The sequence below is a fragment of the Argiope bruennichi genome, chromosome X1 (genome assembly GCF_947563725.1).
Source record: "Argiope bruennichi chromosome X1, qqArgBrue1.1, whole genome shotgun sequence".
Classification (NCBI taxonomy): domain Eukaryota; kingdom Metazoa; phylum Arthropoda; class Arachnida; order Araneae; family Araneidae; genus Argiope; species Argiope bruennichi.
In genome coordinates this window covers 70,340,363-70,459,366 of record NC_079162.1, presented here as the reverse complement: position 1 = coordinate 70,459,366, position 119,004 = coordinate 70,340,363, and the positions used below count along the sequence as shown (strand labels likewise).

General features: G+C 30.1%; 3 protein-coding genes and 1 pseudogene across 3 annotated transcripts; 1 reads left to right on the top strand and 3 right to left on the bottom strand.

The window, feature by feature from the left end:
- Positions 1 to 14,709: 14,709 nt before the first annotated feature.
- Positions 14,710 to 17,130, bottom strand: LOC129959025 (uncharacterized). The gene is made up of 2 exons (XM_056071794.1): positions 16,445 to 17,130; positions 14,710 to 14,941 (listed from the first exon to the last, which is right to left on the bottom strand). Exons 1-2 carry the CDS (start codon positions 16,970 to 16,972, stop codon positions 14,867 to 14,869), a joined length of 603 nt encoding a protein of 200 aa, XP_055927769.1. The 5' UTR covers positions 16,973 to 17,130; the 3' UTR covers positions 14,710 to 14,866.
- A 7,977-nt stretch (positions 17,131 to 25,107) lies between these two features.
- LOC129959577 (U6 spliceosomal RNA) lies at positions 25,108 to 25,207 on the bottom strand (annotated as a pseudogene).
- Positions 25,208 to 56,565: 31,358 nt separating this feature from the next.
- On the bottom strand, positions 56,566 to 62,578 carry LOC129959112 (uncharacterized). The gene is made up of 2 exons (XM_056071927.1): positions 60,836 to 62,578; positions 56,566 to 59,208 (listed from the first exon to the last, which is right to left on the bottom strand). The coding sequence occupies exon 1, from the start codon at positions 62,410 to 62,412 to the stop codon at positions 61,453 to 61,455; it is 960 nt and encodes a 319-aa protein (XP_055927902.1). The 5' UTR covers positions 62,413 to 62,578; the 3' UTR covers positions 56,566 to 59,208; positions 60,836 to 61,452.
- A 267-nt stretch (positions 62,579 to 62,845) lies between these two features.
- LOC129959085 (uncharacterized) lies at positions 62,846 to 118,428 on the top strand. The gene is made up of 6 exons (XM_056071893.1): positions 62,846 to 63,051; positions 93,196 to 93,440; positions 97,779 to 97,987; positions 100,968 to 101,123; positions 112,694 to 113,014; positions 114,488 to 118,428. Exons 2-6 carry the CDS (start codon positions 93,221 to 93,223, stop codon positions 114,797 to 114,799), a joined length of 1,218 nt encoding a protein of 405 aa, XP_055927868.1. The 5' UTR covers positions 62,846 to 63,051; positions 93,196 to 93,220; the 3' UTR covers positions 114,800 to 118,428.
- Positions 118,429 to 119,004: the final 576 nt, after the last annotated feature.

The following is a 119,004-nucleotide window of genomic DNA, read 5'->3' as shown; positions in this document are numbered from 1 at the left end:
AAATAGAATGACAAAGTTTCCGAAAAGACTATGTTTGTTTCCTAGTTCATGACTCAATTTGTCTGTTTTGGTATTGTAGATGTATCAAAGTTAAGACATCTTTGATAAGATATTTCATTTGAAGGGATAGAAGTTTCACCAATGAGATTGACAAAAATCATAGTTATGTCGGCGAATTCTATTTCCCAAGGACAATGAAGAGCATTTCGACATTCGAATAAATTGAAAGAAATCACCAAACAAAAGTGATTTGGTTAATGTGCTGGGGGCTTGTTCCTCTTTCCTTCAGTTGGCATGCATACGTTAGAAAGATGTCGGGATTTCAACGAATTTTCGTGTAAAAGAATGCACGATAAAAATTGTCATGATGAATATTAATATATGACTGAATATTACATTTTGATAAAAAATAATCGATGACACACTGAAGTAAACAAGTAATCACCGGCAGGAGTTGTAACATACATTCCTTTTATATTTTCTATCATATTTAAAGCAAATTTTAAGCTGTCTAAGTCTTCATGGCTGAGGAGTTGTAATCGTGAGTTTCTAACATTCAGTGATGAGAGCTTTTAATGTTCGAAACCAAAAGATACAGATATTTTGAAAAAGTATGAATCGATATTGAAAAGTTCTTTGACTTATGAATATAAACTATAAATTCGTCAGTATATGAAAAGAATTAATATCCTCATTATATATAAAATATTCTTTTATGGCAGTCATGAATGAAAGTCGATTCCTAAATCTAATATATGCATATAAAATTAAAACTTGAGAATAGATAAGATTCAATTAATGCATTACATTTTTAAAATATCGTTAAAAGTTTCAATTTTAAAACGAAATTAAATAATTAAAGACTTAAAAATATCTCTAATTTTTGGGTTTTGTGGTTGTATTTAGGTGAATGATATGATTAATATTAGCGGAAATTAATGAAAAATTGTTCAAACGATTAAAAGTTGTAGAAGTGTATGGATGAGAATATATGGAGGCAAAGTTGTTGAATTTCGTTATACATCAAAACGATCGATTTTTTGGAAAAGAAGTAACCATTGAAAATTAACAACAAATTCTTTCTCACCCGATTTTTCTTTAAGCAGGAAAAATCTCTTTTCAGATTGATCTTACTTTTTTAGAACGAAATTTTACAGAAAAGGAAAACTAGGACATCACAGATTACTGGGAAAAACAGATTCCTGTTAAAAATAAGAAGAAAAAATCTCCGAGCAACAGGCTTTCATTTCTTGGATTAAATATCAAAAAAAAAAAAAAAAAAAAAATTAATGTTATAGAAAAAAAATATTCGGAAATAATCATTTTTTAATGCCGAAATAAATATCTAGAAACTAATAAAATTAAATGTGAAAACTGATAAACTAAAACTAAATGAAATTAAACGTAAAAGAAATTAAATTTCTAATTCGCTTATTTTGATATATTTCAGCACGAGTAATATTTTATAAATTATATTTTGCCAAGCTAATTCTAAGTTGTTATGATCTAATACTATGGACAACGAGTTCGTAATCGCCAAGACCAGTGTTTGATAAGACATTTTGGCTTCTTTGGCATAAAGATTAGCATTTTGAAGATAAATTAATCGGCGAAGAAGTACTCAAGTAAACGCGGACACGGATTAAAATACAATCCTTTTATTGTTAATTTTCCAAAAATTGTTAGTAATTTGCTTCAAGTGTAAGTGTATGTACAAAATATGCATTGAATATAAAATAAATGGTTTGATGGTTGCTATTACTGAAGGTAAATTTATATATCTGTAAGCGCAAAGGTCTATTTTAAGGAATTAAAACGTGAGGAGTAATGTATTTCACTTTTAACATTTGCCCTATTAATGTTTAAAATTTTTAAAGATTAAGATAATAACGCAATCTTGTAACGAAAGAATGAAGTCTATTTCTCTAAGTCGAAAGAATTTTTCATCAAAAGCCATGAACTTTAAAAATAGTGCACAGGTTTGTTATGCTTGAAATTAATAGAAGGATGAAATTCTTATTTGAATTTCAACAAATTTCATTATGCAAGAAAACACTTATTCATTCTCAAGAAGTTATAATATAATTGATTTTATATTTTATTGACGATATACGCTGGCATCATTTTTATTACTGAAAGATTATGTTACTACAATAGAGAGAATTTAAAACATGCAAGAAAAATTAGCCAAAGCTAACAAATTAGAAGAAGAATATGTCCTCATAAAATAATTCAATCTTGAAAAATCGCTAAAATGAAATCTATTTCTCTAACTAATTTTTTTTTTTTTTGACTTGCAGTGGTGAACAACGGTGAAAATTAATTTCGCATCTTTTTTCCTTAGCCGGCGTCCTTGCATAGGGGTAGCGCATCTTCCTCGTGATCTGGGAGTCCCGGGTTCGAATACCGGCTCGGGCGTGGTTGTTCTTCATCTGTGCTCTATCTGTGAGGTGTGTGAATGTACCACCCTGTAAAAAGGGGTCGTGCAAGCGAATGTGTGTGTTTCATCTTCATATGAGCTAGAAGTCAGACTTCTGCCCTCGGGTGCTCAGGGGTCTTTACCCGCAGAAGATACTGCACTCCCTTTCCGTGGTAACGCGGACACGACATCATCGTCATGATTTTTTCCATACCGAAATCAATAGAAAATTAAAAAATTCGAGCTTACTTTCTTATTCACATCTGAGATATTTTTTTTAAATGATCAGTCTTTTATTTTGTTAAAAGAATACTCTCTCAACGCCTTTTCATTTGAAAAACTATGCTCAATGCAAAGAGTAAATTTGAATCAAGTCAGAAAAATTATTCAAAGCTGATAAATTTAAAGAAAAATTCCTTATAACACTGATTTTAAATAAAAAATAGCTTTTATGAGAATTAATCAAGGTAAACTTTTCATTGAAGTTGAAAAGAATGAATTAAGTCATAAAATTAAAAAAAAAAAAAACATTAAAAATATTCACGCTTACAAAGGAAAAAAAAAGAAAAAGGAACTTAAATATATGAAACGTTAACTTTATTTCTAGAAGTTTTTTCATACTGCTAAAAGAATTTGAAGTCAGGAAAAAAAGATCATTATGAAATTGATTTCATACTAAACAACTGTTATAAAAACGTTCCTAAAAACACAACTTTTATGAGAATGAATCTAAGTAAGCATTTTTCAAAACGAATAAAATCTTAAACATATCCCTCAAAGGAAGATTAGAAATACTTTCAGCGACAAAATAATAATAATAATAAAAGAAATAAATTGAAAGAGTAGCTTGATTTCAAGTATTTTTTTCACAGTGTGTAAAATCACAATCAGTCGAAGCAGCAAGAAGCTTTCGACAAATTTTTAAGCTTCTGAAAGAAATAATTAGTCAAAGAAATAAAATAATTGTTAACTTCATTGCGAGAAATTTTATGCAGAAATAATTCTAAGTTCCAAAAACCAGAAAAACTCAAAAGAAAAAAAAAATATTAAAAGTCCGAAAAGAAAGATAAGCCTTATCAATTCTTTGTCTTCGAAGTGGTTGGGGAGGGAAGAGGTGAGTTGCAAGGAAGGGGTTTCACTATCAATCATTTCAGCCCGGGTCAACTCAGGTCATTCTGTCCCAGAACTTTCAATCTTACCCTAATCGTATTGCATAAACTATTGATATGTATTATCCTATAGTTTCTGTCTAAAAAATGTTTATGTATTCTTTTTATCTGACATGGATTAGCACAAGGTCATATAATAAACTAAAATAAATAATTCCTTTCTTAAAATAATTAATCCCCACTAAATTCTCAAGATCAATATAAATGTTAATCATTCATTTTTGTCTTCGAAGAAATGAAAGGAATTATAACTCAAAAAGAGTTCTATATTGAATTAATTAAAATTTTAGGAAATTTAGTTATAAATAATATTCCATAATTCACCAAAAACTTTTAATTAAAATCCATTTTTTTATAAAAAATAAAACTATTGGGTACTTAAAAAAAGCTCTTAAAATCATAATAAAATTAAATAGACTTTGCATTTTTTTGTGAACTTTCGTATCTTATGTTAAAGCAATTTGTAGACTTTTGCGAACAATTTCCCCATATAGTATTATATTAAGAGCATAAATTTCAAAACCTGAAAATATTTTCTTTTCTAATTTTAATGAAATTTTAACGTACGATATTCTACTTGTTGGTTTCTATAAAATTTCTACTATATGCTACTTTTTATTATAACGTTAATTATTTTATTCTGTTACATTCTTATTATCGACTCTTCCATACTAGTACAAAATATTGCGCGATATCTTCAAGATGTTTTCTGATATTCTGAATGTCGTTCGATATCGCAACATTATTGTCTGCTTTATCTAATATTTTATTTATTTATTAATTATTATTATTATTTTATTCTTGAGGCTTGCATTGCTACCGAGCTCTACCATGCAAGTTCGTAAATTTACTGCGGCAGTTAAAAATAAATTGTTCATGTTTATCAAAAACCTAGAAACTTTCAATGCCAACGATTTTCTAATGTTAGGCGCAACCTAGCCATATCTGTCTATTGCGCTAAAAACTCATATCTAATTTTCTGTTGCCCCAACAGCATCGCGACGTCAAACAGATATCATTTCTGGAAGACCTCATTTTGTTGCATGGTGAAAAGATAATTCTATCCGATTAGTTATCTATTTCTAGAGACAGACTTCTTTTAAAACGCAACTGATCCCTGTCTATAATCATTGTAATAAAGATATATAGCATTAACCATCGCAACCGACATTATTGAGGGTTAATAAAACACAATACAGAGAAGAATTATACATGGCCTACATTGCCTCTTTGCTAAATTCACCAATATGCAGTTTGCATTCGGTTTTGACATTGATTTCCTAGTGTCTTTTTCGTTCAATGAGGTTTTCCCTAAGGTTGTTGTAAGCTTAATTGAGATTTATAAGATAAAACTTCAACATTAATAAAAATATTGTAAACAATTTGTAAAAATTAAAAAAACATGCTTAAATAAATGCTTAAAACAATATATGCTTAATTGGAATAGGTCGAAATTACTAATTCTTATAATTAGATTTAAGCATCCACATCTCAGTAAAATAAGATGGCAGCATTTATTTGCCGAAAGGTCTTCGGAGCATTTATTTGATTCTTAGGATTCATCCAAATTAATGAGCTATAGTGCGTCTTTGAAAAAAAATATATTTACTAACCTGCGAGAAGAAGAAGTGTTTTTGGAAAATAATTGTTATAAGTTTGTATAAGAAATACAATTCAGTAAATGTAAGATGAGAGGATAGACGTAGAGAAGTGCAGATCTAGTCAACGTCCTGATTTGCTGCAATATCTTCATAGAAAGCTTGAAATAAGATTTCTCATAAAGTAAAAAGTAGTAAAGAAAGAAATGTCGAAAGTATTGTTTGAATTCTTTTATACTTGGCGTCTAGAAAATGTACATTTATGCTGGGAAAAGACTGACGAGTTTCTTAGAAGCCCTGCTTTTGAAGTTGAATGGCTGCAAAAATCTTCTGTTAGTCTTCGTTTATATCCAAAGGGTATGGCTGGCAAAGAAGATTACATTAGTTATTACGCCGCCATAGAAAATAAACAAACAGCGCCCAATAAAGGATTCAGAGCAAATTTATATCTCTTGGCGGCTGATGGATCAAAAATACAGGCCGAAATTCCCGAAGGTTTTTTGTCAATGAAAAAGAGTGGTTTGTACGGATACTCGCAATTTATCAGTTGGCAAACTTTATGGGATAAAGAATCTAACTATTTCCCAAACTCGACACTGACACTGTGTTGCAGAATTTGGAGTGAACGTGAAGCAGATGTGAAGGGGAAAAAGAAATCTACCGAGCGAAAAGCTTTTATTCGCACATGTATAAGAAAAGAAGTTATTTCTAAGCTAATGGTTATTGATAGTATCGCCCTAATTGGCGAAATAAGATCACTCACGCAAGACCATCCAATAGCAACTTTTTCAGCATCTTTTGATAAAAGTCATAAGAATCTTATCATTGATATTGATGCTAAACAGAATGATAAAATATTGATGTCTATGTTCAAACTTACTTTAATTGACGAGAAAAGAAAGAGAATCTTCTGGAAGAAGTATCTGTGGAACAATGCCTCTAATTTGGAAACCATCAAGTTATCTTCACATTTTTCTCAAAACACTGAACAATATGTACCACACGAAATGTTCGCCGAAAAGTTCCTGTTTCTCGATTGTCGATTTGATTTTACAACAGGATGTGTAATGCAAAAGCAAGAAAAAGATGATTATGGTTCTAATTTAAATCTTTGGCTGCCACAACCTTTTCCTTCTAGTGAGGAAACTAGTCAGTGCCCAAATATAGCGGATGCATTGTTGAATATGTACTTGGATGAAACGTCTCATGATATATGTATTGAAACAAGTACATCATCTATTACCGCTCATGAAATGGTGCTTTGTTCCAGATCGGAAAAATTTAAATCCTTAATGAAAATCAAAGATGTAAAAACTTCGCTTAAAACCGTCATTGTAGAAGAGGATATTGACACCATGAAAAGGCTGATTTATTTTCTTTACACAGACGTCATACAAGAAACAAATTGGAAAATTCTTATGAATCTGTACAACGCTGCTATGAAATACGAAATAGATCTACTAAAACACAAATGCCGTAATTTGATCAAAACTAAACTGGAAATATCTAATGTTGTTGAAATTTTAATTTTAGCCAAGAAATACAAAGATGTAGAGCTGAATGCTTTAGCAAGGAACTTTATTATGGAAAATGACGCTGCTGTCTTCAACACCACTGAATGGAAAAGTTTCATGAAATCTGACCCAAATTTTGCTGTACAAACAATGCTGTCCAAATATCATTTGAAATAAGTTTTCGAAGTTTTAACGTTTTCTCCCACTTTGGATGCTGCTTGTGCTTATATTAATTCTTTTGTATTTATAATGGAATAGGATCATACATGTCTTGTATATGTTTCATGCAAATGAAAAGTAATTTTCAATTAGTCTTAGTTTTATTAAGATAATTTGCAACTTTTGAATTCTTAAATTATCTATTTTGTGTTTATTTTTATCACGCCGTTTGTCACGCTTCGTTGTTTCAGAATATATTCCATTTCTTGAAATGTGAGAATTTAAAAAGTTGTCAAACGTAGAACTATAACTGTTTTGAAACAACTCAAATTTGTAACGAACTTTTTATGCGCATGTTTGTATATTTCATGTGAATAGAGTAATTATGGTGTTTCCTAGAAGGGTAATTATCTTTACAATGAAAAATGTTATGCGAGTATTGTTTACTCAGCCCAAATGTTTGTCTTTCAGCATTTAAATGGTTTGGATGTGGAAAAAGTTGAGCAATGTTTTCTTATCTTAATAATTATTGTTATTGAAGTTCGATTAAAAGTAAATGGTTTTAGTTCTTATAAATTAAAATTAAACAATTAAAAATTTAAGTTAAGTATAATAAATTATTTATGTTATTAGTCAGTTTGCTGCATTAAATTTTAGATGAAATAATTGATATTTGTAGTGATATTTATATTTTCACGCTTTGCTCAAAGGATGTTACCTCATTTTTCCAATTATATTTTATGATTTTATAATTCATAGCTGAAACTTATTTACACATGAATATTTTATAGATTGCTTAAATTTCATTTTGCTTTACACTTTTAAAATCGTTTAGCTATTGAATGCCAAGTTACTATGTAACAATTGTTTTTCAAATTAATATCTAATTTATAAGCTGTCACTAATATAGTCGACCAGACATAAATTCTTGTTTTGACAACTCTGACAGCAATTATATAATAGTAGGTAAAAGGCAATGCATGTAAAAATTATAAGGACCCTGCCAAGAAAAAGTGCGATTCATGATAAATTTAAAATTAGAAAATAGAAATTCTGTTTTAGTATAATACAACGTTAAGTTCAAACGTTATTAATAAAAGTGAACAAAATATATGAAATCCTTTAATTGTGAAAATAAATCCATTGAAAAAAAAACGGCTCTATTTTTGTCGCGTAAAACTTTTATCCCTACAAATCATAAGTTTGTATATTAATCCCTTAATAATAGTGCCTCTGTATCCTATGTACATCGAATTATCGCTTCTTTAATTTACAAGCTTAAGGCCCTGTCTTTTGTTGGTATAATCTAGGCGAAGTGTCTTCCCGCTGCTATGGTGCGGTAACTTGGAGCGTTAGATCAGGTATCGCCATCGTCATCTGCCCGTGGTTCAAAAGTTCGAGGTTATATAGTCCCAGTCAAATGTTTCAAACTTATAAGCTAAAATTGAATAATTATACGACTCTATAATCCTACTCAATAAGATGGCATGTTCTTGAAACAGAAGGTGCTATCTAATAAGATTGCAGACAAAACAAAACATTTAAAGGGTTAAAATTATCACTATTTAAATTCACTGAAATGCTTCAAAATTTTGATGTTTTCGATTGAATTTTACCTTTGTAATAATGCTAAAAGCAAATAAACCTAACTAAATTTGAAAGAGGATATACAGAGCTTTTCTCTTTACGAAAGAATGAGTAGTTGACTTAATGTTTGAAGAAATCTTATTGATGTTAAAAATGGGTATGGGAGGAAAAGCATTTGAGGCTGATCTTGGAAGACATAGGACGTTTTTTTACTCGATGAATGCAAGATCTTTAAATCCTCAAGTAAAGAAATAACATGGATGACCGGTTTAAAAATTTGCAGGAAATTGCACAATTTTATAACTCAATCTAGGAATTTCTAATACAAAGCAGAATTGTAACGACAGGGACTAGGGGGGTATGGATGATCCAGACGCAGTGACGTAACTAGAGTCGAAAGATAGGACAAGTGCCTTGGGCGCTAGCACCAGAGAGCGCAAAATTGTGGATAAATTCATCGAATTAGAGGTAAAAAGTGCTTTCATAGTTCCCATTTCTAAAAGCTAAAATAAAACATCTTTTAAAAAAAAGGGATTTCAAAAAATATTTTGATGTATTCAATTTTTCCGAAATTTTCCAAATTTCCACTTTTAAATTCTGTACACTAACTTCCTGTCCTACATTCACAGTCAAATCATGAACGTTTGAAAATATTTTTTTTATTAATTAGCCAAGGCAAATATATCACTATAATATAAACGAATCATAGAAGTATTATTTGATAAAACAAGATTAACGTTCTTTGTATTAATAAGCTCAGAAGGTCATATTTCTTATCCCCGAAAACTTCTGTCAATCAGCAAAATCGCGATTAGGTGTTTTGAAATAGCTAATAGGTTGTTTAGAATTGCTATTAAACTGAATACAGAAGAATGAAAATAAATTTCCTTAATAATAAAAGTGCCCAAGTATAGAAATTATATGCGATAAAAATTTTGCTATGATGAAAGATGTAAAAGGGATATATTTTGTTATAAATTCGTATAACCTAAGAGAGACGAAAGAAACCTTGACAATATGAGTCATAACATAGGTCTGCGCTTGAAAACGAATTATTTACTTAAATTAAAAGCTCTGTTTTACATACTGATATGGTTTGAGACGTTCATGCAACCAATAATCATTTAATTGCTACACAGTATTTGGCACTGAGTTTTTAATCAAACATCTCGACATAATGACGTATTTTAAAGCAAAATTATGCTTTAAAAAATACACGAAATGTTTTCATGAATAAATTTAGTACCGAGTTCTTAGTTTTATTTTCAAAAAATGCAGAATTTTAATATCATTATTGTTTTTATTTAATTTTAAAATAATATTCATGAATTAAAAAAAAATAATTTAAGCTCAGTTTTTGATTTCTTTTTTATCTGGCGTAAAAACAAACATATTAACCAGTATTCTGTTTCCCTTTTTTTATATTTTCAACTATAGTGGTATTAATTGCTGAGTTACTTTCTTAAATTTGCTTTGATAAAAATTTTTTCCCGAAGTATTTTTTGAAATATATTTTATTTAATAATAGCGTAATTAAAGTTTCCTGTGAAAGTTTGCTCAAGTTACATCTTCAAATCAATTTTAAAATAAAAAAGAATTCAAAATAATCAGTTTAAATTTTATATTACAATTGCTGACTCTAATTAGATCAAAGAAATTAACGTTTGTTATTTTTAAAAATATGCTTTTGAACTGGAATGTTTTTAAACATTGTACTATTTTCAGATTTACCTTTTGTATTTTAATAAAAAAGATTTTTTTAATTTTGCTTTACAGCAAATAGATCTTTATTTAAATTTAAATTTTTGATGTTAAACTGATGCATTTGTTTGTAAAACTCATTAAAAATGTATTATAATATTAATTTTTTAACATGAATTTAAAGAACTGAACATGAATTTCCATTGCTAAATCATTCATGAAATACAGTTTAGCAGTAATCACTTCAATTGTTTAATATTAGTCTTTAAAAAATACAGGCAAAACAAACACAGACAGTTGGCAAAACAAAACAGCATAATTTTTTTATTAGTCAAAATAAAATATCGATATTGTTAGCTAATATAAATTATAGTATTTGCATAAATATTTAAAATTCCGAATCGTATACATAAATTTAAAATCACAGTTCGCACATAAAGTTAATTGTATTAATTTCGTAATGAAACTGGTCAAATTTAAATTTCAAATGACTACCGTTGCAAATGACTACAGTTGCAAATAATATCAAAACAAAATCATAAAACTCATTTCACAACAAAATTGCGCAACTATTTATGACATTGAAAAGATGATTTTTTGAATTTTAAGATGGCGTAACAAGTATTTTTGTGCAATATATTCAGAATTTATCTTTAAGACAAGTTAAATTTCATTTAATTTTTTATTAAAGTTGCAAGTTTCCCTCATCTAAAACATATTTGAGTCAAATTTGGTAAAATTAAACCAAATAGTTTCGCCTGTAATACGCAACGGGCATACAGATCAGATTAATATAATCCTCCGCTTTTAGTATTAACCCTTGAAAGTAGTTCGATGGATATTTATTCACTTAAGACAAGGACTTGTTCATTGCTCTGAAACATAAACATACATATAATTGTTTTAATTTATATTTTCCCGAATTATTTTCCATGTCTTTTTACCATTTTGTAGGTATTTTTAGCAATTAAAATTAAAAAATAAACAAATAAAACGTCAAAATGATGCACCGCCTCAAATGGTGAGTGAGAGTCACCACCCGAGTGCAAAGAGTTAAAAGTAAATTGCATAATGTACATTACAAATGTATTTTTCATCTGAAAGGCATCGTAATTATATATCGTTAACATACATTCTAATCATATCGTAATGATTATCATTAAAATGCAACCCCCGGGGGGCACCTCGAAAAGAGGATGAGATACTTCTGATATGGTGGTTGGATTTCGCCACCCTGGAAGGTACACAAAAAGGTGGGGGATCTGGCTCCTCCCATCGATGACAGGACGTACTTCCTTCGGGAACGGCTGTACCGTGGCCGGTGATGACCCTTAGGACTCAACCCCAGTTCCCGCCAATGTTGCTGTTGCGGCGGTCCAATCATTCTGTTTTCTTTATCCGTGGGCCTTCGGGCGGGTCAGAGAGTCAGTGATATGACTTATCATTAAAATGCTTTTAGCTTTTTCTTAAATAGTTTCATTTTTTAATGAAATTTTGTGAAACATGTTGAGAAAATATTTGCTATATCTGTGCTTTAAACCACATAAAAAGGGCTTGAATGGAAATTCAAACAAATATTTCGCAGAAAATTTTGAATTATGCTGATGTTCTTAGAAGCCCCTTTGAAAAGCATTACATATAACGTGCATTTCGATTTATCAGTCACTATGTTTAAAAATATAATTTCAAATGCTCTTGCATATTTTAATTATATTTTTATTCACAAATGCTTTTATAATTTCTATATTAATTAATTCTTTAAAAAATTAATTAATCTGTTGAGTAATTTGGATGTATTGATCGGCTGCTAATCTGTATTATTCAGAAGATTTTTTATATATAATTATTTAGGTTTCATTTAAACTCCCCCCCCCCCCAAAATAACGCTTTTTGGGTAAGCAAGAGAGAAGAGAATATGAGGATTGGAGTTAAAATGGGAGAGAGGCACTGCTTTAATATTTGCCCTGGGCGCCATTTTTTGTAAGCCTCTGTCCAGGCACCAGTCTTGTGAGGTGCCATTGGGATAAAATATTAGTGCGTTTATATGATTTTTTGAAACTAAATATTTTGTAAGGTTAAAAAGTGATGCCATATTCCTGTGACCATGTACACTTACTAAATCACTGATAACGATTGGGAGACAAACAAATTATATTGTGCCCATGGCGTATGTTATTCTAACTTCGTCATTGCAGAATTGTATCACTAAAGGTGAGTTTACACTCAGCCAGTTATAAGATTTCAGTAAGTCAGAAGAAAGATTGCTCATGTACTGAAAGAGCAGACAATAGCAAGTTCAACAAGTTCTAGTCTCGACGGGACAAGTACTTGCAAACAAGTTTCTGCGCATGCGTGGTCTTACTGGATGGTTTGTAGCTCGCTGAATGTAAACTCTTCTTAACTAGATACATATTGCAACAATTAGAATTCACAAGACAACTGTTAGTTTGGATTTTAGGTTACTCCCTCTGCTGAAAAGAAATGGCATAGTTCCGAAGACTCTCTAAATCACTAATACAAGATGAGTAAGCGAAAAAGTCTCGAATCTCTTCAAATCAAATTTTGGGTTAAGAATATTTTTTCCCCCAAAATGTCAGATAGTAGATATGCTAAGATATAGGGCTACATTTAGTTTGGTGGCATGGAGTCTCTTAGTTTTGTTCATGGGAAAATGAATTCAGTGACACTGTTGCCGACCTGTTGGAACGTATTTTTGGAAAGATAAAGATGGATTTATAACTAAATAATGGATCTATTCACACAAAGAATAGTAAAATTGCTCTGGTTCCAAACTAATAATTTTGAAAAAATCCAAATATTATTAGAATTATAATATTGGATAATCTAGCACGACAAATTTTTCCCATTAGATTAACATGGTATCATCACTGGCAATTTTTTCCCAATATTTAATCTTAAAAAGTGTCATAAATTCACTTTATACACGAGTTTTTTTAAATGACATAAAAACTTATTTTTTCGTCTTTTCCTCATATTTTTCCTTAAAAAAAATGCATCAATACACTAATGATTTGCTTCAATGGTGCCTCCTAAGACTCCTGACCGGTATATCTATATGCTCTTTGTCTTTCCGTTTATTATGCTACTGAGAATTGAAAGTTGAATTTGCATATTTTGAAAAAGGGAGCATGATTGTGAAAAGAATTTCGGTTAAATGACCAACAATTAAATGAAATAGTCCTAATACTTTTAGGATTACGAGTGAGATTAAAGTTCATTAGAGCATTTGTTTAATGAGAATAAATTGTCACGTCATCTAGACAAACAATGAAGAATTTTCAATTGCATTCTTTTATACTATCTCCCATATAAGTGAAACTTACAAAAGTGAGGAGTTGACAATTTATCATACCCAGAAATTATAGATTTTTGAGGGGAGAAAAATCCAGAATTCGTGCTTATCCAAGGCAACTACCTCGGATTGTTTATTTTGACTAAAGGAGATATTTCCTCTAAAAGCAACGACTGAAAATTAGAATTTCAGTATTTTAAAGAATATCAAATTTTAACTCTCAATTGCTGACCTTTAGGAGAAACAGACTTTTTCCCGAAACATTTAGGATTTCTTTGGTTTTTGATTATTAAAAAGGCAAAAAATGAACATTTCTAGTTATATACCATCTTGCCCTAAAATAATAATATAAAAAGTGAATAAATTATGAAAAATGTACCGCATATTTTGCAGATACAACGATAATAATGACGTAAGTAATTCTAGAATATTAAGCAATTTTATTGATTTATATGCAGTGCTAAATTTAGGTGTGAAATACAACTAGCAAAGTGAAACCATCAAAGATGGATTTACTTTGAGTTTTCTTGACATAGAACCTAGGATCGCAGTGGCGTGGTGGGAGGGTCTCAGCCTCAGGAGCGGTAGGTTTCAGGTTCCAGACCCGATTCTACCGAAGAAACGTCGCGCAAGCGTTAAATCCATCAGGGCTAAACGTCCTCCCGGTGGTGTAGTGTGGAGGGGGGGGGGGGCAACTCAGGTGGTATCCTCGTCATCTGACCGCGGTTCAAAATTACAAGGTCCGTCTCTAAATAGCCCTACTGTTACTTTGAAAAAAACGGGACGTAAATATAACTAAACTAAACTTGACATAGCACCTCTGTTCCAATTCCTTTAAGCAAGTATACAATTGACCATAGAAAAGCATGAGGTCTAAGTATTTGTTTTGTACATTTGTTTGGCTTTATTGTTGCTGATAAAGTAACTCAAACTTCAAAGTACAAAATTCTATAATGCAAAAATATGTTAATTTTGACCTGAAAGATTTTAGTTTATTAAAAATATATCACATGACTTTCTCGAAAGAAATGAGAAATATTTTTTATAAATTTATTAAGGAAAGGACATTATTTCAAAGATTTTCATAAAGATAATGAAAAACAACGAAGACGTAATATGTCAATTTCAAAATTAACGATTAATTTCATTTTTAAATTTCATTTTATATGAATAATACGCCAACATTACATCTCTTGAGAATAACACTATATTCTAAAAATAACATATGAAATAATATGAACTTGAAACTTTATTAAAAAGTGACCCAAAACAATAATTGTGACAAAACAAATCTAACTTTACCTAAATGACTTAAAATCAAGATATATGAAAATAATATTTCAGACAAATGGCTCTGTACATCGATCCGTAAGTCAGCGATGCAGTCAACAGTAACGATTTTTAGATTATCGTTTATGCTTATGATTTTGTATCGATGATCCAGCTTTGCTCTCTCCTCTTCTCTCTTTGCCCTTTACCACCTATAATATTAAGAATACAAAGTTTATTTCATACGGATTACAAAACAGTCAAGATATTAAATTTTTTTTCAGTGAATAACTGGATGCTGAACAGATTGCAGAATAATCTCTTTAATACAAGGACCTCTGTCTAATTCTGGAAAAGATATTTTTCTGTTGTTTGTTTGTTTGTTTCTTATGGCACTTGCCACTGACAAGCCCGCTGTTACGAAGACAGCGATTTAAGCCTGAGGGGGACGTCTCTTATTTTTTATAGCAGCGCCAACTAGGGCCAAGAGTACGACTTTGCCACTCACACATCATTCATTCGTTTGCACAACCCCTTTTAACAGGAGGGCACATTCACACATCTCACAGATAGAACAACAGAAGAACAACCATGCCCAAACCGGGACTCGAACCCGGGACGCCCAGATCACGGGGAAGACGCGCTACCCCTATGCCAGGACGCCGGCAGAGATATTTTTCTAGGTAACCGAATACATACATATGTCTAGAATGATTTGTTTATATCGCTTGATGTTATCAGAAATTTCTCACGGGAAACCCGTTAGTCATGCTTTTCGATAAATCAGTAAGAAATAGATAATATAGAAAATCGTACATGTGATTTAAACATATAAAATTTTTTTTCAGGGAATCAAAATTAAACATTTTAAATTTACCCTATATATTTCCACATAAAAGTTAAACATTCTTAGTCAGAGGATATATAATTTTGAATATATGTCTGCTTATTATCTTGCAACAGCTATCCCGATCAACCAAAGTGTACGGAATACCTGAATGATCTTTACTGTCATAGAGCGGAGATAAGAACTAAATGGGGATCCTAATAGTCACCACTGGCCACGGTACAGCCCTTCCAGTAAGAGGCACGTGACGTCATGGAAGAGGTGGGTAGCTGGACTTCGTAACTTTAATGCATTCACCCGGGAAGTGAAAACCAACCAACATACCATAAGCTTCTAATTTCCATATTCGAGATATTCCCAAATGGGGTGTCTTTTTAAAAGATCGGTTGGTTGGTTTGTAATTTACTGACGTAAGAGCCGCTATATGACCATATTGCAGGAAAATTAGAAAAAAAAAATGGCCGTCTTTAAATGACACTTCAGAGCATTATATGCTGAAATAGATAAATATTGCCCGGTACAGAAATCTGCAATCTTTCCTCTTCTTCTTTCCAAGTAACTTTCTTCATCAGTTCATCTCATCTTCATACAGTTCCTTCTCATCATTGCCTTTCACGTTTACTAGTCCGTGTATGATTTTATTTTGTTATCATCAAGAGTAAATATGATGAGAAAAGAGTTGTCGCTTTCGTTCAAGCTTGAACCTCTTCATTAACATTTTACTTTTCTTTTATCTCATGGACTTAAATTTCGGATTTAAATTTATGATTTCAAAAGTGCCAATATTTTAATATAGTCTTTTACGAGAGATTTTACCAAATATGATTAATCTAAAGAATCACAATTTTCAGAAAAGTATCTCACTCACCTTATTTTTATTTTCGCCTGCTGGTTGTAGTTTGTTCTCAGCTAGGTTCCTATGAACTTTATGGTCATGGCGACATAAGACAATGAGCTTAACTCTAACGATCAACACATCGCCAGGAAATGTAAAGCCATCATTTTCACTTAAAAGAGACTTATAATGTTCATCTCTTATTTCAAAAACTTCACTCGCCATTTCTTGACCTTTTAAGTCACATGACAGAACATATTTAACTGAACTTTTTTTCTCTTCCATATTCTGAAATCTGATGATCAAGACTCCACTTAGACGATCTGCACCATCATCAGTTCTCCTCACTTTTGCAAATATTTTAAAATTGTGGAAAGGTACATTTTTTGTTAATATTAGAATAACTTCTGATGAATTAGGCACACTATCAGAACACTGAGATTGAGCCTCATATGTCATTCGCCATCTTTCTTTTGAATAAATTTCGGATATGAAAAAATTCCGCTTGTTTATGCGAAGAGAATGCATATGAGTTTCTTCGTATCCCATTATTAAATGCATTTTCCACTCCCGTGAAGTTCAATTATCCACAACACAACTGCAAAATTTCTATAAAAACGTTAATGTATGCCTGCAGTTTAAAAATAAATCGCAAAGAAAAATAATCTGTGCTTGCCAAATAACCGTAGATGCAAAACAATCTGAAAAAAAAAAGTCAGACTTGCTTTTTCTTCCATTCAGACGTTTTGAGTCAAGAAATTTATACTAAATCTCGCATAATTTTCGACTTGTAATTTTTCTCATCACTAAGTAGAAAAATACTGAATATAGTTAAAATTCAAGTCGAAAGGCAAGCATGTTTATTTAAAAAACTGAATTTAACTAAAAATTTAAAATGAATCCATCTGATTTTACAAAATATGCAGATTCTTGGTTTATAACTGGATGGAATCACAGTTCTTTCACTAACCATTGTACGCCTGGTTCAGTTATTTTTAGATTAATATTCCATTTCAAAACGATATGCGATAGTTAATCGAGGGACGTGCCACTAATTTTGATGATAAGGGAGATACCTGAATAAAGATTTCTCTTTCCAAACGTCTAAATCACATCAACATGATGACATTTCACTCTTGATGGCAGATCAAACTAGCTTCAAGAACACATAAAATTTGAACCTATGATTTTCTAATTTTGAAATCTAGCCTTACCACCAGAACAAAGTGATCCTTATTACTTGCTTGTTACTATATGTGACAATTAGGAATGATGACATGGGTAAAGACATCACAATTTTGAATTATATTTTGTTGATAAAGATGATGACTGAATAAACAACTAACCAGAAGATTTTCCAAATCACATCAACGCCAGAAGAAATATTTATGACTAGGTTTATCATGCAGTATTCCAGTAAAAAGAAAATGCTGGTTTTATAATCCAAATTACACTTTTACTGTTATTTCTCATATATGTGTGTGTGTGTAGACTAATAATCACTTTCATTGTGGTTACTCGACCCCCTCCCCTTCCTGCATCGAATTTCGAATGCTAAAATGAAGTAATTCGTTGACCTTATAATTCAATCAATCCAATAATAACGCCTAATAAATTAACATATCATGTGCTTTCTGTGTCTTCTGAGTTTAATTAATACATTCTGAGAGGTATTCATATATGAGAGGTAATCAAATTAGATAATGAGAAAAACAACACAGTTAAGTGGTTAAGTGGTCGAATTCTGCTTCGAAATTAAACGTCTATAATGTATCAAGGTATACTTGGAGATACATTGATTTAGTACTTTTGGTTAAGTTATTCTGCCATTAATTAAACTTTCAGGTATAATTTTTCAGACAATCTCAACACTTGCCGGGAAACAAAGAACCATTCTTCATGTAATAAGTGAACAATTGTTAGCATTGTTGAGATTCAGTTCAATTTTGAAGAAGATTCAGAACACAGAAGTAATCGAGAAGATTGTTTGGAGATGATCCCCGTAATTTTGAACTGTGGTTAGATGATAAATCCTCGATCATAATATAACATGAAGAAGTATCTATCGGTTCTCCTTTCATTATTCATAATCCTTTTTTAATAATATCATCGATTTTCAAAATTTTCCGAATTGGATCTGAATTTCATTAGATGGCTATTCTTCATTTTATGTGAAGCAAAAACTGCAAAAACTCATTACGCTAAACTTTTCATATTTTTAAAAATTTAGGCAATAGACATTTGGGATGAACTCGGAATTTGAATAGCACGAACTGAAGTTGTTTGGCATTTACTAATTGTGACCCTATTTGGTAACAGAGGATAGCAGAATTTTCTATTTATTCCTATACTTTGTTTTAAATTCTAATATGAAGCTAATAAATTTTGAATTCGATTCAGTCATCGATTCGAAACTTCTTTTTATTCATGCGGTATGATCGTTTTTAGAATGATATAACATGTATCCTCGATATATGGTTACCCTTTACTTGTGGTGCCCGAGTGTTGTTCGTGCAACGAATTATCATAATTTTAAATTTATATTCTAAAATTGGCATTCAAAGACATTATTACAATTCGAAATATATGTGATTTAAAGTCCTTGAAAATCTCAAAAGTTCTGTGGGCACTTAATTAAATCAATGCGACAACACATTTCCAGAACAGAATGTCTTATCTAATTAGACATTAGAGAAAATAATACAGATAAGACATTAAATATCAAATCAGCTTTCTTCCGTAAGAAAAAAAATCATACAAGAAGGATGAAATAATTTCTTAAGAAGCCATGAGATCTCAAATAGCCTTGGAGCTTATTGCAAGAAATAATAAACATGGTAAATAATTCGCGCAGAAAACTCATTATTTTGCATCTTTATTTCTATCTAAAAAATTGTATGTTTTAAATTTATTAATTTCTCTTGATTTGATTCCTTTCCTCTAATATGACGATATTTCATGTTATAATTGATTTGCTATCTAAATGCAGTTAAAATGTTATTTTAACTGAATGCAAAAAGTTTAATGAGGTAATTGAGCACTAGAAAAAAAACTGATTCACTGGACTAAATAAATTAATTTAAACATACTGGTTGAATAGAACATATTTGATTTAACACTGATATGATAGTTTTGATTTATTTAACAAAATTCGTATGAATTTTCAAAGATTTAGAAATATAATGTTCAATTTATAGTGAAAGGGGAAGCAGTATCTTAGCGAGGGTAAGTAGCGCCCTTCAGGGTCACAATATGATTTTTTTTCGTCACTAGTCATAATCAGTGACTTAACAAATGCAAATGGTAGCAGGGGCATGGTATTTTTTCTCCTTTTCTCATATTTTTCTTTAAAGAAATAGCAATAACACAGTAATGCTTTGTCTTCTTGATGCCTCTATAATTGGCGACAGGGATATCTATACCTTCCTTGCCCATCTCGGTCCTTATGCCGCTAAGTGGAAATATGGCACCTTTTGTTGATATGGGCGAGCCATAGCATCTGATATAGGTATCTGACTTAGCTCCACTATATACGGATGGTGATAATGTCTCGGTCTCGTTGTCGGAAGGTTTTAGGAGCTTGAAACTCAAATTTCATGAGCAATTGCAGCATAACCCGGGCCAGCGCATGCCCAAATCTGTTGGGACCAAACACTACCATCCATCAACCGCGGAAGCCTGGAATGACAGGCACCAGCCCAAGACCACTTTCGCCACTCGTCTCGATTCAAAATTACGAGGTCCCGCCCCAAACAGCCCTCATTTTGCTTCAAAACGGAATGTTAACATACTAAATTAAATTGGCTTCAGTATATGGAGGCAAAAGAACCTATAAGCAACTACTTGTCATTTGCGAGCCAAGAAAATCTCCTCCTCTAACTACAATGTATAATTATTATTGTTATTATTATTTTTGCTAAAAAAGTTAACAAGGACTTAATATGAACTTACGATATTCTTCCTTTGATTCATGCTGCTCTGTTATACCATATCTTTACCTATTAGACTACTTACGGACAAAGCATATATGCATGTACAATTTATATGCTTCCATATATATTATCCCTGTGATCAAAGTTTCTGCGTTAAAATCACCGTCGCTAGTTGCCTTGGTGTTATTTTAAAACAAATGTAAAGGTTTCATTGTTCTAGAATACTTATGTAAAGTCCATTAGCTTAAATCAGGTTAGGATCATTAAATAGAAATCAAACAGCAAAATTTTCCACCAAGCTTCAAAAGATTAATTCATTTAAAAAGATAATGCAATAATGTACATATTAATACTTTATAGATTAATGCAAAAGATGAATGCGTATGTAATACTAATAAAGTTGTTCGTCATGTTTTTCGCCGATAAATACACTTGACCACATGTGAATTTTCTTTATTTTGTAGCTAATTTTGCAATCAAAGATATCGCATACTTTTAGTTGAACAATAATTTGAATAACACAAATAAATGTTATACTTCAAAATAATTATAGAGAATTAGAAATTTTGTTACATCAAATGGAAATTCTATTACATTTTTAATTTGCTTGTAAACTGGCATCGGCAAATGTTTTGGAAATGAGATGATTGTGAAAATATAAATTCCTTTAAAGAACCTTTACTCGTTACTGAAATAGAAAACAAGAAGCATCTTAAAACTGATAGTCCTTGTTACTTAATGTTCATACTTTTTAACGCTTTTTTTTTTATCCTTATGAAATAGAATAGACTATTTTCTAAGTTTCATTTTACGACACAAGTTTTTCAAATATGGCCACAAATGAGGAAGTACAAAGACTCGTTATTGATGAAAAAGTAACCCTTAATGGGCATGAAGTTATTTACTCATTTGCTGTGCATAGAGTACCCTCTGAAGAAGATTGGCAATTTACAGTGGACTATAACCCCGAGTGTACTGCCCCGACTTCATGGAGTGTTAAGATATTTTATAAAAAAGTGCCAGAGACAAGTCAGCTTTCCTGTTGTGTAACTTTAAGCCGAAAGGACGACAGAGAAAACAGCGTAGTAGTATTTGTTTTGGTGTCTTTTATGGATTTCAATGGTCGAGTTGCACGTCATACAGAAGCAGTTTGTAGCGGTACAATGTTTGCTGGTGATGAAAAACAAGGATGTATAGATAATGGAGATAATATCGAATTAATTAATCAAGAATTAATTGTTCGAATAGCTCTAAATATTCAGGACTGTCATGTAATAAAAGAATAACAATTCTGTGAAAAAATTTCATTTTAATTTTCAAGAAGTTTTTATTATATATTTAGTTTCGAATAGCAAATTTATTTCATAAATGGAAATTATAGTATTATTAAATGCCTTATTTTTAGGTGATAATATACTTGGTTCTCGTTTTGCTTCGATTCAAGTCTAAAAAGTCTTTGCATAAATAATTTTTTTAAAACTATGTTTACGACAATGTGGCTTCTCTAAAGAATTCATAAAATTCCAAAGAGTATTTTAATATTTTGGATGCCTTTTCCAAGTGTTCTGTGATTCTGGAATAATTCACGATTGAAACTGAAATGCATTGATTGATTTATGGATATATTTTTTTCGAAATTTTCAATATGTAAAATTATCTCTCGTGTTTTTCTAATGTATATTTTGTGAAATGCAGCAATCCGTTGTCTTCACTAAAAGTTTATAGTACATTATATAATGTCTCAATTTTATTAATAAAATCTTTCAAACTTTTTTCTTTTGTCCAAAACTGGGATTAGTTTTTAAAACTGTTATTTTTTCGTTGCTTTTAAAATGCGCAATGTTCTAAATTATGGATTAATCAAGGTCAACTGTTCCTTTAGAGATGGAAGCTTGCAAACCTCCGACACCATTAACTATAAATCGAGCATTTTGTCTATTTAATCCGAAACTCTGAAAACAAGCTTCACGCATGAGACAAGAAAAAATAATTAAACTTGAGTATAAATTCAATGATTTTTTAAAGAATATTTATCATAAAAATTAACAGAAATGGCAGTGGTAAAATATGGAAATCTGAAAATTTTAATGATCTTGGAGAAATTCATCCCTGGCTTCTTGGATTGTGATTTTGAAATGTAACTGAATTGGAAAACTGTGTAGGTAAAAACGCATTAAGATGAATTTAAGAACATGAATTAGAGTTCTTGTATTTTCATTTGTTATTGAAGAACTTTTATTCTAAATGGCTGAAAGTAGGTGCCACTGCTGTTTGCTTTTCTTCATAACATTAATTGAAAAATTATTTTCAACTGACTTACAGCACCATAGGTTTTTTTCATCGAAATATTTTAGTTTTTTAAGAAAGTTTTGCCCAAGAAAATAATCTGAATAAAATAGAGCCGAAAATAGCCATAATTAGTAAAAATTTTATAATTTCTATAAATTTTGGAGTAATATACTGAAACTGAAGTTTATGTACTTAAGTATATTATCTGTAATCTTAATTGTATAGGGCTTAATTCGTATGAAATATTTTGTAAAATATGCATATTTTTTTTTAATTTCATAATTACGTCAATTAAAGATGGCTAGAAAATTTTCACAAATAGTTTTTAAATTGGTAATTATGAAGCCTTTAAATGTTTTTTAAGGTATCCAAATAGGTTGTAAAGATGATTTTTTTCCCGAAAAATGTAATTGTTTTTTTAATGATCTGAAAATAAATTCCAAACTTTGTAGATTCTAAAACATTCTTTGTTTTTAATATATGTAAGATAGAACTGTAGATACAGTAATTTCAATAATGCACAACAAGTGATAAAGAAATCGTAAACAGTGGTATTGTTAACCGAAAATGTACATTTTATTTTTGCAGTAAAATTTTCAAAAATAATATTTTATTTTTATATTAACTCTCTACCTACTTAGCCGTTGTTTCTTATTTTTGGCGTTTCTGTTAATAAAGCGTGAAAACTACATTTATTTCCAGCATATTTGGATGAACCAATTTACAAGTACTCTATATAAACGCATCTTCTGAAGAATGAATATTTCACTGTGATTGATTCGCGGAAAACATGATATCTCAAAATAAATTCAATAAAATTTCATTAAATTTTATATCCAAAACCTTTAAGAGTGTGATAGACAGCGTATTTTAAGGTAGCTTCATTTAGACATGTTTTACAGACACTTTAAGTTCAAAACATAGACAAATTTTAACAAAGAATCATTAACTGCAACTTCAAATGCTCATACATTTTTATTTATTAAAATAATTTTTATCTCATGGTCTGTTACATTTTATGTAGTTTGAGTTATGCATAGGTGAAATAAAAATTAAATATTTCCATTATATTTTTAAATTCGGTATATGATCATGCGACTACAATTGTACTTTAGGGTCAAATTTTGGTTCCAAACGGTCGGAAGAAGGCCCCTAAAATACATATTCGTACTATAGATTCATGACATAGATTTATATTTCATAACTATTGTTTGCCAATGCTATGCAAGTCATTCTTGGATTTACTCAAGGTCAACAATTTTACGAGAGTTGTGGTGGATAAAATCTTTACTGAAGAATATGTGCGAAAATTTCAAGGAGACCACGCCATCTGGTTTGCATAAAGCAAACTTTGTGTTGTTGCAAGTAGTAATCCACATTATTATTCCTTTCTGTTTCACTGAAGTCAACTGGTAGTCAAGTTCAAAACCATTTCATTCAAATTGGCTATCTTCTATTTCTTACTATCCCTTTTTACTATAATTTCCCTTTCTTTAATCTTATGGTCTTCCCAAATTTATCAAATTTTAAGTAACAAATAAAGAGTATTAAAAATCTTGAAAAGGTTGGTTTTCTTTTCAAAAATGTACCAACACAGAAAGGTTAGTGAAACAATCGAAATTATAATCGAAAAATAATTGAACAAAAACTTTTTTTATAAAAATGTTTTACCTTTCTTCATGGAAAATAAATGTGGTTTACATTTTAGAATATAAATGGGGAAGGAGGCGCGTACTTTGATAACGTTTCAGTCAATATGACTTCATGTCTCACTAAATATTTATCCTATCGATTTCAAGTTTTGAGAAAATTCAATCGAAGACTCAGGGCTAATTTCATCGTTTTTAGAGTATCGAGCCCTCTTAATTATTGAATAAAAAATTTAGTATCATTGATAGGGATATTTATTTCGAAATAAATAAATGGGACGAGAATGGGCATTTGATGAAGGGAAAAAAAATTTTAGACTTTTGGAAAGTGAGTCACAATTTCTTGAAGAAACTCTTGTTGTTACATTTAACTTTCATATAGGAAATATATAAAACAAAATTTGAAGATAGACATAGCAAAATCGATTATCGACTGTGCTCGAATTTTAGTTGTATTTAACTCATTAAATATTTTGCTTTTTTATTTTTGTTTTCAGATTAGACAATATGTTCCATTTCGAAATCTACCGTTTTATTGATTTAATTTAGTTCAGTTCAGTTATATTAACATCCCGTTTTAAAGCAACGCTATGGCTGTTTTGGGAAGGACTTCATAATTTTAAACTGAGGTCAGATGACGAAGATGATACCCGAGTTGGCATCCCCTCTCCAAATTTTCGCACCACACTAGCGGGAAGACATGACCCCAACGGTTTTAACGCACACCAGCCTCACTTGCATGATGGTTCTTCGATGAAATCGAATTTCGAACTTAAAATCTTCCGATCCCGCAGCTGAGACCTTACGACCAGGTCACAGCGGTCTAAAAAGTGTGGAACGCTTCACGGTTTTGCCTGTCATCCTTACGTTGGGACCATGCAAATCTTCAATTCCAATTTTAGTATATATACTATTGAATCAAATACATCTTATCGATTCAGTTTAGAATACTTGAAGTATTTACTCATTGTATATAATATTTGTGTTGGATTAGATTGATTTAATATCAGCTTGTGAACTTTAAAAGTGATATAATTAAGTTCCCTTAGAGCTCTCATGGTGATCAATTGTTGATGACTTAATATTTTTATAAAGAGTTACTAATTTTGAACTGTTTTAATGAATTAGGATTTATCGAAACTATTGTAGAGCAACCTGACACATTTGCACATTCCTCTACAATTCCCGAATGACTATTTTCACCTTCAGCGCAGGGTTGATAGCAAATGGACAAGATGAAATATAATATTTCTTTACTTAAAAGCAACGCTGCTTATCTCACACACAAGTTTGCATTTTCACAATCTTGTTTTGCCTCTTTACTCGCTGCTGCAAGCCTTTGACTCGTTCGCCAAAATGAGTTAAAATGTCCGAAAATAATGAAAGAGGTGAATTACGATGAATCAAGAGATGAAGTCAAAACCATTCGCCTTGCAACCTGACTCACTAATCGTGGAAATGTGCAAATGCTTTATAACATACGCATTTTGGAGCGTGAGTCTGTTGGAAATGTCCCCGCAGATGAAGCTCTAAATTTCGTTATCTATTCCAACAGCAGATTTAAGTCCTATTTCATAGTCGCACATCTAACCATCATATTTTCAAATAGTATTATGCTGTTCTATGCTCTTTTCTTCGAATTTGGTTAGTTTAGATCCTATAAAGTTCATTTAATTATCTTTTTTCAATAAAGCTCTATACCAGATTATAAAAGACTGAATGATTTTTTTATAAAGCTCGAAGAAGTATGACAAATATTTTTTTCACAGCCCAATAATTAAAAGAAGAAAAAATTCCCATCATTTTAACAAAATCGTAAAAAATTGCAGAAATTGTCAACAAATTTTTTTGATGAAGCTATAGTAAGATGATAATTTAAGCCGACACTGAATGTAATCGATTAGGCTGGGTTAATATTAGAAAATAGTAACTAAACTACTGTTCGTTTTAGTATCCTGGACTACCACTTTTCGACGATTCTACCTCTCTAAGGATGAAACCATTTCCGGAATTCTCCATCATTGTTTGATTTTGATTTCCTCCCCATTAGATACTTTTTAGTTCAGCCCCCCCCCCCCCACCACCACATGTATATGAGTGTCATGTCGTTTCTGATTATACTATTTAATTTTAACTCAAAATTGCGCATTGATTTCTTATGTGGCTAGTTCAAGTGGCAAAAAGCTTCCAGGAATGGCATAAAATATTATTAACACCATTAAATGTGATCGAGATTATCTACCATTATTAATTTCAAAATGTTTCAAAAATTCAATAACAAGAAAAAAGAAGTGTTTTAAATAAAATAATTATTATTATTTTGTAAAATAGTGAATTGTCAAATTTTCAGAACAGAAGTTTTCCATTTATTCATCATGATTTAATGTTTAGGTCTCTTACGTTAAAAAAATTGTTCAAAAGTATTTTATTGTGAATTAGAATCTTTTTTTCACAATATCACGCTGGTGTGGTGTGGAAGTATGGAAAGGAGGTGCTACCTCAGGTGTCGTCCTCGTCATCTGACCGGAGTTCAAAATTATGAGGTCTGTCCCAAAATAGCCGTAGTGTTGCTTTAAAAAAAACGGGACTTTAATATATCTAACCTATCCCACAATATCACGAGTTATCCGCAATTTTTTTCGCATTCTAAGTCAGCGAATAATCCGAATTCACCCTATTATTAAACTTAAACATCCCCTCCTATAATCTTTCCTCTCACCTCTTTTTTGACAAAATAAACCAATCCTGACGCATGCGCTAAAACGCGGAGAGTTTTCGAATCCTTGGATGAAATATAATTATTGCTCTTCTGTTTTCAATAGTTTGGATATACTTTCAGTATTTACTGAAGAATTGAAATCAACCGAACAATTTATTATTGCGAACTTCAATCAAGTAATTTGAGATAAAGCAACTGAAATGAACAAAAATCTCAAACTGCAAAATAAATCAGATCAAATCATTCAAACAAGTATTCTTGCAAAATCCGAAAAGGATATAATTCATGCAATATATATTATACTTGAACTAAAGTAGTAAATGCTATTTTAAATTCAACAGAAATTTAAGCAGGATTTAGTTTTTGCATAAATAATTAGCTTTATCTTCCTATCAAGGTGAAGTTAAAAACAAGACTTTTTATTTTTTGATCTAGATATATCATCACCGGAGAGTACTACTCAAAAATGGCTGCGAGTGATAAGTTGTTTGAAACTAATGAAGAAGAATTGAGTGATCGGCATGTTTTTCGTTATAACTATTATGTACGTAATCTCACTGGTATACAAAGATGGCCTTTCACACGATGTTTTCAGACAAAATGTCAAGTATTATTGACTTCGTGGCAGTTTGAGATGTTGTTCCAACAAGTACCAGGCTCTGGCGTTGTATCGTGTTCTATTACTTTAAAGAGAATTGATAAAGTAAATATCCCTGTGATGGCTTCATTGTTAGTGTCATTATCTCGGGATGCCCTTGATAACTCCTTTATTTCGGAAAAGTTCGCAAAAAAAGGAATATTACCCGGTGATGAAATAAACAAGTCTATACCTGAAGTCATACCAATTGAGCATATGAGAACTACTTATTATCAAAAGATAGATATTGCCGTCACCATCATGATTCGCAATTGCCACTCAAAGATTAAAACAGATCTTGAAAGAAATCTGAGGCATATGAAATTATGAATGTCATAAGGAAGGAATAATGTTTCTCAATATGCAATTTTATATTTTAAGTTTTGTTCTAAGCATTCTTAAAATGATATTCAGTGGTATGGATAGCAGTTGACATTTTTTTTCCAAAGTATTCACACCGTTTCACTTATTCTCCGATTTTCTTGAAATATATTATTGTTTAATGTCTAATTATGTAGTTATTTATACTTTTGTTGTTAATACATAAAATATATCGCATTGTATTCTCATTATTAATGTCCAAACATTGTCACCATGCTTCATCATTGTTGACTTATTTTCTCGTTGTTGCTTTGTATAGTACGGATGTACTCTCTTCGCCGTTTGCTTTATTCTTAATTATTGTATATCTGCTCAGCATCGAAAATTTTATGGAGAAAACTTACTCTTTGTATCTTCAGTTGAAAGTTAGTTAAAAAAAATATAAGTCAATAAAATTATTAGCATTTGAATTATTTATTGATAAATATTAGAGTGTTATATTTTTAAGATATATGCAGTTTGGGAAATTCTGATTAATTTAACTTGAAAAATATTCCTTCTTTTCTTAAGTAACAATTTTATTCTTTATTATTCGCAATAATACTGAGTGATTCAGAAGTTTGAAGCAGCTTAAAATATCCTATTCTCAAATGAATGAAGAAAAATGATTAATCAGTAGAAAAAATATAGCTGCATTTTTATATGAAATTAAGATTTATTGGCGTCATAATTTACAATTGGAGTCATCGGATGTTTCTGAGTCATTGGAGTGATACTTCTCATAACACGAATAGAGTAATAGCTTGCGAATGCTAAGGAACATACTTGCCAGACTAGGAGTAATAATTTCGGAACATTTCTGTTGTCTAAAATTATTAAAAATGTAGTTCACTGCTATGAAAAGGTGTTACTCACAGGTGTGAAAGGTGTTAGTTCGCAATTATGCTGCTGGTACAGCACACTGAACACTTGTGAACCATCACTTTACTCATTGTCTTCGGTAAAGTGCCATTCCATTACTGCAAAACCATCTGATAGTTTCAATTGTAAACTGCTGCAAAATTCTGATTTCATAGGAAAAAACAAACAACCTGATACAACATATCCGTTGTAGACACGTTCCTTTTTTCTTTATTTAAGAATTAATTCTTAGAATTTCTCTGGAGATACTTCCAAATTACCTACATATCTAAAATTCAGACCTTGCACGAAGAATTGTAGTCGCTTTTGCTTCCTTCAACATTTGTTATAAAGAGTATGCATAAAATTGAAGATAAGTGTTCTCAAGTTTTATAATTTCATTTCACCCGTGGTAGCACAGTAGCAGAGTTCCGCTTTGAGATCACAGGTAGGAGACTCAAATGCTTAGAGATATGATGCATATCAAAAATTTACCTTCTTGTTGTTTTAAAGAGGAGCGTCAATTTAACTGAACCATTTAATTCAAGAACAGTCGAGTTCATTATTATTAAAATTTATAATAAATTGATTTATACGGTAATTTGAAAGAAAATGGAGTAATAATGTAGGTAAAGAAATAAAGGTATTTGTGTAAATACGGATAGGAAGAATTCTGGATAGAATGAAAAGTCCTTATGATGAAGAATAGATGAATTTTATAAATTGCTCAGAAAAGTTTAATTATAATGATGCCCCATTTTGAAACCACACTAGGGACATTTTGGGAAGATCCACTTAATTTTCAATCGTGGTCAGTCATTTTGATAAATAAGTCGACAACCTCTCTCCAAGATTACGTGCCACACCACAGGCAGGATATTTAATCTTCGATGTCGGATATAATTTGTATCGACCTCACTTAAAGACATTTTTAATAGAATCTGATTCGAACTTTAAATCTTCCGGTCTAACCGACTTATCACAAAGCTAATGTGGTTCACAGAAAAGATTTGTTCATCAGTTTACGGTTTGATGAAATATAACCAGAAAAACTGATGTGAAAATATAAAATTGTTGCTTTTGCTTCATGGAAGATGTTTCAATACGTGACAATTATATTTGAGGGTGGACACTTGATTATCGAAGTCGAATTTAACATGCACCTGCCACCTAAGTGGTCATAATAAGAGATATTCCAGTTAAAGAGCCTAGAACCCTTTATTCTAGTTGAATTTTCATTTAGTTTCGATCTATACCACATATAATGACGTGCTTAATTCGTACTTACTAGATACTATAGCAAACATAAATGAGCTGTTCGATGGTAGGTCACGTGATCTTGATGGCGCGAAATGACTGTCTACAGTATTAAGGTGGGTTCACACGAGGCTAACAGTTGTGCGCAATTGTTGTCTTTCTACTGTTGTCCCTGTATTGTCCCCGTGTGAACAGTTGAGACAACGTCGATGGGACAATGGTTAATAGTTGTCCCGACGGGACAACCATTTGCCATTGTCCCGTAGCAGTCACGTGATTTTCCTGAAGTAGGCGTGACCTTCTATTGCGCGCAATAGTTGGCTTCGTGTGAACCCACCTTTAGATATGGAATTAGATCAATTACTTTAAGATGGATTTAGACGAAAATGAACTTTTACAGTTTTTTCATGGATGCGAAATGCGGTAACTGTGACATTGATTGCCTTGAACATTGCACTGCTTTATTTTCTAGAAGCAGTGCAATTTTTCTATCTTTATAGAATTAAGTAGAAATTATCTTTTAATTTCTTTCTAAACATTAGTTCATATAAACACGACAGAGAAAGGTTTTGAAAGATGGCTGAGGACAAAAAAGAGAAACTTGTTATCATTCAAGGGGAGGAACCTTCTCATATGAATGCCATCCATACCATACATGCGAGCAACCTAGCTGGAGCACGAAACTGGATCTTTTCCCAGAATTACGAGACACAATCTCAAATCCTCGAAACTAGATGGAGGTATGAAATGACATTCAGCCATGCGCCACATAGTGAAAAAGTTTCCTGTTCATTTATTTTAGAAAGAAAGGATTCTGTGAATCAGCCCGTGAATGTAGTTTTTCGGGTTTCATTTTCTCATGAAAATCATCGGCTTCTTCTTAATGTTGAAACTTTTGTCAGGGACAATATGTTACCTGGTGACGAACTACAAGGATTTATTGCTGAAATAATAACATTTGCTTGAAAAAGAGATAATTATTGATATTTTTACATTTGTTCGTTTTTGCCATTCGGAGATGAATGTTGGGATCAACAAGCAAGTCACCTTACGAAATGTAAAGCTGATTGTAATGCTCCATAAAGAGCCGCGTTTTCTCTCTCGGTTACTACTATTGTTATATTGAAAGATCTTTTTTCTCTCTTCATAACAACATCGTTCTTTAACAGTCTACAATTAGATTTAAGTATCCAAATATACTGAAATACTCTGACCTCACCTAAATTGTTGAAGTATCTAATCTTCAATGGATAAGAAACTCATTTTATACTGACTTGTTATTTTATCTCATTACCTTGTTAATAATGTGTTTGGACGCCTTTAATATAAAGTTAATTCTTGTGTGAAATCATAATATGTTAATATGATTGCTTATGAAATGTTGAACCATGCTTGCTGAATAGTATTCCCAGAAAGAGTGAAATGAATGGTTGGGGATCTAGATATCTGATGGCTCTTTCAGTTTTATCCTACAAAGGCTCATTGAGATTGGGCTCTGGGAAATGTGATAGTTACCTAAGTGAGTAAACTCTTTCATATTTTTGAAACCAATCCTGTGCAACATCAAAACTATTTTCGAACCCATTTCTTGATTAAAAATAGCCATGACATTAGAGTAAACCATCAACATAAGATATATTTGGTCAGCAATGATTTTTAGATGCGATATTTTATTATGTTTAAAGAAATTCTTTGTTCCACAATAATATATGGTTTAAAAGATACATAATGCTTTTAGTGAAGGTTTTTTTTTTTTCTTTTCGGAGCATGAGGAAATCACAAAGACGATGCTTGGCATCGCAACCTTCTTACTTCACATCATGGGCCACAGTAGTTTCGTAGTAGAGCTAGACTTCAAAACCGAATGATGGAAGGATCGAAACCAGAATCTACAAAATATCTGATAAGTATACGGTTATACTTTCCTGGTGCAGATCAAATCAAAGAAAATCAAATGTTCTCCTATTGATATGTTTTGGAAGTCTGGAGAAAAGATAGATGGCACAAGTATCACTCTTGTCGTTTGACCATGCTTAATATTACATGATTTCTCACAAAATAGCCCTCATGTTGTTTCAAAACGAGACATTATTATTGTACAACTGAACTAAACAAAACTAAATTTAACATCCATAAAGAAATGAAGCGGGGAAGATAAGCTCAATACAACAGATTTAAAGCCCATTGTGTCTATTTGAACCATTTCGAGACGAGAATTCTCAGAGTTGAACCCTCAGTGTTAGATTCTTTCATAAACAAGTATACGATAAGATAAGCAAAAGAAATTCGCTGTGTTTCATTAACATACAATTTTGAAGCTGCATAAGGCTTCAATTTTTAAACATGTCCAACTGACAAAGATGATGCCTAGAATTGTTTAGCACTATCTTGACATCCGTACTGTAACAACGTGAGTAAGATGGGACCAAAACCGTAGTTTGATGTTGATGTGATGTGTACCGGGTCCATATACAGTCACACATTATGTTTCGAGAATAAACCCTCGCTACTTTGCAGATAATTCAGAATTTCAATCATTGATGTACATGTATAAATTTTTAAACAGATGATTGTGTTGTCGTTGATTTATACAGAACAAGAACTGGATAGACAGATAATTCAGATCTCAATTTACTTTTAATTTAAAGTACAAATGAAATGAAGCACAATTTATGTATAATGTGTGTGTGTGGGGGGGATGCGCGCGTACCTCCGAGCGATTTCTTTCTTTTAAATCTTAATTAAAATTTACCAGCATTTTGTGGATTTTTCTGCGGTAGCTTACAAAAATATTATTGCACGAAAATGATTTTTAAGCTGTTTAAAAATTTAAATAACTATCTTTATAATGATGCTAATTTAAGAGCTACGCAATTTTTTCTTGAATTTTGGCAATTTTTTTAAAATAGTTTTCTCCGTATTTTTAGCAACAGATTGCACTGTTGTCCTGAAATTTAAACTATTTTCATTGTTTTATCAAATATTGAATCGCGTGATTTAATTTCATTGTTGAAAATTAAGGAAAAAGGATTCTGTTTAATATCCGTAATTTGCAAGACGGGGAATAAAGAAGAAAAAAAAAGGAGTTACAATACCACGAAAGTTAAAAGATAGCTGAACCGGACAATTATGTTTGAAATAGCGCTGTGATGTCATAGGACATCAGAAATGTTTATGTATACAATGAACAGAATATATGCAAGACTATTAAAGTGACACGCCCTTCATGTCCGACAAATTTATGTTTAAAAATAGATTGAGCATTGATTTTGCAATATTTAAACAATTTTGCTGCAAAATTTGTTATATTAGAGTCCCGTTTTGAACGGCTGTTTTGGAACAAGATCGCAATTTTGAATTCTATTAAGGATTAAGATAAAAAAAAAATGAAGAAATAATTGAATTGAAGAAATATCTTTTAACTAGTGTTTTGTAGAAAGATAAGACACATACACAAAAAGTTCAGTCAATACTTAATAAGAAGGAGAAAAAAAAATCTGTTGTTAACCACCACTGAAAAAGAAGAAAAACAAAGTTATCAATTATAGTATTTAGGGTTATTTTTCCTGTTATTAAGTTTTTTTTTTTGTTTTTTTTTGTTAACATAAACCGATTACTTGTTATGTATATATCAACAAGAAACACGTTCTGAAGTTTCTTAATAATTCTCAATTTAATTATGGAATGTAATGTAATGTAACTTTGACCTTTCAGTAATATCTTCACTCGTCAGTAAAGGTGTGTTCACACAAGACCAAATTTTTGCGCGCAATAGCTGTTTTTATGCTGTTGTCTTAAAGCTAACAGTTGAGACAACTTTATTGGAACAATGACAAATACTTATATCATCGGGGTCATATGATTTTCTTTAGGGGATTCTCGAATTCGAAAACCCACCGTGCTTTTGTGCATGCGTCAGAGGGTGTTTATTTTGTCAAAAAAGGGGTGAGAGGGAAGATTAATGGAGAAGATATTTACATTTAATGATAGGTTGAGCTCAGATTATTCGTGGAAGTAGAAGGTGTAATAACAGCCCATCTTTCTGCTTACCCTCCCTTAGCGAATTATAATCGTCGAAAAGTGCTAATCTCGGGATCCTGAAACGAACAGTAGGCGTGACCTTCTGTTACGTCGCAATAGTTAGCTTCTTGTGAATGCTGCTTAAGCATTTGCTTTTTTCAGAGTCAAAACATCTCATTATCGAGGAAAGGTACATAATGTTTTAATTCTTCTCGCTGCAGGCTATTAACCAGTAAATACTGATTATCTCAAAGATGGCTGAAATGCAGGAAAGGAATACCGGAATGATTGAAGAGAGTGATGAAGGACATTCTATTTATTTTATACTGCCTGTTGTGGACTTTACTAATATGCAATCCTGTCCCTTGAAGTTGAATGGTAAAACCAATTGTAGCATCTTGCCAACTTCATGGGCTCTGGAGGTTGTTTATGAACATCAGGAAGATTCGTTTGAATTTTTCCTTTGCATTAATTTAATCAGAATGGATCACAGGAAACATTCGAAGAGAGTGCAAGTATTTCTTTTCTTATCGTGTCTAGATGCCAATAATCGTTTAGTGCGTTTTTCACAAGAACTTTTGCGTGGTTTTTTTGGAGATGGTGATGCGTTACAAGGATGTGTTAGAGAATCGAGATGTTTAGTATCGGCTCTGAAGGTTACCGTGCTTGTTAAATGTTGTAACAAAACCAAGTAAGAAAGCCATGTAAATTAAAAAGCATTATCTGAAGAAATAATGCAAAACTGAGTCTTTTTCATATGTATACTGTATTTGTAATTGTTGAATGATTTGTTATGGCGTTTTTTTTGTTTTTTTTTACATTTATGATTTTCTGCAATTATCTTCAATTATTATTAGAAAATTTAAAATCGGAAATGAAAGCAAGATTTTATACAATAATTGAAAATAAAAGTAGAGTATCCACTTTTTTCATTTCAATTGCTATTTTCGTTTGTGTATATTAATATGCTTTAAGCAGGAATGACCTTGTGAATAAACTGAACTTCAAATTTCTTTTGTATTTTATAAATGTGTTTTTTGCCGTAATGTTATTTGCCTGCTATTATGCGTGAAAGATTTAATGAATTTTAATATTATTCATATGCTATCGTAATGCTATACAATTGCAACATTTTATCATTTACATGCTATCAGGTAATTCTATATAGGTAATTCAATATGAAAAATTGAAAGATAAGTCGGGCATAAAGATACGAATCAATTTTATGAAAACATGGGGCTATAAATGCAAAGGGCGAATGAGACAGACCAGTGATATACGTAAAAGAAGAGAATATACCAGATAAAGTGTACAGAATAATTTAATGGAATATAAATTCATAATAGCAGAACTACACAGAATAATTTATTTGATGAATAACGATATTCATGGTCAGACATAAGTACTTATTTAATGCGTTTCCTATTGATGTAATATTATAGCCCAAACTTTGACAAATTTTTTTATATGTTTTCCAGGATACAAATTCCAATTTTATTTAGTGTTACATTTTTGATCGCTTGTTTAAATTATGCTTAGTCTAACCCTTTTTATTTTAATTAATGGTTTCTAGTTTTGTCTTGATGGAGCTCTGATTCTAGATGGGTGTTTAGATAGTTTCTTTAAATATCGGCAATAAAATAATTTTGATAATGTGAGAAATTGATATTTTAATGTATCCGTTCTATTTTCCAATGTAAGTAAACCCAGCAGTGACCATAAATTCCTTACTAAAAGCTGCGTTGCAATATTTTAAAACTATTTTCAAATTTTAACCTTGTCCTTTATCCTTTTGTGCTATAATGACGTACACTGTATGCCACTATACATGTTCCTACCAATTAATTTATATCGCAAGAGGTTAAAATAAATAATTTTTTATTTTTATCACAGTCACTAAGATATATATCTTTATTAAATAGTGCAATATTTTTCAGTAAAAATTCCGTTTAAAATATGCGGAATATTACTTCAAATTCTCCATACAACCATACATTTTAGAAAAAGATGAAGAAAACTACAGTTTTGGGGATATTTTTTTCCACAAAAATTTAATTCATGTTCAGATACTTTTTTTTTTTGAGAATCCCCCCCCCCATCCAAATGATTGATAAAATAAAAGCACGTTAAAAAGCAAAGTACCAAAGCAATCGGGCGTAGTTTAGTCAAGTATGGCTCTTGCGCCATAAAACGCAACTCAACCAACCAAAGCAATCGTACTGATGCCATGGCTTTTACAGCATTCTTGACCCAAACAAGGATATATTTGTCTTCTGAAAAAGCGAAAACATGGCATTCTATCAAGTATTATAAAATAAACCTTTGTAATAATTTTTACTTTTTCATATACGAAGTACAGAAAAAGTATTATTGTAATCATCAAAAAAAAAAAAAAAAAATCGAACTCGAAATTTATATGAAACTTTACGTTTTGGGCCTCCCTGTAGCTTTTAGTAACCTATCATAAAATGTGCATCTTTTCTGAATTAAAAAACGAATTATCAGATAAAATATTAGTCTAAGGTATGATCAGAGCGTGAAGCTTCGTGTACTCATAGATGGTTCTAAAGCCATGTACAAACTTAGCAAACATTTCTCGAACAAAACATTTTAGTGAGCATTGCGAGAAATCAACTGTCAATAAAGAAAACTTATTGGCATATTCAATAGAAACTTGACTATTAAAGAAGTGGCCAAAGTCAATTCTGTTTAAATTTGCTTTTTCTTATAATATATAAGACTTTTTGTATATTTTTCATCAATTTTCTTTGAGAACATACTAAATCTAATTTTTAATGAAAATAGATTATTATAAAGATTCTTTCATCTTGAATATTTATTTTGTTGCCATCTTTGCAATTAATTTCTTTATAAATGCTTAGAAACAGATCCTGTTCATGAAAAATATGTTTATGAAAATTATGAAAATTATTCTAACTTGATTAATATAAAAATGTTGCTGATTTTAAATAATGAAAAGTTTTATGCGGTAGTAATTTTTTTTTTTTTTTTTTTTTTTTTGTGTGTAGTACATGCTGAGCTGTTTTTAGCTATAATTATTGTCTCGTTTTAAAGCACGTGAAAACGATTTGGAAAGCCTTATAACTTTGAACAGATGCAAACGACGGGGACACATTTTAGCTACCTTAATAAAGCCACAGTTTTAGTCTGATGGTGCAATATACGATATTGATTTCTTTCATAAGTAGCTATGAAAAAATTTGATAACACAAATTAATCTGTATTTAAATCATGGAACTTTATTCAAGATTTGTTCCAACTTATGGATATATTTTTACCACAACTTAAGTTTTAATTTAATAAAAATTCTGAAATTTTTGTTTTAAGTGAATTATTTGTAAATATGCTTGTTAACTTGGCATATATTTTTAATACATTAAGAACTGTACAATTAAAATCGTCAATAGAAATGCAACTTATTTTTTAACATAATTCTTGTGAACTAGGTATGGTTAAAAATTCTCTAATCTCATCTAATCGATTCTAACTAACTTGATAAATAATACAGAATATAGAAAATTTTTAAATATACAGCTGATAATGAGATCTGAACAGCAATATATATATAAAAAATGACACACTTGAGAAAATTATGAGAGAAAAATAAGATATTAAGCTCGACAAATACTAGGTTGATAAATTTGTTTAATTACGTTAACCACATTTCTTCCACTTATAAACGCGCATATATAAACTTTTACAGGAGAAATGATTTTGAGTTTTATGGATAATGATTGAAGAAATTACAGAAAAATTTCTGAAATCGCTTCTTAAGAACTATTTGGTGCAAGTAATTTTCCTTATGGAATTTATCTAAATCAGTGGGAGTGATCTCTCCGAAACTTTCTCGCATACTCTGCAATAAAGGTCTTATCTCCATTCTTGCGAATAAAATTGTGGATCTTGGGTAATGACGTGAATACCTTGCATAGAAACGACGTACTATAGTTATAAAATATAGATTTATAGAATGAATCTAATATACGATTATATATTTTAGGCTCCTTCTTTCGGACCGTTTGGAACCAAAATTTGACTTGAAACTACAGTTGTAGTCACAAGATCACATGCAGAATTTCATTAATTTAAGCCATTATGTTTATGAATTATTGCCTTTATATGCATGCGAAGTACAGACTTATATATGGACAACCGTTTGACCGACTTGATTCAAAATTTGATTAGTAGCTATATTTTAGATGCTAAACTTGTGTATCAAATTTTATCCGTCGAGCTCTTTGTGTTTTCTTACTATGGAGTTCACTTGTAATCGAACACCTGACAGACAGACTTCTTGCTAATAGATTTCCTTTAAAATTTGATAGAACTCTGGAAATTTGGTATAAATAACCTATACTAAATTTTATCAGTCTAGCTGAAAGTATTTTTGAGTATCAGGTTCACACACACACACAGACATCATACAAAAAATGAAGGAGGTCTGAAGTAAGGAGATTCATCAAAATATCAAGTTTGAATATTTTGACGATTACAATATTTCCTCTATACTTTGTATGCTAGAAAGGGAAAAGGCACACTTCATGAGAAATCTCCAGAAAACATAATTAGTTGAAAAATTTTAACTGTCACATTTTTAAAGAATGTCGCCAAGTGGGTATCATGCTCCTTCTTGGCGAGAAAAAAATGTTATTTATTGTTTTTGCAGCTTAAAAGTAAGCATAAAATGCATTTCAGTGTGTCATCAAGCGAGTAGTTTTAAACATGCAACAATGACTTAGTCTAGCTAAAATTTTACGATTTTATTTTTAACTTATGGATTAAATAATCCCAATAATGAATTAAATAGAATATATTTCCAATTAAGAAATAAAGTTTTCAAACATGGCATCAAATGATAAAATAGTCAAAGCTGTTGAAGAAAGGAAACCTGATGGTCATAATATTTACTATTCGTTCCCTGTAGCTGCCGTACACCCATGGAGTTTTGTACAAGATTACCAAACTAAATGCCAATATTTACCAACGTCGTGGAGATTACGGATTTTGTTTCGACAATTTACAAAGCAGAGTAAGGTTTCCTTGTCGATTTCTTTAAAGAGAAGTGATTCCAGAAATAATTTCGTAAAGGTTCTTCTTTGGCTCTCATTTTCTGATGTCGACGATAGACCCTTGTTTGCATTTCCTACACGAATTCATTGCGAGAGTATGTTACCAGGAGAAGAAATACATGGATCAACAGGACATAAATTTTCGTATGAGCAAGTAATATTTCTTGGAATCACCATATTTATTCGTTGCTGTCATTCGGAAAGTAATTCAGATCCTACTAAAAGTGCCAGGATAAATGCATTATGAAGAGAATGCAATTTTAAAAGATGCAATGCAATGATATGTAGTCTTACTTTTAAAGTTAGATTGTTGTAACGACTATTGTGAAGATATAGAATTCAACTTGTCGATTCAGTTTTAGGGATTTGTTTTTAAAATAATGCTGAGTTATAACAAGGCAAAAGCTTATTTTGCCATCTTATCCATACAGAATGTCTCTTGGCTAGATATTTGCCTTGCATCAGTTTCATTGACTTGCGACAACCGAACATTTCGCACAGTTATTTGGCAGCATCGAAAAATCAAGTTGGACCACAAGTCCTGCATTGCATTTTATGTTTTATTTCAATCAAAAGAGAAATTTTTATTTGGATTATTAAATTCCTGTTGATACATTTTAGAGAAATCATTTTTATAGCTTTTATAAGCATAAAAAGTTTTGTTTTAACTAATCCAGCAATCCCCAATAACTGCGGAAATATTAGCGTAATGCTGTATTGTTGATAGTGTTCTGTTGTTTTTCATATGGACAAATCGAAGCAAATAAAATACAATTTATTCAAAACTTTTATGCGCGATGTCTGTATTAAGTAGAAAAATACACTGAAAATTAAATTTGTCACTTTATAATATTGATGAATTTCAAATATATAATATTACTCTTTTTGCTTTGCATCCTTTCAACCTACATTTTCCCATTTGCTTCTTGCTGTTTAACTTTCAAGGTACATAATATTTCTAATCAAAATACAGTTTTTAATCTCTTTTAAAATTAAGTCGTCAAAAACGCCAAGAATTATATTAATTTTTCTCAGGATTTTATAAATTTGACTGGGATCTTGTAAAGATTGAATCCAATATGGTAACCGGAAAAATAGATCTGAATAAGAAAACTAGCAATTTATTTATTTGAATGTCTATATAATTGCTTTTGTTTTTCGATGTTGATTTGCATACCTATTAAATGAATTTTAACTTTTTAACCGGGTAATTAACTTAAATTCAATTCGTTTCACACTGAAATATCTCATATTATTGAAATATTGTGATCCATGGAGTTCATTCCTGTTACAATGAATGAAGTTTCTACAAATAAATATTTTTATAGGCATTATCATAGTTTTATAAAGATTTAATGTATAAGGGATATAAAGAGACTACAAATAAAAGGAAATATTGCCTTCCACGAAGCTTTATAACATATATATTGAGAGCTTTAAAATTGAATAAATCGTTTACTATGGTTTAATTCAGTGTATCCACTTAAATTTTATAGTAATATTTTGTAGTTCTCATTTTAGTTGATATCAAATGTTTTATCATATGAATTCTTATTTCTGCTATATCTATCATGATCCAAAATAAATTCACATCAATATTATAGTTCTACCAATAAAAAATAATAAATCCTCAATGGTTTTGTTTAAAAAATAATGAAAAGCTTTTTAACATTCTTTCTTCAACGTAGTATAAAGTACAAAATTTTTAATAAAAAAATATGGAGGTTGAAACTAAATTCTGATTGAATGACGTGATGATAGAGATGCTCTAAGGAATTTAAATGACATTTATAATGCATTTTTAATAAAAATTTAAGAATTTTCTTGCTTATTTTCTTTATTTCATTTAGCGTGGCTTAATTTCTTTATAGTATTGTTTTCAACATTTCATGATTTTGTCAACCGTATTTTTGCAACAATTTTTTTTTTCTATTTTATGGTACAGTAATAAAAGCGAATTTTTTTAAACCATTGTTATTTGGTTTTTAATCTGCAATATAATTCGAAATTCATTATTGTAAACATTACCGGGATTGTTGTAATTAATTTTTTTTTACAAATTGATAACTCGAATTGTGTATATTATACGGAATCAAACGTTTCGTTAAAATTCAAGAATTAATTGATAATTAAGTTCTAAAAATATTAAAATATTGTAAAAAACATCAGAGGAAACAACAAAATGGAAAGATGTTCCATAAAAATTTTAAAAGTTGATTTTTGAGGAACACCCTAGTATACATGCATGCGTGTATATATATATATATATGTAGACATATCTACATACAGATATGCATGTATACGTTTAGTTATGCATGTATACGTTCATGCATAGCTTCAAAACATGAACCATCCGACGATGCATCTGTACATGACTTCGAAACATGCATGCATCGCTTCAAAATGTGTATAATTTCTGTACATGCATGTTTACAGTGATGCCTTATACCATTGCATGCAGGCATACATACGTATGTATGTATGTACGTACGCACGTACATACATATATAATAATCACAATAACTTTTATTACTATTAAAATAGTTTGTTTTAATCCTGAATATTTAAAAATGTTCCATGTAGAAAAATTTAGTTGGAAGACGAGAGGAAAAGTAATATCCTTGTACTAGGAGGATGTACTTTTATCAAAATTTTAATAAAAACTTTTTCATTTACTAATTCTACTTCATTCTAAAAAAAAATCAATAATCCTCAAGGCATTCATCAAAAGTAAAATAAAGTTTGTTTTTTTTTGAGAAAAATATATGTTATTAAAAATTACATTTGTCAAAGTAAAGAGGGAATCGATTTATCTGAAAGATTTGTTTCCACGTGCTTTATTACTAAAATTAAATTATTTATCAATATTTACTGAACAGTTATAAAAATAAAAGTAATTTTTTTGTGTTAGTATTCAAAATATATTAGGCTTTTTTTCTTCCCACTGTTGTATGCTATTTCATTAAATATGCATTCACCTTAAAGATCTGATATCCTAGAATTTTTTTTATCTTCAAATAATTTAAATTTAATATAGTTGAAATGTGGCTTTTAAAATGTAACATTTTTCCAAAATTCTTCTTTTTTGTGATAATTTTATATTATCATGTGTCCATATTATTTGTCATATGTTTGGCACAGCATAGCGAAATTTGGCTCTTGTGTGATTAAAACACAACTTTCACAATTCTTATTGTCACATTTTAAATTTAAAAAAATAAAATTTCATTCTGAAATTTTACATTTTTTTCATACACTTTTTTAATACTTTGCGTTATCGCAGTGCAGATAATCAAAACGCACCCACGAAGTAGCGCGCGCATCAACACTGCAACTTATCGATCTGAAACAGCATGCGGAGTGATCAGTTTATTTAGAGGATACTACGTAAACAGTAACCATGGCAATAATAATCTGCTTTCTAGTGGAAAGGAGAATTCGCAAAACAGCCATGGTTTTCACTTTTCGATAGCGAATGCTTATTATTTATTTTCACAGGAGTAGATTATTAAATAGGAAAGTGGACAATTGCTTCGGATTCCGAGACTTTAGCGCTCGATACTTATTTGTTCGTTTTTTTTTTTTTTTTTCAGACTAATCTAATTTTGTGTTTCCATTGTATTATAAGGATTTTGCATTCAGATTTGTTCAAATTAAATTCATTATTTAAATTTTGGAACATTATTCCACCAACATTCCCAATTAATTTCTATATCATATTATATAATTCTAAAAAAATGATGCGTTATAATTTAAAAATATTCATTTCTGTAATTAAATACTAATTAGATTGTGATAATAAAAGTTTTGCAATTTTTTTATTATATACTGTATAATATTACTTTTAAATTTTAACTGAACAATTTTTTTATACACAGTATACTGTAAAAAAAAATATCCTGAAACTGATCTGCAATTAAATGTTTTGTCATTTCAATTTGTCAGAATTTGTCACTTAAAACTACTTATATAGAGATTAAATTAAAACCATTAATAATATTTGATACTGAATACTGGGAAGGAGAATTGGGGTATCACCTAATTCCATCATTTAAGGGCTCCTAGAGAGCTTAATCGATTCTGGATATTCGAAATAAAAGACATAAAAAGGAATAAGGAAATGAGTTCATGGGAAAACGCTTGTTTCGCTGTCGAATAATCTACAGACGAAAATTGACCTTCAAGAACACATTCAAAGCATCCTTGTCCAACCTCCATACCATTTCAGTTTCTGTACTCAAGAAAGTAGCCGATAAAATGATCCCTCGAGTCGCAAACATGTCGCGATGCCATCAGTGGCCAGTTTGAACTTTTATTTTGATATATAAAACTTTTTTACTTTTAAAGTACACTTTTCGCTCGATTTTTCAATTTTCGGATTGAGTTTTAAATGTTTGATTTTTCATTTCGGTAAAAAAGTTAGAATAAGTACGTTTATATATTTAAAGAAATATTTAAATCATATTCCTCGAGGAATCATTGAAAAGGTTAAATTATCTGAAGAAACGAACGATTTGTTTAATGAAGAGTTGTCTTTTCAAGTCACCATATGTATTCAATCACTTCATTTATCATATGATTTCGTTCCTCAACAGATAAATAAGTAGCATTTCGCCCTCCGAAAAGTAATTCGATTCAGAATTGCTCATCTAATACAAAGACATGTTTATTGCTTTGAAAAATAGAAACATATAGTTGGTTTGAATTGAATTTCTTCTAAAAATTAATCTGCATCTTCTTACAATATGGTAGGTATTTTTAATAATCAAAATTTTTTTTAAACAGAAAGATCAAACGTCAAAATGATATACCATCTTATATGGTGCCTGAAAGGAGATATCGGAGAAAAAAACATATAATTCATTTTCAACTTGTGCATTTTACTTCTAAAGCATCGAATGGATGCAAGAGATGCTTTTTATGAGAGACCTTCCGTAACTGCACTATTATTACAATATGCTCTATATATATCTATGATATCCTCATGATATTCCATGTAACACTGTATTTAGAATGTCGAAAAACTTCACATTCTTCAATATTACGTACTAATCGTTTAAAGAATTTATTAAGATCGAAAACTCAATATAAAAAACAAGATTTCAGTTGTAATTCATAAATGGTTGGATTAAATTTATCTACAAATATCAACAATCTATTAAGAAATTTTAATAATTGTCAGTAACTCTGGAAAATGCAAAAAATATACCAATCTTAATTCTGGGTAGGGAAGGAATATAATGTAATGCAATAGTAAAAATCTGAATGTTCTGTTTCTGAAATTTTAAGGATGCTTTTTTTTTTTTTTACTTAGTTGATGCAATTATTTTCCATCTTTTAGCTGCTTCGTCATTTGCATTCTGCAATTCATTTGTGTATACCTATATAATGAAATATGCGAAATATTTTGATGTTATTTATAGCGTTAAAAAGTGAAAGGATCGATTAGATTATTCTGAAGAGTAGAATTGTCGGGTGAATAAAAACTTATTTCTTTATTTATTCTCAAAATAGCTTTATTTTCTAATCTAAAGATTTTATAATGTATTAGCATGAATTATGTTTAAATATTTTGTATATGGTATTGAATTTCAATTTATGGATTAGAAGTTATTTAATTTGAAAAAGTGTATACTTTTATAATTTAAAATACCAAAATTCTCAAAAAAAAAAAAAAAAAAGGTTAAGTGTTATTTTTAATACTTTATAGCAAGATAATATTATGTTATTGCATTTTATTTAATTACCGAATGTATCACATCTCAATGATATTTTAATCACGTTCACTGTCATGACTTATGCCTGTGATTCGGATCTTTTTAATAGATCAGCCTCTTTTACTATCTCTTAATAATAATGGAGAAGAGGTCAACTTATTAGAAAGTAGGAATGAATCAAAGACGTGAGTCAAATAGCTTCAGAGTCAGACAATATATTAAAAGCTCCTTGAAACTTACTTCATAAATTGTTACTCTATTGGCACAAGATATTGCACGAATCTTCACAATGTTGTTCGATAATCTGAATGCCTAGCAATAGCGTGAAATATCGTACTATTGCTCCTGTGTATTTTGCGATAGTACTGTAGATTAGTTGCTCCCGATACTATTTTTAATGCTTTACTTCCTATACAGAGCAATTTTTCTGTATGAAAATATGCAGTTTCTTTATTAAAGCACGTATTGTAGTATCTAAAACTTAATTTCAATTTAGTACCAAGGCTTGGTCAGATAAATATCTGTAAACTGATTTCAGATTTAAAAGAAGGCTAGCTTTATGTTAAGTTTTAATTTAATTTATCCATGTTTAGGCGCAATGAATTAATTATTTATGAAATGTATAAATTAGCATCAAAATCATACGGAAAAGATTTCAAAAAATATGACATAAGAGGCTTCTCTTAGTAATTGGTATTTTGCATACAATAAAAAAAAACACAACAAAATCTTTTTATTATTTTGGGATTCATCAGCACTAAAAAAATTTTCGATGTAAAATAAAGTAATTTTTTTAATGGATCATAAATGTCCCGCACGGGCATTTTATATATTTCCACAAAAATTTCAAAATACTCCTAAGAATAAGTGTTTATAGCTTAATTTAAAATCCTCAATTTAACTTTAATATTCATTTAGTACGAAGTCTCGATTATGTAAGTGGATAACAAATTCCTTTATTAAGAGAAAATTTAAAACTCATATTTTCCAGACTGCCGAATCAAATCTAAAATATTTCATCGAATAATTATCACGTTTTAAACATTAAAAAATCCTTGAAATGTTAACAATATATTCTACGTAGTCTCTTAATGGCATTTTTTGAAAAACTGAAGCTCTGAACTAAATTTAGATGAACTTGAAATTTTAAAGTTGGCAGCAAACAGAATTAACGTTTTTTAGTCGATAGTAATATTCAGTGTTTAGTCGATAGTAATATTTCAGTAAAAATAATATTCAGTGTTTCATTGAAAGAGTAATTATTTTATCAAAATAAGAAACTTAGTGGTTAATCCTCTTATGCATATTTTTTTCTAAGCCTTTGAACTACGAATTTATTTAAGCTGCTAATCAGGTGCCACGTTTTATTTTGAACATTTATCGCTATTTCTAACCACAAACGAACGAGGGGGGGGGGATCTTGATTTACTTAATCGTTTCTAACTACATTTTTAATTGCTATTTAAATACAAATTTAAAAGTCAAAAATTCCATATTCTGATGCCCACGTCTGACGCATTATTTCAATACAAAGGAATATTTTTTGAAATTTTAGCTATTCAAATAAAAACTTCCCATTTAGCATAAATAAACAATTTATCTAGTAAATGATATCATTTTATTACAAGAAGATTAATTCAATTTTCACTTCAATTTATTGTGGAAGAATGTTTCCTGACACTAGTGCCCTAAATTTCCATTATTCGGCCAAGAAAGTTCGTCTGCGTATTTCAAAATGGAGAACAGTGCTGAAATATACGAGTCAGCAAAAAAAGAACTATAAGTTGAATTTACAACTTTATTACTTATTACTTTAATGTGCAATTTGTACAATCAAAGCATATTCCGAATTGAGGCGGTCTCAACGTTTAGGAGAAATTTAAATAGAAATATTTAGAAATTCTTTTGTAAGAATAATGTCTTGTTTTCATAACTTTGTTTGACATAAATGGCTAAAACGAGAAGTAACCAAGATCTTCTTTTGACAAGCATCTAGACATAGATCTGCGATTAGATGAAGTAGTTGATATTTTTGTGTTTGAATTCTACTCAGTACTGCATGAATATGAAAATATGTTTTCCAGTAAACGGTTCTAAAATTCTTTTCAGGGGCTTCTCAAATATCTTCAGTTATTAGTTTTGTGATCTGAAGACAGGGATTTGAAACTCCAGTCCAACGAAAATATATCATGTTTGAGGACATGATGAACATTTAAATTTACCTCTGTTTTAACATGATGAGAACCGTGTCACCCATATTTGGGTGACAGCAAAAGTGTAGTGTCACTCAGTGTAGAATTTCATGTGAGTAGAACATGCCTATGTTTAATTTATACCTCCTTGTTTTATCTCACTGTTCACCGTGAGAATCAACTGTGTTTCATACCTACTATCTAATTGGATAATCTCTTCTCTACTGCAATTAAGAGATAGTAAATAAGTAAGCAGATAGTGGTCCGAATCATGGGCGTGATTCATCGCAACGAACGTGTTAAAATCCTTACTTAAATAAGACTCACTTATATGGAAGTTAAAGTAAGAAGTAAGTGTAAGATACTCTCCAACATTTGACCAGAGTTCGAAAATACGAGATAATTTTTTAACCTTCGCGCCCACGCAGAATACGTGCATCAAACTGTTATTTTTTCCCTTATAAATTAAAGTCAATTCATTTATATTAATACAGATGAAAATTTGTGTTTGTTGGCGATTTATGGAACGAATTATAGGACAATTGATAAGGGTTTAAGCGCTGTAATATATTTTATTTAATTTTAATAATTATCGTGATCAACAACCAAGGCCGTTCAAGGAGAAAGTTTTACGTACTAACCATGCGAGACAAAAGAGACAAAAATAAATAACTATAGAGGAGGGGGTGGGGGATTTGTGGTTCACTCACTACCTGAAAGAGTTTATGTGAAAATTGATTTTTTTTAATTTTTTTTTTTATGAATCTATCTATTGATATTAAACATCATAGGATAGGTTTTTCCTGAGATTTTATATCAAATCTTTAATTTTATTAAAATTATAAGCCGAGCCAATATTTTAACAAATTCAATTCGGAGACCGCAAATAGAGTGAAACAGGTGATAAATTAAAATGATATTCAAATAACTCGCATTCTTTACCTACATAAATGTTTGATTTTTAAATTATATATACAGGATAGTTATAAAATAAGTATCTCTATTTGGAGTTATCTGTAGCTTGAAAGAATAATCCGAATGTAACCAAATCGATATACTTGCTAATTGAGAAGGGGGAGAGAAATGGAATAATAAAAAAATTTAGTTGAACTTATTGCCGACGGATGGTACTGCCAGTGCAAATGCCTTTGCAATCATCAGCAAAATCAAGAAACCATCATTTCTGCCAGTAACGGGGTTCGAAATGCCTCTTAGTTTGCCAGATCGCGCTTTGATTTTAAAACTATCCTACGTTAACATCTGCAACACTGCATCTGCTTTACGTGAATTTAGGCGTGTGAAAAGAATGTGTAAAGAAAAAGATCCTTTGACTCAGTGTTCAGTGAGAAGAATGGTAAAAAACTTGGAGGAAACTGAATCGCTATTGTAAAACATGGAAGAGGAAGAAACTAGTACCTCTCCCCATAAAAGAATCAGGGACACGGAAACCGATCATGTGGAGTTGTTCGACAGTTGGATATTCTATGTGCTACTGTTCGAAAATTCCTGAGGAAGGTAATCCAATTTTATAGATATAAAATTAGACGTCATCCACAATTGTTGCTAGTTGACGCACAACAGAGATTGGAATTTGCTCTAACATTTATAGCACGAATGGAAATGAAACGGTTTATATGCAAGATGGAGACCCACCCCGTACTGAGAGGGCAGTACAACATTTCTTACAACAATATTTCACTGATGATAGAGTAATAAGCCAATATTTTTTATGGGGTGGTCTCTTCGATTCCCTGATCTGACGCCATGTGATTTTTGGCTTTGGGTGTAGTTAAAATCTATTGTGTACCGTGGAGATGTCGCAAACCTCAATGACCTAAAAGATCGTATAACACAACATGTGCGAAACACCACTCCTGATGCATTACATTCAGCAGTTGAGCACATCTCGCACCACCTGGATTTTGTCATCCAGCTCAATGGCCAGTTGGAACTTAAACTACATCGGCACCCCAGTCGCAAGCGTAATCACATTATATGCAATATTTTTCAATAAATTGGGTATGCCGACCAGTTTTACGTTTTTATTCTTTGTTCTTGTATTACGCATTATGCATTCAAAAGCGTCATCTGTCGGCAATTGTTGCAACTATTTTTTTAAAAAAATTATTATTTCATTCGTTTTCTTCCTTCTCGATTAGTAAATGTACTGATTTTGGTTTCATTCGGATTATTCATTCAAGCTGCAGACAGCTCCAAATAGAGATACTTATTTTATAACCACCCTGTATATATACAAAGTGCGCCATAAATTTATGCAAACTTCAAAAAATTATAATAAAAAAACAATGCTCGAAGAAACATTACGGCTTGCTGGAATAAGTTCAAAAAGTTTTTGGACGTTTTTTTATCATTAAAACGATTAAAAAAGTGATCGATAGATGGCTCTCACACGTCAAACCGAGATGGTTTATGCAAACCAGCATAGCTATAAAACACGAGGCCGGAAATGAATCCATCATTCGACGTCAGCTGCATGCTATAGTAACTGGATCGATTGTTAGTGGTAATTTTTTTTATATAAGAACAGTGAATCAAAGACTAAAGCTTTGAGAAATTTCGTACGGTGAAAGGAATCGAGGCGAATAAAAGCCTATTTCACTGAAAGGGATACTGAATTTAATATGCCATTTTGAGGAAACGGGAAGTTTGGAGGATCATCCACGAAGTGGCAGACCATCCGTTAATGCGGTCTACGTCCCTTTTGTACATAATGTCATGGGAAATTTGGCACCCGAGAATCAACGGGGAGTAGCAGTGCACGTTAAACTGAGAGAGTAACTGGGATACCGGAAAGGTCGATCCTACGCATTCTGCACGGAATCTTGAAACTGCATCCTTACAAGATACAGGTATTTCACCAATTATTGCCAACAGATTCCGATGAAAGACAAGATTTTGCAACATAGGCACTTGCACAAATGGAATGTGATCCACAATGGTTGCTGAACATCATGTGGGCAGATGTCCAATTTTCATTGAGTGGGGACGTCAATACCATGCAGTCGTATCTGAGATACACCAAAGCCTCGTGAATACGCGATTAAACAAGTACATTCTCCGCGTGTGACTGTTGGGTGTGGTTTCACTGCGTCCTTCATTCTGGGCTTCTTTTATGAGCGTTGTCCTGCATCCGGTTGGAAAACCTGCCCGTCACTGCAGGACAATATCTTACGCTTTTGTGGAATCATGTAGTGCTACTTTACAGCAAAGACGCGTGTTACCTGCCGCCACCTTCTTCCAGAATGGTGCCCCGTTTCGTGTTGCTAGTTTCATCAAGACGTTTCTTCTAGGCACATTCACTGAAGACCGAATGATAAGCCGAGGATGTAAAATTTAGTGGCCTTCATGATCGCTAGACCTTACTTCAGTAGACTATTGGTTATGGGGATACCTAAAGTCTCTTATCTGCTGGGGCTCTCCAACCACTTTGATGGAATTGAAAGATGCCTTTCAACCAAGTCACCGGTGGCTTCGATGCTGACATGCTACACTCAGCTGTAATAAGCGTAGTTACGCACCCCGCTCGCTTAATATCTTGTGTGGGAAGTCATTTTAAACATTTTTTGCTTTAAGATAAAATGCGCTTGTTAAGTTATTGTGTTCTGATTTGAATAAACCATCTAAGTTTGAGATATTAGTGTCATATATTGATCATTTTTAAATTTATTTTTGATGGAGGGGGATCCAAGGACTTTTTAAAACGTATTTCCGCAAGCAACAACTTTCTTTCAAGCTTTACATTTTTGTATTATAACTTTTTGAAGACTCGGACTTATAAGGAATTTTTTTATTTCAAATAATGCCTGTTTTATTTGAAATTGCATTTCAAGTTGTTTTAACAATGTAACAAGCAGGATCGATTGCTTTCAATACCGAGTGCTACATAAATGTACTCGAATTTATTCAAAACAAAATCGAGTATTGGTTTATTTTTTGATAATTAAATTTAGGATTTTTTCTTGTTTTTAAATTTGTTTGCTGAAATTTGTGATACTTTTTTTTAGTCATCAATTTTACGAAAATACAAAAAGGGAAGATAGAATAGGAGGAGAAATACCTGTCACAGGGATCACCATTTCCTGCTTAAGCCGCGTTCCGACGACCTGTGGGCTTACGGATTTGGTCATAAATTTGTCAACTGACCCATTGTATTATCACTCCCGTTTGTGGATGTCGGTCAGGAGCTTCCCGAAAATTGTCAATAAAATAAACAGACATCAAAGAGCCTCGAAAAACCACACGAGAGGGGAAAGAGGGCAAAATGTGCCAGACAGAAGGCGGGCGCAGGTCGCCGGAACGAGGCTTTAGGTGGATAGTTTCGCTTCCACAGACTTCAACAGCCATTAAAAATCTGAATGGCTTTCTCAGTCAGCTTCACACGTAAGAAGTTGTTCGTTTGTAACATAAAATCTATAACTATTTGTTCATTTGTCGAGAAAAGGCAGGGGGAGTTCTGGCAATTCTCTGAAAAAGCAAGTTTTCCCCTTTCTCTTTCAGACACACATCCCGAGGAGAGAGTCCATTCTGTCTTCTGTGCAAAGAATTCCAGACTAGCTGGTAAATTAATGATTCGGTAACTAGTATAATTGAATGATGCCTTCGGATTGCAACATTTGTAAAACGGGTTCGAAGTAGACGGACCCTCCTAGATTAAACTGGAAAATGAGGGCCGAACTGAGCAAACTGGCTGATTTGAAACCTTTAAATTCTATTTCGTAAGCAATTTCTCTTAATTCTATTTCGTTCGTAATTTTTCTCTGGCCCCTTGAATTTCTAATAATATAAGGTTAATATATAGCCTACAAAACAAATTTACTTAGCTTAGTCTGAAGTCAATCCTACAAATTATAAATTTTCTTTTAATTTCTGAGTTAGTTACATACAGCTGTATATTATGCGATATCGAATAATTAACTTTTTAAGGCCCTTAATTCCCTCGCACACTTGGTTGCTATTCAGTGTATCTAATGAAGGAAAAGAGAAAGAGATTCTCTGATTTTCTTAATTTGTTAAAATTTATGTATATTTTAATTATTATCACAAAGCTCTTAATTTTTTTTATCAATAAATATTATTTCATTATTTTCTAAAATTCCGTGTTTGTTTATACAATATGTAAAATAGTCAAAGAGTCATTCATAATGAATGAATCACTCTTTGCCTATTTTAGCTTAAATGTATAGTTTTCTCTTGTTACATTTTTAGTAGCAATTTTTCGTAATTCAAATATATGGATAAGTTGAGTTTTTGTGGCAGCTTCGAATTAATCAAATTTCGCTTTTCATTATTTTGGATTTACTTACAAAAACAGTTTGTTTTAATAGATCAGTATATGTATACAAATATATACAGATATTCATGATAAAATAAATAAATAAGAATGAATATTTCTCAAATATTAGATTGAGAAATAAAAATGTTTTTTTTTCATTTGAATGTCATAAGCATAATAATGTTGAATGAAAATTCAAGTAGAGTGGTATTTCGAAACAATTTTTTTAAACATCAAAACCATTATTCTTTTGTCTGTAATAGGAATTTTGATTGTCTGAAGTATTATAATTTAACTCTTTTCTACAAAGTAATTTAAATAATAAGAATTTCGATTTAATTCTGAGAAGTATTTTTTTAAGCATGCATTTGATATACATTATTTATTTTTCTTTCTAATGTACTTTGTAATGAAATGTCTTTTTTTGTAATGGAATTTTCACTCACTTCTTAATGTGGTGGAGTTTTGAAATAGTGCACACCTCTATGATAAAACACAATTTTAATTTTTCATAATTTATTTACAATTTTTATTAATTGATTTCAATTCCTTGCTTGTGGTACAAGCCCAATTAATAAGCAATTTGAGAAACAAAATTTGTCTTAAAATTCCATAACATATGTAATAATAATTAATGACTAAAATTAAAAAAAAAAAGGTTTTGTTTATTTGGTCATTAATAAAAGCGCTTTTTAGATTGATTTTATATTTTGGGTGAAAGTTATTGGGAATCGGGTACTAATAAAAATTGTTTCCAACAGGGTCCCGAACTTCTTAAGGCCGGTCATAGTAACAAGAAATTTAAATCGATATTTGAAAAGTGACAGTGGATAATTACATTCATTTAAAGTTCTGCCAAGAACAAATTTAACATCTTGAACTGAAATGAGAAGCTCAGCTCGTCGTGAACTTTCTTGAGTTCTCTGACAATAATTAATTTCACTCGCTAGAAAGCGAGAGTTGATGCTTTTTATGAAAAGTTTTATTTATGGAAAAAAAAAATTATGAAGAAACCCCCATAGTTTCTATATCAATTCCTTCTCTTAAAACTAAGAATATAAAATTGTCTGCCCGAGCAGTGCTTACTGAAAGTAGTTCAAGTTGTTAATTTACCTACTGTCTAATATTGAAGTATAAATTGATGTATTCCTGAAGTTATCCATTTTTAATTCTAATGGACTAAAATAATTAGTATCATTTTCGGTTTTGGAATTGTTTCATCTAAAAAGTCATATATTTCATCATACACTTTACTTGTTTTATCATAGTCATTTGTTGGAATCCTCACTATTATCCATCGTCCTGATCAAAAACGCAGTTCATTGTGTTTAGAAATTTTAATTGAAAATAACTTCGTCAGATCACTTTCGAATAAAGCACAATAATGACTACTCTAAATAACTTTTGAATTTCATAATTAATTAGATAAACAAACCAACTAGTGGCTGAAGGTGGTTAGTAGATAATATAAATTCATGCAAAAATGATGTGGAATCTTTAAACATCTGAAGTGTTAAATTTATTTTTGATTGAAAATTTATGACAAATTATACTCAAAACAATACGTTACCATCTAATCTATACTTATATAAAGCTCAATGTGTGTGTTTGTGTGTGTTGGCGCTCTAGAGGTCAGACCATTTCACCTACAGCTATCAAATTTGGTACATGTATACCTTGGAGGTCGGGAATGTTCACCTGGGGTCCTTTTTTTGAATTTTTAATTAGAATTTTAATTATTAATTAAAAACTAACTTTCCCGCCAAAAAAATCTTTTCATCTTCCCCACCGCCAAATGAGTAAGGCCCCAGTTTTTTCCCCCACTCCAATGAGGCTAGGCTTAAGATTTTTCGGCCTATTATTTCAAACGATTCTGTTTATTTTCTTAATGTTTGATGCATTTAAAATTAAACATTGTTAATTAATCGACCTTTCAGATTCATTCAGAAGTACTTTTGAATTAAAATAAAACAGAATAAAGGAAATAAAAAATTTCTTATCTGTACCCCATCTGTAGCGTTACCCCAACTGGCGTAGAAAAATTCACGCATTTACGTTACCGTATCTGGCGTTGAAAATTCACGCGTGCTCATTGAGTTCTGATTGTTGACAACTATTATCAACGGATGCGACCTAATTTAAATTATTTTTAGGTTAGTTGTATGCTTTTGCAATTAAATTGTATTTACGTTAGTTATATATTTTTTTGTATATGCTTATAGTTTTAAGTACATCGTTTTTTAAGTAGTTTTTTTTAAACCTGTTTTCTACCGATTATTTTAAACGATTCTGTTTATTTTCTTAATGTCTGATGTATTTAGAATTAAACATTGTTAATTAATCGATCTGCTCATGATGAATCTGAGAAAATTTTGTTGTCAAATTCTTGAGATATTATATAAATTAAGAAAAACATTCTTTAGGGCCCATAAAGTTTAAACGCTCAGTGACTTTGTTTTCAGTAATCATATTATAAAAAAATGTTTTGTTTCAGTAAAAAATATAATTATATTAATTGTAGATTAATTGTTTCCACTTTAATTTAAAGCATAAATTCAACGGGAGATAACGTAATATGTATCTCTCTAATTTTCTGTTATGACTGAAGGCCTTTATAATATTATGAGTGAATTATACGACTATCAAAATTTGTTTAAAATATTTTGATGCAGAAGCTATTAAAATAGGGATTGCATACAATATTTAATTATTAAAATTTTAACGAGCATTAAGATTGGCGAACCGGCTGGTCGCCAAAGGCGGCTAGTTAAATTATAGAGAAAACAAAACAGTTGAGAAATAAATATCTCTTCTATAGCTTTGAAACAGAGCTAAATATAGAGGACCAAGTAATCTCAGTCTTCGTTTAACTACAAGACATTAATGTTACTGCAATAAATCTGATCAAAACATAGCCATCTTTGGCATTTCCTGATGATGTGATTAGTTTAGGTAAGGTTACATTCATTCAATGCATCAAATGCTATGAGGTTATGTCAAACTGTTCAAAACTTGAAATTTAACTTCAAGAATTCAGACTAATGGTATTCTGCAACACTTTAGTGGAGGAAGATAATTGTTCAACTGTTTCTGGAAATTTATAATGAAATCTGGGCGTTTAAAAAATCCTTTAAGTTGAACTAGGATATTAATTTGGACTACAGCAAATCAAGATTTAGTTCTTTTCCTCAAAGTACCTTAGCAATGAAAATTAAAAACGAACATAGTTATTTAATAGGAAATAGACTTTAAAATCCCTATTCGTAATTATGTTGCCAAAACATTACCGAAAAAAATCCGACATTATATTCTTTCAATTTTAATTATTACAATATTTCTATTCTGTAACAGGGAAATCAAAACTCATCAAAATGATCAATGACTTAGAATGATTTTTTTTTGAAAAAATCTATATAAATATAGGATTTAAACATTCTGATTTCATTTAATAAAAAAATTCTTTTATTCATTAAACTTTGAAGCAATTAATTTATTCTTCCAATTAAAAAAATAAAGGCTTAGATGCTTAATTTTTAATTTGGAAACTTAAATATAATTCATGCTCATTTTCCGATTTGCAAATTCTAGAAATATAATCATGAGGTATTTCCTTTAAAATGCTATCACAAATGAATTGCTTTTATATTGCAAGGTTCAATAACTTTCTCATACCAATATAGATTCAACTATTTCTAAGCTTCTCTTGATCATAAAATAACATACAATTAAAATGAAATTGGATCGAATTCTATTGACAACCATACAATAAATTCAAACCCATTTATTTTTAAAATTGTCAAAAATTATATACAAAAATATGAGAAATAAAAATAACGATGGCAATCTCTTGCAGATTATTAGAGATTCTAAATTATACAGAATAATAAATGCATTTACATAACAATCAGAAGTTTAAAAAATAAAAAAGAGAGTAGATAATCTGTACTTCTCCAAAGGAATAAAAACACACAAAGAAAATATGAAATAACTAGAAAATATTTCAGAGAAAAAAATTCACAAAGATATTAAACTATTCTTACAACACAATAATGGTAACAATTACATTATTAATATAAGAAGAAATATTTCAACATCTCAACCATGATATCCAGTTGGTCAAAAAAGAAATTGTATTTTTTGTATAATGAGAATAAATATATTGAATAGCAGTTAAGTTCATTATAGAGCAGAGTCTCTTTACTAAATGTAATAGTTGATACTAAATAAGTTGATAAAAATTATGTGTATACTGAAGAATTTTTAAAATTACAGTAATGTCAAAAATTAGCTTTTAAAAATTTTAGCTAGAAGATTTTAAAATTAAAAATGAATTAATATCAACACCTCTCAAAGCTTATGACATTAAAATAAAGATAAAACTAATTTATCTTTCTTACTTTATTTATCTGAACCAGATAGTATTTAATAATAAGTAAAACAGTGAATTATAAAATTTTGAACTTTTGCTTTGAATATATTAGTAGGTTTATGATGTAGATAAATTATGAGTACAGAGAAATTTCTCTGAAAATGAAAACTAACCACTTTGCTTTTGTTAAACATTAAGCAAGCACCTAATTTTTAAAGTGCATGATAATAAGTGATAAACAGTAGATAGACCATAAAAATATCAAATAAAAAAAGGTGGTTGAATGTCTCATATGTCTATTTAAGACACTCATAATGCAGATATTCTGACAATGAAAAATTATCATTTCATTTTAGTAGGGTTTAAAGAATAACATACAATTCTTCTAATAAAATAATACACTTCTAAACCAATTCAAAAGATTTTTAGAAATATATAAATATATTATCTAACACAAATAAAAAATATTTTAATGAGAAGTACTTAATACCCAACTTTTTTAAAGATAAAAATCAATTGAAAGTAAGGAAATTTGTAGAATAATTGTGGAGAAAAAACAATGTGCAATAAATATTATTTCAAATGAAATATCAAAGATATTATAGAACACATATAGATATTATAAAGCACATCTAGTTTGCATATTATAGAGTAAAACAGTGAACAAATGCTATATCAGAAACATCTATCTCATTATATGATATATATATATACATGCAAACATGAAGATTACAATAAAAAGTTTTCCCATTAAAAAAAATTTTTTTTTTCACACATTTGATCTGAGATAACTGTATAATAGTTTACATTGTATATTTGAACAAACAAATTTCCTTTCCAGCATGAAAACATTACAGACACAACATCAACAACATTAAATGGCACAAAACTAGTTGAAAGTTACTACTTTGCAAACAGTAATCAAAGAAAAAATATTCAAAAATCAATCACATCAGTAATTTTATTACATTTTTTTTCTTCAATTTTTTAATGTTACAGACAATAGAGTTTCAAATCAATAAAATTCCATTTAATGAAATCTTCTACAGAATCTTGACTATGAATGAAATTTACACATATTAGGAAAAATAATTTATATACAATAAAATTTTTCTGGCATTCCCTCCCTCCACACTATTTTGTGATCTTTCCATTTGTTGAAGATCCAACAAAACTGACTTCCATGAAAAATGATAATAACTGAAGACTCCGGAACTGTTGGAAAAGACAATAGCTGTCTAATTTTCTCTATATTAACAAATACATAGTAATTATTAAATATTCTAAAAAGCGTTGCAAATGTTAATTGCAAAATGTTAAAATATAATGGTGGTTGTTTTGGGGTTAATGACACCAAGGCCAAATCAATCTTAGCTGCACCATTAGAATGCAATAAGGATATGGAAGTGGTTATCTTAAGAAATCATCATGATAAGAAAAACCAGCAGCATTTAATACAATTGTAGAGGATTACAGTTTCAAGAAAATATTAAAGCTTTTCTCATAAATGTACATTTTTTTTTTTTTGAAAAAATGTGCCTTTTTTAAAAAACTTTTACAAAGCAGACCTTTTCACAATTTAAAATATGTTTTAAAGCCAATAAAAAAGGTAGATAAGTTTCTCTTTTTCTTTCTTCATGTTTTTATAATTTAATTTGTACATTTCTATTTATTAAATTTTCTTCATATCAAACTTCATCAGTGGAATGATAAAAATAGAGACTCAATTGTATATACATATAATTTTACAGAGAAGTATAAAGGCTGTTTTTCCTGTTTATTTACATTTTTATCTTTTATTTATACTTGAAAACGAGGTAGTTTATAGAGCAATCAACATAAATCTGTATAAACAAAAATTCGTAACTCCAAACTACTACAAACAAAATATCAGTCATTGGAATATTTTTCATGATATAACAACACTAACAAATTCCATTTTAAAAATAATGATAAAAGCAGAAATTTAAACAGCACAGTTTATAAAATAAACTTTAAATGATATCATATTTTATATGAAAGTATTTTTTTTTTTAATTTATACTTTAAACTGAGTTAATTTATGGAATAGCCCATATATATATATAAAAAAAAACTTGCTTAAGTAAAATTCACAATTTCTAAAAAAACTGTATTACATAATAATAATTAAAAAATGTTAATGTATAAATAAATCTAAATAATAATATATAATTTTAAAATATCCACGCACCAGAGTTATGTTAGGAAAATTGCTTTTAAGATATATGTATGCAAATCAAAAGTTTAGTTTGCATCTGCACTTGAAACTAAAATAGGTTTTTATATAGTCTGTATGGTAGCACAATTTATTATTGGCACAAAAGTCATTCACAAGATGGAAAAGTAAAGCTTTTAGACGCTGGAATTCAAAGCATGATCATGGACCAGAATCTAAAATATAAAGAAAATTTTTTTTATACAAATAAATTTGATGATTTGTAATGCAATATTTAATATCATAATAAAGAATAAAAATTTATTTATTTGAATTAATTTATAAATTTTTAATAAAAAAGATGAAAGATGAGTTGAGTTATGCTCAGTTTTCATTCAAAATAACATAGCAAAAAAAAAAAAAAAAAAAAAATTATTTTTCAAGTTTATTCTGCATGGTATTAACTCCTTAGCTATCATACTCAACCATCAAATATATCCTAAATTATTTTTAGTAAATTTATAAGCTGAAATTAAGTGATTCATAAATGTTTTAATTTTATATAAAAATTTCAAGAAATCTGTACACATTTTTAGTGTCCTATGGATTCTTAATTGAACTAGCATAACAAAAATTCTTGAAATAGAGAATGTCATATAAATAAATAAAAAAAAGATTTCAGGGGTTGATTAGGAATAAAAAGCAGAAGAAATAACAGTTGTAATAACAAATGGCTTGAGAAATGGCATACATACTATACTGATTTATTGCTCTGTCAATATCTAACTTACTCTAACAACTAAAGTCTAACTTCATACAACAAAACTGATACAATTGGATCTTAAAATTTTATCTGTATTTCTTGATTGATTTTGGATACACTTAAATTTCATTATAATAGTATTTAGTATCAAAATATAGATACTTTCGAAAAATATAGATACATCATCAATCATTCAAAATATTTTTTTTATCCTCAGTTTTACCTTTAAAAAAATTGTTTAGTTCATTCAATAAAAAAAAAAAAAAAAAAAAAAAAAAACTTTAATTACTAACATAAATTACATAAACAATTACTTCAATTTGACTAGATTATCACTGCTTAAAAGATAGAGGAACTAGAGTGTTAATGAAAGAAATAATGTAATTAAAAACAGAAAATAATTAAACTTTTTCATTGGCAATCTAATTATTAGGCACACACTCTTTACCACATAAAAAGAACTAAATAAGATTTTTTAATGATCCATTTAATGACAATCTTTTTTTTTTTCAAGTCATAAAACTATTTTCTCATTTAATTGATAAATAAAATCCATTCTTGTTGATATTCTATCTGTGCTAGCACCATTTTCATAGCAAATTTTTCACAATCCCCTTAAAATTAATTAAATTTGAACAGTTTTAAAACAAGGATGGATTTTTTTCCTTTAGAAGAATTACGCCCCTATGCAAACTATAAAGAACCTGGCACTTATTAAAAGCAACTATAATTTTTAATAATATATAGAATACATGAAAAATTGCATTGATTTCATTCTAATTTCAGAATATGTTGATTTTTTTTAATAATGTCCAAACAATATTTATTTCACCTTAGTAAAAAGGTATTAACTTACTAGTTAATGGACATTTCATGTTACTAATATATGGAAAAGGCAAAATAATGATATGAAAAGGCAAAAAATAGACACTTTTCATTAAGACCAATAAATTCCATTCTACTTTATTGCAAAATACAAAATTACTCTTTAATATCATGCTAGAAATATACTAATTTAGTTAGATTTGAATAATACACAGTGTTAATAATTTTAATTAAAAAATACAATACCAATAACAAGATATAAATAAGATATTTACCTTTTCTTGACATCATTTCTTCAGCTATACTTTCAAAAATTTATTAACTGTCTGTATATTAGAAATGCATTGTATGATTAATTGTCTGTATCAAAATTAGATTTGTAATTAGGATAATGAAAAAGGTTCATTGATATATAGTCAGAAATATTGTAATATTAATATACTGAAAAATATTATGTATCCAGAAAAACTAAACTGGACATTGCTCTGATGCCTGAATACACAAGTAAAGATAAATTATTTTCAAATATATTGCCTTAAAACTTCCACCTGTAAAACTATTATGCCCATGTTTTCTTTTCTTTCTCATCTGTTGGGGAAAAAAATTCATAAAACTGAAGTTAGATCTCTTCTCCAACTTTCATTTGTTTCATCTAATAACTATTGACTTTTTAAAAACTGAAACATAGCAAATATAAGTTCTTGTTCATCTTGAAAGCTGTAATTCTTTTAAAACTTTTGGTAGCCATTTGTGAAACAAATGTTTAAAAAGCCAATATTAATAATCTCATGCTAATTTAAATCATAATTAAAGTCTAATAAGTAAGCAAAAATCCTTAAATCAATTTTTACAACATTAGCTAAACTACTAAACACACTTTAAAAATTGAAATTTAGTTTATAACAGGTGGTTCTAGGTAACTACCAACATAAAACCATCTCTTTCCAGACTGAAAATCAACTTCTGCAAAAATTCCAGGAAATTTTCTCAAAAAAATTTCAATATCTTCGGCATCAATAGTTGGAATGATAGTATTTATATACGAATGGATATTATCAATATTTACTCCAGATGAATGACGATACAAAAAAATTGACATTAAACCCATAAGCTCTGCCTCACTCTCATGAAAATGATCAGGATTGTATTCAGAATCACTGTCACTACCGGAATTTTCACCAGCCAGTTTTGATTTAAGCATCAAAATTTGTTGCTCGTATTCTTTACATCTTGTTCTCAGCTCATCTACTTCTTCATGAACGACTTCCAATCTAAGGCTATCAGAAAACTGCTTAAAAAGTAACATATTTCTTTCATTACAAGCAATTCTCGCATTACCTGATCCATCTTCTACACTTGTGTTACAAATACGTTCCCTGAAGAAATTTTCCCAAAGACGTGCAACCTCGTTTTTTGCGGCTTGGATTCTCTCTTTTTGACTTGGACTGAAACCATCATAGATTTCAGGGTTTTCCATCATTTTAATGGTCTTTTCTATTCTATACAGATTACAATGGGAATCAAAATTTTGCAATGCCATCATTTCCCTCATCGACCCAATTTTCTTTTGCACTTCCTTTTGCATTGCTTCAAATATTCGTTGGTAATCGAAGCATATCTGAGTTAAAAAAAAAATCTTTCCATAATTGTTTGCATTACATTCTCCATTTTGATACCAAGCAATTAAAACTCGTCGTGCTTGTATGAAAGTTTCATAATTAATCAATTTGTGAGCTAAAATAACAGCTTCATGGTCGGAATAAGGAGGAATTTTATCTTCAGAATTACTTCCATTATTACCTGTTTCAATAGGTTTCTCGACGTTTTTCTCGCGATTAAGAGAATCCGCCATTCTCCTTCTGTTAAGTCACAAGAAATTAAATCAATGAATGTTTAGATTACCTCTGAATATGAGGAAATGTTAATACTCTATCCCAAGCTATAATAAGCACGTCATACAGAAATGAAAAATATCGGTGCTTTCAGCTCGGTTTCGAAATATATAGCTTTTGACATGATTTGTTATTATTGTCACCCGTTTCTAGTGAAAGTCGGTTTTATCTCTAATGATTGTTTTTATCACTTCTCAAAAGTGCAATGTTTTGTAAAGATTTTCTTATATTCTTTTTGTAATAATTATATTTTTCTTAACAATTAGAAAAACATAAAGCGTTAAAATATATCTCATGCACCAAGGATATTAGCAGAAGAATTTCTGTCATTCATTTTTTTTGTGTGTGTGTGAATTATGAGATCTCAAACCTGGCAATGAGTAAATGCTTATGGCGCTTTATATTAAACCTCCGAAAGGAAATATTGGTTTCAGCAAACTATGCGATTTTGTGAAAAGGAGGATAATTTTTCTTTCTTTTTTACAAAGAAAATCCACACAAGAAATAGCGCATAGTATTGATCAAGAAATATTTGCCTCTTGCTCAGAATGTCTGATTGAAGACTCTTTGAAAGACAGAATATCACACTTTGTTCTCAGGTATTCAATTTCATATAATGTTTACCATGTTTTTTTATGCCCAGAATTGATTTAATTCTTCTGTAATTATGTTTTCATTTTATTATCATCCGAGAAAAATGTTATAGTTGATACAAGTGTAAAACTGTAAACGTTAACCATTTAATTTTATTACAGTTTGAGGGAAATTAATTATAGGTTGAAGGCTAAAATAAAATTATTGCCATTTTAATTACTTAATTTTTCTGCTACTCTTTACATTATGCAATTGTTCGTTTCATCCTCAATAAGTTTTTGTATCTGCTGTCATAAGCAGAACAAAATATTCAGTTTTTACAAAAACTAAATGTTTTCTCTCAAAGCCGATAATGTTCAAGTTGCCATGATTGTGGTTTCAAAATTAGAGATAACGATATAAACATGATTTCACCAATGATCTGATGGCTGTAATGATATACTAAGTTTATTTGTCCATTTGGGAATACGTTGTGGAAATATGGAGGAGCTTCTGGCATAGGTATCATTCTGATCATATTATTAACTAATTATCCCCCCTTCTCCAAAACCTCCCTCTCTAAATTTTTTATTTATATACTCATTAAATGTGAAAATACATATATAAATAATTTCAAAAATGGGAGTTCTTACTTTACTGTAGATGGTCAGAATGTTGCCAATTTATTTACCTTTCATATTGCCGAATCTAACTACTGTTAATCTCCACCCAGTTCTTTCTGGTAAACCTTGTGTGAAGCGGTATGTGGAGTATTGCATTTCTTATGCTGTACTGATACTTGCATTTGTTATGGGATGTATCATGACACAGTATGGACAAATAGATGATTTTTGCCTTGGAAGTGTTTTTCTCTTCTGTTTCTAAAACTTACTCTCAGCCTAGGTGGCAGTAAAAATAGCCTGAAAAAACTGAAAACAAGAAATAATGTATGGTAAATATAAATTAATGAAAATATTGCTGAATACTTTCATTAACACAACTATTATTCATCTAGAAAATATTCAATGGTATAGGCATTATTGCCGGTTAAACTGAATAAATATTCTGTTAAGAAATTCTGAATTTGAAGAATCATTTTTAAAAAAAATAAATCGTTTCATGTCATATCATTTGCATTGATAGATCCTGGAAAGATTTTTAGCAGAAGATAATGCAGTCTATGATTTATCTAAAAACATAATAAACAGCATTGAAAATAGAATGAACGCTTGATAAATTTATAATTTTTTTCTCTTGTTCCACTTCTATTGTTGTATAAGGGCATCACACAATATTTAAGATACTTTTGTCCGATTCAGAAAAAGAAAATAATAATAAATTGATCGGATGCAGGTTTTTATTTATTTATTTGTTTTTGCATGACCAAATTGAAGATTATATTCTATGTGGGAGAAACGGTTGGGAAGTAGAATTTTTGCAAAGATTCTTCCAAAAGAACTAAATCTAATAAATAATTTTTTTATTGAACTATTTACTTTTAAACTTAAAAAAAAAAAAACAAGTAATATAAAAAAATTTTAATCAATTCCTACTTTTGCAAGAATTGAACTTGCATTTTTCACCTTCACGTGAAAAATATTGAAATCCTTGCATTTTACCGATTGAGCTACTACCTGTTGATTTTTATTTTCATTACAAACTAGTAAAACTCTATTTAAAGTATTAAAAAATAATGAATTAATATGTAAAGTAATATGTTAATATGTAAAGTAATAATAATTAATGAATTAATATGTGAAAAAACTGTATTAACATCAAGTGTCATCCACTATAAGTTCAAAAAAATGTATTTGAACTCGAGTGGATGAATAAAAAGTATTTTTTTAACGATTGAAAATTTGAACAAGATATATAAATATATATAGGGAGAGTGTGAACTAGTAGTAGGAATTGAAAAAAGTATGTAAGGAAATTTTTTGAAACATAATATAGATATACATACTAATGCTATCACAAATATGTTGGTCTATTTGTTCTGGTCACTAGAAGCTTACTCTCTAGTATTTTCCCTCCAAGGAATGGCATAGATTGATTATACCCTTATTGTAAACTCTGTCCGTGAATGGAAGAAGGAGGGATGAAATGTTTATAAACCTACTTCCTGCTTTAAATGGTTTGAAATTAGAGGTTCCTTGCACACACCCTGATTTGAGAGAGTTGATAAGATGTTTCAAATTGAATTTTGAATCCACAATTCATTTTCTAACCTAGGACTTATAAGAAGAAATAAAAATAGATTGGATTTTTAAAAAAACAAACATTGTACATAATAAACTGTTATTTTAATGAATTCCTATTAATACATTGGGTAAATTAAATTTGTTAAAATAAGGAGGACTTTTATTCATTACTTAAATTTTTATTTAAGAATTAATTATTAATGATTTCTTCAGATTATATATAAGATAATGATTTATTCAGATTATATATAAGATAATGATTTATTCAGATTATATATTAAATATAAATTACAAATGAAATTACTTGAGAAATAATCATCTCCTCCCTTTTTTATGAAATGCTAGCCGTCTTTGTTGACTTGTTAGTTCATCATCATTATTAATGGTTGTAAGAAAGTTCATTTAAATATTTTTTTGTACCCAAGTCTTACCATGCTTCCATACGAAAATCTTGAAACATTCATACATATAATTCGAACTGTTTTAGAAACCTTGCACCGCTCAATTCATTGTGCTATGTATTTCCTTAATTTTCTACCCATGAATTTATACATTCAGTTATATGACAGGAATGTCATCATTATTTGATTCTGAAGTTAAAACTTTAATTGTAAGAAAACAAAATTTTATTAAAACCATATTTCATACTGGAAAATATTCAACATGAAAAAAGAAGCTAAATCCTCCTATGTTGTTCAGGAATAGTGGGGAGAAGGCAAGGTTGAAATATTAGTAACAATCATGAAAATTTGTTGCTACAAAACACACTTAAGATATATTTTTAAAAAATTGATTTAGAATGGAAAAAAAATCATGTAATTTAAAAGATAATGTTTTGGTTTTTAACATTATCTTTTTATGTTAACCCTTATGTTCATTTTGTATAGTATACCATACATACAATTTTATAAAAATATACTACCACTATAAAATAATTTTTAACTTAGTTTTATTAAACGATTTTTATTACACAATTTTTTTATTTATTTTTTGATGTTTTTTATAGCGTAAAGAAGTTACCTATGTAATTTTTTTTTTTTTTTTTGCTTTTCTTCAAAAAAGCAATTTGCCGCAATAAGGGTTAATGTAAAAATTATCATTGTCAAAAAATTTTCAGGCATTATAGCAGAAAAATACCAAAATTTTCCTTATTTTTAATTAAAATTCTAATCAAAATATCAAAAAAAAAAAATTGCTTTGAAGTCTGCAATCCTTTCCTTCCAAAATGCATACATTCCTTGTTAAATAGCTCTGGGTGAAATGGCTTGGCCTGTAGATTGTCATCAAAGGACTCAAAAATCATATTTATTATTAGCAGAGATGGAGATAAAAAAGAGAATCTCAGAATTTTAGTAAAATGCTATAGCATCTAAATGAGAACCTTCAAATTCTTAATGTTATTTACAAGAAGTGCTATGAAAATCATTCTCAAAGAACTTAGTTATTTTTTGGCAACTATTAGAATAGTTATTACTTTAACATTACTATTATATTTATTGTTTTTAAGTTATTATTTTTATCAAAATTACTCTATTAAGAGTTCTATAAACCTTATAAATATTAAAGTAAGTAAAAGAAATTATTCACTAATTATTATGGAGGTGTTAATCATTTTACAATTGTCTTTAATAATCATCGCTCAATAATTTTCTTAAAATTTTGAGTTCTTAAGAATTTAGACTAGATTTTGAAAATCGCAAGCTGTGAAGTATGCAATTTGATAACTCAGGCAAATTTATTTAGGAATGAAATTATTTAACTGTGCCCATACTTTTTATCCATTCTTTGAAATCATGTTTATTGGGGGGATGTACTACTTGACAAATATTTGCATATAATACTTCCTCTGTATTGAGTACATTTCCTTTTCTATGTTTTAACTTTTTAAATTTCCATTTCAAAACTTTATACTTTTGAATGTATCCTCACCTAAAAAAATATGCTTATACTATCTTAAAATTGATACAAAAAAGTTATTGTCATAGTGACATCAATTCCATTGTCATGTTAATTTTCTCTTCATACATTTCTGCCGATATTAATATCAAGTTGCTTTCTAAAGATATTTTTATTTTTACTTTTAATACATAGAATAAAAGCATTAAGCATCTGCATCAAGAAATTAAATATTGTCTTTTAAAATTATTGTAATTTCTTTAACTGTTTGACCTATTTTTGACTCATATTTATCCCATTTGATTAAAATATTGTAACACATTCAGTTGACATATCATATCTCCTTGACAGGCATGACACCATCCTCGAAATGCTTTTGTAAAACTTCTGTTAAATAAATTTTTCTCCATTCCCTCTCCCTAATTTTTAGAATTTATTATTTTATTCTCCTCGCATCTACAAATCATCAATTTTTTTTATTAGGCATTTTGAAGTTCCTAATTTTCTCTGCAATCATAATCTTCTATGTAATTGGATTTGTTCTATATTTTCTCTCAACATTATTAAGACCGGATGTTAAGAACTTCGAGTTCAAATACACCGCAGTCCAACCCTGAAGTCATCAAATATCATCTCTTTTTTTATTTTTTCTGGTTTAGTTCATAAAATAAGATTTTATTTTACTTTATAAGTTTTTTTTTCATTTTCATATGTTATATGGCAAAACTAAAGTTGTCATTTTATTCTAAAGCTTTAGTGTAGTAATTAATTACTAGGTTTCAGAATCTTAAAGGATTCAGTATGAGAATATCAAGCTGTTAAATGAAGAATATGTATTTTGCTTTTTTTTTTTTTTCCAAATAAATAAAACAAATTAATGTTGATGGGTACTGTGGATAGTATAATGTAATATTAAAATTATGTTTATATAAAATATTATAATATGCATAATTTTCTTATAGTCTGCAACTTTATGTTTCTTAAAATAAGAACATCAGTTTTACTAAATTTTCAAATCTTGTAGCTGCATAAAAAGTTACAGATTGTGCCAAATGATTTATAAAAAGCAAATGCATATTATTAAAAAAAATATGAATAAAAATTTAACTTATTAAATAGTTCCTAAACAAAATTATAAGAAATTTGCATGGTTATATTTTATTTCAAAAATTAACCCTAAACTTTCAATATTACTATCAGTGAGGAGCAGATGTTGAAATGTTTAAAATTATGGTTTTAAAATCAAGTCATCCATAGATATTATTCGATGCTAAAAGATATAATCTATAAACAACTCAAGAAGATCAAACTATGCACACCATATTTCAAAATATCAAATGCCTGACTCATTTTGATCTTGCTCACAAAAAAAGCCATGTTTTTCAAAATTTTAAAAAGAGGCTTCTAAAATTTCAGCTGCACCATAAGTCATTTTGGGTGAATTTTCATACCTGTTAAGGCTTTCATTTTTGTTTTTTAACACTGAAATAAGTTTTTTTAAAATCCATTTTCCTTTTGTAATTCAGTCGCAGGAAAAGTCAAATATATATTCAGTGTATATCTATTCAATAGATTTCTGCAATCCAGATAAAAGAATGCAAGTCCCCATCACATAGAGAGAAGGACTCCGAGTTGAGATGTTTTCGTAGAGGTGGGCAAAGAATTACATGATTGTCAATCTCTTGCTACAAATGACAGATCGTTCAGTTCTTTGCTTCAAAACTGATAACAGTAAGTGATGCTGTAATCACTCTAAGTGAAAATTTTTATGTAAATTCTAATGCATCAGTTCAAGGCCCAAAGATTTTGATAATATAAAGTGAATGTTAAAGAGGCTTTTTTTAAAATCACATTAAGAGGCTTTAATTGTATTCTTTTGAGAAAAGAAATAAAGCAGAAGGGTTTATTTGAGTTTTATTGTTGAAATAATGTTTTAAAAATACTAAAAAGGGCAATAGAATTTTCTTTACTTCAGAAACAAATGACTGTGTAGCTAATTCTCCATCTTCTTTTTAACAGAGGAATTTCTTTTATATATTATATTCTCTATAATTTACTATTGCTAATTTGGAATTTATGGATTTTAGGAAAATTTCTCTTGAAAGAGTTTCAAACTGAAATAGCTTGTGGATCAATTGAACCAATCAAACAAAAACTGATACTTTACATTTTTTATGAATTGACATTGAATACTTTATTATATAAGATTATTAAAAAAATACTTTGAAGAAGGGATTTAAAAAAGTACTTAAAAGAACTATTGATGCAGAGGCTATAAATCATATAAAATTCGGAGAAATTTTTAAATTAAACAAATAATGGCAAAATAGAAAAAATAATTAGCCTTATTATTTACTTTGTTTCGCTACATTCCTCACCTTTTCGTGGGATTAATTTAATTTTCAGGAACGATTTAGAAGAATATACTATTGTTACATATTTGTTAGTTTCAGATTTTATTTCAAAAAACTCTTCCAATTAAAAATGTCCCTGCATCTTTTGAAAAACTTTAAAAATTGTAGAAAAATTCCTTTAATTCCACAAGACTTTTTTTTTTTTTTTTTAAATCTAAAACTTATTGGTTTGTTTACTTTTGTATCTCAGTCTTACGTGAAATTATTGACAAATGAACTGTGCCGCATTGAAGTGGGCCTGATCTATTTAAGTTTTTTCATTTATTGATTAAGTGACTGTAAAGAAGATAATTTAAATGAAAAACCTTGAAAATATCCATATTTTTTTAAGCTATACGAAATTTGTTTTTGGGATTCACTGAACTTTCATGACACCATGGAACAAAAAATGTTCAAACCCATTGATTAAAAAAAAAATAAGTTTGCGCTTGTTAATAATAATTGTATAGCAATAAAAATATTTACAATATTTTGCAATTATTAATTAAAAAAAAGAAAATGTAATTTTTTATATCCTGAGTAAACAAAAAATTATAAATGCTCTTAGCTCTAATTTCTGTTCCAAAAAATTGTATCAACAGATTTATTCAAATTATTATTTGTAGATGATCCTGTAAAAATAGCATATTTAATACTTCTTTTTATTAATATAAAAACTTTAGCAATGTGCAGAAAATGTTAATGATACTGATTAATAATTTTTATAAAATTTTTTATACAGTATTTTTTTTTTATTTTCATAAAAATACATAATCATTAAGATAAAAAAAAATGTAACTTGTTTCTGCTGATGCAAATTTTATGCACCCCCCCCCTATTTATCTGAGTATTTATCTGAAAAGCCATTTCAAATACCATTATAATGAACAGGAGAAGCCTAAAGGTTATATAGATATAACTGGAACAGGTATAATGTAAGCACATTCCTATAGTTTTGTATTTACTTTTTGTCATTTTAACAATACTTTATTCCTAATATTAATTTATTAAACTTTCAGTTCTTTTGTCAACATTAACATTAGTTTTATATCAAAATTTGAATTGGAAAATTGAAAAGGAAGAGAAAGTATTAATTATTATAAGAAAATAAGTTTGAAAATAATACAGGAAATAATTATTCAATACAACTTAAGTAATAAAAGATGATTAAACTAACAATACTAAATATTTAAAATATAGTTAAAAAATTGATATCATTAAAAAACAATAACATGTATTTGAACAAAATAAGGGATAGGGAGTAATTTATTTGTTTAAAAAGTACGTTAATTATATAAATAACTAATTTACTAATTAGCATATAACTGAACTTTTATTAATATTCATAATATTCATTTTTAATAATATCATTACTAAATAGAACTTAATGCAAAAGCGGAGGCACAAAACTGCATTACAGTGAGTGCAAAAAAAAAATAAGAACTATTTGCTAAAGAGGATGTACAAAAACCGCTCCACACCTAACAGATCATAACACTCGCAAGGTAAGAAACGAATTGTTAATCTAAGTCAGTGAGGTATCACTCGCTTTGTTTACTACTTGTCGATAACCTTTTGATGGCCATCCACATTAAGGTAAGAACACCCTCAAAAACATCTTTCATGACTTGAATGTAAACAGTATGGATATATGGTAACAAAAGCTGTTATCCCTACAAACCATATATGATAAGCCTAATTATGTTGGCAAACTAGTTACAATTTTTTAAAAAAATGTTATCAAATCTATCATTAACCTTTTGTTTATGGGTGGTGCCATTGTCGCACCAGAAATGTTTTTTTACCTATGCTCATAGGATAGTACAAATGTTGTACCAGTAATGAATTCAGATTTCAATCCCCCCTTGTAAACTTTCTAGAATTACACTAATTATCCCTTAAAATCTCTTCTTGTGTTGTATTGCACAGTGTCAGGAGATTTTAGCCAGCAAATGTTATGATGAGGATTGGTGTTTATTATTTTTGTAAATTATTTTCTGGTGACATTTTTAAAGGAAGCATTCTTAGGATGTATGGAATGAATAAGCTTAATTTCTTTGAGTTAAATTCAACCAAAAATGAATTGATTTTTTCCCACTTCTTAATTTTATATTTTATAATATCAGTTTTTCTGTATTAATAATATGATTCTTTAATGGCAAATTCTGATTTATATCAAGAATTTCATACTGAGAAATGATGATATTTTCAGAGAAAAGCTGAAGATCTTTCAGAAATTAAACAAATTGCTTTGTAACATAAAATTATTATAGCTATAATATTAAGCTGAAAAGTTATAGGTATTAAAAAATTGCCACTTATACCAACTAATAAGTGGTTATTAATATCTGCATATAAAGTTTTAAGTAAAACCATATGCAATTTTTATTTTGTTTAAATTCTATTTTTTCAAATAAGATGAAATGAAGTTTAAATTGCAATGCTCAAACCTTAAAAGAATTAAACCCATAGTTTCGAAAGTCTTTGAGGAATTTATTAAATTTCAAAATAATCTCAGTGCATCATTTTAATCACTTTGTCTATACAAATTATTATAAATCATATAATTTATAAAGTATCATAATATTTAATTTAACAATTTATCCTGCAAAATTAGTGAATTAACATTTTAAAAGAAAAAAATGAATTAGAACTGCAATATAAAGCCACTTTTAGATTTCAAACAATGTCAGAGCTGTAAAAAAACAACACTGTTACTACAGAGGGGTCAGATGACTTATTAAAACTATGAGTGGTCAAAAGGGAAGAAGTTATTTTCAATGAATGCCATTAAAAGAAGGAGAAAATATCTTTGAGTTTTTTTCTTCGTTGAGGCTAGCATTTAGAGAAATTTTTTGGAGTTTGTCTTCTGCAACTTAAAGATCAATACCCATATATTTCAAAACTAGAAATATAGAAAAATAACATATATCTCATTTACTCTCTCATTACTAACCTGCCATACAAATTCAATACTAATAGGCTGTTTTTCGGGCAAGTTTCTTTTTCAAACAACAAATTCAGGATGTAAAGCTAGAGCATCTATAGTAATAGCTTGCTTTACATCCTGCATCCATCATTTAAAACAGAAACTAGCCTAAAAGTAATCCATTAATATTAAACTTACATGGTTGGGCTAGTAATTAGATGGTTAAGTCATTTTAGAATAACTTTTACAAAAAAGGATCATATTAATTTTCAATTTCTGAAATAAGTTGATAATAAAAAGTAGATAGAAGTTATTTCAAATCATGGATAAAACATGACATGACTAATTGCAAATTTGATTCATGTCTTTCCAAAATTCTGATCAAATGTTTTGGCTCCCTTCTGCCATGTAACTGTGACAACACACAAATAAGATCCATTGCTGTGAAAAACTGCACACACAAACACTGATTTAGGTTGGTTGATAAAGGCTTTGAAATTAATTTTCTTAACTATTAGGGTTAAAAAAATGCAACTTAATTAATTTTTTTAAGAGACGCAGTGCATAGTAAAATGTTAGTTCTGTAAATTCCCATTAACAGATCAAAAGAATTAAATTCTGTTAAAGTGAAAACGGATTTTCTTATAATATATGAAAACTTGTAATTGGGTTGGTTCATTTTTATTTAAATTTCTATTGTATTTTTTAAATATAAAACTTGTTTAAAGAATTAAAAAAAATATGTGAATTTTGAAACAATAGTATCTAGGCTATTATTAAAGATTTCCTTATGTGTATATCTAATTTAAAGATAAAAATGCTGGAGTGAAATATTCTGCAAATTTTATTAATATCATTTTATTTAATTCAATAAATAGTAGTTATGAGAAGGAAAGAAAGGAGGCGCTCAGAATTTTTATAACATGCTGTAGTTTTGAATTATGGTCTTCCAAGTTCTCAAAACTGTTTTTTATGAAAAATGTTATCAAAATTATTGTCAGAGTTGTTTTGGCAGTCACTAGAATAATTATTATTTTAAAGAGTTGTTTATTTTTTTATTGAAATCTGTCCCTACAAAGTGTTTCGCCAGATTTTCAGTAATATGCTATAAATATGAAACTGGGTAAAAGGAAATATTTTAGATTCCTTCAATTGTAGAAGTTATATGTATATTAAAGAATTGTGATGAAATTTTCAAATTGCATGCTGTGAAGTATACAGTTTGATAGGTCTGATAAATTTACTTTAGGAATGAAACTATTTATTTGTGACCATAACTTTGTGTCCAGTTGTCATCAAGAAGTGTTTATATGCATAGTATTAATTTTAATGTTAATAATATAAAAATAAGAAAATTCACTGTAACTAAAAATTCTGATTTTCGTTTGTTACTGGTTCTGTATTACAAGATTAAATGTTAATGCACTGCAACAATACTTAAATTTATCAGAATTATTTATAGTCATTGAATTCTCAATCCATTTTATTTTATTTTCAAAAATTTGTTCTTTTTGTTTCAAACTTTGATGAAATATACTTGACCTACTGATGAATTCTTTCATAAAAGAATTGAGTATGCTAGAAAGAAGACTGCAGACGTCTATTAAGGATGATGATCATATAAAATCAAATTTTCTAGAAATCCAGCACATTAGAAAAAAACCCCTTGATCTTCACTATTCTAAACATTCTAATTGCAAGTTGTGATTAGAATGTTTCAATTTCTCATATATAGCAATCAAAAATTTATTGTCTAGTTTTTAGTAACAAAATTATAATTCATGTATGGTTTTAATCTTTAATCCGTTAGTATCCAAATTAATTTCAAGTATAGATTTCAGCAAATTTTTTTGATGTTAAAAGATTAAGCTAAGATAACTGTAATGCAAAATTGAATCCCAAATTAAAAAAAATATTGAAAAATAGGTAAAAGCAAAACATTAAATTTTCATTTGAAATTTATTGTAGAATGTCAGAAAATGCTCCAACAACAAAGGATAGCAGATGAACTGTTCAGTGCAGCCTATATTTCCGCTCTGAAAACCTGTTGTAGATTGTATAGCAAGATTTTGAAGAGTATAAGTACAGTTTCCAAACAGCAGTTTGAGTTTTGATGTTTCAAGTAGTTGATTATGGAGTGAATTAATAAAATAACATTTTATGTAAATAAAACTTTTTGAGGAAAAATTCCTATTTTTTTATACGTTTACTCATTTATGAAATGCAAATGACTTTTGAGCTCGCTATTATTCTGATTTTATCATCAATGCTATCATTATTTAACTCTCTTTTTATCAAGCACTGTCATAAAATACTTTCAAATATAATGCTGATAATATCAAAAAAAGAGAAAAATTGTCATTTATATGTAACCTGTCCTCTTTTGTTTCTAATGTAATTTGAGATTTTAAATTATATTTTTGATATTTTAATATGATAAACCTTTTGCAGATATATTCCTAACTTGAATTTTAAATTTGTAAAATTCTAAATTTACAAAATTTAGTAAAATAATTAAAATTAGTAATTTACTATATAAATGCACCATTTAAATTTAATTGAAATTTGCAGATGTGACTTTCAACCCTGAAATATACAGAGTGATATTTTTTTTCTTTTGATTCTAGAAACACAAAAGAAATTGGTAAAAGAAACTTCTCCAGATTTGATTCAAGCTTTCTCATTATGTTGAATATTTAAAATTATGAGATACCTTTATCTCAAAGTGGCAACCAGTTTTTGTAATCAAGTAAATATCAACAAAAGTTCTCTTGAAAATATAATGTTTGCCACTTTACATTAATCATTTTTAATTTCTTTTTTGTTATATTAATTTCGTTTCTTTTTTTCAAGAGAACCTTAATTTTTCTAGTTATAAGTAGAGTATTTGATTGCACTTTTGTTAATTATATATATATAATGCATGTTTATATAGTAATTACGATGTGAATCATAAAAAACTTCATGTTATTTCGTAATTATATTAAAATGTACTGTATTAGTGAAAACGATGTAAAATTTTTTCATGCTCTTTGGAAAATACTGTGCACAGCCAACCACCCCGCCATTACTGAACAAAACAGTATCAACATCACAGCGATACTATTGAAAAAACTTTTGTTTCCTCTAGATATTGAGTGTATGGAGATAAAATAAATATATAAATGTGTCATCAAAATAATGACAGAATATTTTCAAACAAAAATAAATAATTGTTCAACTGATTTAGTAAAACTGATGATAGAATTCTTTCAGAAATCTTTACAAAAGAATAAGAACATTTATAAGAGAAATTATTAGTATTTCTAAATGCAACAACAAAAATGTTTATATTTTGTAGACATTTTAAAAGTTGCATTTGAATTGAGTATGCTCTGCTTTCAACTTTGAAAATTGATTATAACATTCTAACATTATCTTTGTCTTCATAAACATGTGCAATATAATTTTGTGCATTGAAAGGATTTTCAATCTCCTTTAAACGAAGATAAGTGATAAACGGTTGAATTGAATATTGTTGCCCTTTTCTGTAAAAGTCATAATAATAAATTCTATGTTTACATTATTGTCATCTCAGTGTAACTCCCATAAAATAAAGTTATAATCTGAAATTTAATTTAAAGAGAAGATCCATAAAATATGTTATTTATAAAGATAAGTATCTTGATAACATATTTTTGTGTTTATTAACATTGTTGAATTTTTTTTTTTATTTTTACGTTATTTTTTTATTATTATTATTTATTTTTTTTTTTTGCAATCTTATTACTTTGTAAGCTATTCGATCATATTTGGTGAATCTTCAATGGAAAATATTCTTCTTCTCAGAACAAACATTTGTAAATTAGATACCATGAATATAATATATATAAAATTGGCATTTGTATTGTCTTACATGTTGCATCCTTTGGTATTAACAAGAAACAATTCACTGGAGGCTGCAAATGTATGTATGCCACGAAACTTAATCTTTGAGATATGTATGGTAAAAGCAAAGATGAGAATGGCATCACCGGTCGAATTTCGATGGGCCACCATCAGCATAAAAAGATGGGGTGTGTAAGACAGCAAATGGACTGATGAGACAACTTGTTGTGGATTATGCAGTGGGATTGAAGAATATTTGCATAACTTCCAAACAGCAGTTTTTTTAAGTTTTGGAGTTTCAAGTTGAACAGCAAATGCCATGGTGAAAAGAGTCAAAAAGTACATATCTAGTTGTTTCCGGTTTTGTGCCTGATCTCAACTGGTGGTTCCTTGCTCTATGTTTTTTTCTTGGATCTGGTGGAGTATTTACTTTTCTCCATTAATTAACCTCATTATCTTTGCTATTATGTCAAATCAGAAACAAAGGATCAAATTTTTAAAATAAATGATAAATTGAGCTAAAATTAATTCATGCATAGATGTTGTAATTTTATGCTATAAATAAATAAAATGCATAAATAATTAAAATGTTTTTATTTGAATTCATAGAACAACAAATGTCCAAAACAGAAGTTGTCTTGTGATCGGATAGTGAAGGAGACAAAATACCCTGAATCTGAAATATCTCCATATATTGAATTTAGTTAATGTTCCATTTTGAAATAGGTTTAATTTTCAACCATAATAAAGTGACAAGGATTATAACTGGGCCTTCACTTCTAGCGGATCAATTTATTAAAATCTTACTAAAAAGACATATCTTCAATGTGGATTCTTCTAAAGAGGAATGAAATATTTATTAAAAAGTACCTAGCCTCTAAAAACTTATCCTTTAATATTTATAAGTAGTAGTATTTTATGTTCACTGATTTGAGTACAGGAGTGTTTATCTACTTACATTATTTATATTTGCAATTTTGTTTCTTATGATTTTCAGTCAATCATTGTTTTCAATTTAAACAGTATTTTCTGCTTATTTATTTATTTTTTGATAAAGATTCAGAAGATTTTAAACTTTTTATCTTGTACCTTTCAAAGGGCTTGAAAAATAAAAGCGTTTTCATTTAGTTGGTTTGCTATTTACTAATGGTTGTCAAAGTAATGGGAATACCTGTGAATAAAAGTGCCATGTAAACATGTGTTTCATAAACATTAAAATGTAACCCTAGCTATCATTTTTTAATATAAAAACTATATATCATGTCAGTATGAAGTAGTTTTAGTGAAGTTGTTTACGTCTTGGATATTTGTCAAAAGTTTAAAATGTCAGACCTCACAGATTTTCAAAAAAGTCAACTGGTAAGAACCTGACTAGTTGTAGGAACTGTGATGAAAACATCCAACTTTTAGGCATTTCTAGAGGCACGGTGTCTGAAGTCATGACCGCATACATACAGCACGGTAAGAAGCTCTACAAAGCAAAATAGGAGATAGATGGAGAAGCTATGTGAAAGAGATCGATGGGTTTTGAAGCGAATTGTAATGTCTCAAAAGAAAACAACAGCCAAACGGGCCGCAAGTGTTCTCATCCAGACCTCAATCAGATCTGGATTAGGAGGCCCCTTCATAAACAGAACATTTATGGCAGAGTAGCAATTCCCAATCCACTTTCACAGATGTTAATGTCAAATGTCATCTACAATGGTGCCATAACCACAAAATTTAGTTGATTGATAAGCGGAAAATAGTTATATGGTCAGATGAATCATCTTTCAAACTTCTCCCCACAACAGGACAGGCACATGTTTGGAAGACACCAGCGCAAGCGTATATTCATGATTATATCCTTGCAATTATTGGGCATGGAAGTGGGTCTGTCATAGTATGGGCAGCCATGTTTTGTTTTTATGCTGGCCCAGTCGTAACCCTGAAAGGAAGGATCACTAGGGAGAAGCATAGAGAAGTTTTAGCTGATTACGTCCATCCTATGAAGCAAACTTTGTTTCCTCTAGGGAATGGAATTTTCCATGATGACAATGCTCCTATTCATGCTGCGGGACTTGTCCATTCATGTTTGATGGACATGAGGATGAAATGAAGCATCTACTTTGGTCTGCGCAGTGGCCCCACAGTGGCATGGGGATAAGATCTTAACTGCGTTTCCGGAGAGTTCCATGTTCGAGAACATATACCACTGAAGAATCGTGGTGTAATTCGTCTGGTGCACATTAAATCTGTCAGGACCAAATGTCCTTCCACTGGTACAGTGCGGAAGAATAGAGAAGAGAGCGGCAGCTCAAGTGTTATCCTCATCGTCTGACCGCCGTTCAAAATTATGAGGTCCGTCTCAGAATAGCTCTACTGCCGCTTTAAAACAGGGCTTTAATGTAACTAAACTAAACATCCCGCCTCAATATAATTGAACTGTTATGGTCTATTTTAGAGCGTTCAATCCGAAATCGATATCTTCCACCCTCGTCCCTTCCAGAACTTTCACATAATCTCCATGAAGAATCATACAATATTCCTGTAAACATTATTCAAAGCTTGTATAATTCGGTTCGCAGGTGAATCCAAGCTGGTCTTGGTCTACCCCACGACGACTAGACATAGAAAGCGGTAACATACAAAAACACACACACACACACACAAAAAATCACAATGTCCAAAGGGTGGATGACATAATAGATATAGCTGTATAGTAAACATAGACATATAGCAATAATCAAATAATATACCAATATCCAAAATCATATAATCTATCCCATTATATAAAATCAACAATAGTTGAATGACCCAAATACAAGGTGAAAGCCAGAATCCAGAATGACAAACACGTGAAAAAAAAAAGAATTAGTAAAAGGTAAATAAAAAATATGAGCAGGAACTACAGTTTTTAATAGCTATATAATAATATATATTTAATAGCTAAAAGAACAATTAGAATCTGTGACAGAATAAATACATAAATAAAGAATTAATTAAAACAAGACGATAAACAACCCAAAACACAGATCCGTCATCCTAGCCTCCTCTGAATTTCCTCACACATATCCCTGGAGACTTCACAAATCTTCCCCATCATCCCTAGCGAAGACTCGTTCCAGAGTACGCCAAGAAACCAATGAGGTCTGGATTCGATAGAGGGGCGGTTGAGGTGATATGGATTAGTGAATCCAAGATATATTACGTAGGCAAGTCAAAAATTATCTACTTTTCATTCTACAGTTTCTTAACATGAAGCTAGGGTTATATTAGGCAAATCATTTTTCTGCGTAATCTCCCTCCTTTTCAATGTAGTTGGCCTAACGGTCAACGAGCTTACGTATTCCTTCCAAATAAAAGGGATTTCCACTTTTGCACGTTTAAATCTGAAACAAATTGGCGACTACGCAAAGCATTCTTGAGTGGCCCAAACAAGTGAAAGTCAGGTGGAGCTAGGTCTGGTCTGGAGGGAGGGTGTTCCAATAACTCAAATTTCATCTTGATGGTTTCAATAGTGTGATGAGCCGTGTGCGGCCGTGCATTGTCATGCAACAACAAAACTTTCTTCGACAACAAATCTCGGCGTTTGTTGCGAATTGCTGGCTTCAGCTTCTTTTTCAGCATTTCACTATAACTCTCAATGTTGATCGTCTTTCCATTTTCCATGAACTCTTCCATTATGATCCCCTATGTTACACAAACACACAACCCCCAAAACACATAACTTTTCCTGCGAATGGCCCAGTCTTGAATTTTTTCTTCGTCGGAGATCCAGGGTGTTTCCACTGCATTCTCTGGCGCTTTGATCCTGGCTCATAGTGATGAACCCATGTTTCATCTCCGGTGACTATTCTGCTTAAAAATGCATCACCTTTGTTGCTGAAGCGAGAGAGTAAGCGTTGACAGACCCTAACACGAATGAGCTTGTGTTCTGCAGTAAGCTGTCTTGGTACCCATCGTGCACAGACTTTATGAAAACCGAGCTCGTCGTGGATGATTTCATGGGCAGAGCCATGACTGATGTTCAGAGCAGATGCTACCTCATCGATAGTGATTCGCCTGTTCGCCAGAACCATCTCTCGAGCTTGCTGAATGTTGTTCATCTGTAGTGGAGGTTGATGGCCATCCTGCTCCCTCTCCATGCGTTACACTTGTTCGACCACTTTTAAACTTCTCGAGCCACAAAAACACAGTTTTACGTGATAGTGCACTTCCCCCATATTGCGATGAATGTCTGTCCCTTTGACACCCTCCGACCAGAGGAAGCGGATCACTGCTCATTGTTCCTCTTTGATTCAAACTTCTAATGGAGCAGCCATGATATATTTGCAACAGAAGGAAGGAAAATGGCGGAATTATGATCAAACGTTTATAGCATTACCACAACAATATAACAAAAAAATGCACGCGGACAGAAGTCAGTGTGCACAGTTTAAGCAGAGTTATGTTAAAAGTGTAGATAATTTTTGACTTGCCCTCGTACATATCAAAAGTGGCCCTACGTCTGATTGAATAAGTTTCTTGTATTCGTTTGTAAAGTTTCCATAATTTTGATGACATGCTGTATATATATATATATATATATATATATATATATATATATATATATATATATATATATATATATATATATAATATTGTTATAGTCAATTTCTTTCTCACTTTTTTTTACATAAAACTTAGACAAAATTTTAGACATCGATTTAATGAAATGAATGTTGTAACGCCGAAAATTAATAGGAAGCATTCTGGAAACTTAGGAACTTTCTATTATAAAAATTAACTTTAGAGAATTGTAGATTATATATTTTTATGAACAGATTTCAATAAAAGTATTTTTATTTGACATTCATAATGTATTGCTTCTTTTGAAGAAAGAAAAATTTCAAAGTTTTTAGTTGAGTTTGTTTGATTTAGTTAGTTTAGTTTAGTTTGATTGAAGAATTAATGTTTTAAAATTACTAAAATGTGTAACAGAACTTTCTTTAATTGAGAAGTTGTTAGTAATATCTCTAATCCTCTTGTCATGAGAATTCCTTTTACCTATTGAAGTTTTTCTGCTGTTTATTATGAAATTTGCAATTTATTATTTTTATGAAATGCTTTTTTGAAAGAGTTTCATAGTAATTAAAGATTTTGAGATTAAATTTTTATACACAGGCGGAAAAAAAATCCCATCACCAAGAAAGACTTGTGATAGATAAACAAAATTTGGCAGGCTTGTTTATACATCTGAAAGATGATATCGATTCAGATTTCGCGCTTCTCTCATAAGTGTGGCGCTAGTAACGCCATTCAGAATTTGCAAATCAGGTTTTCTTTAAATGCGTGCTGTAAAGTTCGTGAGCGTTATATATCTTTGAAACTGGACGTATTGAGTTGATGTTAGCCAGAAATGCCTTTAAGAATAAGAAGCCATTATCAACAATTCACCGAGTTTGAATGAGGTCGTATAATAGGACTGCGAGCAAGTGGATTTTCTTTCTACGATATTGCAGAAAGACTTGGACGGAATGTATCCACTGTGCATGATTGTCGGGAGCAGTGGTCAAGGGATGGTACTGCCTCAAGAAGACAGGATTCAGGGCTGCTACGTGACTCTACTGAGAGGGAAGACCGCTGTATTCGGCGTACGGCTGTGGCGCATCGTACTGCATCTGCGGTAGAAATTCGAGCTGCAGTTGGTACCACAGTGACACAACGAACTGTTAGAAATCGGTTACTTCAAGGACAGCTCCGAGCCAGGCGCCCTATAGCATGCATTCCACTGATTCCAAGCCATTGCCGTTTGCGACGCCAGTGGTGTGAAGCCAGAGTTCATAGGAGGACGGATTGGAGATCTGTTGTGTTTTCTGAAGAAAGAAAGCTCTGCCTTGGTTCCAGTGATGGCCGTGTGTTGGTCAGAAGGAGGCCAGGAGAACGCCTGAAACCAAACTGTCTGCGGCCTAAACACACAAGACCTACACCTGGAGTCATGGTCTGGGGAGCAATTTCTTATGACAACAAGAGCGCTCTCGTGGTTATCCTAAACACACTGACTGCAAATTTGTACGCCAGGCTGGAAATTCAATCTGTAGTGCTGCCATTCATTAACAACATACAAGGGGGAGTTTTCCAACAGGATAACGCTCGCCCTCATACCGCTGTTGTAACGCAACATGTTCTACAGAGTGTCAACATGTTATCTTGGCCTGCGAGATCACCAGATCTGTCTCCAATTGAGCACATATGGGATATCATTGGACGACAATTCCAGCATCATCCACAGCCAACACTGACAGTCCCAGTATTGACCGATCAATTACAACGAGCTTGGAACTTCATACCACAAAGTGACATTCGGCACCTGTATGACGCTATGCATGCAAATTTGCAAGCTTGCATTCAAAATTCTGGAGGTTACACCGGCTGTTAATGTAACAGAATTTCACATTCTAAATGCATTTTCTTGAGCTTAAATTAATCCGTGATCTTGAAAATTTAATCAATTAAACATGTTAACCCTGCTGTTATGTTCGTATTTACTTCACGTATGTAGCGTTCAGGTCAATATGACCCGACTCAGAAAACTAACCTTTCTTGCAGTAATTGACAGGTGTCATTTAAGAAATGGTTTAAACAATAGTAAGTTTAAAAATAGATCTAATAATATAAAGCAACTATAAAAATAACAAAAATATATTTGAAATTGAAACTTACAATAATATAAAGCAACTATAAAAATAACAAAAATATATTTGAAATTGAAACTTAAAATAATATAAAGCATCTATAAAAATAACAGAAAAATATTCGAAATTGAAACTTACTTTTATTTACAATTTGAACAATAATATTTTACTTGAGATTTGCAAATGTGATTCTTACAATTGCAGCATAACATATTAGTTTTGCTGTCATTGCTTGATGGATAGAGCTTTCACCTTGCACGTTTGATACACAATGAAGTATTCTCTGCAAATCCCGATGGTACGTTTTTCCTTTTTCTCTGTATTCGTTTCAGTATTTTTATTGAGTCCTCGCCTCTTGGTAGGTGTGGTCTTGCTTCAATGTATGGAAAAATGAGTAATTTTCCCAGTTCTTCCAAAAATAGCCTTCGTTTAGTCAATTTGTTTTCGTTCTATTCACTATGTATTGATGTCCATAGAGCAAATACATTCTACGCAGAAATTTCAAGCATGTTATAGAATACTATCATGGGTCAGCGATTTCTTTTTATTTTACAAGTGTTTGTGTTTAAAAGTTGATCAAGAGTATCCACAACCCCTTTAGTTGAATTATAATCTAAGATCATTAATGGTTTTTTGTCAGGTCTGCTAACTTCTTTATCATGATACAAAGTGCTCATAAGAATAACATCCTTGTGCTTTTTGGGGATATAGTTTACAACTGTTGTCTTCTGTAAAATACAATAAGGAGCTGTGAACTTCTCTGTTTGGCATTTGTTCAGGAAGTTCTGATTTATTTTTTCTAATGGTGCCAAGCATAATCATTTTCTGTTTTAGAAATGTTTTAATCATTTAAACGTTTAAATCATTTTCCGTTAGTTGTCCTAAGTAGTAAGATGTGAAAACATTATCACATGCAATATTGTGCCCCGAATACCCATAAGTAATATCACACACACACTACTCGCATTCCCTGATTTTTCTCTGGCTTTGACCCTTGTTCTTTTCCTGTGTAAATTTGTGTTTTCAGAACATACGAAGTTTTACTGTCACATAAAGTCTATATTTTGATCTGAAATTTAGATGGCTTACTTGGTATATACTATTTGAAAGGACATCGGCCACGAAATCCTACTAATTGTTCATCTACAGTAATATTTTCATTCGGATTGTATAATTTTGGTAGAATTTCTATCCACTTTTCCCAGGTATTTCGCACTGCAGCTAATTTATCAAAATTTCTTTTTTCTTGACGAGTGGATTTATTATAAAAACAAACAACTCCCGATATGGTGCAAAATGTTTCGAGGGACATTGTCGCACGAAATATATTTCTGCTAGTTTCTTTATCCCATAAGCTTTTTGTTGATTTTCCATATGATTTATAATGACCAGCTAACAATAATAATCCAATATCTGCTTGAAGAGTTTTACTTTCAATATTTTCCCACTTTTTTCCATAAACCCTTTCTTCTTCAATATTAGTCATATTTATGATTTCGTTTTCAATTGTAGAATTGAATACTAACTCAAATGCACTTTTTACGTCTGATATCCTTGCCGTTGAATATCTTGTGACCCTTGGAGTAGTTTTTATAATATTAGCAGCCGTTGATTAAGAAAAAAGTGGAAACAAATCCAATTTCCACTTTATTTCACGATTCTTGGACTGAATACTCCCTTTATAGTTCATTTGTTGAATAGCGGTATCAAGATCGTTGTCAGAACTTTCTATTTCATCACTTTTATGATTTTCATACTCCGATACTTCTGCGCTGTCAGAAGCTGCTATTAGTTTGGCTATATCAGCGTGACACAAATTTCTACGATTCGCCATTTTTTCTCTCACATTCGCAGGCACAACTCTTTTACAATGTATCAGAAAGTGAAATACAGCATAAAAAAGAAACGTTGCAATAAGAGCAAAGAGATTGGCCCCCTGCCAATTATATCAACTTTAGGACCTTGCACGCGTTCTCTTGTCATGTGACCAAATACATATGTCAACGAAACAAGTTCCGAAAACGGATAAATTACATAAACTATTATTATTCTTTTCTTTTGAATTATTCCAAACAAAAGTGAACATGTATAAATAAAAATAAATGATTTTTGCATTGGGTCATATTGATCCGAACGATACATTAGATATAAATTGAAAAATATTCCTTCGAAATAAGAATAAACCTAAATCCCTCTAGGAGTACATATATATTATTTACCAAAGATGTCAAGAAGTTTCATGAAAATATCCCTGTACTATATATTTTTACGAAGGTATAAATTTTATTTCGGGTCATATAGGCCCGAACAGAACAACAGGGTTAACTAGATAAATGTATTGTCCAAATTTCATTACTCGAGAATAATTTTTTTCTTGGTGTTGGGATTTTTTTTTTTTTCCCGCCAGTGTATTTTGCTTTCACGGTTAAACCAAAGCATTCCATTGATTTATTCTTGTTTTGTCTAAGAATTTGTCTTTATTTCCAAATACCTAAAAAATTTTCAGCTAGCATTTTTTTTGTGCAATATTTTGATTTTAAAATATTTTGAAATGTGTTATTTAGATGTATTTTCCAGATATTGTAAGAAATTTGAATGAAATATTTTTTATCCTTTTAATAAGTATACCTACACATACCCATATATAAAAGAAATTGTTTCCCTTATATGTATTTTTCGATGCATTTTTTTAAAAAAAAAATGGAATTTAATTTTGCATCACAGTTATCTTAAGCTTGATCTTTTTAAAATAACTTTAAATAAATTTTCTGCAATCTATGCTTTAAATTTGGATGCTAATGGGTTAAAAATCAAAATCATACATGAATTATCATTTTGTTACCAAAAGGGACAATAAATTTTTTAAATGCTATGTGTCAGAAATTGAAACATTCTAATCACAGCTGGGTAAAGATAGTCGAGGCCTTTTTCTCATTTATTGGATTTCTAGAAAATTTGATTTTATATGATCATTATCCATAATTGGCATCTGCAGTCTTTGAAATAAATTTTTGATTCAATAAATTTTCGAGTCAAATCGTGATATAATTTTGAAAAAACACTCCATACAATATTATAATTGTGAATACCATGGAACTTTAGGAGCTCCATTTTCATAAGTTTCCATACATTTCATTTTATATTATATCAAGAACTTAGAGGTTTTGTAATTTAAGCCCTATTTGTTTCGGACAAAAATATTTTCATTCTGTGTAATGCTAAGTTTTAAAAATATGTTAACCTTTATCTAAAATGAATTTAGTTAACAATGGCAAAATTGAATAAACATTAGTTTCATACCTTTTTCTGAAAATAGTGAAAAAATATTCAAAATTTAACAATTTATATTTATCTGTTATTGCGATTTATCAATATATCAGTGAAATTGGAATTTTTAGAAAAATGTTTTCAACAGAACATACTGCATCTTTATTTTCAATAAATATTAAAAATTGGAATTTCCTGGAATTAGCTATATTAATTATTTTGTCCTGCTAGAATCAACAACTTATTGTATGGCTAAATTAATAAATTTTTGGAACTTTTCAGCAGAATATACCATTACCTAGCTTCTGTTATTTTAAAGGATCAGAAATGATTCTCTTTCAATCATTTTAGATGCATTAAAAATCCTAAAAAAATTTCATTTAATTCCAAAAGAGATTTTTTTTTTAAAAAAAATTTGCTAATTTGAAGTTTAAATCATATAGATACTTCTATACCTGACAAAGATAATATCACTTATAAAATAATAAATACACTTGGTATTTAGAAGTATCATCTTTGTCAAATTCTATCCCATCTTTTACATTGCAACTTTATATGGAATTTGAAATAGGCTCTACTGCATCAAAGAGGGCAAATAAAGGGCTTTGTAAAAGAATGTTTTCATCCTTTGACTAGATATCAACAAAATGATTTTAAAAAATCTTGAATATCCATATTTTTTTTAAAGCTATACAAGAATTTATTTACACAGATTCATTGGACTTGAATGGTTTTACCATGTACGTGTGGTACATTCCTGCATGAAATACCTGCTATAATAATAATTCCATACCTGCATGAAATTGTTCAAGTCCTGTGATTGAAAAAACAAACAAATTTGTTAATAATAATTATATTGCAGAAAAAATACTTAATAATAAAATTAATAATACTTAATAATAAAGTTTTCCAGCTATAATTTTTAATAAGAATAGTCACTGGCTGCATTTTGATTAAAAAAATTTGCATGCTATTAGTTCCTATTTGTTTGTCGATAATAATTCTGTTACCAGATATCAAACTGCTAACTGTAGACAATCTTATAACAAGGCTGAATAAATGGTATTTGTAAGTATAAAAACATTGTACAAAGCATGAAATTAGGATAGCAATTTCTTTTATGTGTATAGGATTTTTATTTCCTATTTTTTGTAAGAATATATAGTCAAATAATAAAAATAAAACTGCATTGTTTTTTCTGATACTTTGTTTGTATTATTATGCTGTGCGAATGAAGTTTGAAAACAATATAGGTATAATTAAAGCACATACAATTTAATCATAATTTTGTATTTCTTCTTTCAAAGGTACATAGCATCATTAAATGTCTTTAAGAACTGCTTAGTTTTGATGGTCCTTATATAAGGGCCTTAAAAATGCTTTTTTTTTTTAAAAAATCCAAGTTCATATTTTTCTTCTGATGGGAAAAAAATTTTACCTTGCTAGATCTGCCTGATTATTAGCTATATTTTTTGTATTGTCGGATCTCTCAACAGATGATTAATTGATGTTTAATATATTTAATGAATAGTGTAAATGGTTTGATCTCAGTTCATGGAAATGCTGTTAGAAAGGCTAAAATAATTTTTCATTTATTTGACTCTTCTTTTACTTCCTTTAAATAATGGGAAATATATTCCTTTCATTTATTTGACTTCTTTCACCACCTTCTTGTTTAGTTAGGGGAAAAATCCCTTCTTATTAGAGATAATTTTATGTATTCATATAAAACCAGGGGTGTTGGTTTTTAATAGTAACCTCAGCTGAATGTTGCTTTTCTATATTTGATTACTTGTTTTTATAGCATTTATTAGTTATATTTCAACATCATTTAGTGACTCTCCATTAGTGAATTATTTAAATAATTTTACTTCAATAAATTTTTGTGCAAAAGTGTAAAACTTTGTAACAATATGCCGGAAAATGTGTATTTCATTCATTGTGGACTACCATATGTAAATACACTGAATGGTTCAAGGATTGCAAAAAGTAAAGCAAATTGTTTATGATGCTCCAAAGCTATTTGTAAGTCATTTGTTACTCTCATCAAAATATACTAAAAATAAATTAATGACTAAACGTTTCTTTTTTACTTTTTCATATATGAATTAATCAAGGAGAAAGAACTGTAATCATCAAAAATTTGAAAGTAACCAATACTAATTCTATCAAATATATTAAAGGATTTTTGATTTTATTAAAATATAATAAAAATATTATTGAAGTAATTATTAATTTTAGAATAAATTAGTATCATAGAAGTAATTATGATTTTTGATTACATCAATAATTAATTTACTAATTACTTGTAGCTGTGAAGCCACAGATACAAAAAATAAAAATAAACATTAATTTGTTATTCGGAGTTTGTATGTTTTTGTAATTTTTATTATTCAGTTTTAATAGTGTTTTTTCTAATGGGACTTCTAATTGGAATTTAATACTAAAGTGCATGCATTATCAGCTTAGCATCTAACATAGCCATGAACCATGATACTTGCAGAGAAAAAATGCAAGGTTATCCTAAGCTAGTGAGTCTACTTGGCAATAACTTCTTAGGAACTTTCCACACTTTAGACAATAACCACTTTAAGCAATTCGACAGATTTTGAAAATTTATTAATAATTGTTTGAAAAATTGTTCTGTATATTGAAATTCATAGTTGTTTCAATGTTCAAATGCCATTCATTTATCAAATTTTCTTAATTCTGAACCCATTAAACTGCATGGTTTTGTTTGTGTTCTATTATTGAGGGTATCCTGGAATTGCATGTATAAACTTGGAGTGGAAGTTGAGAGCATTGATAGGAATCATTAACTCATTGAAAGGCAGATTGAAAATATGTAGGTGGCACTATATATAACCTCCAAAGTGCAGCATCAGTTGCTTTTTCATTGCAGACATCAACTGAGTGTAATCAACATGAATAATTTTACTAATTCCAAGTGGGCTAATATTCACTTCTTGTATGACCGAGCAATTGGAAGTATACATGATGTTGTACAATTATATTGAGAAAGATTTTCAATAAGCCATGTACCAAATCACTGACTATTTGCTAATGGCCATGAGAATCTTTCCAAACATGATGCCTTCACTATATTAATTGAAATTCATTTCATTATGCAATTTCTGTACATGACTTTTTGAAATGGTCAATGAGGCATTGATTGATTTGGTGTGATTATCCCATTGCATGCCCTGTCAGGTTACCTAATTTATTCCCACTGGATTGTTTTTTTATGTTATGCCTTGAAGGTCATCATTTACTAAAAGCCATTACATTTTGGCATGTTCATGGTAGAATGGATTGTCATCACTGCTGCCATTATCTGTGAAATGCTCAATATCTTTGAGGATATTCAACAGGCCATGCAATATAGATGTGTGTGCATCAATTTCAGTGAACAAAATCTTGAATACCTTCTGTAGTTTTTTTGACTATTGCTGTTCTTTTTTTTTTGTTGTTGTTGTTGTTGTTTGATTAACAAAGTGCTTTACATTGTTTTTTGTTATACTTTTTTTCTCCCTTAATGTATCTTATGCCTCTTTATCACTCATTTCTGACTGTGCTTTCCTATGTGATTATGATTCCATGGATAATCTTTACCTGCTTGACATGGAGTTCTAGGACATCCTCTTTATACGATTTGGTTTGCAAATATATGTTTTATAGTTAATAAAATATGTAAAATGTCACTAATAGTGTCAAATAAATATCACTATTTCAATATCTTATTCTTGCTCATGTATCATTTTTTATGAAGAATAATTTTGTTTTTAGCTCCAACTTATTTATTTAGTTAAATCTAATGAATGATTTATGTATTATGTTATCAGTTTTCCTGGTTTTATGATTTTCTCTCTATATTTAAAATGAAATCTCTTTTAATAATAAAGTAGAATGCATATTAGTACTTTACAGGCCTGACTGTTTGAAGTAGAGCGTCAAATTTTGGCATAAATATACATCAGAGAACAAAAATATGCACCTTGAATGGGTTTTTTTTTAAAGTTTTTGTTAGATTTTTAAATAATTAAAAATTAAATTAGACTGTAGTATTTTTCTGCAGTAAGTTTCAAAAATATTATTGCACAAAATTGATTTTTACACAGTTTTAAAATTTTAAAATTTACTTCTTTAATGTTTCTAATTTAATTGTTGTGCCACTTTTCCAGAATTTTGACAATTTTTTAAAAATATTTTTGCAATAAAATTTTTCACTATAGATTTCATTGCTGCAGTAATATTCAAACCATTTTTATTGTTTCATCAAATATTTAATCATACAGTTTTCTTCTATTGTTGAAAGCAACAGAAAAATTCTGTTTATTATCACCACAAGTTAAAGAAGAAATAAGCAATTGAGGTTACAATATAGTGAAATATGATGTAGAAGTAGAAGATTGATTATCTATGTAGTTTAATAGAATTATGGAACTTGACGCTATTAAGAAGGTTCATTTACATAATTAATAGAACAAATGTGAAGCTATTAAAATAGCATGGCTATAGTGTGATCACAGTTAAAAAAAAATTCTTTAAGGTAATCATTAACAAACCAATAACTATGCAAAAGAGATTTAGTTAAAATTAAACACTCTCAGTGTTGCCTACGAATTGGGTAGTTTTCAAAAGCAGTTAATATCCAAATAAAATGCAGGTTTTTTTCCCCCTTATATAAACTGATTTTTAATTTACATTGTCTTTTTTTTTTTCCGTTTTATCATTCATTTATTAGAGTAATACAACTACTTTATTTTAAGTTGGCAGTATTTTTAATTTCATAGTTTTCACATGCCTCTGACCATGACTTGCTTTGGTTTTCTTATGTAATGAAGAATATGTTACTCTTTTGATAGAAATATAATTGTTTTTAAAAATATGATAAACGCTCTTTTAGAACCATTTATTCTAATTTTCTGTGCAGTATTGTCTCATTGCACACAGAACTCTATACATTTTATTGCTTTCTCTATAATTAATGTAATACTGACTGCATTATCTGTTTCATTGTTGTATAGTGCTGCAAATATATTGGTGTACTGTAAATATACTGTTGCTTTAATACAGATAGATTGATATATAACTTTCAAGTTTTATTTATTATATGAAAAATTTGTATATTCTGTGCTTGGGTTCTGTAACTTAACACCTTTATTATATGCTGCTTATCTTTGCAATCAGCCAATAATTAGCTTTAGCCATGAGTATTAATTGAGAGCGCCAAATGCTTCATAATCTCAAAATTTCACTTAACTTCTGCTTCCACTCACTTCTTCATTTGTAAAGGATGATATAAGGAACAAAAATAAAGCTTTTCCTCATAGAATATCCATACTGAAATGCTGCATTTAAAAGCTGGCAATAAAGGAAAAATTTTAAAGGTGAATTTTAAAGCAGAATAAATAAAATATAACAAGCCTTTTAATTGGTTCTATTTTTATTGTTCCTGTTTTATTTTTATTCAAAGGATTGGATACCAACATTAATACAAACTTCACATCATTAGCACATGGATTTTAGTCCATTAAAAAAAATAAAAAAAATCAGATATAGTCTAAACATTTCTGGCAGCAAAAATGATCTGAAAAATATTTAAGACCTCACTTGGAGTCAATATATTATACTATACATAGTTCTTTTTATTTATTCCTTTATGAAGAAACTAGCTGATATACCTTTCATTGCGTGGGTTTAAACCTTTTAATGTATAACATTTTTAACATTAAAATTACTTGTGTATAAAATATAATATGCAAGTACTTTTTATTGTTGAAAATGTTTTCTAAATTAAAATTAGAATATCAGTTGAATCAGACAATTTTTAAGAACAACTAACACAGGATTTTCTCCATAAATTATTAATATTTGTTGTACTAGTACTGCAAATGTTGTTCACAATTTCCGAAGTATAAAAAAAGTTTTGAAGAAAATTTTGCATAAAAAGAAACCAAATCAGTAATTGTTTCCTTTTCAAGTTTTCTTTTAGAATTTTTCGTATTTGTTCTGGCAGCAATTTTTCTTATGTATTTTTGCTCTTCATCAATGAAAAAAAAAAATATATTTCATTTGATTGTGAAAGTTTTGCTATTTTAGCTTTCATCTGAATTTGATTAGTGGTTTTATGTTTTCTTTTAGTCATCACTACTTTAAAACCAATAAAAACGTTTCTCAGAAAATAGCATTAAAATAAGAGAAATTAAAAAATAATAATAAAGTTATTCCAAGTCTTACTGTTGCCTAGCAAAGGAGTACCTATATATTTCCTTATCTCAAAATTGGTTGTATTGAATTAAAAACAAAATGAATAACAGCTGAAGAAAGAAAAAAAAACAAACTTGCTCATAAATGAAATTGGTACTGTTTAAAAGATAAGACTTTGAATTTTAAGATAATATAAAAATATTTTTTTATGATAATTTGCATTGAAGTTACTGTGGGGGGGAGGCAAATTTTTAGACAATTTCTAATTAACTGAATATTTAATGTACATATTTAACTTTGAAAAGTTCATATTATTCTTCCTTTTGTCTTAAAAAATAACTGTGCAAAATTTAGTTAAATTCGGCCCATTTGTTTTGGAGGTGTGATGATGATTTTATTTATATTAATTAAATATTACATTTATTCTTTTTACCACCATTTACAGTTTGACTTTAAAACCTGTTAATATAAAAACATATTTGCTTTATTCTTCACATTTTCTGCATTACAATAAAATAGAAGATAGAAGGAATGATTTTGTATGCAAATTTGATACATTGGAATTTAAATATTCATTGGTTTTTAAAATTTTTCACAAAAGGCAGTGTAGAAATAAATTGAATAATACAAATATTTGGATTAACTTGTTTTTAGAATAAATTTGTTTCTATACCCTGTTTAATTTTATTTTTGACATATTTGTCGGATTAAAATTATCATTTATTAATCTGACAAATTTTTACTTTTTTAGATTGCTTTGTTCTACTGATGCAGACATGCGGAGCTTTTTCATTCAAAGCGAAACAAATTTATTCATTTATCGCTTAGAATTTTTTGAATTATCAGATATTAGGAAAATCATGAAGGATGCAGTAAAAAAATGCATTGAAGTTTGTACTCATTCTTTTATCATCAAACCTTACAGAAGTATTCTAACATCTTTAATGATGATTGCTGAAGATTTAAACAGTGGCTTTGAAAAAAAATATGTAAAAGGTACTACTTTGATTTAAGTGTGTTTTTGTAGTATATGAATTAATTTGTTTTCTTTAAAAAAAGCAGATAGAAACATATAATCTAAAATAAATTACTGGCTTTGTATCTCACCTAATGTAATAATATAGTAATAATTTTTAAATATTCTTAATTTTTTAAAGTTTCTATTTATATATAATTATTAAACAAGCTTTAAATTACATTTTTCTAAAAAGTACATAGAGGAAGACTTTAGGTTTAAAACTAATCTGATTAATACATATAATTTATTCATTTTTAATGCATGTATAAATAATTTAATACAATTCTTTGATAATATGGTTCTAAACCTTGTATTAAAACTTTGGGTGTTTAAATTTTTTAAATTGGTTTTTAAATTTGTTCTTATTTAATGTTGTTTTCTGTTGATATTGAAATCATTTATGCCCACTAACATTATTAGAGTATGTCCAATTTAATTAGATTGAGTTTAATTTGATTTCATTAATTTCAGTATTAATTAGATTTGGGTTTTTTTTTTATTAGTTAGAAAAATAGTGCATCAAAATGTGAGAGAAAACTGAATGTCTTACGATTTATTGTATGCATTAGATGTAGGCTTAAAAAATTCATATTCCAGTTTTTACATTTTATGCTTCAATGAACTGAGGAGTGTTGAGTAAAAACTTGAAAGATTTTTTTTTTAATTTTATTTTAATAGCTAGAAGTTGGTTAATAATGCATTTTTCTTATCCAGAAACTTTAAGAAAATGCGAACCCGGCATACAATATTGGATAATAAGTATATTAACATTGCAATGGGTGATAGAATACATGCACAGTTTATTTGTGATCATGATCGCATTATCCCTTGAATTGTTTTAATTTGATGAAGAAAGTCTGTGAAATTGGAATATGTCTATTTTACAGTTATTCATTTGTGATGATTGGGTAAACTAATAAAAAATAAAATGTATGGAATTATTTTCATGTTTCAAATTTAGTAATATGATCTGGGATTACAACATGCATTCACCATTGGTAAATCTTGAATGTACTTTAATGCTAACAAGATTATGGCTTAAATATCAAAGCTGGTAGCAGAAAGGAAATTATTGGATTGTTGTTTTTAGCATTATACTTTTCTAATTATATACGAAAAACAAAATGCTTGTATTTTGGGGGAAATTTTAATATATAATATTTAATTTCAAATATAAATTTTCATTGTAAGGAATATTCATTAAAAGAAACTAAATTATGTTAAAATATACTTGGTAATTTCGGATTTTTATAATTTTAAGTTCTTTCTATATTTATTTGGGTGTATTGATACCCCCTGTGGCTTTTCCTTTGCTATTATCTTAAGTATTAATTATTCAGAAAAATATGAATATTACAAGTCTTTCAGATGACTTAATAATTGCTATTACTAATAAATTAAATTCATTTAGTATTTTATCAGTTATTATTGTTTAACTGGAAGCTTATTGTTTACAGGACAGCATTAACATATTATAAATTTGTAAATCTAAATGTGATTAAAGTGTCAAATATACCAACAGTATTTAAAAGTGCTGTTAAAATCAGGCTAATATCTCTATCTTCTAAAATCAAGCTAATATCTTTTTTTTTTTTTTTTCCTTTACAGTATTCAAAAGAATACAAAAGACGTTGATTTGGTGGCAAGCAGTAAATATCATCTAAAAGCAAATATTAAAAATATTTAATTATTGATTAAATTAAGATATTTAAATTAATTGCATTCTAGGCTTATTTTGCATCAAAGCTTATGATACAAAAATAAAGTTGAAAAATGACTATAAAGTAATCCATTAAATAAAGGGTTAAAGGATGCAGTTATTAATAATGGATTTAAAATTAATGAATAGATGTGAAAAGGTTTAAAATCATTGCATTAAATGCAGAACTTATGCATAAAAGTATGTAGCTACTTGGAACAGTTGGCTAGAATATAGAATTATTTTATTATTGAAAAAAAAAATTGTATTCTCCGAATAACCTTATAAGTATTTCTAACTTAATTATTTGTTTTGTTAGTAGATATTTTTCTGTTCAAATATCATGCAAATCATATGTCTTTTTATTATTATTATTATATGCTAGTGAAAAATAAAATCCGAATTTGGGAAAGAGATTATTGAGGAATCTATAAATAATATTTCTTTCTCTTCCCTAGTCTGTCTAAAGCACTGATGAAAATTTTCATGCTATAATAACTTGTTAATTATGCTGTGACTAATCAAAGGCATGATAGACTACAGTGCTTGTCATGCTGTAAATGGTCTGATGAAATGTTAATAGTCTAAAAAATGAGTTTTGGCTGAAATTATGGTATGAATGTTAATATTGAATACCTGGTGGAAAATAGATAAATATCATTGTCAGTTGAATGAGATAGGAATATAGAGTTACCAGTGGAAATATTTGGTTTTTGCCCATTCACAAACAAAATAGATTTGGTTACTACATGTGCATATAAATGTTGACGAAGATTACAGCAATATGAATGATGGGGGGGGGGACAGCCATCTAGTATCTACTGTGTCTACCTCTATTAATGAAAGAAAAAATGGGTTGATCAATTGGAATATGGTGGAGAAACAAATCTGAGCAATTGTAAGTTTTAGAATCACACTGTAGAGTATTAGCAATTTTTCTTGAATTATAGCCTTCATGCCAGACCTCATTTTTCATGCTTTTGCATTTTTCTATACACCATGAAGGTATCTTCAAGGGTTCAGTGAAAGAGTTGATTGCCAAAGCTAAATGGAATATAGCTTTGTTCTCAGATGACGCATGATATTATTGATAATCCTGCAATGGTAAGAAGGATACCTCATGGAAGGCTGTTGTGGAATATTTTCCAGTGTATGTAAAGTGGGCCAAGTGTAGGTTTTTAGGATTTTTTTCTGCCTGCAGAATCTCTGCTTTGTTAAAGCATTCACCCACATATACAAAACAATACATCAGAATATTGGTGTAACTTGGGTTGTGATTGTTATATGACATTATTTCAGTTTTATGACTCAAATGTTTGAGAGCCAGTTCCACTGAAGATCTATCATGTATGCCTTGTTAACAGTTTATCCATCAATAATTAAAAACCATTCTAGTAAGTTAATTTGAAGGAGGTCTAACTCTATTGTTTTCCTCATCATCTAAGTATGGTTCCCAGACTGGAGACAGATTCCTGCAAAGGTTATCCTTATGACGTACTTAGTTTTCATGTAAAATTGTTGGGATGAAGCATCCATTTTGTTATGTTGCATGGCAGTTTGGAGAGAGGCATACTGACTCGGGTATTCTCTTCATTATCTGTTCACATTTGAACAAATGAAATCTCTCCTAAAATTGTCCTTGTGTAACTTCAAAATGGCATGGTAATGTAACCAAAGTTTATGCAACTCATTTTCCATGATTGGATAGTTGGAGCTTTGTTCCAGTATGGTACTGTGAGTCCCATACCATAATTGAAACTACAGATATTTAGAAAGACCAGTTCTTTATCATGATCACCATGTTTACCAGATTTATCCCTAAATGAGCAAGAGTAAGACAAAATTGGAAGGCGGTTTCTTTCCTTTCTCCTCCCAAGATTTCTATTGCTGATTTTACTATGCAAGTCATGAATAGCTACCCTGCAGTATATCTGGCTCTTGTGTGATTGATTGCATAGATAATTTTATTTCTGCATTTAGTGATCTGGTGTCGATAAGGATTTCTGAAGAATCATTTCAATTATAGAATATTATACAAATCATGATTCTTATATTTTTCACCTACGTTCTTGAAATTTTAATCACTTTTATACTATATGAATTTTTTTTTAACCAGTCTTATGCAATTCCTTTCTGATGTCTTGATTTTTCTTCCCATCAGTGTAATAATTCATACAAATAGTTAATTTGATTAAAAAATTGATTCTCATTCTTCCAAGTCTAATCACTGGCTTCTTTTAGATGGACATGAATGCATTATGTGGTTAAATGCATCAGATATTAACTTGCATTGTCCAATATATGTCATATAGTTTTGATATTAATGCTGAAGTCTTTGTTTAGAAAATTATTTGTTCATTATATAGTCTATGGCCTATTCTGACTTTTGCTGTCTTGCATTAACTTACATAGTTAAAATGATTTGCTGTAAAATTTTGTATTCTTGTCTTGTTTAATCATGTTTTACCCTCGTGTAGATAAGCATGATATATATTGCTTAAACTATTATAAATTTTTAGCATGAAATTTCAGCTCTAAAAGCCTGAAGAAATTAAATATTTACTCTGTGAAATATTTAGATTTTATTTTTTAAATATGTACTTTTCCTCCCCAACAGTTCCATTTGCAGCTGTTTTAAAATTTGTTGAGGAACGCGCATTTCCACTTAAATTCGGATATGTTGAAGTACCTCTAGATTCATTAAAACACCTACTTGCTGTAGTTTTTGAAGAAATTCTCACGCAAGGACTAAATCAAATCAGAGCCTCTGACTGTATGCAAGAATTAAGAGATCCTCGAATATGGTATATGCATAAAGAAATTAAAGTGAGTTCAATTTAATATTGCTCATTATTATTCCATAACGGTTTTTGAACTTTATTTTCATTTTTTTAGCTGTTTTTACCTTATAATCAAATCCTGGAAGCTTGAATTAAAAAAAATGATCAAATGTATATAGTTTATGGGAGAGGGGATAAAGCTTCACCACAAAGTATACTGTGATACAAAATTATCTTTTTGGATGTTGTCAAATGAGTTTTTAAATTTTGAAAACTTTCATTTGCTTATAAGTGAAATGCTTGGATTTCAGAATAGAGAAAAGGAAAGGAGAGCTGTTAAAAGTGATTATACCTTCCAATTTGCAGGAATAGTAATGTATAAATTGAGATGGAAATCATTCTGCTCTCCCAGAAACGAATTTTTTTATGCATATTTAAGGGGGGGGGTGATTGAGGAAGAGACAGATGATAAAAAGCATTATGTGATAACCATTCCTGCCTCTACCAAGATAGGTAATATTGAATTTGTTTTAAGCTCCTCTTTTATTTTGAATATTCAAAAGCACATATTAGGTGAGACTACTTGATAAACTTATTTAAAAATTTGGAATCAGCAATTTAGACTAAATATTGTATTACATCTTAACAGAGATCTTCCCTTTTCCAATTCACTTATACTGTGATTGATTTGCATGTCTTTTTATGTTCTTTTTGCTACATTTATGAGTAAATCTTGAAAATTACTTTAATGAATGATATACAAACTGCCTTATAATAGAGATTTATCAATTCAAAAGTGATAAGATGGATGGATGGATGGATGAATGAATGAATAAGAGGATTTTAAATGCAGCATTTTTCTTTTTCAACTAAAAAAAAACTGCCTTTTTATATGTACAGTGCCGGCATTTTAAAATTTGTAGAATGGTTAAGTCCGATCAACCTAAAATCACATAGAATTAGAACTGGAAAATGATTTGTGGATGTAGTTGTTTGCTCAAAAAAGCATCAGAGATGATAGGACACCATGTATGTGGATATGCTTTTCAATACTAAATGTATATTATTTGGAATAATAGAAGTAAAAGAAGAAATTAAAAGTTCCTTGTAAGAGTTGAAATTTTAAGTTGCACATCTCAGCTAGATTGATTTTGAAGATGTGAATTTCTCAGGTAGTTACAATAATGCAGACAAATATTCTTCATTTCTACTAATAACCAAGATATACTAATAACCAATATATAATAACTAATAACCAAGATATACTAATAACCAATATTTTAATATAAACCCAGAATAAGTGATCAAAATGTAATACTAAGGACCACTACACTAATCCACTGCTGATCAAATATGATATCTCACAAATCTCATAACTCAGGTTGCAACCATCCATTCATTGGCATTATGTTAATTTCTTTTTTTATGAAGCTCAACTTGTTCCATGAACAGCACAAAAATAGATAAAGATATCCATAATTCTCTGTTGTAGAAATCATAGTGCATAAACAACCTATGATGTATAATTATGTGCCTTGATGGCTCTGTACTACACATGGCATAATTATGTGCTCGATGCATTTCATTTATGTTAAGAACCTTCCAGACACTAGAGTGAAAATTCCTGACATTGTATATTTTCATTTTCCCAATTGAGCTTAGAATGTTCTTTTCATGGCATACCATATTCTTCTCAATATTTGTAGTCAGTGCTAATAAAGAGAATTTGCATTGAGTTATGCATTAACCACAAATCCCTCTTCAGCTCCTATCGGGTACTAATGCTCCTGAAACCACTGCATACAGTACTAGTGTTACGGCATGGCATGCAAGACCACCACCTATAACAATTATGATCTTGTACATTCGAATGCTGTAACCTGTTGAGAGCAGTTGCACAAAATAAAGCCTTAATAACTATAACGCCATCCGTATCCTACTACTATACATCCATTTTTAATTGACGATAACAACTAGCTTCCTCTATTCGTTTGGAAACAATAATTGTGATATTGTTTTAGTAACTGACCTTCTTCGCTTATTGTGTTTCTAACTCTATTAATTAATTGTGAGCATATATTCTTTTATTTTTTCTTTTTGTGTGCTGTCACATTTGTTTCAAGTTTGAACAACCTTATGTTTTGTATATTTTGATTTCAGCATTTTTTCCTTCAATAGACAGCACTTTTAATATAGGTTTTATGTTATTTTTCCTGCAACTGAATTTAGGATTGTGCTTTTATTAATTAATAAAAACCTTGGAAAAATCTTTAATTTCTTTGATATTTTTGTGGTTCATGAAAAGTTCAAAAACCTTCAAATTCATCAGCTACTATCCTTCTACTTTGTTGAATAATTAAAATTAAGCTGTTGTCTTTCTTGTCCATTCTTCCTTTCAAATCAGTTTGTAAATAAAAGAAAAGTATTTCTTTATTGGGATCTATTGAAATTTGTGATGTCCATTGGTAACAACTTTTTGTTGGTGTTTGTGTGTTTGTGTGTGTGTGTGTGTGTGCGTGCGTGCGTGCGTGCGTGCGCCATTATAATTTAAGGAATAAGAGTAATTTTGATATGTTCAACAATGCTTTCTCCTTTTACATTCTTTAAAATTGAAATTATTATTTGATTTTGTGCGTGCGTGTGTGTGAATATTGCTGTTTTACTTCTTTATATTGAAATAAAATAGTTCCTCTTAATTAAATGATTTAGTTAGTCTGCTTATTTTACAATCTTAAGGAATTTTTGTTGTACTTTAGGAAGGTGTATACAACTTTTGGTATTGATATGATGTTAATTATTTATTATCTCATAATAAATGCAAAAATTTCTAATTTATGAATTTAAGTCTCGATTTAGGATACTTTTGTATCAACTGATTTTATAAGAGCAAAATTTCAGCAAATATAAAATAACTAATCTAGAATAGTTAATGTTTTGTTCCATTGAAATCTATATTGAAATATTTTAGTGTATGTACTTCTATATCTTAAATAATGAATCATTTATTTCTTACATTAATTTTTTAGCGTTTATTCAGAGCTAATGTGAAATCTTCTCTCTTGATGTCAAATAACACTCTAACAGAAAAAAATTTGGATAAAGAAAGTGATAATTTCCCATTATGCATGGCCAATTTACACAATTTACTTCGTAGTAATCATAGACTACAGCACACTTCAAGAGTAAGTATAACATATTTATAATTCTGTCTTTCAGATATTCATCATTGTATATAAAGTATTTTGATAAATATTGCAAATGCAAATATTTTTTCATTATCATTTTTTTAATGTTTTAATCTCATTATCTACTGCATCGTAACTGAAATATTTGAGAAGATTAAAGAAAAAAAAAAAAAAAAAAAAAAAGATCAAATTATCAAACACTGGCAAAAAGTTTGCCTTGACAACCAATTTTATACAATGTAATATTTCCAATTAAGTAAATTAGTTAAGTAAAAAAGTAGATTTTCCAGCATAAACCAGAATAACTAGCAATTGCCATGGCTCAGGTCGGCAGAGCATCTTATTTAAGATTGGTTGGTCTGTGGTTCAAATTGCAGTCACTGTGTTCTATCCATAGGCTTCTTTAGGTGAATACAGGTGTCCCAATTCCGAAGTTCCCAGGGATCTATACTCCATTTACGTTCACTTTCCTCTACGCCTTTTACTGTCCGCTTGATCCTTCCATCTCTCGACGGCAAGCTAGGAAGCTCTCCATGAGAAGCTGTTGCCGCTCTGTTTGCTTCTTGCTTCTCATGGACAGCCAAAAACCCCACGTGTTGGCCGTGCGTGGCGACCTATTAGACGGGCGGTGCACTGTGGTCCCCGGTGTATCAATCGGTCTGTAGATATCAACCCGAGTTGTTAGTCTGCTAGGGATCAAGCGAAAGGGTCACTCCTTGGGCTTGGCGTAAGAGTGGTCACTGTTCCCGGGAGTGACTCCCAGCGTATAGGTACTAGTTAGCATTAAAGTAAGTGCTGAGGCTAGGAACATCTAAAGCCAGTTACTGCCATCCCTTGTAGGGCTCCGTGGAGGGCGATGCCGCTGAATCTGAATCCTTTATAATGTCGTATGGGCAAAACCAAACCGGCTCCCTTCAGTTTGCAACAAAAGAATCATACTTTCTCTTTAATACATTTTGATAAATTTTTTATCATGAAACGCGTTTCTACAAACAACGAGACCTTTCATAATGTTTTACCTTTTCTCGTTGAAAAGGCTATTACTGGAACACTTAGTACTGTATCATCGACTCGGAAACTACGATCTGGTGATTTGCTTGTGGAAGTGAGTTCCCGAAAGCAATCATAACAAATACTGAAACTGAAAGCATTGGGAACAATATCTGTAAGCGTAAGTGCTCACGCTACATTAAATTCTTCAAAAGGTGTTATAAAGTGTGGCGAGTTGTTTAATGATTCCATTGAAAAAATTACTGCGGAACTGAAACCCGAAAGAGTAACTCATGTACACCGTATAACTATCCGGTGGAATGGACAGCTCCTTCCTACTAAGCACTTCATTCTCACGTTTAACAATCCTAAATTACCTGAATCTGTGAAAGTCGGCTATATGAAATTGGCTGTTAGGACATATATCCCAAACCCACCCCGATGTTACCAATGCCAACGCTTTGGGCATTCTAAATCCAGCTGCCGCGGGACTCTCACCTGTGCCCGCTGTGAAGAAAAAGGCAATGACAACCAACAGTGTTCTGCACCGGAAAAGTGCGTGAATTGCGATGGTAACCACAGTTCCTTTTCTCGATCTTGCCCTCGTTGGACATTGGAAAAGTAGATTGTATCGGTTAAATTCAAGGAAGATATTCCATACCATGAGGCAGGCGAAAAGTACTTGCTTACGATGCCAACACCAGGCGTGACTTACGCATCTATTGCCAAAAAACAATTTTGTGCAAATTGTGTGCAGAATATGCCCAGAACTAAACCTCTACCAAAAGTAACTGATACAGATTCTGAAAATTCTATAACTAGTGCTTCTGAACCCAGTAAACCGGAAAAGCATCAACGCAAAGTAAAACCGAACAAAGCATTAAAGCTTAAGATTTCAAAACGTGGCATCCTTCAAAATGATCTTCATCAAAAAATGAAAAAGTCAACTTTGCATAACTCAATAGCTCTGGGACTTGCTAGTCAGGGCTAAAGTCTACAAGGACTTAACATCTATCTTTGGTGGCGTGCCCAAAAGTCCCTATAGCATTTCTCTTCATCCATCTGAAGAGGATGATAATGACTTCCAAATGAGTTGCAACTTATCGCCAACTCCATCTAATGTTCCTACCGTTGCTTATAAAACACACGCTTCTTAATGGGTTTTTGTCTTTCTTGGAATTGTAGTGGCATTCGTACCAAATTAAATTAAATTAGGACAATTCTTAACAAATTTCATCCCGCTTGCCTCTGCCTTCAAGAAACATTCTTGAAGACAAACATGCCACTTAAATTACGTGGATACAATACCATTCGGAAAGATGCAGAAAACGGCTCGCATAATTCTGGTTGCGTCTGCATTCTAACTTCCAATTACTTTCCGAGCACACCTCTCTCACTCCATACTGATGTGCAAGCTGTGGCTGTTCAAGTGCATGCACGAACATTAACTACAGTCTGCTGTATCTATTTACCGCCTAATGTTTCTGTTAGTCAACAAGATCTTGACAATTTAGTGGATCAACTTCCAGCGCCGTTTATTCTACTTGGTGACTTTAATGGCCATTGCACTTTGTGGGGTTCAGATAGAACAAATTCTCGTGGGCGGCAGATCGAACAGTTTATTTCTAATAACTGTCTCTGTCTGCTCAATAATGATGAGAAAACTTATTTCCACGAACCAACATGCTCCTTTCACAATCTAGATGTTGAAATATGTTCTTCAATTCTCTTGCCGTTTTTGAATTTTACAGTTGAAAATGATCTTCACAGTAGTGATCATTTTCCTATAATAATTTCCCATGCTGACAGTGGCGGTATGATTCAAGGTCCGCCTTATTTTCTGTTTCAGCGAGCGGATTGGTCTGCATTCACACAACAGGCAAAAATTACTGAAGCTATGGTTTATACAGCAGATATATCGGCCGGCAGCTGTACAACAAGTCCTTGACAGCATTATTAACGCTGCAAATAATAGTATTTCCAAGCGTTCCCCGTGTCTAAGAAAATTTCGTAGACCGTAGTGGAATAAAGCTTGCCACGATAGTTACAAAAAACAAAAGCAACTTTGGAACAGATTCTGTAGATGTCCTACTACGGAAAATCTCATTGCTTTTAAACGAGCTAAAGCTTACGCTCGCAGCATTCGTCGGCGTAGTCAGAGGGAATCCTGGCATAAATGCGTTTCAACTATCACTTATTCTACTCCTAGCAAACTATTATGGAAGAAAATCAAAGCAGCCAATGGAATATATCACGATTTTTCCTTCCCTGTATTGAAATCGGGAAATGTGGTATACTCCTCGCCTTTTGAAGTTGCCAATAATCTCGGGCATACTTTCGAAAAAGTTTCCGCTGTAGATTCATACAGTCCATCATTTATGGTGGCTAAGAAGCGAGCGGAAGGAAGTAAATTACAATTTATTTCCAGTAGATCTCTTCCATATAATTGCGAATTTAGTTTGTTCGAGTTGAAAAGTGCTCTGACTTGCTCTAATGCTAGTAGCCCTGGTCCTAATAGTATCACAACAGGGATGGGCAAACTACGGCCCGCGGGCCAAACCAGCCTGCCAGAAGGTTTTATCTGGCCCGCGGAGGGAATTTTAATTGGTATGTGGCCGTTTTAAGCCCGAATTGAAAAAAAAAAAAAAAAATTTGCCCCAAAAAATGTGTAAGAAAAAAGACACAGCAAAAAGCAGTGCACAAACATTAATGATTTATTTTTAGCAAATTAAGTAACATACTAAATCTTTTGTTTCTACTTATCCTAAATTCCCAAATAAATTGCATCAAGTAGTCAAAATGCTGATCTTGATGTATTCCTTGTTTGTTACGCAGAAATCTTTTTGTTAAGGACCAAAAACCCTTGATATTCTGCGTATGAATATTTACATCGTTTGGGCTTACAAAATGTTTGGAATGGTTAATTTGTTGATGACCAAAATCTTCGTTATTAGAGAGAGCGCTTCTGTAAGCACGCCACTCATCTGTTATTATTTTAGTCCCAGGAAGAACATATTCATCTAAATTCTCAGCATTGTTTTAGTATTTCTATTGGTTACAGGCACAAGAAACGACTTTTTACTTGTCCGTTCGATACCTCCAAAAACCATTGCCCTCTAGTTACCCGACCTCTATTATACTTTCTTTTCTTAAAGACTTTTGTCTAACTCGATGATTTTTGGCCTTCCATCTTCAGTCAGGCCACCCTGCCTGTCATTATTACTTATTATGTAACGTACTATTACGTCTCTTATTTTCTCACTATATTCTCCGACTGTTTTTCTATTGGTATCTGTCTCATTTGCCATATCTGAAAATATGCCACGTTTAATATATTTGTATATAATTATGACAACTTGTTTTAGGCTATGTTTAAAGCCTTTAATAAAGGAACTCGATCTAATCGATCGGGAAGCGTTGCAAGGTTTCTTACAGTTCCAAGTAAACCCGTCAACATTTTTTGTTTGTTTCACGAGAACATTTCATTTCATTTCACCTCATTTCATTTGCTATTAAACTAGCACGGGCCAGGAAAATAATCTATTTGCATTAAAAAAACCCATTTATATTATTTTCATTGATTTTTAATTTATATATATCTTCTGCGTATCTTTCGTCTTCTTTTATAATTTGAACTTGTGAAACTTTTACCATTTTTTTTTTTTTCCAATGTGGGTTTAAAACTGCCACATATCTTTTAATTCGTCGGTCCGATGGAAAGTAAAAGAAATATTTCTTTTATATCTTATATCCATCTTCTTTTCTACTTTGTTAAATATTTTTTTTTTCAAAGGACTGATGATCTTTTTACTTTCTCTATTCTTGTTCTACAAAACATAAATCGACAAAAATATCAAGCACAGTCAGCTTTCAATCGGTAAAGTGTTAAAAGCGGTTCTTTGTTAGTTATGGCTATAGACTGGCGCCAACAAGCGTTATCTCCTTCTCGGAAGCCACCATTATTATATGTGAATCCATTATAGATGAATTAGACCTCACATGTGGCAGATCTCGCATTTTAAGCTCCAGCCAGCGGCTTTTCTTTTGACGCGAGTTTTAATATTTTTGATTCGTATGGAAAGATTGCGGACATATAGCATCATTGTGAATAGCGGTGAAAGTATTAAAAGTATAGCGTAACTAGGCTAGTGCTTGTTTGGGTTATTCGTAAAATATTTCAACCCCAAAATGTCTACTAAAAGACGTAAAGTTGATTCAGAATGCCATGCTTTTAATGATGAATGGTTCTGGGAATATTTTTTTACAGTTTTTAAAGATAAACCAGTGTGTCTCATGAAACTGTAGCAGTCTTCCAAGAATATAACATTTCCCGTCATTTTACATCCAAGCATAAGAATTCCAATTACGATGAAATGTCCGAATCAGAAAGAAAAAAAAAAAAAAATGTAGAAAGTCTTTGTAAAAGATTATCAGGCCAACAAAATGCTTTCGAGAAGGTAAACACTATCCAAGAAGCAGCTACACATGCAAGTTACATTGTAGCATACAATATTGCTAAAAATAATAATGCTCTGAGTGATGGGGAGTTTGTTAAACGATGCATGCTCCAAGTTTGTGATGTTTTATGTCCAGACAAGAAAAACAATTTTGAGACTGTAAGCTTATCTCGAAAAACGGTGATTTCTAGAATCGAAGCCATCGATAAAAATTTGACATCACAATTAGAGTCAAAGATTGGCCACTTTAAATTTTGATCTATAGCTATGGATGAAAGCACTGATATAAATGATACTGCTCAATTAGTATTGTTTATAAGAGGTGTTGATGAGAACTTTGAAATTACCGAGGAACTGGCGTGCATGCATTCTTTAAAGGGAACTACAATAGGACATGATACTTTTCGGGAATTTCAGTAAGGGTTTTAACTATGAAAGTGCCTATAACAAATATATGTAATATTACGACCCATGGAGCACCAAATATGACAGGAAAAAATTCTGGACTCTAATCAAAACTATCCCGGAAACAATGTTTTTCTACATTGTGTTATACATCAAGATGATCTGTGTAAATCTGCATTGAATATGAAACCAGTGCTTGATGCAGTCTTGAAGCTTGTAAACAATATTCGATCTCGTGGGCTTACTCACAGGCAATTTCGAGATTTTCTTCAGTCCGTGCAATCTGAATGCTCTGATGTACTGTATTACCCGAAAGTAAGGTGGCTTAGTGCAGGACGTGTTTTCCAGCGAGTTTGGCAGCTGAAAGACGAAATTGTATCGTTCTTCCATGAGAAACAGTATTCTGCGGAGTGCGAAATGTTAGAAGATACAGAATGGCTTTCGGACTTTGCATTTTTCACGTATCTTTGTGAACATGAACAACTTGAATGTCAAGATGCAAGGGAAAAATCAGTTTATCGACGATATCTGGGTCCATCTCAAAGCTTTTAAACTAAAACTTTATCTGTTTGCTGGGTAACTAGCTAAGAACGACTTTTCTCATTTCCCGAGGTTAAATTCAATACCCTGAGTAAATAAAGAGAATCTTAAGAATTATGAAGATTGCTTTTAAAAAAAACTGCATTTTGTGTTCGAACGTAGATTTCAGTGCCATTCAAATAGAATTAGATATTTTTACCATGCCTTTTAACGTAAATTGTGAAGCAGTGAGCTCAGCTTTGCAGCTTGAATTAATTGAGTTGCAATCTAACAGTCATCTCAAGCAGTTGTTTCTAAATATGCAAAAGTTAGAGTTTTACAAATCTTTATCGAAAGTAAGATTTTCAAATTTAATATCTCACGCCAAGAAAATCAGTGCTATGTTTGCTTCATCTTATATATGTCAACAAGTGTTTTCATCTATGAACCTTAGAAAGAATAATTTCAGAAGTAGACTGATAGATGAGCATTTTGCCTCGTTCCTTAGAATCAGTACATCTCACTTCGAACCTCAATATAAGGAACTTTTTAAAATGAAATCGCAATTTCATTCATCTCATTCACATATTCAAATTGTAGTACTTGTATATTGTTTTTCTCATTTTCAAAAATTTATCATTGCCCGCCATTTTCCCCCCGATTTTTGGCCCGAGACCGAAAAAGTTTGCCCATCCCTGACTTACAATATGCTTCGCCATTTGAACGAGGTCTCTCTTTCCAATTTATTAAAGCTACTTAATAGAATATGAACTGAGCATGAGTTCACGCCATTACAATGGCGTGAAGCTATAGTTATTCCAATCCTTAAACCTGGAAAAGATCCTGCAAACCCTCTGAACTATAGGCCAATCGCTTTAACTAGCTCGATGTGTAAAACTTTCGAACGCATGGTCAATGCCAGCCTGGTATTTGAATTAGAAAAACATGATTACATTTTGCCACTACACAGTTATTTCCGCCGTAGACGTTCAACTTATGATAACATCGTCCTTGTGGAAACACAAATTCGTAATGCTTTTGTACGAAGAAACCACTTTGTTTCTATCTTTTTCGATATAGAAAAAGCTTATGACCGCGCGTGGCGTTATGGTATTCTACGAACTCTCTTTAACCTAGATTTTAAAGGAAATCTCCCTATTTTAATTCAAAACTTTTTAACTTCACGAAATTTTCGAGTACGGTTTAGTAATTTTTATTCCGATATTTTTAATTAAGCTGAGGGTGTTTCGCAGGGGTGTGTTCTCAGTGTCACTCTTTTCATAACCTATTTTAGCGAAATTCTTAGTCAGCTGCCTCCATCTGTTCAAGGTACGCTTTATGTTGATGATAGCAGATCTCCACTCAAAGTTCTAATATGCACCTAATTGAACGGCAACTGCAGAATGCAGTCAACAAATTAGTTTCGTGGTGTGATAAAAATGGGCGCACTCTTTCTCCGGAAAAGAGTCGCTGCGTACATTTTTGCCGAAAACGACAGCTTGATCCAGAACCTGTTATCAATATTCGTGGAACTGCCATTCCCTCTTCCGATGAAATGCGGTTTTAGGTGTCATTTTTGATAGAAAGCTCACTTTCCTTCCGCGTGTCCTGCATCTGCGGAAGAGGTGTGAGGAATCTCTTAACATCCTGAAGGTGATATCTTATACTTCCTGGGGGGCCGATCGTACATCCCTCTTAAGCCGCGGTCCAACGACCGGATGATCTTCACAGATGTGGTCATAAAACTGTCCCCCTTCCTTCGTGGTGCCACCCCCGCCTGTGGCAGCGGACCCACGACCAGAGAAATCTTCAGACGGCACGCGTTCCCCTTTCGACCGCTCAAAACCCTCAGTTTCTTTAACTCACTTCCCCCCCATAGCCCAAACAAATTTTCCGGTTCTTTGATGTTTATCCATCTACCGACATTTTGCGGGAAACTACAGGCGTACCGCGGGCGACGGGGGAGTGTGGTCCCCTAGTGGGTTGGATGTCAGATTTATGACCAAATCCGTGAGGTCGCAGGTCGTTGGACCGCCGCTTTACGGATCTATCAAGCCGTCATCTTATCCCGTATTGATTACGGGTGCATGGTGTATGGATCTGCTCGTCCTTCCGTTCTGCGAAAGCTTGATACGATATACCATTCTGCCCTTGGGGAATTTGCTCTGGTGCTTTTCGCACGTCACCAGTAGAAAGCCTGTATGCCATATGCAATCAATTTCCTTTAAATCTTCGACGTAAGAAGATAACCGTACAATACTATTTTCGAATGCTATCAGTTCCGAAGCATCCTGTTAATCACCCGTCTCTCCTGGTTGGTCTTCGGAGACTTTATGATGTTCGCCCCTCTCACATTCCTCCATTTAATGAGAGGGTAAAGCTTTCCTACATGATTCGGGACTCCCCGAGATTTTGATCCAACGAATAAATTTTTATTCTTTTCCTCCTTGCGATGTTCCACAATTTTCATTTTTGAACCCTTTTTCTGGCTACGATAAATCTACAACAGCACCGATTATTTTTCAGCAGATCTTTCACTATCACCGTTGTCAATATCACTCTTACGCAGAAGTCTTTACTGATGGATCAAAATCCAACGAGCATGTTGGTAGCGGAGTAGTGTTTCCGTCTGAAACTTATAACTATCGACTGCCCACGTCTTGTTCGGTTTTTACTGCTGAATTGATTGCAATAGCTTGCGCTCTTCAACTGATTTCGGCTTCCTCTAACCAGACATTCTGCATTTATACCGACAGTATCAGTACTTTGAGGTCTCTTTCCAATTTCAACAACCGGATGCATCCATGTTGTTATGGAAGCCCTTATTTTTTCTAAGCGATCTTGAAAAAAGATGCGCCAAAATTTTATTTTGTTGGATCCCGAGTCATGTCGGAATACCCAGAAACAAAAGGACGGATATCGCAGCTAAAACGGCAAGTTCTTTATTACAGCGTGAACTTCCATATGACTATGCAAAAAAATATTTTGCTCATCATGTTCGCGCTCTGTGGCAGCAATCCTGGGAACAGCAAACTTCGAATAAACTACACTCGGTTGATCCAATGACAAGTTTGTGGCCTGTTATCCCTGTTCGTGCATTAGACGTCAAATTAACTCGACTGCGCATCGGTCATGCCCGCTTTAGCCACAAGCATCTTTTATTTGGAGAGCAATGCCCTTCATGTCCAAAATGCCATGTAATTTTAACAGTCAAACATGTTTTAATAGAGTGTTCTGATTTTAATCGTCATCGCTTAAAGTTTTTTAATTCACTATCCATCGAGTTGCGATAGATTGTGGGTGAAAGTCCTCACCCTAACATTTTTAAATTTTTACATAACATTGGTTTTTTACGTTCTATTTAGTTTTGCTTTCTCATTTTTTTAAATTTTCGTCTTTAATTTGTTTGACGCTTTTATTAGAAAATAGGAAAAGTATATTATTTTTAAAGTACCAATTTTAATACTTACGTTGCCTTTCAAAATTTGACTTTTTATATATAACTTTCTTAGTATTACTTTTTATATGAATTTGATTTATCTCACCATTCAAGTGGTGCAGCATAGCCAGATTTGGCTTTTGTGCGAAAAAACCTAAATAACCAACCGACATTTACATTTTCGTGACAGTATACTACGATATTTGAATTGACAGTACACCATACTTGCACATTCAGACATGATTGTGCAAGTATGGTCTCTCTCTGTCTCTGTCTCTCTCTGCTTTATGTTTAAGTTCAGCACAATTTATTATTTTTTATAGTTCAGCTTTCTTTTTTTTCCCTTTCAAAGTTGCGTTATGTCTGCTAAGGCAATATCTAAATTTAGTTCTTTCACAATTAAATTCTACCTAATAATCAACATAATACCAAATTTTATTAGTTTTTCTTTTCCCTTTACTTTTTTTTTCTGTTTTGAAAAGCAATATATTTCGCTACTGTGATATTTACAAAAAAAAAAAAAAAAGTCGAGGTGTGTTTTTTGGAGCCAGGGGGGGATATAGTAATATGTAGAGCTTACTCTCATGGGGGAGGATAATTAAAAAGCAGAATCTTAGAAATTTGCAGGCTATAAGTTTTACTTTTTTATTCCCTCAGAAATATCTCAATTCAAGGTTTCTGATCTTGACATTCAAATTTCGTCCCTATGTTATAGTTTCAAAAATTAGACGTAGGCGTAATATCATGAATATAATTCAGGAAAAAAAAGCGTAACTTCAAAACTTATTTGCAAACTCTTTAACACTCAAGCATAAAATTCAAAATGAATTTTTATTGTTTCAGAGACATTATTGTAGAACGATCAAAATAAATTGTTTTATGTTTGAATTGAATTTGTAGTTAATTTAAATGCAAGAAAAGCATTAATGTTTTCATCATCACATTTTTCAAAACTAATTGCATATATTTTATAATTATCAGATTAGTATGTATATTAAAAAGTGCGAGGTTTTTTTCCCCAATGAGAATATGTTAGAAACAGAAAAATGTGGAATTTTTAAATATAGAAATATACGAACATATTATTTTTTAAAAATTGCATCTTACTAAAATATATATATATATATATATATATATATATATATATATATATATATATATATATATATATGTAATGAATGATCTTTAAATAAAAAAAAGGATAGGAAAAAAAACTTTCATATACAATTTAAATTTGTGATTTTTGAGAACAGCTGTTTCCATTAATGTAAGCAATTATAATTTTTTGCTATCTGTATTCTGCGTTTTTAATTAGCGTTATTGTGAAACATTCCTTCATTAGACTTATTATATTTGTTCTCTAATTTATCACTTTAAACTACTCACTGTATTTCTCTTATTTGTTGCACTTATAGACTTACAGTTCTTAAACATGGAATATGACTTGTTTCCCACTATCCTTATTCCTTCTCCCTTAGAATTGGGATTTTATTGCTGATATAAGTTTTGATGAAGTATTTATTTATTTTATATCTATTGTAGCAACAAGACTTTTACTGATATTTATCTTAATTTAATATGGATGTTTCAGAGAAATTTTATACTAATCATAGTCTAATTTAGAAATTGAATCACTTTGTGCATTATATTTTGAAATCTAGATTTATAGTACTTACTATTTAATATGTGCTTCTTTGCAGTTTTTTTTAAATAAATAATCTTTTGAAAAATTGCATTAAAATACTTTCTACTTTCAGGTGCAATACATTCTCTACCTAAAAGAAATTGGGGTTCCTTGCCAGGAAGTTATTAATTTGTTTATGAAGGAATATTCGATTCCTGTGGTTAATAAACAAATACGTAATTCTAAGACTTGTGATCATTCTTGGGCTGATAGCCAAAATCGTTATATTTACAACATAGAACATTTATATGGCAATAGAGGTTCAAGAAAAAACTATAGAGCACATACTTGTCATGCTCTACAAAATTCTGGGAACTCATCTGATGGTGGATGTCCTTATGCTTGCTTTGATGAAAAGAATTTAGAAAAGGTTTTGAGTTTGTGCTCTTTTGAGGTCAGTTAAAACCATTTCCATTTAATTTTATTCATTCAACTATAATCTGGTGCTAAATATAATATTATTTGACTATCAAATGCAGAAACTTCTTTTGAAGTATCTTTTTTCTGTTACATTGATGCAATCAAATGCCAAAACCAAAAATGAGTGGAACATATGCATTGACTATAATGAAAAAAATTTCATAGGAGAAACATCATAAGTTTGGGGTACAACGTAACGATGTTTATTATCATTGTTAAAGCAACTTTGTTTCTGCCATAAAAATTAGATATGCTTTTTAATACTAACTAGCATTCTTTTTTACTCAGATACTTTTGTACCCAGATTTGAGTGGCAACCCTGGAAAAGAAACAGATTTTTTTTCTTTGTGCTACAAATTAAGTTGAAATTTATTACAATTTAATTTGTAAAATATATTAGAAATTAATGTTTTCACTTTGCAATTTATTCATTGTCTGTTTCTTGTTGTCTTGTATTTAAAACTTATCCAAATTTCAGCATAGTCATTAAAAAGTTTCATATTGTTTATCTTATATAAATAATGGGATTTTTTTTTAATGAATGTATAAAATTGCTATTTTGTCGGTTTTGTTAAAAATTTCAATTTTCATTTTCACCATTACTTTCAATTCCCCCCCCCCACCTCGAACTTATGAAAATAGAAAATGTTTTAGAAAGCTGTTTGGATTTCAATTGAAATAATGGATTATTCAACAATTATTGTTATATAGCATTGGTCTTGTGCATATATGTGTTATCTAATAATTCACAAACACAGTAAAAGGTACCATAGTTCATTGTATGATAACTTTATAAATATTATTTATGAATTTACTAATAATTGTTCACTGAAATATTTTTAGAAATTTTGATAGTATGTGAATATTTTCGTGATGAAGTATGAAGGGTTATCTAGTTCGGTTTCCTATTATTCTCTTTCTCTATATATATATTAGTGATAATTCATGTATATCCTTAAAATATTGTTTGTGGAATTTCGACATCTGAACATATTGAAAATCAAATATATATTTTGATGTTTCATGCTTTTTGTATACTTCTATGCAAGTTTTGTTTATCTATATTCGCCTAAAATTTTATATCATTTATTCAAGAATATTGAAGAATTATAAATATCTTGTAATATTAAACATTCTATAAAAAATAATATTCCAGTTAATTTAAAGTTTCCCATTATGAAATGTAAATCTTAAGTTTACATTTTGTATTTAATAATAGAAATCATCCATACTTTTCTGAATTAATAACTATAATTTTTTTATTTCTTTATTATGTATTGTTATTTTCATTAAATTATCTCATAAAATCATGTATAATTTCAGTGTCAAAAAGTAACCTCATTTTAAAAAAAATGATCAAATATTAAAGGTTATAAATCTCTAATTAGCAAGGCAAAATCTTTATTAAGTTTGTAGATTTTACTTATTGAAATTCTTTTTTCTTTAGGTTAAAGACATTGAAGATATAAAATCATTATCTTCTGCAAAGAAATATACTAAGGCATGTCATTCTAATCTCTTAATGAAAATAAAGAGCATTTCCTCCAATATTCAAGTAGATAAAGAAAAAAATGTTGCACCAAATTTTTCAAAAAATTTGCCCTGTTCTGAAGACAACAATAAGGTATTAGTTCCAGCATCTGCATTAAACTCAAATGGACAAGTCTGTCGTGACAGCCTTCTTTGTGAGTTATCCAAACCATCGGATTTCTACTTTTTTATAAAGAATTTGAAATTTTCTGCTATATGTTATAGGTAAATGGAAGTGTGTGTTATTAAAAATTGCATTCTTTTGTATATTACACATTTTATTTTGCATACTACGCCTCTGGTGTCACTGAAATTGATCCCATTTAAACTTATTTCAAGTGTTATAGCAAAATTATTTCAGAAAGAATGAATGATGAATAGCAGATAATTTAACATAAAATGTTTCTCAACATTTTTGAGACCCCTTTATAGGTTTATCATTATCTAGTTTCAAACTTATAAAGCCATTTTGAGTTGTAAATTTTTTATATAAAAAGAATTATGTTGGGTTTGTAGTTCTAATCTTATTCACTCTGCTCTACTGAAATTCAATTTAAATTATACCAAATTCCCAATGTCTCTCTATTTTGATTCAGTGAGAAAGCAAATTCATCTTAGTGTGAGAATCAATAGAAAAGCATGTAAAGAATCCAAGGTCTCTTACTAAATTAATAGTTGCTTTTATTATATCAAATGTAAACAAGTAGTAATTTTTTTAAAAAATTTATGTCAATTCCTAGTTTCGCAAGAATTGAACTCGCATTCTTCACCATGTGAAAAATACTGAAATCCTTGCATTTTACCGATTGAGCTACTGCCTGTTGATTTCAATTTTCATTACAAACTGCTAAAACTCTATTTAAAGTATTAAAAATTAATTAAATTTAATAATTAATGAATTAATATTTGAAAAAACTGTATTAGCATCAAGTGTCATCCACTACAAGTTTTAAAAAAATGTATTTGAACTTGAGTGGATGAATAAAAAGTATTTTATTAACGACTGAAAATTTGAACAAGATATATAAATATATATAGGGAGAGTGTGAACTTATAGTAGGAATTGTAAAAAGGAAGGGAATTGGAGAATGGTGTTGCAGTTTGGAAATGGCAATATTCAAAACTATCATCTTCCTTGATTTTTAAAATGAATAATTACAGAATTGTATAGATTTTTATGCATCTTTTATTTTTTCATTACCATCCTATATGCTGTCGGGGTCATTAGAATGATGATCGTTAGTGAGAAATTTCTGTATTGGGTAAACTTTGAATATAAGGATGAGAGTTAGAATGTTAAGTTTGATATAATCGAATAAAAGTCTGAATAATTTCCTTTTTTGTAAAAAGTTTGTTGATCTAGAAATGTTATCTTTGTTTGAAATTCTTTTGCATAACAGAAAAATCGCCTAAGCTAAAACTTCAAAGTTTCTTTGATTTACTAGTGAAGAGAATTTGCTCTTTTCAAGATAATTCTTTGAAAATGTATACAAGTAATTTTTCCGAATCATTTCCAGTGTGAAGTAAATTTTGTGTATGTATGACCCAAATAGTTGTTGTTGCATCAGATTTAACAACTTGTTTGCATGACTTTGTCATTGAATCATATTATAAAAAAGAATTAATTTAAGTAATATATACCTATATCATGAATCAGATTTTGCAGTATTATACATTTTATTTATGCACAAAATATGAATTATATTATAAAATTTGGAACAAAATATAAATAAGCAGTTACCAGAACTCCAGCTAATAGAATGAGATGGCAAGATTAATATTATACGTTATTTAGTTTTTTCTACAACGAATGGGAAACCGCCATTTAATTCATTCATATATGTGCTATGTCTGCAGAAATGAATAATTTGAATAAAATCAGGACAGAAATTTGAAAGTTTGTTTCAAACTGTCATTATTGTAATCTCTACTTTTTTTTTATTGCCCCTTCATTTCGAATTAACAGATATCTGGTCAAATAAAAAAAAAATAATTCTATCCAGCTCATATACAGTCAGTCTCAAAATTGAGTATACACTTGAATGTATAAATTAAGTTTCTACTTAACAGACTAAATTTTGCTTTAAAGAAATTGTATTTTTTTTATGAATGATACTCGGAATCATCACCTACCACCACATGAAGAAAAAAATTAGGTAAAAAAATTATTTTTATTTAAAAATAAATAAATAAAGCACATGAAAAAGAATGCCACAAAAATGAATATACAATTTTAGTAATTTTATTATAATAAGTAAATTAATGTTTAGTTGCAAAACCTGCCTTGTAATCGCTTAAGAAGGGAGGGATATGACCAGTTTTTTAGTTATTTAAAGTGAAATTTTGGCCCACTCTTCCCTTAAGATTTTTGTCAAATCCTCTTTATTTGTCACTTCACGTTCATAAATGAATTTCTCCAACTAAGACCATAAATTTTCTACAACATTTAAGTCTAGAAATCGGGATGGGGTTTGTAGCTGTTACTTGCAGTGGTATAACAAGTATAACATAAAAATACTCGCAGTATGCTTCAGATTGTTGTCCTGCTGAAAGATGACGAGGCTTGACACTAGTCCTAATTTATCGACACTTTTTGTACTTTTTGTAAGGTATTCTTTAAAATGTCAAGATATAAAAGTCTATCAATGAAAAAAAAAAATCTTACTCCGTTTGTTGCCATACAACACGAAACGATGATAGATCTACCCCCATACTTAAACATCTTTATTCTGTTCTTATCCTATTCTTTTCCAATTTCCCTCCCATATAGATTAAATTTGGTTTCATCAGAAAAAATAGCACAGTTCCAGAACTATTCCGGCTTTGAAATATATTCTTTTGCAAAATAGAGACTATTTTTTCTGTTGACGCAACTAATGAGTGGCTACAGTATTGGAGTACGACCATGAAATCTTGCATTATGTAAAACACATCTAACAGTTTCAGCTGTAAGTTGCTGAGTACATCGATGAGGCAAGTTCTAAAGTTTTTAATTTTTCTTTACTGACATATATTCTTCCTCTTTGCAGCAATGCTTAAAATTTCTTTACATCCCCTTCCTGGAATCTTGGCAATAAATCTAGTTCTACAATACTTCTGTATTATTTTTTGGACACAACCATGACTTTTCGCAATCAACGAAGCTATTTCTTGAAGATATTTGCTATCTTTCGACCACTTAGTAACTAAACAATGTACATTAAAAGTTTCCCTCCTAGAATTCATTGCAAGGGTTTTTATGATGAAAAAAATAATTGCATTAGTAAAGAAATTATATTGCGCTTATATGCTTCGAGTGCAACTGTAGAATGCTTTAAAGAAAATTTTCATCAGAAAAGTGGTGATTAACTGTCAAATTCTGTAGGTGTATACTCAATTTCGCGATTTCAAATTATATGTTTACCGTAAGAAAATTGTTATTAAAATATTCTGAAGACTTCATATTTGTTTTTTGATGCAACATATTTCTTAAGATACACTATAATGTTTTTGTAAATATTAAGCTGTATTTTGTATTACATTGTTATAACTTTAAAGAAGAGAGTGAGTGGTGTATACTCAATTTTGAGATCCACTATATATTATCATGTACCAATACATCATTAGGAAATATATTATTTTTTGACTTAATATGATGTATTCTTCATTAGATGCCTTTGTTTAAAATATTACTGTAGAAAGTGTCATTAGAATTTTTTAATGAGAGTATGAAAAAATGATTTAAAAGTTTTCTAAAATTCTTTGTTTTTATCTTTAATTATATAGTTCTTTATGATACTGTTCCTCTACGATACTCGCATACTGCTGAAAAATACCTTTGTATCATTTAATGTATATTTATGATTTTTATGGAAAAATGTTTGTTCTTGCATTAGAAATTTTATTCTCTTTATTGCGAATTTTCTGTCTCCTTTTATTCTTGTAGTCATGAATTGTAATGTAACAACGTTTCTGTGATTATTTCATGCACTTTTTAAAAAATTGTGCTTTATTGAAATTCTTTTTAAAATTTAAGCAGCATAATAATAAAAATAAAGACATAAAATAAAAGACATAAAAAATAAAAGCAGCATAATAAAGAGTTTTATTATGCTGCTAAGTAATTATAAAAATTTATTACATTTCCAACTTTAATTTGGTAAACATAAAGAATTGTGTGCAAATTGTAGAATTATATCATTAAGAAGAAATTCGGTTTTTCTTAGATTAAAAGCTTTCTTCTATTTTTCTACTCTTGTCTTATTCGATTATTAATAATTTTATTTTCTTCTTTGTTCTGAAATTAGATTTTTGTCATTTTCAAGGATAAAAGATTTCATGCAATCAAAATATTTTTGCACATGCAAATTACACGATTTGGAACAAAAACAAAAAAGCTAGATAATTTTGACCAAGATTTAAAAAAATAAAAAATATAGTGTTTTTTAATCACAT

Coding starts and splice junctions, on each gene's coding strand:
- LOC129959025 (XM_056071794.1), bottom strand. CDS start 16,972: ATGCATTTAATAATGGGATACGAAGAAACTCATATGCATTCTCTTCGC. Junction 14,942..16,444: donor CAGGCGAAAATAAAAATAAG/GTGAGTGAGATA, acceptor TTAATATTATAG/GTGGTAAAGGGCAAAGAGAG.
- LOC129959112 (XM_056071927.1), bottom strand. CDS start 62,412: ATGGCGGATTCTCTTAATCGCGAGAAAAACGTCGAGAAACCTATTGAA.
- LOC129959085 (XM_056071893.1), top strand. CDS start 93,221: ATGCGGAGCTTTTTCATTCAAAGCGAAACAAATTTATTCATTTATCGC. Junction 93,441..97,778: donor TGAAAAAAAATATGTAAAAG/GTACTACTTTGA, acceptor CCTCCCCAACAG/TTCCATTTGCAGCTGTTTTA. Junction 97,988..100,967: donor ATATGCATAAAGAAATTAAA/GTGAGTTCAATT, acceptor TTAATTTTTTAG/CGTTTATTCAGAGCTAATGT.